At 40.2% G+C, this 140,790-nt stretch overlaps 1 protein-coding gene and 1 long non-coding RNA gene across 3 annotated transcripts; one reads left to right on the plus strand and one right to left on the minus strand.

The window, feature by feature from the left end:
- Positions 1–49,702: 49,702 nt before the first annotated feature.
- On the minus strand, positions 49,703–108,092 carry TECRL (trans-2,3-enoyl-CoA reductase like). Its single transcript, XM_053941758.1, has 12 exons — positions 107,859–108,092; positions 94,508–94,559; positions 74,840–74,884; positions 73,431–73,534; positions 61,443–61,558; positions 59,315–59,420; positions 58,141–58,213; positions 56,334–56,377; positions 52,348–52,405; positions 51,383–51,468; positions 50,930–50,975; positions 49,703–49,830 (listed from the first exon to the last, which is right to left on the minus strand). Exons 1-12 carry the CDS (start codon positions 108,090–108,092, stop codon positions 49,703–49,705), a joined length of 1,092 nt encoding a protein of 363 aa, XP_053797733.1.
- On the plus strand, positions 86,374–106,721 carry LOC128787551 (uncharacterized). 2 transcript variants are annotated; one of them, XR_008430736.1, is made up of 3 exons: positions 86,374–86,502; positions 97,634–97,713; positions 106,466–106,721. It is a non-coding gene; the product is annotated as an uncharacterized LOC128787551 (long non-coding RNA). The 2 variants fall into 2 exon arrangements; XR_008430737.1 differs by lacking the exons at positions 97,634–97,713; positions 106,466–106,721 and adding an exon at positions 87,292–87,519.
- Positions 108,093–140,790: the final 32,698 nt, after the last annotated feature.

Raw genomic sequence — 140,790 nt, forward strand, 5'->3', positions numbered from 1 at the left:
GGAGGGAAGCAGGGGGATGTGGGTCTCTGAGCATTTTCCAGATTCCGTGGAATGGGTTGAGCCGACAGATGAGAGGCATGTAGAGGGATCAGAAGTTCAGGACAAGTTTGTCCTGGAAGTGGCATCCATGAACACTGCTGCCTTGGATGCTGTGCCTCCAAAGAACGCTGGTCCGAAGCAGCCTCCAGCAAGACGCCAGTGCTTCCACTGCAATCAGAGAGGACATTTTGTGGTTCAATGTCCGTTTCTGGGCAGGGCACCCCCAGGGACAGTGGGAGGGGGGAGAGGGGGGGAGGGAGATCCCATTCCCCCAAAAAACTGAAGAAACAACGCGCACCTGCCTCGCGTGAAGATAAAAGTAAGGCAGGCCACAGCACCTTAAGGGGATCTGTGAGTTATCAAGTAACTGTGCAGGTGGTAGTTCAGAACATCAGGGTGCCTTTGAGTGCGGCAGATGACCCCACCAATCGGGGGGTTGCATCAAACCGCAGGCGACGTAAAAGGAAAAAGGACCCTATGACCTCCTTAAAAAATGTTTTTCCCCAAAGCCCCAGGAAAACTTTCAGCCACCCCAGTCTGCATGTGTCCCAAATCCCCATGTTTGTAATAAAGTTGTCCCAGTTTCCCTATCCCTAAACACCCTGAGAAGAACCAGCCCCAGTACCATCTCCAGGCCCTCTCCACCTGCGTAGCAGTCACCGCAGTTGCAGCAGCAGAAGAAGCTGGGAGAAGAGGCCACCGCTTGAGAGACTGAATCAATACCACCGCTTTCTTTTTATATTTTATTAAGCGGGGAGATGTTGCATCCCGGAGTTTGGGTTTAGATTAGGGTTTTTAATTTATGTTAAAATAAGTCAAGTTCTGTAATCCCGCGTTTCCCCCGCGTTGTCCCCCCCCCCCCCCGCGGTTTCTGCCCCTATGCTGCCTGTTGCCGGATCTTACCCCTGTGCCGCTCCTGTAAGCACCCTGCCGTCCGGCCCCGGGAAACCCCGTGCTGGCCGCCCCGAGCAACACGGTCCCGCACAGCCCGCGGCTCGGTGCCCGCCCCTGCGGGGTTCTCTGGTTGGTCGCGGTTGCTGGCGTCACCGCCACGGCAGCCGCCCCTATTGGGCGGCAGGCCATGAATCCTCTCGCCCCGCCCTTCCATAAAGCCCTATCCCGCCTGCAGTCAGGCGCCATTTTCTCCCATGCGAGTGCCGGGAGAGGTCGCGTCTTTCCATCAAACCGCGCCGCGTGACCAATAAACCGTTCCTGCTAAGCACGGAGTAAATGGACAAATTCCTTCCTCTTTGCCGGGTCCCTAGCGCACGGTAACAGAGGCTGGCCAGCCCACGCACCCGAGACACGGAGCCGTGTCCGGGAACCCGTGGCAGCAAACCCCGGCAGCACGTGGAAGCTACACCACAGCCAGGCTCCCAAGAGCCGCGTGCAGCCGGGGAGAGCAAAAACCCACGCCGCAGCACCTGACAGTGTTCAACTTTCCATTAAAAAAACCAAACCAAAAAAACCCTCTTTTTTGTGAAAAATGCTTTTCTACATCTTTTTTCTAAGCCTTTGTCTACATCTTTTGGAAAATTGAACCTGATTATCCAGCAGTGTGCAAGGGATGAACTCTGCATCTGCCCAACATGCTCCACACTAAGTGCATTAAGCTTGCCTCCTTGGCTATATGAATGAATGCTTTGAACTGTCACCTGTAGCCAATTTCATAATGGCCATTAATAACATCTAAAAGTACATGTGTATTGAAAAAGGAGGGAAGCAAGCACTCTCCTTTAGGTGATTGAGCAGCTGCATTATATCTGCATTGTCTTGGCAAAGTTACTACTTTTGCGTGAAACCGTGGGTTGGGATTTTTTTTGCTTGTTCGGTGAATTGACAAAGATTGTATCAGGTGTGACTTAGAAGGCATTGGATCAACAAAACACAAGGACTCATTCTGTATTATGCCTTTCACAAGTTGTTTGAACAGTGGGTCAATTCTCAGTTATCAATAGTTTGCAATGAGAGATCAGGCTGTGGTCTTTGATATGGTTTTTAAGTTGACCCCTACTGACTCAGCTGTGCATGCAGAAGATGTCTGCAAACGCATCTTCGATTTTAAGTTATAACCAAGCTGTAGGAAATAAAACCTCCATGCCAAATAAATTATAGAATACTTTATTTTACTTGATCTTGCCCAGCAAGCTAAAATAAACATGCATCCTTAGATGTACCAGTAAGTCATGTAACATGATAATTACTCCGTATGCAATCGTTACATTTCCAATAGCACTCATTACCCCAACAGCTCTCAAGCTTTTCTGCAGCAACACTTGGCTTGTAGCTATAACATATCATTTTGAAAGTTTCTGAAGGCATTTTTTTGCTCTGACTAGCATTGATTGCATTTCATTTACCTTTTTGCCTCTGCTACTGTTTATTGGCAAGAGTTTATCAATTAGTTCAGTCAAGATCCCAACAAAAACTACAGTTTCACCCACTAAAAATCAATAAGGAAACTCAATAACTCTTTCCAAAACCCAATAAGGAAGCAGCAAATAAAGTGTTCACAGCAGAAATGTGCACAGGGCTTTGGTTGAATAGTTATCTGATGAAAAAATTATGGTTTTTGTTGACTTTAACTACCTACCAAATGCAGCCTGAACCTGCAAACAATTTGTGCCTGCCTTGCCCTTTTGCTTTTGTTTCAAAATTCTGAAATAAAGATGGTGTTTTCAAAGAGTAAGTATTTTGATAGTTTAGAAAACATATCTTTAGATAAAGGTTATGGAAATGTGAAAATACTACTATTCTTGAAGGTTAAAACTATGCTAAAACCAAGCCACAATATTGTGTGCAGGAACAGGAAGGAAGAACAGGCAATGTTATGCTGCTCAATTCAGACCAAAGCAAACATTCTTTGCTTCCACTTCCAAGTGACTTTGTAATTGTCCTTTTGACCTCAATGGACATCCATTCTTCATGTTTAAAATGGGAGTCTATCTGGAGTATATTTTTGGGGACATGGGCTAAAGCTCATTTGTGCTTTTCAAGATGAGACTAATGTAGTGACCTTCATTGCAGAAAGCAATAAGAAATTATTTTGTATTGTAGTTTGGGATGAAAAATTCAAGAGGAATATATCTGATGATGAGCTAACTAATTCTAATGCAGAAGCAGTGGGTGTTTTCAGCAGAGCTACAGCAGGATCAGTTTTCAAATGCCTTTTAGATATGGGCAATAATTCTTGCTCTTTTATACTACTGTGGTAGCTACAGGCTTCCAGCCAAGCCAGGATCTGGTATCCTGTGTGATGCTGTAGTGTTTGTGCACACACTGCAAGACATTCCGGTCCCTGAAGATGTGCTAAAATAAGCAGATAAGACAAAAATACTGGGAAAAAGGAAATATTTTTTATTTTTCCTTGTTCAACTATGAAAATAGGGGAGAAGTTGAGATACTTCCTGATTACCCATGAAGTTGCAAGCACAGCCCTGAGGCAAACATTAGTACCTTCATTTCCAGTAGGATACTTTAATCTTGTATTATCCTTCATGTGCACAGGAACCAGAACACAGCAGTTGGGAAACATTGTGCTTCTCATATTTTGAAATGGTCCAGAGCAGGCAGCCATTTTCGGCATAACAAAACTGCTCAAGGCTTGTCAACAATTAACATCGTGTTTAGAATGGAAAACATATATTTTTAAAATCTGCTTCACTCTGATCAGATTAGAAAATAGTGTCAAGGCAATTAAGGGAAAATAAAGAAGGATGAAACTGCTCTCAGAGTAATGGAAAAATAATTATCAGTGTGCCCGCCAATGGCGTATTGTCCCTGCAGGATGCCAGATGAGAAACATCTATTTTCAAAGTGCTTTTTGGGCCTCATCCTACATTGTGCTCTGCTTGCTCAGTTCCCACGCAATGTGGATAGAAACTAGAGGCCCCCACCACCTCAACAGCTGCCCTGAGCATCTTCCAGGACCAGCCCACCATGGACAAGAGCGGTTTGTGCACTGGCAATGAGAGCAATACAAAGGAGTTGAAAACACAACAAAGGGAAATAAAATGTGTTGGAAAATTTCTTAATTGAAGATGATGGCTTTTAATCGTAATTTATTAACACAGTTGCTGCTATGTTTCCAGTGACTGTCTGCTGTTTTGGAAAATTGTCTCCTTGGATGTGCTGACACAATTGTGTGTGGTTTTGGTGAGAGATCTCCATAAAACAGTTCAGGAGCTGGGAGACTGCTGGTATACTGGAAAGTGTGTTCAGAGTGCTTTTCTCAAGATCTTGGAGAAAAACCCTCTGAACTTTGGTGAGGAGATTATCATGAAGAGACTTTGAAACCTTGTCCTCCTGCTCACAATAAGCTACTCCTAGGAAGGAGAATTGAAAATAAAATTCTGATTTTAATGAAAACTTTAGGTATGTTTACATTTGCTTTCATGGCCTTTAGTTTATAAACTCTTGCAGCAGCAAAGGGAGAGGCCAGAAGTTGTACTGGGAGCTAGCACTAGCACCGATGCAGTTTCTCATGGCAGAGGGAAAAAAATTAGTGAATTCCATTAAGCTGTTGGATTTTATTCTGCCTTGCTGCTATTTAGCAAAGGTAAATGCATTGTGAAGATCAGGGGCACAGCAGTCATATGCTCTGGCCTGTGACATGAACACATATAAATGGTTCTAAAGTCTTCCCTTTCTTGGCTACACAGACAATGGCAGCAGGAGAGCTCATGCCTCACCCTCCTGCTCAAAATGTTCTTAGACCTTTCTAAATACAGCCAAGGGGAGGACTTTCTTAATCAGCCTCATTGGTGATCTGACTGAAGATCTTTAGCAAGGTTTATTATTTTCTTCATCTTTGGCCTGAGTTGGTGAGATGGGTAATTAATTATAGTTTATCCATTTGTCAGGATGATTAAAGCAGCTCTGCTGTCTAGCTTGACCTTCAGGTAACTGGAGAATTCTTTTCACTTAACACAACCCTACCATTGCATGAAATTTGTGCAGCCTCTTGCACCTAATATTTTCCTCTACATTTTTCTGAATGTTTTGTATTCTTCTAGTATGATTTTTTTTTTAATCTAGAAAATACATAGAATCATTCCCACTAGGATTGGAAGAATTTCTGAGGCCCACAAGTGTGGATGTTCTCAGCTCAGTCAGAGAGAAAGAGAAAGGTTTTCTAACCAGGTGAGAGCCTGGGAAGCAGTTGGGAAAGAATGTAAATAATTCTCTAATCTATCTTGTTGTTCACATTGTTTATAGATATGTTCTACCACTGTGCGTCATTCACTGCACACCAATGGTGTGCCATGTTTTTACTCTAAGACCAATGAAATTAGCCCGCACGATGTTCTCTATATATAGAGCAGTGCATTTGAAATAAAGAGGAGTTCATTCTCTTTGCCTTCTAATCTGGACTTCTCTGTTCCCGTCCTGCTCAATGGCGACACACAAGAACATTCATATTGAATATTGTGAGCAGTCTTGTAGGTTTATTAGCTTTTCTACAGATCTACATCCCTTTTATTGAAACTAATTTATAAAACTTCCCTGCCTCTTTGTGATTTATTCTCTCTTTCTTTACTGAAGCTAAAGATAAATCTTTTGTGATCCTACTCTCAGAGATTTTATTGAAAACCACACTTTTGCTTATAGAGGCTCCTGAGAGAACCAGTTTAAATGCCTCCCAGAGTGGTGGAGGGTACTGAGGTTTTTGTACTGAGACTCCAGACTGATGCTGGAAAGAGTATTCCTCCAATCTTGCTTGTGCTGAAACAGTAAAATAAACTAAGGATATCTTTCAGACTTTGTTTGTCTTTACCATTACTTGGCTTGAAAAGTCTCTCCATTCCTTCCTCTTTCCAAATTATCTCTTTCAACTGGTCTACCTAGACAATTCCTGCAGATATTCCTATTTTTGTCTTGGAAAGGACTTTTGATCTTGGATCCTAAATTGTAGTGGTACAGAACTGGCAGCATGATGGAGGACAGGAAGCCTGAAACTCAGCCACCTTCCTTCTGGTGTCCTCTTGAGAAGTGCCTGCTATTTGCTCCCTGGTGACTTTTCTCACAGCACCATTGTCTGCTAGTTCACCATATGTCAAAGGAAAATATTCTAATTTAAAATACAATAGTGCCTGGTGATGATACTGTAATTGTGTATTCATATTCATAGATCACTTCAGAAAACTCCAATACTTGCCAGAGTATTGTGATCAAAGTTTCCATAAATCATGAGATTGCCCTAAAATCCCGAGACTCCAAGGTGTGTGGATGTGTATTTCTCTTGGGTATTTCTTCAGGGTTTATATTTTTCAAGCTTTCCCCTGTCAGCTGAAAAGCAAGTCACTTACAAATAAAAGAAAAGCTGAGAATTTTCTTCGTGTTAGAGGGCTTCAGGAACCACAACTTGAGCGTGAAATGTCACTGGGTTTGTAATGAAATCATAGGAGCTGGCAGGACTACCAGCTTTTTCTCCTTTGCCTACTTCTTAAAAACAAAACCCTTTAAAGTTGAACTACTGTTCCTATAATAATTGTAATTAAATATTACTGCCCTTTAATACATGCCTCCTATTCTGTGACCTCATGTAATTATTTTGCATTAAACATATGTTTAACAGGAGATAGAAATGCTTGATAATGATAAATAGTTGAGTATTTGGTGTATGTCAGGTGTGAGTCCACCTCTTTTTTTGTGTTGATGTCTTTTAGCTGCAGTTACAGATCTGCAATCAAGCTGTAGTAAATAGTTTGAGGAAACTTTTGCATTATTCCTTCCAAAATAGGTTTTTCTCAGCAGCCCAAACTTTGGTAATTTAAAACCAAACATATGCATTGTCCGCACATTTCAAGAAGCAGCTGGATTAAAACCTTTTGGATGAGATTTTAATGAATGACTGTGTTCTCTCACTGAATCAGTGCAGGGAGTAAATTTTTAATGACTCATTAACAAAGTTAATAGTTTTGAAAATCATTACAGTGCAATTCCATTATTTTGTTTCTTTTTGCAGTGGGACTAATGCTCCATGCATCATAGTAATGTTTTTCTTTTGGTGCTTCCAACAAAAGTTGTTCTGACTCAGAGTTCCTCCAGTAAATGTGTTATGAAAATGGCAATTTAAAAATACTCTGAGATGCTCAGGAGTTGGATTTAGGATCACAATAGACCTACTTGAGGGCCGGACACTACAGCCTATATGGGCCCTTTTAGAAGGAGAAACATACCTAATATGTTTTTCCAAAAGTATTTGAGTAGTCTAACATCTTGATTTAAGTATGAATCAGAGGCCAAATTTCTATTAGCACTCTATATAACCCTGTAAGCTGCCTAGATATTTTTTTCCTTCTTTCACTGTTTGAAATATTTCAGATGGTCCTAGGTCTGCATTCATATGCCCACTGACCAGCAGTCTTAGCCTGGCATAATAAGAGATTTATGCACATTACTGTGTATTACCTTCTATCTAGAGGCAGCACTTCCTATTGGCTATATTTTATGTACTGGCATAACTTTTATAGGAACCTTTTTGTTACAGCTGTCGCCATGAAAATCATTCTGTTTCATTCAGTTCAGATCAACTACTTTGAGTGGATAAAAAGATACCTAAAATTATTTTCTGTAATTTATCTCCTAGTCAAATGCCTGTATAGTCCGTTGCCCGCTGAGTGAAGAGAATTTATAATAAATGTTAGCTAACAAGCTTCTTCCTTGCTAACTAGAGCATTAAATTCATTGACAAATGTTGTCATGAGTTGGTTTGTGAGGAAATAAATGGAGTTCAGAAGTAAGGAGAAGAAATATGAGGCCACAGAAAAGGACCTGGAGAAATTTGAAAATTTAACACTTGTCAGCATTAGAGAAGACTTTTGTCCTGACAAAACTATATAGAAAAATATTTAATAAAGTGAATAATGGAGGTAGTACAATCCCCCAAATCATACTAAAAAGTATATAGGGGTTCAGAGACAGCAAAAGGGGTGAATTTAAAACTAAAACTGTGATTCCCATTGATTTGAGAGCAATTCATGGCATTAAATGAGATGAATACAGCTGATCCTACTGTTTGTGAACATTACCTCCCATAGAGTTCCTGTCCAGGCTACCCAAGGTGTCTGAAAGAACCAGGAGATGGTATTTACTGTTTTGCAGACAATGCCAGTATTGAACCCTGTACTCAGGAAACCTTGCAGCTTGAGCCTAAATGTAAAATAACCATAAGCAGAAGTGACTTCCCCTCTTGCCTATCCAGCCCCAGACAAGCATTTTGTAATTTTGACCCTTAAAAGATCATTGAAATTAAGGAACCTCAGATTCCTAGTGAGGCCTTAAGGTGCTGTTCTGGGGGCATTACATTTCTGAAAGAATCTAAATTTTAAGACACATCATCTCTATTTTGCATGTTCCCTGCTTGTCTTCATATGCATCTGCGTCATGATGGGGACTGTGATCCAGGAGATCTTCACAGATTATATTTCCTTAGTCTGCAGGCAATAGACCCTGCAATAGCCTCAGTCTTGAGGTTATTATAATTGTTTATTATTTATGAGGCTATTATAATCGTTTTGCAGGGACTAAAGCCTGCTGTCATAAGAGTGAACTGGGTTACTAGCAGAAATTAAATGCTTTCAAGGACAGGACTACAGAGAATCAGGGTTTTATGAACCACCATAATTTCTACCTACCCAAAAACTTGCAGATCCCACTATTTCAGTCAAAAATGGCAAGTTATCCATGTGTCACTTATCTCATTCCTGCCCCCTAATTTGTTTCCCTTTGACAGCGACAGACTTCCTTATCAGTCTCATGGTGCCGGTGCTTAAACTCAGGGCTGGCACTGCCTGCACCAGGAGCTGGCATGACTGAACAAGTCTTCAGGCAGTTTGGTTTCAAAGGAACAAATTTATTTTTTATATTGGAAGTGTCCCCTGATTTTAAGGACAAGAAAGAGATCCATGGAAAAAGAGTAACCATCTTGCAGGGTTCAACCTTGCTAAGCAGCACGGACAAAGAAAGGGAACCAAGATTTTTGGGCACCAGCCTGGAACCATCACGTCTGGCTGTTTCTGCAGGTGGTCTGTAGTTTCTTAACAGGTTATTGCTGTATTATTGTAGGTGCTGATACAGGTTGTAGTCAATCTATGCAAGCTATCATAAAAGTTGGATTTAGGTGCATGCAGGTTTAGGTCAATGCAGAGTAAGAGCAAGCAGCATTTGGAAGGGAGGCTGCTTCATATGTGCTGCCTGTCGCTGGATGTTTAATTCAAGGGGAAATCCAGTGTGGCATTGTGTTCTTCTCACCCCAGTCCGGACGGCTCGGGAGCCCAGCTAGGCTCTGCATTTCGTCCAGGATACCGAGGCTGCCGTGTGTGTGCGGAACTCTGGGATTGAGCCTCTGTGTGGGCCAGCCACGTTCTGTGGCCGACGCTGAGAGGAGATGAAGGGGCGAAGGAAGGCACACCCTGTCCTGCATGGCTGGAGAACTTTTATTCCCGCATGGCCACCGCAGTGGAGGGCGGCATCCGCTCCTAGCACACACGTGGTCAAGATGGCGGTGAGACAAAGGAAGCATGGGATTATATAGGGGGCAGGCAGACAAGGGTGGAAGCCCCCCTCGCCCAATGGGACAGGAAATGGGGGAGTGACATGGATCACGGCAGCCAATGGGAGCACAACAGGGGTGGATACAGGGTTCTGGGACAAATGGGAATACGGGGATGGGGTAACTGACACAGAACTCTCAGGAATGAACCGGGGGTGGCTACAAGACTGACATGGGAATTCTCCTATGGCAGAAAACCTGGAGCGAACCATTGTGAGGGGAAAATGGGGGTACATAGAACTGGCTAACTAACATTATTAAAACCCCACACTGAACCAACCTGGGATACAACAATCCAGTGCTTTGTTCTCACCAGAAATCAGTAAACTATGCTGTACACTAGAAGTTCAGTGTAGAACTGTTCTTAGAAATGGCAGTGCTGAAAAATAAAATGAGCTGATATTATCAGTGGCTCATTCAGCACTGCAGTAGTTTTAATGGTACTTATTGATAATATATAGATTCTAATTGGTAATTCCCACTTTTAATTATCTTACATTTAGTTACAGCAAATGGTCCCTTGTTCTTTAATGTAAATAAATTTGTGTGAGCATGTGTTTAATGGCCTCTTTCATATTTTCCTTTTAGCCAACACTGGAATTTATTCTGCTCAAGCTAAGCACCTCCATATTTTGTGGCAGTTTACTTATCTATCATTCTTCTGAAAATATCACAGACAAGATAAATGGATTGGCACCAATTTGGTACTTGGGTGATTAATGTCAAAGCTATTTCTAAACCATTAGTTTGTTATACGTGGCATTTTATCTTTGTTTAGAAAAATAGATGCAGTAAGTACAGATGCTAACTATAGATTAAGAAAACTTAATTTATTTTGAAATGTAATGAACTTTGAGAGGGGATTGCCTCCAAAAGTAATGTCCTCACCCTTAAGTGCTCAGTGTTAAAAATTTTTATTTTAAATCCACTTTCACTCATTAGTTTGAGGTGATTGTCTGTCTAAATAATACACTACAGAAACACTGATTTATGTTTTGTTTTAAAAAAACAAACACCACCACTACTCAAAATGCATTGTTATTCCTGCACATCCCCAGCAACTGAGGGGACTGAACAATTTGATACTCCAATTCCAGTATCAGATTTTTTATATGTCACTTCTGAGTGAAAATACTTCATCCCCAACAAAAACCGAAGGCTGTCCTTTAGTGCTTTTTTCACTGATTTAAGTTACATATGTGATTTTATGCCTGTATACAGCCTGGGTAAAGGTTTGGGTCTGGGTCCCACAGGGCTTTCCATTTTACTAGCTGCAATTTCTACTGAAAGAAGCAAAATTTCCAGCCAGTTCATGCAGAACAAATTTCAGTCCTGACTATGTAGCTGATCAGTGGAAGTCACAATGGTCAGCCAGGGGTGTCACACATTACAAAATGCCTGGGAGGGAATGATTCTGAAGAATACAAACTATGAAACAGACACACAGTCACTGTGTGCAGTATGTTACCTGAACCTACAGAGCAATAAAGCAGGGAAAGGGAACTATGAATTACTATGGGGAGGGAAAGATGGTCAATAGTGTGATAGTAATGAGATTCATGGTATGGATTTCCATTTGCAGCTGCAGTGCTGCTGATAGAGAAGTAGTAACAACTGTGATACATCTCATGGAGGTTAGATCTTGTGTGCTATTCAAAAAACCCCAAGCCAGTTCTTGGTAGCTACAAAGTTATCCAACAGCCCAAAGAGACCCTAGTCCTTGATTAGCTGGGAAATTGAACTTGGAATGATGTCCTTGGCAAACCAATGCTATGGTTTGGAATAGCACACTGTATTTTGACTTCTATCCTTAAATATTCGTTTTTCCTTCTGTATTGTGTCTAAAACTACTTTCATATTTAACTCTAGGGGATTAAAATGGCTTGATTCTTGAAAGTGCTCTCCTAGCAGCAGCCAGGGAGATTGGAGAAGAGTGCCAAGCAACTTGAAGACATATAATTAGCACTGTCAAGCACATTTCCCCAAGGATAGGCCTCTTTAAAAGCCTTGATTTCCAGGAATCACTACGGAAATCAACTTGTGTCCCAAGCACTTTTGCAAATTAGGCTGCTTATGTTGTCAGTGAGATATCCTTGTGCAAATTTGAAATGTTGATAGATTTATATCAGGTTTCTGCAGGGATCATGCATGGTGACTCCTGGACATCCATGGTCTCATGGTGGACTTTGGTCATTTAAAGAATGCACTGACAACAAGAAATGTTTCAGTGTGTCCCACAGTCTGTCTGCATGTGGCATCTCATGTCACAGTAACTGAGAAAATTTTTTCAATTGAATACAAATAATTTTGTAAAATGAGAGCTAGTGAGAAAGAAAACTGAACACAGGAAGATAGAAAATGCCATGACAGAATTAATACAGTAATCTGTTAATCAATTACTGTTTGAAGAATATGTCAAGTTCTTTTATTTTGATTTGTATCAGATGGATCAGCACTGCTTCCAGGAATAAAATCATCATCTTTTTGTTCTTTTTACTTTCCTTCCTTTCCTGGACACATAATCAAGATCTATAAATTTCTTCATTTTTAACATTCTGATGTGAATTTTTAAAAAAATACTTCTAGCTAAGTCTTAATAGGCAAAACACTTTTTTTCCAGTGATCACCTTAAGGCATGTTGATCTTCTTTCCTGCTCAGCACTTGGAGTGAAACCTTCATCTGATAAGAAAGCTAAGAGGAATCGGTGACAAAGGTGTACCTTAATCTCTATGCAGGAAGCTCTTTATTTCTGGATAGGAAATGCTGCAACTGCATTTTCACTACCTTTCTTGATACAAAATTTTAGGGTTTTTATTTTAAAACTGGCCGCTAAAACATATATGTGTTCAAACTCACTATATGTGTTCCTGCTTTTGTGTTCCTGCTTTTGGTAAGAATCATAAAATTGTAGTAGAATAGTTTAGGACCTCCCTGCCATGGGCACAGACTTCTGTCACTCGCTACATCAGTTTACTTAAAGCTATGTCCAATTTGACTTTGAACAATTCCAATGACGAGACACCTTCAATTTCTCTGGGCAACCTGTTTCCGTCTCTCCCCCTACATTGTAAAAAAATGTCTTTTTTACATCTAGTCTAACTTTATGCCCTTTCAGACATAGAGGTTTTGAATCTTTGTATTTGCATTGCAAACTTGAGCACATTTAATTAAAATAAGAACAAAAGCATATAAGCATTTCCAATTACTTGGGTGTCATTAATCTTTGGATTAATTTTCTTTGAGCAGCTATAATTTCTATGGGATGCTATCAAATAGCAGCTGTCTGGGCTGTTGCTTCTAAGAAGGGATCTGCTGCAGCAGTGTGGTAGATGTGAGCTGGAGCACAGGTCATTGTTTGGCTTGATGAACAAAACCTGAGTCATGCTTGGCATGCTGGGGTGAGGAAAACAGGGTGAAGAGCATGCATTTACTGCATTGTGGAGGATAAAACAGAGAAAATAAGAAATGAGAGAGCATGAACATGTGCATGTCTGCAGGTGTACTTGTGTTCGCAGACCTCTAACTCTAGAACTATTCTTTCTCTGTCATCTGAATAAGGGTATTCAGGACATGTAGGAAACACCATTCAGCTGTGAGATATCTTCAGTTCACTGCACCTCAGCAGAGCACTTGACCTATCTACTTTTAAACTGAGTTGCTTTTTCCTGTCCTCCTTCTGATTGCACTGTTCCACTTTGAATGCATCATTAAAAGTTCCTTGGAACAGACAGAGCCTGTTTCTCTCTGGCATGCCAGGTCATTCTTAATTAATGCCATAAGAACATTTGGGGAAGCATTTGCCTGAGAAAGACTGCAAACATATGTGAATTCTCTAGTTACTCAATAGGTTAAGTAGTTTTCTTTGCTGTCCTGTATTCCATCAATATTTGAAGTTTCCATTGGGTTCAGTTTCTGTTCGGGGATTTTCCTCAGTGTAAAAGAAGGAGAATGTACTGCAGAGTTGCAGCATTTCTGGTTGATATTTTCTTCTTGGAGGGGTAGTACTTCAATGTGAATTACTTGTAAAAGGCAGGATTGTGACAGTATGCCTTAGGGCTGACTATCAGACTGGAATGAATTAATGCATTAGCTGTGTGAAACACTGCAGTCCTGAAGTCTATGCTTGTGCATTTGTACAAGATATACAGAAGGCTTCCTTGGATAAGGAGTTATTGAGGTTTTGGACAGGGAGCTCTTCTGTGTTTTGATAGCTGTCTCTGGAGTTGTACTTGGACCTCCTGGTTTGCACTCTGCAAGAAATTCCACGTACTGCTTTATCCTACATGGGAGTGGTGATACCACTGAGGCTATAAATGCAAACATAAATGAAAAGCAGGGTGGAACAGTGCTGTAATTTCCTGGTCTTTTTGCTGCAAGGGCTGGTGACAGGTCAGCTTGAGGGTAATCCTTTCCTCTTTCCACTATATGTGTCCGAAGGCAGTCCTCAGCAGTGATAGCTCTTGTGAAAAATTAATTTACTGTTGCCAGTCCCACTGTATGGGCTCTGCAGGTGGCATTTCCTGGCAGTATCTTTTAGGATCTTTGAGGAGCTCAGGTACCACAAAGGAATGCACTCAAATAGTAGAAATAAAGATCAAGTTATCAACAGGCATTTGCTTTCTTTTTTTTTTTTTTTTCATAACCCTTAACTGCAAATACAGACTGTGCTACTGAGGTTTGGGTCTGGAGTATGGGCAGGTTTATTTATACATCTGTGTGTATGTACCCCATAAAGGGATCAGGTCAGCTCATCTCTGGTGGGCACAGTTTTGTTCCAGCTCACATTCCAACAACCTTCAAAAGAGACTATGAAGTTCTAGGCCAAGAAATAAAAAGGGGGACTTGAACACTTTTAATTTCTAATTTGATCTGACTTTTTGGTTCATGTGGATGTATGACATTGTATTATTCTATGTGGGAGCTGATCAAAGAAGTGATAGATCCCTCACTGTCATTCACAGAGCACAGGATTTCGGGATGCAACACCAGACTTGACAGCTTCTGGGAAAGAAGGTGGATCTCTGCAGATAGGAATCAAGCTGTAATTTTGATTTCCCCATCCTGGGCCATCAGCCCAAACCAAGAAGGGAACTGCTGCAGGCAAAGGCTGCAGGGCCACATGTTTGTTGAATTAAAAATGACTGGAGGAGAGATCAGCTGGGGCAGAATGACCCTGCTTTATGCCTCCACATACTTCTTGAGGAAATTGAGTTCTGCTTTGTGTGTGACTGAGGTCCCTGTACAGTCTTGTTCAGAGTTTTCAACTTTGATGTCGTATATTTGCACTGTATCCTGATAAACTTGTTTAGAGCCATATTGTAAGAAATGTGGTTTGGATAAAATTCTAGTACTGTACCAGATCATAGCTGATCACAACACACTTCTGCAAAGCAAAAGAGATACGGAACCTTTTTAGAAATGTGTGGTTTTCATCAAGAAGAGGTTAAAATATACATTTAACAGCATTTCATTTCTCAATTTACAAAGATCTTTTTGAATGGCTTTCAAACAGGCAACAAAATTGAAACAAAAATCAGGTATACAGGAAATCTATGATTCCAGAAGTAATTATAGAGAGTGTTACTAAGACAGAGCACCTCAAACAATGCAACTTAATTATCCCAAGATAGATGTAGAACAAATCCTCGCAAGATTAATTAAGGTCAACAAACACATTGAAAAGTCTCACAGAGGGTAAAAAAAATAGGAAGGTTCTTTAGTCATTAATCCAGTTTTAAACCTGAAGGATTCTATAGAAACAATCTCAATAAGAGAGGAAGACAAAAAGTAGAAGAATGATTTACCCATGGAGCACAAAAGCTGCAACTTAAGAGTTTGAAGGTTTTAGTTTGGAGTAATTTGATGACAGTCAGAATGAACCATTTCTACTCATAACTCTACAAGAAATGAAAATGCAGGTATTATTAGCATCTTTAAAAAGACACAACTTTTGGGGCTAAAAATACAATGTTAAAAAGTCTGAAAACAGGGATCAATGTTAGTAATTATGTTTGTCTGCTACCATGACTGTCCTTTGCTCTCCTGCAGTCTGTCCATGGTAGAGCCACAAGCTGTAGTATCCCCTCTCTCATATCCCTGCTCCGTCAAACATGCCTGGAGATGTGGAAGCTCCTTTTTATTATTCAGGTCAGAGCTCCATGTCGACTAAGAGCTTGTGTCTCAGAAGGGGCAGCCACAAAGATTGTTGAGTCAAGTTGCCAGCATCATGGGATTCAAAGTCATCTTGGACAAGTGTGTGGCAGCCAGCCCTCTCTACATCTTGGGGGTTTTTTGCCCTGTAAATTAACAGTCATGCTATTTGCCATTTCCTGCATGCAGGGTGTATGCCCAATAATGCACTGTGTAGGTGCCAAATCTCTTCACTCAGTTGCTTAGCTGTAAATATTAATAGGTCAGAACACTTGACTTGGTGACCTAAGATGGGCATTAACTCAACAGGTTCTCTGCTGATAGCATTAGAATATTAACTCTTTAGAAGCTTGACCTTTTAATGACATACAGTTTTATAGGTTAAATAACAACCTTTTGATGGGTAGAAGAGACTTTGGATGGTCTAGGTTTTTAAAATCCCCTTGGTGTCTTCAGTGGCAGTTTTTCATTCAGCTTAGAATGAGATCCTTATCTGCCCTACCTGACAATGAAATTATTTTAGCAAATGAGAGGACATTTGCTTGTGTGTTAAAGTGGACAGAAACTCTGTAGGATAAAGCAATCTGAAAACATCAGTGAGATACTGGATTTATCAATGTAATGTCACTGGACAGTTGCAAAAAGCCTCACCTGAGTTGATGAGTTGGAAAAAGAAGTACAAGACTATAGAAAAGCCTTTTGATAGGTTACATTGTGTTTAATGATGTTATATTTTGAATTTGGGAAGGTCACAATTTGATACAGACTTCTAGTGACACAAAGATTGGTGCTACTAAATCCCCATTAACACACCTCAGTGGCACCTGGTCCCATTAAAAAATGCTGTAGCTCTTAAAATTCAACTAAGCAGGGAAATTTCCCAGGAATTATCTGAGAATCTCATGACAACTATTTGTATTTTGAGCTAAAAGGAACCATTTTTGAAAGGTGTTATTCACCATTTACCAGCTTCCATTGTTCACATAAGAGTTGCAAAACCAGAGGCTTTTGCAGTCATCACCAGTTTGCTTACCCAAGAACACAGTAGTGGAGCCCTTTTTTTGCAGCAACAGACTCCGTATTTTATATATGCAAATATGAAACGTGTCAAAACAAGGGTTTTCCAGTGGAATAGTGCCGTTTCAGAAAGGAGAAACTTCCTGGGCACATATGTAATTTGATGCCTTTTTCAATTGGAGAGATTGGAAGCAAATAGTTTGTTCATGTAATTTAAGTAACACTGAATTGTTTCTCTCAATTGGTTAAAACATTTAATTTTCACACTGTTTCATTTAATTCCATTGATACTTTCATACTGTAACATTCTTTTTAAGCTAACATGTTCTTTATTTTTTCTTATATTGTTTCAATGTTCATTTTAAGCATCCTCTTCTCTTTTTAAACAAAAAAGATTCATCTATATGAAAACACAGCCTTTTGGTATTTCACAAGTTTTGCAAGCATTTTTAAGTATTTTTAAGGTTTACAAGAAACATCAACTCTTGTGCTATTTTGCTATACAAATGTATTTCAAAATGACATAAGATCTCACTGAACAGAAATATTTTCTTCACGGTTCTAGTCAATAAATTGCTTTTGGACTATTACAAGTACTGACAGGATGTATTATTACTTCTACTGTGTGGTATTTTTTCATTATGTCTTCAATCTGAGTTCTGTCTAGAATGTGTTTAAGTACTCATTATACTGATCTTGTATCACAGGCTCATTTTTTTTAAAGAAAAAGAGTTATGCATTATTCAGTTTTCAGTCATCGTGACCACACACTGTATATAAAGGAGAGGGTCAGTGTCTTTCCAAAGAAGGACATTATGCAATTCCTATTCAGGTTATCCTAGCATAGCACTCTGCTCTTTGGTTTTTGTGGTTTGTTCATTGTTCATTGTTTCAGTTCAGCTTTTTTTTTCCTCTGGGTGGCCTGTTATTATTTCTAATCACAAACTAAACAGCTATTCCCATTAGTCAGCCATTTGGGCTTTCTGGTTTTGTTTGTGGAGGGTTTGGTAAGGTTATTCACATTCCTTAGAAGGGGCTGTGTTTTGTCATTCATCTACCTGACCCCTTAGGGTAGTAGCTGGGGTAGTAGTTATGGTATATGGGGTATTTCAAAGCAAGTTTAGACAGCACAGCCAGCATCCTGAGCTAACATCCTGCATTTCTGGCTGTTTAGATGTGTGCATACTTTGGAGTGTTCTGCAGCCTACAATCGGCTCAAACACACAGACATCATCCCAACACCTTCATCTGCAGATGGTGTTTGCCCCAGCCCTGAGGACATGACTCTTAATTTCAGTTTTCTTCTACTGCAAACTCCTTGCAGTATTTTGTGAATCACACTTTTGTCTTAGATAAACCCAATCAAATGTCTTTAGTTTTTCAGTGAGGCATGTGATTTACATGCTGACCAATGCTAGTAACTCTTTTGTACTCTCTCAGATCAAAGATAATCAGAAAAGCACTGAGGCAAAAAGGATATGCAGTGCTTTACATGAAGCAGCTGAGCAGAACTGACTCTAGCGGGTAGACATCCACTAAATCTCGGTTGGTGGGTTGTTGGCAGATTGGCCAAGGCTAAAGCCATAAAAATAACTTTCTTCTGGACTGCTCACACATGACATTTTGATGGTGAGGACTGAGTATTAGCAGTTTCAGAACAGCTTGATTTCAGAATTGTGTTTTGAAGTTTAGTGTTCATGCAGTAATTGTGACTGAAGACTTCTGGAGTGATTTAGACTTGTGATGAGCAAGAGCACAGCCTTCCCTCTCCCTCATGCTGCCCCAGTGGTTGATGAGAAGAAAACCTACATACGGTGTGCTCCAAGTGTACTTTCTACACTTACTTTTGCAATCCTTGTAATATGTGAATGTATTTTGGTGTTTTTATTAACTGCAATTAACAAGAAAGGATGAATCTGCTCTCCTTGGTGATTCTCAGAATGGGAAGAAATGTTGCAGGTTTGTTTTTTTCTCAAACTAGCTCAGAGCAGTGCAATCAGCCAGGCTTTTAGTGAAATGTGTAGCTAAATGTCCAAGCTTCTTTATATAGCCCTTTCCCTGTGTTCCTGCTGGGAACTCATCCCTAAGGCTCCTGTGTGTAATGGTAGGGCACAGAAGAGGGAAAAGAGTGGCTGTGAATGCAGCTCTTATCCCTGCTTCACAAAGTATTTGTAATACACCTCTCTGCTGTCAAAAACCAAGTACCAGAGATTATATGCTCCTCAGTTCCTGGGAAATTGTTCTCCTATTTATTTTATGTACTGAGTGCTCTTACGACTCAGTATCAGTACTCTGCATTAAAGAGGAAGGCTAAAGAAAGATATAGTATTTTGCTGGACTTGTCTCCTGTGATAACAAAAGAGGAAAACCAGAGAGCATAGCTCATATAAAGTACACAGAACACGGTGTCTCTTATTCCTGAGATTCTGCATAGGACCAAACTAAGTGTAAAAAAACCCACCCAAAAACTGAAATGTTAAAATAAGCTTTTCTAATGGTGTTGTTATGGGATCATTTGCTGTTGCAATAACACTCCATCAGCAGGTCTGAAAAAGGTGAAAGATTCCTTGGCCATGCTGGTCCAGATCTTTTATGGCACATTTTCCACTGCAGATGGTCATGTCAGAGCTGGAGGCAGTCAGGACAAAGGAAAAAAAAAGTGTTACCTCCTCCCCACCCCCACCCCCCCCCCAAATTATAGTTTCCAAGGCTACAAAACTGAGAAATAAAATCAAAGGCATGACTGTCATTTGGTGTCACTGAAAATGTTTTGCTAAGTGTTCCAGTAAAGATGATACAGTAATGGTGTCACATTGTGCATTTATATGTCACAATGCTTTTTACAGTAGCTATAGACTTTCAGATGCACTCCTTGATAATCTGGCAATTTTATCATCAGGGAGTGATAACCTCTCAGATATGAAAGCTGATGTCAGCGTCTTCTGCCACTTTGATCTGCGTGAGCTGATGCCTTGAAAATTAATGAGAATGCTACATGTGAAATCAAAATCAATCTGCTGTGGATTCTTTCCTCTCTCCGCCTTTCCAGGAGAGCCGGCAGGGGGAGGGGGTCAGTGAGAGACATGCGTTATCAAATCTGAAGCATGGCAGAGTATAAAGGCTGTAATCTCATCTCAAGATTCTTATGGCTTTAATAAACTCTTCATACTTCATTCTTGCAGTTTACTGCATCATAGGGGCCCCTGTGCAAAATTGCAGCCATAAATTTTCCCTTCTGCTGGACAGATTTTACTCCCTTGCTTTGGTACATATGTCATCGTGCTTTCAACAGAATTGAGACATGACAAAACTGATTAAATATTTGTATTATTACTTTTTCAAAATATACAGAGAAAAGTAATTTCTTAGATGGAGGGAAGTGTGGTAGATAGGGACAGGCGAACGGAAGATCTCGGGATGTGACGGAAAGCTAGACCCTTCCCCCCTTCTTCCTGCTATAGTTAATCAATTACCCCTAAAGCATGCAGCCCCTCCTAAACTCAGTAGTTTTCCACTCCTTACTAACCCTAGCCAGACCCACCATCCCCTTCTGACGTAGTGAAGCCCCCTTGACTATTTAACCCCATGAGATAAGATAATAAACGCCATTTGACCATCCACCACATTGGTGTCTGTGCATGTCTGTGGCCCGAGTGACCCGGGCGAGGCTGGGTTGCCGTGCTGTGTCTTGAAACCAGGTCGCCCACCTTCTCATCAGAAGGCGACAGGGAAGGAAGGCAAAAAACATTGTTGAGTATAGTTCATGGGGACTTCTTGGTGTTTACAAACAGACAGCAAACAGTAGAATTCAACTTCTGTCACCTCTCGCAATGAAAATTCCTTGTCACTTGATCTGAGATTGGCAAAATAGCTCTATTACCATTGGTATTTGGCAAAAGGCATTAGTCAGTCATCCAAAAAAACATTATTGTCCTGCCATCTGCTCCCACATCTGCTTAAGCCCTGATGGCCCCCAAGAAACTGTCTGCCATTAGCAGTGATCCCTAAAATAAAGTCTTTTTTACTAGGAGTAAGTGAGCTAAGTAGGCCATGTTCTCCCTTAAGATGCTTGTCTGGCTGTGACTGCACATTAATTATGTTTGGAGCTGACAGCTGTAAATTGCAGTAAGTGTTTTTTGGCCTCTGCTGGAGGAGTTTGTGGGGTGGAGCCTGTTCCATCTCTTCCTCACCCGGGCCTAGGCACAGCCTCAGCTCACCCTGCTGCTGGCAAAGCTTCCTCCTGTGCTACATGTACAGCTCGCTGGGACCAGTTGATGTAGCACAAGGCTGGCAGCAGCAATTGCTGTTGAATTGAGGACAGCAAGGTGTGACACCTTTGTGTTCCTGCTGCTGTCACCCCTTCCCGGGAGGCAAGCACCAAGGGCTGCGGTTTCCTCAGCAGCAGTGCCAGAGCAGAGATGGTTTCAGTGTTCTGCAATGATGGGATGCCTGTGCCTCCCATTTTCCAGCAGGGAAGGCATCCCAGAGCTGCCAAGGGAAGGTAATTGCAGAGTGCAGTTGGAGTCAATACTGTTGGCAGGCACCCGTGACAGCAGTTTGGTGCACACAAGTGAGTGAGCATCAAATCACCAGTCTGAACTGGAAGAAGGCATCTCTGGGCACTCTGTGCATGCATTTAGATTGTAATCTGCACTACATGGAAAATGTACTTACATCTAGGAGTAAAGTTTTGTGTGTTTGGTCTTCATTGCCTGCTGTTTTCAGTGTTAAAATGGGATGACAGTGTGGCACTAGTAAAATATTTTATTTATGTTTTGACAACTAAGAGACAAACTAACCAGAACCCTTTTTTGGGGGGAGGGTTGAGATGATCAGAGACATGTCTTTTTGCATGGACAATGACCTTAAGAGCTTCATCTCCATTTTCCTAAAATTCTCCAGTAAGCTGCAGAAAAGGTATCATGCATCACAAAAGTTTTCCACTATGAAAAACTGCTTAGTACTAAAACTTTAAAGTTAAAAGCACTGCCCATACATTTCTTTTGTTTCAGAGACTTGTGTTCAAATTAATCATGACAAATATATAGAAGGCTTTTTTACTGATAATAAAAAAGAAATTTAAATAACCTTGGTGCCTTTGCATAAATGTCACAAAGTTTAAAAATACAAGTCTAGAGCACCAAAACTCAAAGGTCTTCAAATTAAGAGCCAATTTTAAAGTTGCAGCTATCATGCTGGTTTCAGCAGGGAGCAAGTGTAAAAGAATGCACTGTGTAAATTGAAAAAGCTGTGAAGATTTATGTGTCTGCATTAGCATTACCAAAATAATATTTTCCTTCTTTATTTTTAATGGCTAACATAATATCTGAAGTTTCCAAAGGAAAGGAAGAAAAGATACTAAACCTTAAATGTGAAGACAAGCATGGAAAATAAACATTTCACAGTGGAGGAGGCATGTAAGATGGATAGGAAGGAAGATGGATAGACAAAAAGTAGAGTTTCTTCTGGCCTTTTTTCCTCTTGTCCTACAAATCTGATCACTCATTCTGATCATCCACATCCATGCTGGGACCCATTGGTCTGTAGGACACTGCTGCTATTTGCAACCCAGAGTGCTGAGGATGGAACATAAAGCCCTCCTACAGTGTCTGTGCCAGCTGTATGTATACGGTGAAAAGACCTTGAGGACCCTTATAGGGTTTCACTGATGTTTTGCCTAACAGGCTGTAACAAAAAAAAAAAAAAAAAAAAAAAAAAAAAAAAAAGTGATTGAAATATGGAACACCAGATTCTCATTCTCAGTGGACAGAAAAAAAAATAGGATTTCCAAAGTACTTGTGGTATTTAGGAAGACTGATTTCTTAGGAATTCATAGAGTTGGACAGAAAATTGTTATCCAAAAGATATTTTAGTGGAAAATATGGTTCCTGCTGAATTGTTAAAGGCATTTATTTTCAGTGGCAAAGCTGAAAAGTCCATTACAGGTCACTTTCAATACTTGAACTTTAAGGATCTATGGATCTATGAACATAAGAGGCTAGGGTGTGCATTCTTCTGGTAACTTGTATTTTCAGCCCTTTCCATTTCCTCTAGACAGAGTGTCCAAAGTACTGGCATTTCCAATGTGCACTGTGCTAAAATGCATGCAACTGAGCTGTACCTCACAGCCTGACAGCAAAATAGATCTAGTGCTTTAGGAAAGATGTAGTTCGTAGTAAAATCTTGGGCCATAAGCAGGGCAAAGAACTACAACTTCCAGAGGCCACCTTGGGGGTCTCAAATGAAGAAGCAGCCACTGCAGCATTGTTCTGTCAGTTCTAGCCAGACAAGGACTACACTGATGAGCCTTCACATCTCATTGCAAGGTCTATTTGCTCAAGGCTTTCCTTGAAGGAGAGAGGTTATATGCTGAAGTGATTTGACAATAAAAGCATCAATGTCAGTTTTGCAATCCTTGATGAACTCATAATGTTTTAAATTGAAATACATTTGTTCAGAGCCTGCCATGTGTATATATATCCATCAAAGAGGAAAATGAAGTACCATGCTATTTCTGATCCACCAGCAGCTGTACAGAGGCTGCTGCTCTGTGTCAAATGTGCTGCTTAACCAGGTGGAACAGGGGCAACAAAAGTTTTCACAGCCATACCCTCCTTCCATTGTCCTGCTGTATTGCTTGCTGCATTTCCATAGTCAAAACTTGTCTGAGCATTGGAAATTTTCAACGATACCCAGGACAGCTCATCACCCAGCTTCCACACCAAACCCTACACATTTCAGGATCAAGATGTGAGTCTACTCAGTCAAATAAGATGCTCTTCCTTGCAGGTTTATTCAGTCCCTGTAGTTGCACATGCAGGAGTAGAGCAGGATTCCAGAACAAGTCAGTGCAGGATCCAAGGGAAAAATTAATGCATATCTGCTAAGCAGGAGGGTGTCCAGGAGAACATATTAACCCATTTACTCCCCAGTACTCTTATTAGACCTGTTTTAGTGAGATTTGTGATCTGTGCTATGTCCTGGAATATCAGAGGATTCAGTCAGTGTAAAGCAATTCTTGTTCATAGGAAACATGGCATTGTCTTTGGTTTTGAGCTGGGTATCTCAAGAACCAAAGGCAGGCTACAGACTTGGTAGCAGTGTTTGGATTGTCTCCTGTCATTGTCATGCATTGTCCTTGTCACTTGGCATTTGCTAGTTTTCTGTCCATTGTGCTTGCTCAGCTACTTCATAAGTTCTCATAACAAAGCTACAAGAAACAGGTTAAGCTACATATTAATGTTTCAGTGCAACACTGCAATTTGATAACAATAAACAGAAGCTTTTATGAGGTTGTAAATGTCTCTTCCATTTATAAATATTGTACTATAACTGCAAGCTCTCGGGTTATCAGGCAGTCAAACCTTTCATCAAAGCCAAATAGTTCCTAAAGTGCCACTCTTAAAAATCTTTTGCAGGCATTAATGTTTCATTAGTTTTCTCTAATGAGTCTCCTTGGGAATCTCTATAGCAAGTAAAATCTAGCTCTAACCCATGGAAAAATTAACTGCATTTTTAATTCCCTTCTTTAGAATTTATTCCACATAGCTTGTGGTGGTACATAGCTGGTGTTCCAAATGTACTCAGCTTAAAGGGTAGCAGCAAAATTAATAACATATGTACAAGTGTACATTATACCAATGCACTCCCACCCTGCAGCCAGGATTCTTTCTGCCCATCCAGCTCTCCATCTATCCCAGAGGTGGGACTTCCTGCCTCTGCTTAGCCAAGCCAAATTTATGGAAACTGCTCTGAAGTTGCACGCACAGTGTAACAACCAAGAAAGCACTGTCCAAGTATTTGACTGATTCACAGATTCTCAGGGCAGCAGGGACCACTGTAACTTCCATGAACACACACTGTTTCTACCCAATGTATTTGAAACAAATTGTGCCAGCAGCACACACAGCCTATATACTCACTGTTCCTTTCTACCTCCAGCCTTGCAGAGTACATATCCTCAATTCTTGTTCAGTGTTTAAATGTGCTTGATTGGCAACCTGTTGTTGCTGCATGTTGGCATGGAGCTTTATAATTGGTGTGAAAGAAAATTATTAGGGCATCTGTAATGGCTTTATCTCAGTTCCTATCTAGCCTTCCAAGCAGCGGTGAATTTTGTGCAGCTTAAACAGGAAACCTTTAATATAAAGCACGGATTGGGCCTGCATCTTTGAATTCACAAGTGACTGACAGTGTTTCCTCTGTGAGAAGGTTTTTGGGGAAGAGTCAAGGCCTGAACTCATCTGTAGATGTGCTTTGTAAGCATTTGTGGTCTTACAAAGTCTCCTTGGGGTAGAAACAAAATTAACTGCCTGCACATGCTGCCCTTGTTGGGATGTTGGGATTTAGCACAGCAGGTGCTGGAGGGAGGAGAGAGGTGAGGGAAAGGCAGGAGCATGTCAAGAAGGTGCATCTCTGGGTGCCTGGCTGCAGCTGTGGGAGTGGGCATGAGCACATGAAGTCCCAAGATTTATACCCCTGTCCACATTATTGGTTTGAATAGGGTTGTAGTTCAAAGTACAGTGAACTGAGCTGTTCCTTACTTGGCCATGCCCTGCTCAGTGTGACCCTGGCTCTCCCAGTTCCGACAACTTTGGGTTTTGGGGTGAAATGAACTGCTAGTATTGGGTAGAAGTGTGAGTCTTTCTTTGAGAGTGACCTTAAAAATATTTATACCTGATGTCAGCATGTCCGTAGATTGCTGCAAAATGTCTACATTCATCTCATTCCTCTCACATCTCAGTTATTGAACCAATTGCAAGTGTGTTTACTGATACCCAAAAGCATTGGGAAACAGGGAGTCAGCAACAAAATGGTCACACATCTGACAGGACCCCCCAGGAACCTGATTGGACTGATATCCGTTTCTGTAGTCTGGAAGAAACTGTTCAATCTCTGACCAAAAAAATAAAACTAAATTTAAAATTATAGAATTAGTAGAATGAAAAATAGTAATGGGCACAATCCCATTGTATGGGTGCCGTAAGACTGTGTGTTGCCATAGCTTGAGCTGCCCCTATAGCACCATCAGCACAAGGTTCTACATCCAGGAATGCACACCCTGGTTCCTACTCAGTAGGTGGTGTGGAGTGTCTCATAGAATGGTGTCTCAGGGAAGGAGCTGAGCATTGCAAGAGTCGCAGCCCACAGAATGTGAGATGATGACTTCTGCAAACATCTCCCTGTGGCAAACCATTGTAATAGGGCACAGGGATGTGTTCCTGAGCCATGTGCTGGAAGCATTTGTCCTGCAATGTCACATGATCATTTGCAGTGAGTACAGAGTCCCAATTTGTGAATTCTCTCCCCAAGCTTTCCCTCTTTCTTTTTCTCACACTTGATGAAGTTACTCTGTGGCAGTGATAAGGCAACATGTAAATACCTTGTGGAAGAGTTATTTGTCATTAATGCAGGCAGTTTGAAGTCCTAATCAAACAGCATTTGAAGGGAAAACTTTTTTAATGAGAATTGCATTAAAGAACTCAATTTAAAACAAATGAAGGGATTCTTCTTTGCACATACCTCTTCCTTCTCAACCTTCGAGCTCTTTTTCTGTCCACTAAAGGGTTAAAAAAAAAAAAAAAAAGAAGACAATTTGGGGTTCACAGAGTTAACATTAAGTCTTTGCCACTTAGGTCCTCACAAACAAGAGCTGCAAAAACTTTCTACTCAGGGAGAAGTGCAGCAGGGATTTTTGATACCAGAAACCTCTAGGGGGAAAAACGGCATCATGAAAATAATTGGCTGGAAAATGAAGCTGGCCAAAATGAGTATATAAATAAAGTGGACATGTTTAACAGGGAAGGAACAGCTAACCTCAAGCTGGGGCAAATGATCTTTCTGTGACATCTCTCTAGGGCAACTTCTAGTGTTCAGTCAGGAATTATGGGGTCGATGCAGAGATTATTTGGATCTTTGGCCTGGCTTTATGCAGAGCACAAGCCTGTAAAATTACAATGATCCTTGCAAATTTATTAAAATGGCTTAAAAAATTTTAATCAGTTTGGAAATGCAGGTCATGGACTCTGAACTAGAATAATAAAGCTTTAAGCCACTACCAATTTTCTGAGAAGTTTGTACAACACGATGGTTCAATTACTCTGTGTGCAGGTTTCCCAGCCAAACTGCAGCCAGACCACATTTGACATCTGTCCTTTCCTAAGTAAATGGGGTTTCCAGCCCTCCCCAAATTCACCCTGTACCCCACCATCACCAATTATTCTCATCAGTGAGGTATATCTGCAAATTTTTACAAGGTTATTTAAATACATTATTGACATCAGAATCAAAATATGCCAGGCATGAGAAATGGGAGACATTAGAAAAAGCTACAGGCACACATTACTGTGCAGGGGGGTGCTTTCTTATCTACACAGTAATAATGGCTGTGCTGTTGTATCCCATTGCTCCTGATAAAAGAAGAGGTCATTGTTGTACATATTTTTTGACAGAATGAGGTCGCTGATGTTATCTCTGATTAGTTGAATAATGGTCATGACAGATTCTTAGTTGTCTTACCTTAGAAACAGCAGTCTGCTTTCCTATCCTGGCTGACCTTTTTTTTCTTAAAGGGAACTGTACTTGCAAAGCAGCCACTGAAGCTGAGAACTGTGGGGGCTGGGTTTTCTCCTCCTTCTGCAAGGGTAGTGTGAAGAAAAGGGGAAGAAACTTCAGTAGCGACAAGCGCTCCTGTTTATCTTGCAGCACGCATGAAGGATATGATCTTTGGAAATTCCTTCAGCAAGGCTGTGGCAGATTGCTGCCCCTCAGATGAGGAAGGAGAGCTCCTTGCAAGGTTATTCTATTAGATCATCTGCTTTGCCCTCAATAGCATCTCAGCCCTGTGCCCTGTTAGCAAGCATAATAATGTGACTAAAACATCTCTTAACATTTAACAGCCCCATTAATTTTCCATTGATGCACCCTTGACCTTGGGTATCTAACACATAAAATATTAGATTATGTTTTCGCAACTCTTTTGTACGCTCTCAGTTTTTCAGTGCTGGGAGCACAGACAGGTATAACCAGCTTAGTCAGACAACATAAAAATTTAAACTTTTTTGGCATAGACAACACTAGAGACACAGGAGAAATTCAGTGTCCTTGTCTTGTTTAATAAGTCTGCAGTCTTGAAAGTCTTATTAAGCATTCAGAAAACAAGAGCATGACACACTTAAAGAAAGTTTGTGGAAAATACCTTTTCTTCTTTTTTTAAATTCCTGTTGAAGTTTCCTTGAAAACTGAGAACTGAGAACAGAATTCTCATTTTTGATGCCTTACATTAATTTGGATTGAATGTGAATGTTTTATTTTCCTCTTCAATCAGTTAGCAAGCAAATGGAAAACATATTTTGCTTGAAAAACCTTTAGGAAGTGAATAGAAATGAAGTTATTCGAAACAACCACTGCATTAGAGAAGCAATATAAATGAGGTTCTGTTTTCCTGTGAACCTTCTCTTGAATTTGGCTTGAAATGCAATGAATTAGATCAGAGACACACCCTATAAGGAACAGTTAAATTATAGGGAGTAGAAAAGAATGTTAAAGTTAGAGCTAGAGCTGACCTGTATCTGTTCTCTGGATCACCCTTCCTCCCTGCCCACTATACTTGGATAAATTCAGAGGGTTTAGTGCATGTTCTTAGCTACTCTCTTAAGTAGCTCATGGGCACTAATAAATCCCTAAGACTTCATGAGGACAAACTTCAGTGAGTTAGATGGCTACTTTCCTGGAAAACTCCTTCAAACACTTCTTACTTTATTTCCAGCAGGAGCAAGGATGAGATATATATGCAGGGTGTCTGGAAAGAAGGAATAAACTCTCAGCTGAGGCATGGTGCTCTGTTTCTGAGACTAGTGTGCCACAGGCAGTACCTCTTGGGATCTGGCAGGAAGGCAGGGAGGCTCTGACCCTCTGCAGTGTCTGTGCTGGGTTGTATCAATCCTAACCACCTATGGAGCCCTCAGGGCTTGCTAGACACTGTGAAGGTCTGATGCTGCAGGTTTTTTGAGGCATGTTCTAAGCAACACCTCTTTTTCTTCAAATTAAGTGACTCGTCATTTTGCATCCTGTTAGGAAGCTAACTCAAAGAGCTGTAGTGCTCCAGTTCATCATCCTCTATCATCCCCTACAATGAAAACAATGAATGACAGCTTCATAGAAAAAGAGAGGGGTCAGTCTGGGATGGAGAAAAACAGACTGACAATCTAAAGTTATAACCACAAGGAGAAAGAAAAAATAATATTTTCTGAGGTTGTTATCAGGGAAAGTTAATAATGCTCTAATGAATATTAATTTATATCCATATAGATTGCTAACTTCTGTGTTTTTGCTGACATGGTGAGCAATCAGTATTTAAATGTCTAGTATTTCTTTTGATTTGCCACAATTAATGTTTCATGGAGTGTATGTGAGTCTATAAATTAAAACACTTTATTGCAAGTTGCTCTTCTTGGAGTTTTTTTTGTAAAGACTGAATGGCAAACAGAGCTACAAGGCCGTGACATACTCAGAATCAGGATACTGATATAAATATGGGTAGATGATGCTAACTAAGTTATTTCTTTTTAAATCTCTTCATATCCTGAATGGAAACATGGCTTTATATGAAAATGCTCATTATTCAAATTAGATGGATGTTATTATTGAGTACATTAATAATTTTTTCTCCAAATACTCGCTTTACAAATGTAATTATTTTTAATCATACTGGTTCCACTAAATTAGAGATTTGGTTTCCTTTTACACTCAAATTCAAGGTCTCTGTATTTAAAAGCACATTATTTTTTATAGATTATTTCCTGCCATTTTACTTCAAAAGCACCTGATAAAACTTAAGTAAATGTGATTAAATAGCACAGGAAAGTTGCCATGGTATTTTTCTTCCTTTCAGCATCATAAAATTGCTGGTTTCTTTATGGTAGGTTTAAGACTTCACAAGAGTGTGGGTGTGTAATTAACCTGATTTCTTAATGAGTGTATTGAAAACATATTTCCTTGCAGTTCAGTGACTGATAGTAAGCTATTGAGTATTTAGCCCTAGCAGAAGATCAGGACAGAGCTTTTATGACAATAAATACCGCCTATAGCTTTTATTTTAAAGTCTTTTTATTTTATAAGTATATACTTTATTTTAAAGTTTCATAAGGTGTAGTAGACCTTTTTGACACCTCAAGAATAAGCACAAATTCTATTCCATGCTTAAAAAAATTCCAAATCCTCAAACCCACAGGAGATTTTACGACCTGCTTTTCCCCTGGTCATTGCACCAGAAAAAGCAACCCAGCATCTTGTGCTATCAACAACCATCTGCCAAAATTTCATTATCTGAGCTTTTCAGCTGCTTTGTGAGGGACAATTTAACTCCACAATGAAGACTGTGCAGGCTCACAACCAGATCCAGTTATTTTCAGTACTGCCTCTCTGTTAGTGTGTATAATTAATATGGACTTTGAGACATTAAGCAGCAAATTCTGTAACTGGAAGATATTTCATGTGCAGATTAGAAAATAACCATCTGCCACATTCTTTATGCAGTGCTGTGGTTTGTTTTAGAAAGAGAAGAAAAATCTGAACATATTCACTGTTTTGCAAAGACCAAGAGAACCTGGCTTTGCCTTTGCTGGAAATATACACTCTCTACACATGTTTTCTACAGCAATTTTGCTAATATTTTAAGGAATCATACTTCTGCCTCTCCACAATTTGTCTCCTAAATGGATCATGCAAAGATGCAGATGAAGAAAAGAGATTAACTGATGGGCAATTGTAGTTTGTGATGAGGCAGAGATGTGCTATGAATATTTGTATTAGTTGAAGAGAACATAGGCATTCATAAACAGGTAAAAGAGAGCATACACTCAAAACTGTTCCATGAATAAACACTGTTTACCTCATTGTGTTGACAATTTACCGCATCTTGAAAAAGTGTATGGAAGATTGTTCTTTTTTCATTCTTAATATGACAGCTTGCTGAGCAAAGTATTATAATATTGATGGTTTATGGTTTCAAAGGCATTTGAAAGGCATTGAAAATCGACAAAACATCTATACCAGTTTTGTAGGAACGAGCAAACGTGTCATAAAGCAGGATCAGAAAAAAAGGCATTGAAGACATTGGTAGAAAATGTAGCTGTGATAGTTGCTACATACAGTGGCCCACTTGTAGCCTGTTGGGAGCAAGTGTCCACAGTGCAGGAAGGTGGAAGAAGTCCCAGAGGATCTGGGGTTCTCTGCCTATGTCCTCCTCAATGTTCTTCTGCAAGGGTGTCTTCCTGTCAGCTCAGAGTTTGAAACTCACTCCATAGACGTTTGAATTGATCCACAAGGGTTGTGCATGTAATTCCTGTTTTGATTTTAAAGATCTTACTAAGATGATTCTCTTGGATTTACACATGAAGTTTAAGGAGGTAGGGAGCTGTGTTTCACTGAGTTGTGCTTGTCTCACAGTGTTCTGTAAGACCCCAGGAGAAATATTTCTCTTTTGAACTTCCACTTGGTGAATGGCCACAGAAATCCAGTGCCATAATCTGTCAGGGCAGGAATTACATTGACAGCATTCTTGCTTCTCACTGGCACATTAAAGACCTGGCAACTTCAGGAGTGGTGGGGTGGATTTAGTTTGGTTTTCTCTAGTTTTTTGTGTCAGTATTGGCTTGTCAGAGGCTGATGGAGGCGACTCAGTCACATCTGTTCCTTCAGTTGGAGGCAGCTAATATATCTCTGTATTAGCTTTCCCAGTTTTGTGAACATTTTCAGGAATTTACTGTCTTTAAGATCTCTACCTTTTTGTCAAACTTGATGGAAATATTTGCATTTACTGAGGAAGATGTAGATGTGCACACACAAAGAGGGTGATTACATAGCCTTTGTTTCCTTAGGAAAATTGGATAAAAAATGTCCACTGCATTCCTGGTCCCCATCAGTACAAACCAGTGAAGTTGTCTTTCTTGAAACGCTTTTAATTGTGTCACAGTTTTAAAAGAGAAAGAGTGATGAGAGTTTGTAGGAAATGGGCTGGCTGGGTTTTTTTTGTTTTTTTTTCCAGTCTTCAGAATCCTTGACATATAACCTTTTGCTTATATAAAACGCTTCAGCTGTTCATTCATAGGTTTAACTATGCTGAAGACTATTCAGTGGAAAGAAATCTTATTATCTCCAGCTTAATATTTCATTATCTGGCACAATATGAGAATATTAGACTTTGATTGCTGGTTCTCTTCAGAGATTACAGCATTTAAATTCTTATTCCCATCTGCATTTTAAACTTCTTTTTTTTTTTTTTTAACTGGTCACATTTATGTTGCATTTAAATCTTGTCTTTCAAGTTTTCAGGTTCAAAAGTTTAGGTGCAAAATATTCAAATTAGGTTTGTCCTAAATTTCCCAAACTATTCTGATGTTTCACATCCTAACAATATACAGACATGGTAATGGACATCAAGGAATTGCAATGGTCATTCACTACACACCAACATCACACATCTGACTAAAAAAAAGTCTGTTCAAGAAGAATATGATGACCTTATACACCTAAACCTTTTACAAAACTACTGATCTGTGACAATGTCACCCAAAGTTACAGTAAATAAGCTACTGAAGTAGTTTTATGGGTCACAGTAATGTATCTGTTTGGAATCCGTTGTACTCAGACAGGCATATACATTTGCTGTAAATGGATCTTCAATCTCTGTGAATCATTTTATTCTTTTTATACACGCTATAAAATTGCCATTTTTATGGCCAGGCTTGATGTATGATATGGCTGAAGAGCTGTATGAGTTAATTAAAGAATAAAGGGCTGTCCCTTCTGTTCTATATTTCTGTTCATGACATTAGTATCTGAGAACCACTGTTTTGTACCATGCAGAGATTTTGACTTTAAGGTAATCATATAGGGTGAGGTATGCATATTATTATACTGTGCAGGGCATGTGACTGGGCCCAAAATCCAGAGGTTTTGTATCACCAATGTAAGCATTTGCCCTTCTGAGGCACAAAAATCACTAGGTTGGAAGAGACCTTTAAGATCATTGAGTTCAACTCATGCCCTAACACCTCAACTAAACCATGGCACCGAGTGCCACATCCAGTCTTTTTCTAAACACATCCAGAGATGGTCACTCCATCACCTCCCAGGGCAGACAGTTCCAGTACTTTATCACTCTTTCAGTGATAAACTTTTTCCTAATATCCAACCTATATTTCCCTTGGTGCAGCTTAAGACTGTGTCCTCTGGTTCTGTCAGTTGCTGCCTGGAGAAAGAGACCAACCCCCACCTGACTACAGCCACCTTTCAGGAAGTTGTAGAGAGTCATAAAATCACACCTGAGTCTCCTCTTTTCCAGGCTAAACAACCCCAGCTCCCTCAGTCATTCCTCATAGGGCTTGTGTTCCAAGCCCCTCACCAGCCTCATTGGCCTCCTCTGGCTGCACTCAAGCATCTCAATGTCCTTCTTAAACTGAGGGGCCCAGAACTGGACACAGCACTCAAGGTGTGGCCTCACCAGTGCAGAGTACAGGGGAAGGATGACCTCCCTGCTCCTGCTGGCCACACCATTCCTGACACAGGCCAGGATGTTGTTGGCCTTCTTGGCCACCAGAGCACACTGCTGGCTCATGTTCAGCCAGCTGTCGACCAGAACCCCCAGGTCCCTTTCTTCCTGGGCACTGTCCAGCCACACCATCCCCAGCCTGTAATGCTGCAGGGGGTTATTGTGGCCAAAATGCAGGACTCGGTACTTGGACTTATTAAACTTTATCTTACTGGACTCTGCCCATCCATCTAACCACTCCAGATCTGTCTGCAGAGCCCTCATACCTTCAAACAGATCAATACACACTCCCAGCTTAGTGTCACCTGCAAATTCACTAATGAAGGACTCAATCCCCTCATCCATGTCATCAATAAAAATATTGAACAGAACTGGCCCCAGCACAGACCCCTGAAGGACACCACAGGTGCCTGGCTGCCAACTGGATGCAGCACCATTCACCACCACTCTCTGGGCCCGGCCATCCAGCCAGTTCCTAACCCAGCAAAGAGTGCTCCTGTCCAAGCCGTGGGCTGCCAGCTTTTCCAGGAGTGTGCTGTGGGAGACAGTCAAAGGCCTTGCTGAAGTCCAGACAGACAATATCCACAGCCTTTCCTGCATCCAACTGGGGGACCTGGTCATAAAAGGAGACCAGGTTGGTCAAGCACGACCTGCCTGTCCTAAACCCATGCTAGCTGGGTCTGATACCCTGGATATCCTGTAAGTGCTGTGTGATGACACTCAGTATAAAATGTTCCAGAACCTTACTGGGTACTGAGGTCAGGCTGACTGCCCTATAATTACCAGGATCCTCCTTCCCACCCTTTTTGAGAATGAGTGTCACATTGGCCAGCTTCCAGTCATCTGGAACCTCACCAGTGAGCCAGGACTGCTGGTAAATGATGGAGAGCAGCTTCACAAGCTCATCTGCCAGCACCCTCATCACCCTGGGATGGATTCCATCTGGTCCCATGGATTTATGAACATCCAAGCGGCTCAGCAGTTCTCTGACTACCTCCTCCTGGATAACAGGGGGACCATTCTGCTCCCTAACACCATCTACCAACCCAGTTGTCCTGAGGACAAGCTGTCTTCCCACTAAAGACCAAGGCAAAGAAGGCATTAAGAACTTCTGCCTTCTCCTCATCTGCAGTTACTGAATTCCCTCCTGCATCCAGTAGAGAACAAAGATTGGTCTTACCCTTCTTTTGACCATTAATATATTTGTAAAAACATTTTTTCTTTTTCTTTACAAAGTTGCCAAATTAAGCTTGAACTGAGCTTTGGCCTCTCTGATTTTTTTCCTACATGCCCTAGCAACCCCCATAAATGCTTCGTAAGAGACCTGACCCTCATTCCAAAGATGATACATTTTTATACCTAAGTTCCTTCAAAACCTCCTTGCCCATCCAGACTGGACATTTGCCTCGCCAACTTATCTTTCAGCACACAGGAACAGTCTGTTCCTGTGTCCTCAAGATCTTTGTTTTGAAGCACACCCACCTTTCCTGGACTCCTTTGTTTTTAAGGGTGGCTTCCCAATGAACTCTCTGAATAAGTCTCCTAAACAGGCCAAAGTCTGCCCTCTGGAAGTCCAGTGTACAAATCTTATTGGTGCTCCTCCTGATTTTACCAAATATAAAGAACTCTATAATTTTGTGATCACTGTGCCCCAAGCAGCCTCCAACCACCACATCTCCCACCAGCCCATCTCTATTTGCAAACAACAGGTGTAACACAGCCCCTCCCCTGTTGGGCTTGCTCACCAGCTGTGACAAAAAGCTGTCCTCCACACACTCTTAAGAACTTCCTGGACTGCCTCTGTTCTGCTGTGTTAAGTTCCCAGCAGATGTCTGGTAAGTTAAAGTCACCTACAGATGAAACATTCTCCAGCTGCTTATAGAATAAGTTGTCCACCTCTTCCTGGTTGAGTGGTCGATAATAGACTCCCCAGTAGGATGTCAGCCTTATTGGCCTTCCCCTTAATTCCCACCCATAGGCATCCCTAAATTTCTTTGAAAGCTTCAATAACATCCCAGAACACAAAGCAGAGTAGTTTCTATAAATAGTAATCCCACCAAGAAAATGAATGTGGAAAAATAGGGCAGCAAAGGATCATTTAAATTCTGTCTGCTGCCGTCACAGATGCTGTCTCATCCCAGTTAGCCACCCACCAGAGCTCAGTCACATCTCTTTCAGCCTCTGCTTTGCTAAGCTCAGTAAGACAAACCCACAGCTCACTCTTGAGAGATAAACTCACCATTTCTTTGATCATCCTTCACCTGTGTCCATTTAAGTTTGTATTTTTGCACAGAGCTGGCAAACACTGCCCCCTAAACTTCAGTCAGTGTTTCCCCAGGTTGCCTTCTGTGGAAGATCACACTCTTATCTCCTGAAAGGAGAAAATCAGGACCACCAAAATGGTTTATGTTGCATCAGCCTTTGGAGGTGAATGCGTGTACCCAAACACCTGACTCTGAACTTTGCACTAACCAGATATTTCCCAGTCGGTAGCTCTTGTCTCGTACCAGACTAAAGATGAGCAAAAATCCCATAGTAAGGGAGCATCTTCAATTTCAATTCTTTCCCTTTGAATTCTGGCTGTTGTGCATTAAATAAGATATTTTCTTCCTTTGTAACCATGCAATAGAAGTTCCCATAAGCACTTTCCTTTCATCAAGAGAATATTATTTCAGAGAATATTTACAGCCAAAAGGAAGGTAATTGTAGCATAGGATGATCACTAGGAAGAGAAAAGAACGCCTCCTTATATTTACATTTTAGAAAGCATGAAATTCTGCTTCACTTACTCGTCATTATCCAGTATGAGCTAAGACATTTGCAGAATATGTACTCTCCAAAACAGTTTCAAAAGATAAAGTATTCTGATTGCTCTGAAGTGTAGAACAATATTTTTCTCCATATTAGTGTTAGAGAAAAATAGCACAAAAATGTCAGGAACCATTACTCATTGCTCTTTTTTCGCATAACTTAATCATGTGCCTTCATTTTGAAGCCCACATCCAACAAAGCAAATTCACTTTGAATGACATTGTTAAGAAATTATCCTTCTTCTATACGGTCTATATTACTCCTGGGCCCCTTCTGTTTTAGTTTTTTCCTTCCTGTAAATGCTATTGTAAATGCAGATCTTTAATATCACATTGATACCTAGGTTTTCTCCTTGAGATCACTTTGTTGTAAGAGAAGAGGCACAGTCTTTACTTGTTAAAATGACAGACAGATACAACCTCTCACTCCCATGAGGCACTCATGGTTTGCTGCAAACAGGCTAGAAAAGCACAGTTAAAGAAATGAACACTTGAGACGGCAAAACACTGCAAGAAAGGTTTCAAATGCCATGCGGGTTATAGGTCTTTAAAAGGTACATGGATCTGTCATATTCCTTCCCAGAACTCAATTTCATCTGCACAAATATGACATACAACTATCATTCCTCTCAGATATTAGGCTTATCATCTCCTTGCCCTTTACAGCCTTCCTCATGTCCTCTGTTAGCGCTAATAAAAGCTAATCCATAAGAAAAGGCTCAAAAGACCAAGCAGACCAAGCTCAATTAGTTCTTTGATTAACTTCATAATTGAGCAATAAAGCCACAGAGTCAGACCTTCTTCAGCTGAAAGGGATGACAGTAAGGTAGAGCTGCCCAACATGCATTTCTGCACAATTTTATTTATTTCATAGTTTTTGTAACTTAATGAATGTATGCAGGGGTTAGGGATGTATGCTTTGGTTAACACGAGGTAGGCTGCCCACAACTGTGCCCCAAACCTCTCTTGGGCTCGTGACCCTTTCCCTGACATCACACTTCCATTTCTAAGGCTTGGTAAAGGGGTAGTCTGGGTGTAACATGGGCTTTTATTAGGAACACCAGAAGACAAGGAGCCAGACCTAGACATTAACTTTTAAACCTGCTTTTAAACCTATGGTGAGAATGTCCCTCTGCAGTGTACTGCAAAAATGTCATCCTTTTTGAGGCAGCTCTGTAAAGAAGCATTGTATTAAAGAGGGTGAGAAAATCAAGGATTTGGGCTGGTCCAGGAAAGGTGCTGAGACACCAGTATTTGGGAGTCAAATCCAGATGTCTGTTCCTGCAGGGGAGAATCTATCCTTCTTGGCACAGTGTGCAGTATGTGGGGTTTTCCATGCATGTTCCTGCACTGAGATATCCATATAGACAAGACACCAGGTATTTGGAGATGAGACAGAGAAATATATTTATGAGGACCCTGCAAAGAACTCAGACTGGTTTTCAGAAGTTTTCTCCTGAAATTGAATATTCAAAAAATTCTCTCACAATAAATGTATGCCCATCTGTGATATTCACAGCTTATTTTAACTTTATGATGCTGGGGGCAGACCTCTAATCTCAGCTGGTGCATTCTCACTGAAGAAATGGCCCTATAAAAGATAATGGGTAATTAATATAATAAAAAAATTCCTCAGTAATGACTGGGAATATCAGAACTTGGCTCATATTTCCTTTTGGGACCCTGAAAATAAAATTTTATATTTCCCAGGAAAAAAAAAAAAAAAAAGGCTGATCTTTGTATTTTGAGTACATGCAACAACAAATAGTACACTTCCACAGTTTTGTAACATGCTGGCTGGAATTTAATTTCTTCCTTTACTAGTCGAGGAAGGAAGATCTGAAATATCCTCAAAGTCTAACAAGATGCTAATGTGCTAAAAAGAGCCTTTGAATGAGCTCGTTTTAGTGAAAATATTGCAAGTGTGCTAATTCTAAGACCTCCAATGACATTAAAAAACACTCATTGACAAATGCTTCATTTTATCTTAATAACACTTGCTTTAATGTTGCTGTAAATGATACCAACTTTGCCATAATGATACAGCACTAGCATTTAAAATGTACCGTCAATGGTTATTTGTATTTTAAATTTTGCATTTTCATTTGATCCCATATGCTTTTGACAATGGATTAATTTAGAGCCAGCTGATTACAGAACACTGAATTAAAGCAGAATCTCAGGTACATTACAGAGGTGAAAGAGCAGTGAGATCCTATGCAACACCTGAGCTAATGTCTCTTTTCTAATTGAGTGATAGTCAGGCAGTTTGCAGTGCCAGCAAGTATGGTTAAATCAAATTGACTTTTAGTGTTAGACCAATGGTGCTAATAGACGGGGTTCACTTTCTATAATGGATATGGAAAGACAAATACATTAAAAGCAAAGGTCATTCTTATCTTTTGCTCTTGGCAGCAAAGACTTAATTGTACAAAGTTTTTTCCACCTCCAAGAAATTATCGTTTCTACAGTTTATCTCAAATGAGTTTGGTAATGAAAATCTAGAAGGATTTTTTTCTTTCTATGTCATCCTCCATAACTCAAGACTTATCACACTTATACCTGGATGTATTATTTGCCTTTTCTCCTCATGCTCAGATGGGAGTATGGGTTTGTTTTCCTTTTTATTTTTGCTTACAGAATCTATTATAATGACCTCCTGATCTTTGAGTCAAGTACTAATGTATCAACTAATAAGCAACAGTGGGTCCGTGTATGGGAAACAGGAAGAAGCTGGGAGTTGTCTGGAGGAACAGAGCATGTGGTGGGAAATATACCTCTTTCAGCAGTCAGAAAGAGAAATAGGCATCTTGGTGAACTTGAAAAACTATTCCCCTGCTGAGTTCATGAACTTTTTGCTAGTGCTAAAAGCATGTCATTTCCATGTAGCTGAATACTGTGGGCAAGGGAGGAGTTTTGATACTGTTTTCAGTATTAAATTTCAGGCATTGAGGGCTGCATAGTCTTAGCCCATTGATTTGTGTGGGGCTTGCAGTCTGCTTGGGGTTATGTGTGTGACTGTCCTGGCTCAGGATGGCAACCAGAGAGCTCTGAAACCTCATGAATTGCAGATTAATAACAATGCAGGTAGCAGTTAGGGTACAGAATAACTGTCTTCAGAATAGTGAAAATGATGCATGTTTGCAGCTGAAGTTTTGAAACTCTGATGATGAGGCAAGATGAAGGGAGTTTCATTTCAGTAAGGACTTCAGCAAAAGATAGCAACAACTTCTTATGCTAAGAAGAAAAAGGTTTTGTCAGTAAATAGCAGGATCTACTACCTATTGTCTGATGTTGGCAATGTCTGATTTGTAATGTTATGTTGTATGTAGGACTTTCTGACCCACAATAGGCTGCTGAGAGCCATCTGGGCAGTGCCATGCAGAAGGAGAAATTCTCCTGGGAGTCTGATCTAGTAATGGTATCCATGTGGGATGTGCTTCAAATCCTAACAGCACCCACAGGGTGGGGACAGGAAAGAGTTCTCTTACTTCTGTTTTAGAGCCTTCTGATATGCCATACCTGATGGCCAAAATTCAATGGCAATTCATCATTCTGTCCCTCAGTGCTGCCTTACCAAAGGGTTTCTCTCCAGTCTCAGACTCCATGGTTTGTTTTCCTGGAGGAAAGTAACTCATGGAGGGAGTAACTTATGTATGCTTGGGTTTAATGAGTTGAGACCAAGCAGTGCTCTGTGCAGTGGTGCTGAATCCAGGAAAGGCTGCATGATCCTGCTTGATAAAGTTTTTTTCTAATAGTTTTATTTCATCCACCAATAGTGCTGCCTATTTGTATTAGTTTGAATGATTAGTAATTTTTAAATACTTTCATACACTGCCTCATGAATTCCAGTGATTCTACCATGCTGTAAAGAAACATTTTGACACTGTAAGAATGAAACTTTTGCTAAAACATTTTTGACATTCATAAAGGTAAAATTTTAGTATGGTTTTCATGGTTTTATTATAGACCAGGTACAAAATTCTGTTCCACAGTACATTTTGAGTGTGCAACTAACATTCCTTACTTGATTTAGGGAGGACAGAATAACAAGCAAGCGGAATAGCAAAAGACTGGAGTTTCTAGCAAGTTAAAAATGCCATGGTTTGTTTTCCGCTAATACCAAGAGAGATAAAGTTAATCTGAAAGTACACAGAAATTCACATTTACAAAATCTGGTCTCCACAAGGCCGTGAAATCCTTAATTTGTTTATTTCTCCCAGAAGAATATAAATCACTGTTGCATCACCAAATGTTTGTGAGTTTATCGAAAGGAGAGTTTATTCAGCATTCATTCCATTCTGTCATTAAATCCTCTGGATTATATGGCTGTTGTTCTCTTTTAAATTCCTGATAAATATGTTGCTGACAGCCAGCTGTTCTTTCCAATGCATCATAACCTACCATCCTAGAGTAGATCATTAGTCTGCTTGCATCCATCTATTTTATTTATGCCATTCAGGGAGATTACAATGGCCATCTGCAACTGTGGGCGCTTTTTGTTTGGAGGAATGCACCATCAGTGGCACAAGAATGTGAGGGATGGGGCAGAGTTTCAAGGATATCAACTCTCTTGGAGTGAAAAGGCTTGCCTGCTTAGTAGAGGGACACTTTGGTGTCTCTGGTGGCTTCCGCCCTTTTTCCCCTGAGGCAGTTTTGGAACCATGCAGACTGGTGACCCTACATGAAGCCTCTTGGGTCTGAACCCCCAGGCAAGGCATGGGGAAATGCCTGGCCCATCACACCACCTGGTTATCCCTGGGAGAAAAATTTGGGTGTACAAAAATTCTCAGTTGTGGTAAAGACTTTTCCCCCTCATACTCCTATGCCACATTACATATTCTACTGTTTTATAGACTGTAGAATGTTCTTCTGTTGTTAAATAGAAGATGAGAGGTTTCCAGATTTTCCCCCTTGGCAGCAAACTGAATTTTCCTGCTGCTCTTTTGACTTTTCAGTGGTCTGAAGCATCAGGTTTGCTTCACTCACAGTTCAAGCTGTCAAACTCCCATGTACAGAGCAGTTAGAGTTTGTTTCTCCTGGGGAAATCGAACAGTTTTCCAGTTTGCAGCATTCAGCCCACATGGTTTTTTTTCAGAAAACAAGGGAATGCTGCCCCTTGCACTTGTAATTTACAGTAATTAGCAAGGAAATGGTGCTTGCTTTTAGAGAAAGAAGCACACTGAGCAATTCATTCCTAAAAGAAGATTTGGAAAGGAGGCTTACATTGGGAAGTAATACATTTTTATTTCTGGTGTAAACATAAATATTCAACACTTCTTGCAAATCAAAAATCAGAAGGGAGAAATGCAGTGATCTTTGGATTGACTGAACTTTTTTTCCTAGCTTATGCTGAAATGCTTAATATTTCAGCTGTGTGTGACATGCGAGTAACCTGATTGGTTGTATTAATTGAAAAAAAAAAAAAAAACCTAACCCAAAAAATCCTAGCTGAGACATTTTATTTTCAAAGAACAGATGGCTTTCTTTACTTACAGCTGTAGAATATTTTGCTGCAACATAAAGGGATCCCTCTGGGGATGAAGGAAAATGAGATGGAGAGAAAACGTTGCAGGGAAAATCATTAGAAGCTCTAGAAATAATAGAAATACTAGGCCTGACTTTTGGTACCACTAACCTTTGTTGGCTTCAGATGATAAGTCTTACTTGAGATCAAGACATTAGCAGGACCCCTACTTGCCCTGAGTTTCCCACCCTCCTCCCCATAAGGACAGCAGCAGGAGAAGCCCCATCTGCAGACATTTCTTGTGGCAGAGGATGTTTTTTATATTTTCTCTACCAGCCTGCCTGGCTTAACCTTTTGACCATCCTTCAGCTGCCTCTTAATGTGACCATTTTATCAATGACTGCAGTTAAAATGGCAGTCAGTTTAGCCAGCTCTGTCTGCTGCTGCTTGAAATTTTATGTATTGTGACCTTTTTGTGCCCTTAATTCCTGCTGAAGATGCTCATCTCCTTGCACTGTAATCAATGAATCAATTATTTTCTCTGAAAGAGAGAGATTTTTTTTTTTTTTTTTGCTGAAAGTGTTGGAGGGGGAGCACAAAGCAAAGTTCCTCCCCCTGGTCCTTATCTGGAATAAGAAAACTCCTGCAGTTTTTCCCTCTTTGTAACTGCCTATTGATTGTGTATGTCAACTGTACATCTGTGGGCGCTGAAGGATTTGATTTTATTTCTGTTTGCTCAATGATATCTAAAAAGTGACTGCTTGAAGGACTGCTGAGAAGTGGGGGGTTTTGTCCACAGGTTTTATAATGCATTATTTGAATCTAATTATATCAGAATGGTGTAATTATACAAGGTATTTCCTTTTACTTGCTTAGGTATTCTTTTTGGATGATACATGCATCTGCAGTCCCAAGACCCCAGAACTGCCATAGATAAGATTGCCCCATACTGCCTCACACATGGCCAGATTTAGTGCTCTTGCAGGAACTGTTTGCCAATAAATAACAGTAGTCATTTTTCTAAGTGTTTGATGGCAGTGGATGCTGTCCTCACTTCTGTTGGTCTGGACAGTCCTCTGCCACCGAGAGCAAGTCAGATGTATGCCTGAATGAAACAGGCTGGGAAGGACTAAAAGAATTGCCTAAGGAATGAGAAGCAAACATCAATTACTTGCTCAAGGATGAAAAAGTGTTTGGTATGCTACTTATTTAGATGGCTAAGCACATCTTGCTTCAGCATCCTGGCCTTGCACTTATAGCACATCTCCTGTCATATCTGTGATGCTCAAGCAGTTCAATGAGGGCTTGTGAAACTTCTGAAACTGCTTGTCAAGGCCAGGCCATCAGCAAAGGATCTCTGAAAGGAAGTGGCTGAGATGGGCTTTGGTCTATCATGGATTCAGAACCATCAGCACCGGGATGGGGCAGTCTGTGGGGACTTTAACTCCTGCGTATGATTGCTGAATGCCCTCTGCGAGGCTCACACACTCTGACACCCTCAGTCAAAGTCCTGTGTGTGCGCTTAAGGATCTGGCTATCAGGCCAGATATCAGAGTGTGATTCCTGGGGTGTCCTAGGCAGGGCCCAGAGTTGGTCTTGATGATTTTATTGGGTCCCTTCCAACTCAGCATGTTCTATGATGCTGTGATCCAGCAGCAGGTCATGCAGTAATTCCCTGTGTAACTTGCATTACTCAGTACAAGTCTGTCATGTGTGTGAGTGACAATTATTCTAAAATTGGGATTTCCAAGCCAAGTGCAAAAGTGTTTGAGGTACAGCTTCCAGCAAATATTTGCATGTGATCAAATATATTATCTCTTTATTTCATTCTAGATCCATAATCAAGATCCCCTTTATTAGATTTCAGGAAATCTTTATTGCAATCCCTTTTCCTGGGAGAGGTGCCCAAAGTTCTGAGCCTGTGAGCAGAAGCCTGAATGAAGTAAAAGTAGTTCTCAAATGACTATAGCCCTGTTTAGTTTGTCCCTGTATCTGTAAAAGCACAGTATCTATCTTCCTTTCACCTGCTACACCCTGCTAAGTAGGAAAATGCGTCAAACATGGAGGAGAGTGTTGCTGTTTCTATTGTTACAGATTTATGATTTCATAGCAAGATACTAATGCAAACCTGGAAGAACTAAACCTCTACTTTTGCAGAGAGAAGTGCCTGAGTAGCTCCAGCCCTTCAGAGGTGAAGAGCAAAGGAAGCAAGGAGAAACATTTTGAAGCTAGGCTCAGATAGTGCCAGGTATTGCAACTCACTGCTGCAATATTTAGCTCTCTGCTTGCAACTGGATTAAGGTGGGATGTTTGGCAAGTTTCTGAATATAGACTAACATTGTGCTTCACATTGGAAAGATATCTAAAAATGGCAGCAAAGTATTAATGCATATATGGGGAAACGGGGCTGGAATTGGTTAACAGTATACAAAAGACTCTACATCCTCAGTGTTTTGAAAAGAAGGGGTTTTCCTGTGTACATAATTGTGTATATCAAAGCTCTAAAAACTAAGTAATTAAGAATTTGAATGACAAGCTTACAAGTCCAATGCAAAGCACCATCTGCAAAGAGATAAAGTAAACCAGAGGGTGGAAGAATACAGTGTATGTGTATATATGACAAAAATTCCCTGATGGTTCAAGAATAGGTGCTTTGTTTTTCATTAGATACAGTACTGGAGATGTGTCATCTTTAATCCATTTCTGTCAAGTGCAGTTGTCAGAAAGAGTGAAATTTCTTTCAAAAAAGACATAGCTGCTAATCCCTAAAAGCACAGTGCAACCACATTCTGGTCCTTCCAGATCTCTAATCAATATCTCCTTCTGCAAAGATGCCCTAGAACCTTGGAAATGGCCTCATAATATTAATAGAAAATATTAAAAGTACCCTTTTCCCCCTTTTCTTACCTTGAGGAGAGGGACATCTTTTTAAATATTTGTTTCTTTTGTAACTTAGTGTCACAGTTTCATCAGTCAACTGAAAGCTCATCAACTTTTCAGTATGAATTAGAGTTTTAAAAATGATTGATGTGGTGGTCTGTTTCCTTTGGAACCTGTCTTGTAGTGCTTTAAAAGAGTCCCCATATGGTGAAACCTGCAATTTTGAAACAAAAGCCTTTTCCCATTGAGTATGGTCAAGTACTCAGAATACTGAAAGGAATCAGTCATAAAGCTGTATTACTTTTTCACAGGAGTAATACTATGTATTAGGAAAAAACTGGCTTACAATCAGATTTCTTTGACAAAAGATGTGAAGTTTTCTTTTTTAAATATGGAATTCATTAGTAATATTGAATAGCCTTATCATATTTCTTTTAACTATAAATGATTTCCTCATACTTGGTTCCTGAGTTTTCAAAGGCTTCAGAAGTTACATAAAAGCAGGTACACGATAGAAGACTGGGCATTGTGGATGTGTTAATATATGGCATATTTGTTTTTATCCTAAGCATACGTATTTCAGGACCCATTATCTTGTCTTTTCTTTTGATAAAGTGGTTTTAAATTGACTATTACATTCCAAGGAAATTCAACACTGATTATTTCAGTCATACAGTGACCAACACTCCTCACCTGGACAACTGTTCGTCCAGCTGGACAAGATGGAAAACTAAATGTGTTCTCAAATGTCCTCTCAGGGAAGAACTGGCTGAAAGGCAGTCTTTGGTGTGCTACACAAAGGAATAACCAAACATCACGACCATGATAAAGGCATGGAACAGCTCGGCTTTTGGAGCTGATACCTGCAGAAAGAGTTGTAAGTGTGAGTAACAGGTGGCAGAAGGATATGCAGAGACCATTAACATAAACATATTTCTGTGATGCTAAACATGTGTGATGTAAAAATCACCTTTAATTGTAGCTGTACAGCAGCCTCTGTGTACTCACCTATGATAAACCAGACCTTTCATAAAAAAAATATTGTTCATATAGGTACTAATCTGTGTTCAGTGACAACACAACACTTCATCTACATTTATTTATTGAACACTGGGATAGTCATAGAATGTGTTTCTCTAAAAGCTTCCATGAATGTTAATGACAAGGAATATCACTTGTAGACAGCACTTGTGCCTAGGAAATTATAGAAAAGGAAAGCCAATAAAGCATCATGTGAAAAATATTAGATTGCTGAAAAGCTTTTTATGGTTTGAATTAATTTTTAGTTCAGCAACACTTGTTATACCTATAAATAGGCTCTTGCCTTCCTATAGCTTTTTTCCTGTTACAGTGTGCTTTAGAAGTCTTCACATTCAGTGATTTTTATTTTATTATATTTAGTTAACACTGCAGGCTCTCTTTCAGAGAACTGCTTTGATAACAGGGAGTTTTATCTCAGTTCCTAGTGTGATAAAAGCCAATTTGGAGTCACTTACTTTATACAAAACAATGGAAAGTACAAGATATTTTGATTATAATAGCAACTTTTTAAAAGGATGACCATCTGCCTTTATTCACTTTTCCTGCTTTCAGTGTCCTTTCAAGCTCCACTTTCCTTATGGAAAGATGAAATCACAGAGATCATTTTCCTGTCAGCTGCGAAGATGTGGTAACCATCTTATAAGACAAACATATGGCTGGGTCTTAAGGGCTTTTTCAAACTGGGAATCCAAATATAGGCTGCCAAGCTGTGTAAAGAAGCATCTGCCACGTCAGTTCCCCATCACAACTCTTCCCTGCACCACCAGAAAGCCTGAGCTGGTGCCTGCTCTTTTCCAGGTTGGCATTTTATGGCAAGAACCAACCACAAAAATGTAGAGCTGTGTATCTGAAGGCTTACCTTTAGACTCCTTAATCTGAATGTTTTAGGAATAATTTGGGACAGATGAGACTCATCCATATGGAGAGTTCCAGCAAAATCCCAGTTGTAAGCTTCAGGGTGAGCGTGGAAAGACTTGGAAGTTGAGCAATCTCTCCGTGTGAAACAGGGAGTGATTATTTTGAGATACACTTTAGTCCCACTGGCAATGCCATTCACACAGTCCTTATTGGGCAGGCCAGGAAGGATCTGTTTGTTTGTTTGTTTGTTTTCTATTTACTTATTCCATCTGATTTATTTTTGCATTTCCTGACCACACTGTTGTCTAGTCCCTGTATCATGCTTTACTTGTGGTCTCTTTGTTCCGATGGCTTCCCTCCTGAAGACGGTTAAGCAGAAGTTGCTGCATACATGGATCTGTAGCAGCTCCTCATGGCTAACCAGAACATGTTTCCAACTTCAACCCCTTGATTTTCCTGCTGTCCAGTGCTCCTGCCCTCCTCCCTTTTGTGAGGAATGTTGTCATTTGCCTCTGTGAGCTGTTATGGCTCTTTTTGGAGGTTGACTTCCTTTGACCTTGAAACATGGTGGGATTCTGGTAGTGGGGTGGTCTTGCCCATGCCTTCCTTCTACTGGTGGCTCTGGGAAGTGAGGTCTGCACTTAAGAGAAAATACAGACAAAGGAATTTGCAGCTGACCACTTCCTCATCAGCCCCTCACAGGAGAAAGACCTGGATACATAGAGTTTAATAAGGCATTTTTCTCCAGGTAACCAGCATAATTATGAGAAACTTCCTCATTAAAATTTTTGTGTGAAGACAACTGTTTTGGTTGAAAATGTGCATGGTGCTTGTGGGCTAAAATCACTGTTGATGTTTTTATGTAATAATACTTTTTTTAACTGTATGAGTTTCTTTTCTTTGCTTGGCTTTTTTGATGGTCTATAAGCAAGGTCTCTGAAATGTTTATCAAAACAAAGACTGGTGATTTTTATAAACGTTTTGTTTTGAAGAAGAATATGCCCCCGCATTCCAGGAAGTTAGCTTACCTTTTCTAATTGCCCTGAAAATCAGAGGAGGACGTGTAGGAAGGTAAAGGTGCAGGAAGTTAGATTTATTGCTATTTGTGAGGCCATTTAACACTGTTCAGAGCAGTTTTAGCTCATCAACACCCCACTGGTGAAACTCAAAATATCTATCATGTTTATCTGAGACAGCCTTCTGCAATGTATCTTCATTTGTTCTTACCTAGTGTTTGCTCTCACCCTTTACTTTACTTTTTACCTTACTTTAAAACTTCAGTCATTTACTTCAGGAGCCAAAACTCTTTTCTCCCTTACCCCATGTACTGAATAACCAACTAATAAACAGGGAGCTAACAATTCCAGAAGTATTTCCTCCACCTAAGCTGTTGAATAGGAACCGTGTTCCTAGCAATTGGAATCCCACTGGAAATATGCCTTGAACAGACTTAAAGCTGCAGCCATTGCAATCAAAAGATTAATAGGTAAGTAATTGATTTTAATAAGTTACTCTCCAACATGGACTATTTTAAAACTTTAAGATTGTTAAAATAAGACATTTAATAAACACGAAGAGAAAAGCATTTCAGTAGCTGGATTAAAAAAAATCCAGACAACTACCGTTATTCACACATCTAACATTGTCTGGAAAAAAAAGAGTTTTAAAAATATTGTGGTTAAGTATTTGATTAAAGAGTACAGAAAATAATTTTTCAAAAATACATCTTTATTAGCAGTCTGGGTCAGAGATCCGGATATTCACTTTGAATAGGGTTTTCCATTGAGAAGAATAAAAATTTTGTTTCACAGGTTGCAAGTTAAAAAATGGAAAGTGATGTATTTACATTACAAAGATGAAATTGAGTTACAGTGGCTACTAGGAAAACTGTTGCAAGCTAGACATTAGAAGAGGGATGTGAACCCAATTTACCAGGCAAATTAACTTTGTTAGAGCACCTGAGCTGGCGTAAAGATAACAGCGCCTTTAGGAGACAAACTGCCTGCCTTGCTGGTGTGCTCCAGTGTTTCTCTAATGATTATAAAATTCTTTAAGCAAGATTTTTTTTCAGTAGCCTAAGGGCACCAAAAGGTATTGATAAATGTGCAACAGAAATAGAATGAAAGCTGGACTCAATGCCCTAACTCTTCATATCGTAATACCTGCTGAAACAGTTCTGGTTCTTTTGCTCTGCCTTACTAAAATTGTGCTCCTGCATGACATGGCTGCCACTGATTTGCAAAGAGAGCTACTCAATATCTCCAGGACTTGAATAACAAGCCCAGAGAATCCCTTAAAAATAATGTCCTGGAAAGCAGAGTAGCAGATAGAGCCTGGCCAAGCTGAAGGGGAGCTGAAGCCTGTCAGCAGTGTCCATCTGAGGCAGTTCAGATATGGACTGAAATGCATTTGGCATCTCTTTCCTGTTTGATAATGAGCTGTACTCTTTCACCTTGTGCCCAAGGATTTCACACTGCTTCATACAAGTAAGGTGAATGGTGTCTGGATGCAGTCAGGCACTGAACAAGGGGATCTTAACACTCTTGTTGGTGCAGATGGTTTTCTGCTATTTCCAGCCTTCAGTGTGAGAAAGGGAAGTGTGCCTCAATGATGTACCCAAGATTATGCCTCAAATTAGTTACAACATGGGAAGCGGTCACAAACAGACCCCTTGTGGGATCATGGGGCTGATCTGCCTACCTAAAAGTAAAAGAACGACAGTCCTCTTTGCAGTGAGCAATTTAAGCCAATTTGTATTAAACAATTTGCTACAAGATTTGATTAAAAAAAAAAAAAAAAGAAAAATTTTGTGAAGCTAGACTAAACAGTTTTCACAGCATAATGGTCATCTTTTGATGTGATGCTTTAGAGGATCTGAGGCAGAATGTGCTTTTTCTGTGTAGTTTAATAAAAATAAGGCTGTGAAACATCTTATGATGCAAAAATCCAAGACTCTCCTCAACATCTAACACTGAACCTTAAAATTACCATACCTGAATGTAGCAGACGAGTTGTGTTCATTAATTTTAGCAGCATCTGTGCCCATTTACACCAGCTAAATATCTAGCATTCAATATAAGTAATTTTCTTGTCCCTTTTCAATTAGCTCCATTACAGAAAATCTAATTAAATCATATCTTTTAGCAGGAACCAAGAATTCAAGAGATAAATTTTTGCATTAATTAAAACCTCTTCATCTTGACCTGTTAATTTCCTGAAAAAGATATTCAGTAGTTTTTGCTCTGATCCACGTAGTTCCTAAATGAAATGGCTCATTTACTCTGAGTTGGCTCTTGAAGTGTACACTTAGGCTCCAACTCTGGTGACAATCTCAGAAGATTATGGGAATCATAGCTGCTTTTCTCCTCACTTCTGGATAAAATCTCTTCAGATACAGCTTGTGTTTCTTCTGGGCCCACAGAGACATCTGGATGACCATCAGGAAAGCAAAGATGCCAACTAGCAGGGAAAAAGATTTAAAGAAAAGGATCATATGTGTACTTTCAGTGCCTATTTCTGGAAATACAGTAGGGTTTATGGAAATATTTGCAGTCTCTTCTGTGGGCAGAGACAACACAGCAGTTCCTCTCAGCCTGGCAGTTGCTGATACACCATAGCCGAAGGCTCAGCCTCCACCTCAGAATTCACACAGATGACCTTCGCATTTGTTAGGCTCATCCTGTACCACCTCTGACTCCAACATAAATCCATATATCACAAGGCCTCCCTGGCCATGGTGCTGTCTCAACCCATGGCCTCTCTCAAACATATTTCTAGTTTACTTCTGAACTACAACACTTTGTTTCTACTTCTGCTGCCAACCATGACAGGGAGCTGTGCTCTGACTCCCTGCTGTGTAGAGGAAGAGCTCGGCCCTAAAGCAAGTAGGCAGTAGCTGCCTGATCCAGCAAATAGGCACCAAATATTTACTGCATTTGCATTTTGCAAATTCATTATCCTTTGGTTAACGTGGAGGTGGTTAATCAGAAACATCCGTTTGGCATCTGGACAAGTTAATCTGGGACAATTACAGCAAGAATCATGTGCTGCATATGTTTCTGCTCCTGCCATTGTAGGGACAGCCCTACATTGTCCCCAAACTTTCAGATAATTTCCATACCAAAGCCTAAAACCCAAGAACACTTCATCTTTTGAAACAAAATTTCAATTTAATTTTTGCATTATACAGTTTAACCCACTTTTGAAATTTGTTTCTTTTCCATTTGTAAGCCACGTGGGGCTACTTCTTACAAGTAGTTTTTATAGATTTCTATTTTGAAATGGAAAAATAATTTAAAAATGAATGTTTTGGAGAGATCCGTCCCAGGGACCATATTTTTGTGAGTGTTTAGGTCTCTAAGGATGCAGCAAAGTACTGAGGAAGAGTCGCAAATTCTACTAAGCAGGCTGCTCTTACGAGCATCTTGGAGGTTTATCTCATATGGCAAATTTGATGGCAACATTTCATACACTATAAACTTTTTTGGCAAATCTTAGATTTCTAGAATTCTCTTCCACAAACACTTTAAATTCTGTCTTCATTCTGTTTCAAATTTACCTGGCAGGGTTTGTGTCATCACCGTGAAACTAATCCAAGACCCAGCCTGTTGCAAAGAAAAAGACACTGTTAGTTCTATATTTTATGTAAAGCAAAATAGCAAGCTCCCCATGAAAAAAACAGTGTGGTACTTGTGCTGGAAATGGGAGAGGAAAAATAGTAAGAAATTAACCCCACAGTGTGCTGGATGGGGTGAAGAGATAGGTGGTAAATCTTTAGATCACTGGGGAGACTAGTGGAGGGAAATGTAGACAAAAGTCCATGTGACAGTGATGTGAGGGAAAAGGAGGGTCTGGTGGAGAAATGTTTGTGGGAGCAAGAAGACTCTGATATACGAAGCATGAGGATGGATGTGCAGAGGAAACTACATGGAGGTGTTGCAGATTTTCTGCAGAAAAAGGCTGAAACAGTAACCAACTACCCTTTGCACATAAGCAGAAGAAAGGCATGTACCTCATATGTATAGTTGGGACAGGATACCAGCAAGAAGAGCCACGTGAAGGGGTTGTATGTTGGACTTGGAAAACAGGTTCTATTTCCTTGTGAAAGGGAAAAAAAAGGGTGGGGAAAATCAGAACCAGTTTCAGTACAAGGAGAGGGGAACTGAGCCTTATCACAGCCTGCCTACATAATAGCAATCCCCTGGGCCAATGCTCTCAGGGTACAACCTGTTAGAAAAGTTTCAGTGAAATCTTTTGAGGTAGCAAAAGCTGTATTTATCCCAGTGAGAAAGAACTTAAATCAATTTTCTGGCTCTTGCTGCTTTTAAGCTGAATTAAGCCCCTTGCAAGAAATAACATAAGCAGTTTCCTAACCACAGGCTTGAAAACATTCCAGAATAGAAACTGACTTCTGTGTGCGAAGTTGATCATACTGTGGTATTTTCTTGAATAGGGTGTTCTAGTGGGGAAATTACACTATTAGTGTCTGAAAACATATTTTACTTTCTGGTATATATTGTATAATCTTTATTCTCATGACACAAAAATGCAGGAACCCCAACTTGTTAAGAGCATACATATACACTGTGTAAGTATTTATGAGTCTTTCTCTGTGTATTTGCAAATATGCACGTACATCTTTGCCTGAGATGAATGTGTCTAAAAACTCTGCGATATAGTTTAGAAGTTTTTGGGACTTATTTAAAACGAAATACATTGATGTCAGTCACCAGCATGCTTTAAAGAACTTCAGTGCTTAAATCCATATTTAAATTGCAGTTGTGTCTAATTAAGATAAATTTGCTGTTTTGAAACAACAGCAGTGTTGCTAATGTTTCCTTGTCACAATTTTTTGAAGTTGTTAAACCAATGGCATGGTTACTACTTCATCTTTCTTTATTCAATGGATGTAGGTACATAAATTACCGTACAACAGCAGAAGATGCATAGCTTAAGGAACAGGAATCAAAGACAGACCTGTATTGGTTTGGTGAGCTAAAGCTACGTTGATAAAGTGATTTCCAGCTTCACACATCTGCAAGACATTAAAAACATATTTCCAGTCATATGTCTAAAGCGCTGTGGCAATTGTGTGCAGTGCATAACCAGAACCCTCCCCATTACAACTCAGTCTCTGTATCCAGGAAATATGTATTCCAAAAAACAGCCTGTGATCTCTGTCACACACACAAGTATCCAGTGAGCACTGTGGATGCAGCCTGGGGTGAAAGCCCCTGGCACAGCTCCACAGAGCTCTGTGCAGCCAGGCTTTCAGTGGGGCTCCCATGCCCAGCACGTGCAATGTGTTTGGCCCTGGGGAGGTGAGGGAGATTTCCTGGCTCTAAGGAATTCATCAAGATTCTCTTCTTGATTTTTTTCTGGATTTCATCCAAGCTGGAAGGAAGCAGGTGAAAAGATGACCTCTGGTTTTGTAAAGATGTCACAAGTTAATGTCCCGACCCCTCTTCCTACATACGCTTTCAAAGGTGTTCAGCAGAACAGGAAGGAAAAAAAGGGCAATTTAAAAAGTAGTATGTCGCTATTGGATACGAAACAAGTACACAGAAGCTTGGTAAGTTCAGAAGAGAAAAAGACTTAGTTTTATTCAAACATCTGGTATTTATAGAATTCTAAAGGTGACCGTGGATTGGAGGATGGAATTACCACTTCTCCAACCACACTGGTCCAAAGATCAATCATCTCACTCATAGAGAAATATGTAAACTATTCTATTTATACATGAAATTGTGTGGGAACTCTGACTATCAAATATGTAAACATTATTAGAAGGTTAAAGAAGTTTTATGAGAACTTTAAAACTTTCAGAACTATAAAAGAAAACTTAACATTTTTAAAAATCAGGGCAACAGCAGTAGTCTCTAAAATGCAGACTGGTTGAATGGACAGTAGTCAGGGATTGATGAAGGAGGGGAGCTGTACTATTCCTGGTTCTGGAACTCTCTGGTTATGCTGTTTCCAGCCATAACCAATTTCTCAAAGCTGGTCTCTAACATTTAGGTATTTCAAACCTTTGGGAGAGGTACTGTTTCTCTCCATTTGGTTATACAACCTGTAGCAGAGGCTGATTTCAGATTTGCTTTCAGTACTTCATCAGTTATGACTGCTGAAGAATGAAAATCAATATTTACCCATATTTAAAATGGGAACTGGTAGGAAAATCAGTTTAAATTCCTGAAGAAGATGACCTGTCATAACAACTATGTAATTTTATGGTTTTCATTTTTCCCCTACTCTGTGAAGAAAACTAAAATGGTGTATACAGTACAAGCTCAGGCTGAATTGAACTTTTTTCTTTATTTCTGGGTTTGAAGACTGATTTGTCCTCTCAAATTGAAACAATGCAGTGTTTAAAAACTTGCATTTTCTTATATAATTTGTCATTCTATATTTTGCAACGGTCAAAAATGTTTAAGAAATCAAAATAAGAAGGAAAAAAATAAAACCTAGAAATGTTAAAAGTGTGAAGTCACAAAACTGATACAAAAAAGGAAGAGCTTCAACTGTCATTTTTAAGTCAATTCTGAAAGTCATCCATAACAAATTTTTCTTAAAGCTAATTGAAAGAAATATGCAATTTCATTTTATATTGAAATGTGCTATTATCTGAAAGAACATTGTAGATAGAAGAATTGCTGAAGAATTTTCCCCTTTTTGGCAGAGATTTTTGTGGGGTTTGTTTGGAAGATTTAAATCAGGTTTATTCATAAATGGACCTGTTATTAGCTGTTATTCTGCATGGGTAGGTAGTTACAGTTCAAGTCCTGCTGCTCTTTTAAATTCTTTTAATTCCAACTAAATGACAATCCTCTACTATAAATACCAGATGTAAAACACTAAACAGCCAGAAAATGCAATTCCATTATACAATACCATATCAGAAGCTATAACTCTAAGCATAGCAATGGATGTAATTTTAATTTACATACTTCCAATTATGAGCTGGGAATGTGATTTGTTTTTTCTGATTGCTATTATTTTAAATAAATAGGTTTTGTGGTTAGAAGTGGTTTTGTAAAACACTATAGCTAATGAGATGACTATAGTATTGTAGAGCAAGAGATATTCACACACTATAATTAACCCCTACTAATTCTAAGTAAAATATGCTAAAGGCATTTCTACACGGATTTTTATTTGCTTACCTTTGACTCTGCAGCTGCATTCTGCTGTGATTAACTCTTATGTCCCTCTTTAGACATGTGACTGTTAATGTTCTACATTGATAACACTGCTAAATTTAAGCTAGTCCTCAGTTTATTATATATAAAATATAAGGCAGTGGGGAACAGCAGATAAAAAGCTGAAACTATTTATGATTATAAAATATTGAAGCCTACACACTGTTTCCCCTCTTTATATTCCAAGTTTACCCTATGAGAAAAACATCCCTGCAAAGCTTAATTTCTCTAAACGTGAGAATCTTTCAGGAGGACCTGCAGAAACTCTTCATATTACTCAGTACTGTTGTTTACAGCAGCTTCAGATATATACACTTAAATCAGGATGTGTAATAAAGACAAGACTTAAAAGAGGGTTAAAAAAATTAATCTTCCAAATATTTTATTCATATGTTTTAGAAACCTGTGAAAACAGCTCAAATTATTTTATTTTTTATGTTTTAAATTCATTGTCTGGGAATCTGCCAACACAAGATCTGAAAGGGACAGGTCTTGAGTTTCCATGGGTAGGGAGGTCTCAAAAGAGCTGTCGGAATTCATCAGACCAGGTGCTGATGCAGATCTTAAGGGGATTGACATATTTTATAGCAAACACCCCCAACAGGACTTTGCTTGATGGCATCATTTTCCTTACAGGGCACGTTCCACTGATGCAGGGAAGGATGTTTCAAAGGAAAAGAAGGCTTTCTCTAAGCAGAGACTTTGATGAGGACTAGTTTTGCTGGCAGCACTGAATATTCTGGCAAGCAGTTTGCTTGGATTCAAACACTTCCTGAGCTTGAAAAGGGTGCACACAGCAAGGTTCTGGGCATACTGCTGGCTACCAGTGCCACAACCTCCTGTCTCTGCAGTACTGGGCTATTGCTTTTGGCTCTAGAGCATCATGGAGTGTGTGAACTTCTTCACAGAAGTATTATTCTTGTCTTTGCTGTACCTTACTAGAGCACGAAAAGCTGAGAACTGCATTGACAGACACAAACAATGCCAAAACTGTGACCTTTAAGGGTCCTGTTTTACAAAAGCATTTAAATATTGCTAACAAGTTTTTGGATATTTTTCTGAATAGTGTTTGCCTGATGGAGCCTAGACATATTATTGTCCCATCACCCTGTCATATTTCTGAAAACTGATCTGTATCTGATTTTCAAAGAGGATGCTTTGGCTACTGGCTCAGCAGTTCCAGAGGACAGAGAGGACATACATTTCCATGAGAACTTCTTATCAAGCCTCTGTCTCACTATAAAGTTATGTTCAAACAGCAGGTTGGGTTTGATGAAGGAAGTTTTGATGAAGGAAGTCTCAGCCATCCTTCATCAGCTGCACTTTCCCTTGGCTTATCCCAGTTTGGTAGGATTTATTTATAACATTTTAATAGCTGTGGATGTAAGTTATTCAGGGTACACTGAACTATTGCAAAATCTGCTTGGCATGTAATTCTTCAGTGTTTTAAAAACTATAAGTTTCACTCTGTCTAAATATAAGTGTTCTAACACAATTACCAGTAGTAATAATGCTGATGATGTTCTCACAGCTCTCAAATACAGTACTTCAGTTTAAACTCTGTGTATGTAAATATTAGTAGGACACTTCCTGACTGAGAAACCTTAATAGATTAGTACTAAATCCAGTCAAACTACACAAGGCTGTGGATATGGACTTATATGTATTTATACACACAAATGCACAGAAGCATTGCTGCATTTTACTAAATTGTGAGTTAATCCTATTCCATTATCATAAATAAAACTTCATTTTTGTACATACCAGAAAAGCAAAAGCAGCGTAAGAAACTTGTTTGTGGCCAAATGCTAGAAAACAGAATGAAATTATAAATTGCATTTTACGGTATGCACATGGTTTGCTATGGATGAAATTAATCTAGTGCTGAGGAGCAGAAATGCTTCTTTCCTGACAGGCTCTGCAGAAAGATTGGATATTATCACACACAGTATGAAGACAATACAACCAGTAACAGCACTCTAGAAATGCCAGTTTTACACCACTGATCTCAAGGCAGTTTTCACCCAACTGTTTTTAGTATTTGCCAGCTTCATATATCCAAGTGTTTTGTCAAAGCAGCTGCTGGTGGTGAATCCTTTGAAAAGGCAAGGAGGGGAGTGGAGTGAGGGTCAGTGTCAAAATCAGGCCAAGAATTGCAGCCTTATCCATAGACCCTTCTACTTCCACAAGCAGAAAACTCAATACACAACCTATCCATTACCTTCTTTTTACTTTAGTAGTGATGCAATAATGAGGCTTTACTACACAGCCACTACCTGCTTCACAGTCATGCAAGAAATACATTTAATATTTGTAAATTTTACCTGCCATCTGGCTGCCCCCTCCTTTTTCTGATTGTTCCCAAACCAGTGTAGCGCTCTACCATGTTCATGTCCAAACGTTTACAATTCCCAAGCAAACCTTGGTCATAGCTGGGGGACACGAACCATGTGTACATACCTCACTTGCCTTGGACATGTCTCATCAAGCCTTTACTTTTGAGAACTCCTTTTTCCTGGCTGGCACAGGACTCCTCTGTGGTGCCAAAGGCATTTTAAGGCAGTGGCAAGCAATTAGAAATATTTCTTCTGGATGCTTCCTCTTTTATGTCTTGAACAAAGAGTTTCCCCTATAAAGAAGCTGCACTTATTGATTTGATAGCCCAGACTGCTAAAAGCTGTGTCTAGGGAGGTTTCTGCATTTTTTGCAGCATTATTGTTAAAGCTGCACCAAGTCCAACTGTCATTCAATGAATCACATAATTTTGAAATATAACTTTTGTGCTAGTTTGAAAGAAAAGCAAGTGTCATCTAGGAGAAATTTTTGATTGAAAAAGCTTAGCAATTTAACTAAGTGTAAATAAAAGTGGCAAAGCAAATGCTTCTGCCCTGAAGTTCATATAAAAATCTGAGATACAGAGGAAAAGAAAGACTAAGGTATAACAAGGAAAGTAAAGTAGCAGAAAATAAAACCTGTGCCAATTATTCTCAAAAGAAGCAAAAGTGCACAGAACAAACAGAAAAAAATCATGAAGCAGCAACAGTGCAACAATAAAACATGATAAGACGGAACAAAATGATGGATGAAATCAGAAAATTAAAAAAAGAAATCTTTGTGTTATCAGCAGTATGTGATGGATTTTTACTGGTTTCTCAGGGAAAAAAAAAAACAACCTTAATTTTCATGGAAAGGATGTATCTTTAGCAAATAAATATCTCCTTCAAGAAAATGCAACCAGCTCTATTTCTCTCCTGCCTTCCTTAATACAAATGTTGTAAAGATGAGCAAAATATATTCATCTTTGTGTTTTCTCTGCTTGTCCAAAATGTCCTGTTTGTAAACTGGACAGCGATTGACCACTGCTGAACAGGCATGAACATTCAGTGGCACAAAGCAGAGGTGCTTCCAACACAACAATCTTCCTTCTGACAGGGAACAAAGACTAATTTCTGTCTGGATCAGCCATAAGATTTAATGTGGGACCAATTTCTTGATTTTGGAGAGCTTCAGGTTACACAGCAAAGACTTTTTCAAAGCGAGTTTGTCAGTTTTGTGTCCTACCCATACCTACATGGCGGCGTGTACCGTGGGTGGTTGATGTAGTATGCAATCCAGGATGTGAATCCCCAGTAAAAGGCACAGCCCTGGAACAGACAGATAATTTTTTTGAAAGGGCAATAAAGAAGTGCAAACTGTAACTTTAAAAGTATAAATTCTGCCAAGTATAAAACCTGGGTGACCATTGAAAGGCTTTGCAGTCGTTGGTGAGCCTTAGAATATAGACCTTTCTAAGATGCTGTGAAGCCAGTAAAAAATTAATTTGGGATACAGTGTAGATTTTTTTTATTACTGTGTTGAATGTGTTTTATTCCTGTTGTAGGAATTGGTACTTGTCTTCTCCTTTTTTGATTTTACTGCTTATTACATTTCTATGAGTAGTGCTATAGAGGGCCCTCTCCAAGTCTAGGGCTGCTTAACACAGCTGAGCTGTTACTGTACCTGAAATTCGGCATTTCCAAGCAAGATAGAACAAGACAAACAGAACACTAAACCAGACAAAACAAGAAAGAGTAAAAGTGAAGCCCTGTATCATAGCCATGTGTTAATCTCCTTCACCAAAATCCTAAATGTTTTAAGGGAGGGTCTTTACATCACACTGAATGGGATGGAGGGGTGATATAAAATGGCCAAAATAGAGCATGTAAAATAAAAGAAAAGAAGGCCTGTGAGTAATGACACACTGTTGAAATTCAGGAGGCTTTGGAAGAGAGAAGACCTGGCCAGCTCAGTATCTTCCTGCCTGAGGCCTCCATCTATAGAAGGAGAATGCTTTTTTCCTACTTGTAATTTGATTTTCACTCCCTTGCACAAGGCTGTCTCTCTTGCTCTGTATTTATATTGCACCAAGGAAGCAGTGTATGATTTCTGTCAACACTGCTAGATGTTGCAGCAGCAGCTATCACCATAAAATAGCACTGAGTCTGAAAAATATACTGGACTTGATAATCAGCCCCTTGGGTGAATGAGTCAAAGTGGACATTTACATGCAGGAGCAAAAATGGACATTGATTTCAATTTATATCCTTGGGGACATGGTCCTGAAATCTGTCCTGTTATCTGCATTTTCACTAAACATAATTCCTGGAGCTACAAAATAAATTAATTTATATTTTCCTATCTTCTTCCAAGGATTGATTTGATATGAGGATATTCTCTCTTACACAAGATGATAGAAATATTGTCACCTTCATCATATTTTTCAGAGGAGTGTGCCCTTCCGAAAACTTGTGAACAAATAATGTCTCCAGAAGATGTCTGATATAGTGTAAACAGTGACAGAAGCAGGCCAAGCTGCAAGAGAAAAAAAAAAAAAAAAGAAAATTAAGGTAAGTGAAAGATTGTTTTTATTACTTCACTGTTAACATCATTAAAGGAATAAGACCTAATATTCCAAAACTGCAGTCACATTAAAATTGTGGGATTTAAGATACTGTCTTAATTGAAGCATCTGGAACCAAAGATTAATGGAATAATTTTCAGTGTTAGACAAAGTTCCTTGCATTTTGCAAGGAAGCAACTTATTTTTACTAGCCTTGAAATAAAAAGAGCTCCTCGAGCTCTGAATGTGATACATAGTCCTGACAAGAGATTTAGACAGGACACCTGCGTATACAGCCAGGCATCTGACGTGCTTTTCCAGAAGATGTCTCCCACATTTTAAGGCCACTTTAATGCTCCTGTAGGATGTGTCTGACATTTAAAAACATTCTGAATATCTTCTGAGTCGTTTCCTTGTCCAACTCAAGTAGCTGCATGGAGGTAGTTTGTGTTTCATTTCCTTGTGGACGTAAAATGGGATTTTGTTGCAAGTTAATCCATTCTGATGGCTTTTTTGTTGCCTGTTATAAAGAAATGAGGCAATTGTGGTAGAAATTATTATATTGATTCTCTTTTGAGGAAGATTATGAAACAATAACAAGCATTGCTGATTTCCTTCCGAGAATGAGCTGCAGCTCATAGTGATTGAGTTTCAGAAACAAATGTCAGGAGTGATTCCTGATGGCATTTTATCTTGGTTACATTTACCATACTACCATAGCCCCTCTTGCTGTAAACCAATTATAAGACATAAATGAAAAGTGGTTTTCAGCATGTGAAATCTCAAATAATTTTATTATGCATTGTGTATGGTAGCTAAAGTCAAAGATTAAACAATTCCAAAGTAATTAAACCAGAGAGAGTTGAGCTAAGAGAATTTCGAACAATTAACGACTTATCCAAAGCCTGGAGCAAACTTCCAGCTTTGCTGGAAATTTTAAAGTTAATTTGGCTTAGGATGGGGACCTCAGATGAACCCATTAAGGAGTAGTCACTGGCAGGATTCTGCACAACCCCTGCCCACTTAAAAGAAGGCAAAGGCATTGCAGGTTCTTCTGTGCTGCCAGAAACTCTCTCCTTTTAAGCATATGCACAAGAGAAGGAAGACAAGTATCTTGCAGCTCTGGATTTGAATTCAATTATTCTGTGTTCTCATTCCCAGCTCCACTAACTCCCTTAATGTCTCTCCAAGTGCCTGTTCCTCCATCTGTAAATGGCCTTATTACTCAGTATATTTCTCTGCTGTGTACCAGTTACCCTGATTCTGCAATCACAGTGTGGAAGTGTGTGGGAAAGCTGTACAGTCCTTGAGCCTCTTAGGTGCCTGTGTACCCTCCTATAAGCGGTCCAGCTTATGCAGGTGACAGGCTTTCCTTGATCACTTGTCACCCTTCTGCCAGGCACTAATCACCCAGAATGGGGACAATTCCACTGAAGGAAAGTTCCTTTAAGTGTGAACATTCCCAGTCTGCCTGGTGCATTCTACCGCCGTCCTGTGGAGATGCTTCTTTTGAGTTTCTTGACCTGACTCATGACATGCACACCTGTTGAATTTCCTCCTTCCTGTGCCTAGGTGAGAGCTGGTGTGGGGGTAGTTATCTTCTGTGCTGGATGCTGATGCTGCTCATCTCAAGAGCAGGAACATGCTTTAAGGCAACTGGGAGTGGGCTACCTGAAGTCTTGTCCTCTCTGTCAAGCATGACTTTGGGTTGCTACCCACTGTGATTATTATTTCTCTTTTTGACTTGATGTCGAAGTATTTGGGGAAAACACTGCATCTCCATGGTGACCAAGTGCAGTGACCATTGCTGGGATCCCATTTTTGGTCAAGCTTATGAGTGTTGCTAAAATGACTAACAGGTGTTGGTAATAACTGAATATGACACCTGGCAGGCAGCCTCATACCCCCTGTAACATCCTCAGCTCTGGAAATGCAATCTCCATCTCTTTGGTTTCTCATGAGCCAGGAAAATAATTCCCACAAGTGTCACTTACTGAACCACGGGGTGGCGGAAGTTCTTCGTGCTTTCCACTTGATCATAAATAGTCGAGAGGCGAATGTAAAAGAGCAGATATATGAGAAGAGGCCCAGTGTATTCTGTTAGAAAAAACTAGAAATGAAAAATAAAATAGCTGTGGCAGAGTAGAAAATTGTATCAGGAAAGGTGCGAGAGAAAGAATATCCCTATCCACAACCCCTATTCATCCTTCAAATGACTTTTGGCTTCATTTTCAGGACTTAAATGACACATAGGGGATTCTTCTGCAGTCTCTTTAGCAAAGGAGCAAAATCCATCTAGGAAATGAGAGATAAGTTTCTGTGCAGAACATTAACCCAGTCAGGAATGCTTCATGCAAGGTGGTCAATATCACAGTTATCTCCTCTTTATATTTTTGGCTGTGCCATCAAGTGCCTATTTGGAATCTAAATAACACTGAAAAACAAGGCCAAGAAACTGAAGGCAGCTTGCTTTCTGCCAGTGCTTTTTGCAATTAAGTAGTACATCAGTTAAAAGCCAACCAGGCATGACAGAAATAAACACAGCTTTGAAGCCTGGTAGCTTGTAGAGTCATCTGGAAGGGAGGCTATCATTGCTTGAAATTTGGTGGAGGATGGAAGAGCAGGACCAGCCTGCATGGTGCTTTGAGCTCTTTTTTGGTTACTGTGTGGTTCTCCTCCCTGTCCAGGTACCAGCAGAAATAGCCTGTGGTGGGTAGATCGGACAAATTACCCTACTGTGACAAAAACAAAGAAGAAATAATTTCATCTCACCATTGTCACCCCTGCAAGGCACAGAGAGCTGAGAGGAGGGGCAGGGAGAGAAGGCAGTCATGGAGATGACATGAGCCACCCTCAGTTTTAATGTCTGACTTTTGTTAGGTACAGTCTGTATTGCTTTTAGTTGGCCACACACAGATGGAAGAAGTAAAATGACATTAGAGTGATGAGACATCTAGATTTGATCACCTGTCACTGACCACTGGACTGAATCCCAGAATAAAATGGAAGTGGTGTAGTCCTACACATTTACAATGACTGGCAAATCATAGCTCAAGTGCCTATCATTGCTTCAGGGAGAAAGATTTATAACTGTTGGGTTATTTGACTTTATGGTGTCTATTGGCACTGTTGTAGAATTGTAATGAATAAACACCTGGGGCTTAAGGAAGCAACACTGACTTTAGACCACCTTTTACAGAACTAGTATTTGGCCCCCCAGAAGGTTGTTCTTCCAATCAGTCTTCAGAAGAACACTGGAAGAGAAAAGTTTTCCTGCAGGAATATATGGCAATTAGGTTCCCTTTTCCTCTGTTAGAGGAGGAAACCTTTTGAAATTTTATCCTTTTATAGCAGGACAGTCCCTGAAAGTAACAACAGACTTAAGTGTTCTCTACCAGGGGAACATCAAATTCCCTTTTGTTCCAAGTGGCATTATGACTCCTGTGCTCCATTTAGACTCTGTATGATCCCAAGAGCAGGTGCGTGTTTGTGTGTGTGTAAAAATATTTAATCCAGGAGTCCAAGAGCACTCATTGTGGAATACCTCACAGCCAAGGGCTTATTAGAATTTTGTCCTGATAGCAGTTGTATGGATCTGTTCCAAAATGTTCCACTGTGTTTGGCACTCTGCAAATTCTGTAAGGGATGGCCTCTGCTATTTAAGCCTAATACACTAAATCTAGACCATGGTGCTGTAGGGGACAGAGGTGCAGGTAATGTAGTCTGGGCAGGTCAGAGGAAGAGCCTGGAATGAGCTGCTTTGTTCAGTGTAGCTTTTTCTCTCTGCCATGAGCTGCGCCACAAAGTACAACCATAACTGCCAGCTTTCAACATCTGTTTGGCACAAGCACATTACAAAGCTGCCAGGAAAAGTTTGGCAGGACTTAGCACCAAGTTGTGTTTACTTGTAACTGCACCAAGTGCTCCTCCCTTACTCTCTCACTGATTTCAGATGTTGAAAAGAGAAGGAGAGTTTCGAGATTTAGTAAAAAATCCAGTCTCTTTTTAAAAGCCAAAGCTCCAGACACAAGAAAATTGAATCTTTGTGATGGGGTTTGATGTAGGAAGGGGGGATGCATGAGTGCAACTCAGAGAAGCAGTTGAGAGCACTCACAGTAGCTCTTGACCTGGGGTGTGTGGAGAGGAGCAGCATCAGGGTGCTCAGGGTGGGGACAGGGTTCAGTCTTGTCTGCGTGTCAGTCACATCACCCAAGTGGAGGCAGATGGTGCAGGGTCAGCCATGAGATTTGCAATCACACTGTCTGGCAGACAGGACTGCATTTGCCTTTGTCATAACTGAGTCACACTGACACATAGTTAAGATCACCAAGTTTGATCTTAACTATGATCAGTAACATTCTGTTTTAGAGGATGAGGCTCAATTTGCTGCAGTAGTTTTTGCTGTAGTTTACTTTAGTTTAGGTAAGTTTCAGACTCTTTCCTTCTGTTGCATCTCCCATGCTGTGATCACTGCTCTCATTCTCTGGCCTACTGATTTTTAATTTGAAATAAATGAAAAACAAGTTCCAGAAAGGCAGGCAGAGAAAGTGCTATAAATTCCCATGAATTCAAGCAGGTGAATGGGAAAGTTGTCTTAAATTAACACAACATTACAATTATTGGTTCTACCCACTGGCAATCAAGGGCAAGCACCATTCTTTTACTATTGATTCTCCATGATTATATGCAATTAAGCCTAACTAGTATCTTCATACTCATCCTGTAGCTGACTAATTGCTGGGCTTGGGGAGTTACTTGTTGTGTCAAGGATCAGGTCAATCCATCATTCATATAGGTGCTCAAAATTAGTAATCTCTGCTGACACACTCTGCAAAAATAATAATCACAATTTAAACAAAGGCCTGAAAGTAGTAACATTGGAGCTTGTTGTTTCTGATAAAAAAAGTATAATTTTATTTTTTTAAAAAGTGATAATTTAAAACACAGAGCACATTTACCCTGTAGAAATGTAAAAATAAGAAAGAAAAACAAACAAACAAAAACACCAAACCCCAATATTTAGAAGAAAATTATTTTTCTTTACCATCTTGTGGTCCTGCCTAGATTATTTTGATGTATTGGGTACAACCAAATATGGTGATCCATAATAAACACGAATATCTTTCCCTGGAGGAGCAGTATGTCTCTATAACAATGAGCATATCTCAATAGGATTTAACTGTTGAACTCATCATAAACTCCCTGAAGAGATAAAACAGAAGATTGCCTTTTTTTTCCACATCTGTACACTCTTCTTCATATCTTGCACAGTGTCCAGTTCTCTTACCTTCCTTCTCTCCTCTCCAGTGTCTGACATTATATACTCTGTAGACCTCTTATTCTCAGTAACATAGAGAAAGTGCTCTTAAATGAAAGCATTCTGGAATCAAAACTTTCACCAGCATGGTCAGCATACAGGATGCTAAAATCAAGCTTCTTTAACCATCTCAGTTTATCAGTCCTCAGAGATCTGATTCAGCAACACCGAAACTGAAAATATCTACTACATAAACATCAAAACAGAGATCTGAAATCAGTCAAAAGAGAGCTAAGTAGGAGCTTCCATTATCCAAGAGATGATGGAACAAAAGGTAACACAATACGGGAGAGCTAATCTGCAAATCAGCAACGCATCTTGCATGAGCCAGATTGTACCTTCTTCTTTTATCTCTTATTCAGTTCATCATGCTAGGAACAAATTGCTGAACAGAGTAAAAGCCAGGAATTAAAATCCCAGACCTTGTGAGGTATATTTAGGGAAGTATGAATGCTGCAGAAGTGAAAAGAGTTCTTTAAAGTTATTGCAAGGATTTTCTGGCTGTTAGGGGTGACATAGTGCTTGACACTGTCCCGACAGGTCTGCCAAAGAGAGTGGAAAGGATTTTCATGTGAGTTGAAGTACCATGTGTACTGGTCAGGAAAAAGCAGAACAGGACAAAAGGAAGTTGTAAACACAGGCAGTGGAGTGGAGGGAATCTGAAAAAGGTCCAACCAAATCTTTATAAATGAACAGCCCACATATTAGTATCTTCACATGAGGGCATAGCTAACTCCTCTCTGTAATGTTTATGACCTGCCCTTTGTGTAATATCACACAACACACCCTATCTTGTTGCCTTTTGGCATAGTCTTACACTATCTCATTTATGACAAGCAGCAGAGCTGAGGAAAGGCCATACAGCCTCTTCCAGACTTCCCTTCCTGCAGTTCTTTCCATGCCATGTAGGGCCAGTTTCCCAGTCACCAGTGCTGCTTGTGATGTTTTCTATTCCACTGCCCACGGGATGTCAGGATGGAAACAGAGGGCATGGGATGAGGGTAATTCCTGCAGTCAGGACAATGACTTTGGGTTGCTGTCTGTAGTCCTCAGCCCAGCAAGAGATACAAAACAGCTCAAACATGTCCTGGGTAACTCTGATGGAAAAGCAGCTGCAGTTTATAAATTATCTAATGGACAGGGCTTAGTTTCTCTGATAAATGTGAGACAAAGGCAGTAGTTGCAGGTCGGAGCCAAGGTCAAACTGGCACAGTACATACTGCACAAAGAGGAGGATCTCCTGCTATCAGCAGACAGACAGACCATTGCTGTGTGTGACTGTACAGAGCACAGCTGGGATTTCAGAGAAACCCAAGAGAAACAGGCAGTTAAATCCTCCCAAGTCCCTAGATCACTTTAAACTTAGCATATAACTGCCTTAGACTCATTTTACAATCCCAGCCCTAAGTACTCTTGAGCTAATGATCATTAAGAAACATTATTAATTTCTAGTTTAATTTCTACTTCATACACTTTGTTACCTCATTAAAGGCCATATAGTTACCTGGGGATGATAATGGCATAATTTTAGCACCTCCCCTTTTTCTTCACCTTTGTAAAAGTTTTGTATTTTCATGTTTGCAAAAATCCACAGCAGCAGCAATTTTGTGTCTGGTAATACAGTTCTTAAGGGCTGTTTGAATATTCAATTACTTTTTTGTTCCAGTTCTCACAGAACTGATTCATCCATTCTACAAAACTTAAATTGTGCGTGGAGGGGCACTTGAAACGTCCCTTGTCTGGACAGATTTTGTAGGGACTCAGTGTTTATGAGTATTTCACGTTGCTGCTCAGTATTTATTGTAAATACTAGACATAGGGATGGATTTGCTGTAGGATTTTATAGGCAAATTGCAGCTGACTCTGTCCAGTTTCAGGAGCTGGGGCATGAACAGCAATGGATGCTTTTAGTCCCTGAGTCAGGCCTGTGAAATAAGGGAGGTGAAATCCCAACTTCCTCCTGTCTCTTCTCCTAAGACTGACCTGTCTGAAACATCAGACCACTTCTAACTATGGTCAGCATTCTTCCCTGAGACTAAAAGCCATTTCATGTTTCTTACTCAAAATGGAAAATTATTGCAAATTAACAAATGTTATTCTTATGCATATACATACATCTATGTTGTATATGTTTGTACCAATACACATTCAGTGAAGAATTCAAGTTCTGTTTGTAACCAAACAGCAATGTGAGTTCAGATTTGCTGCCAAATCTTTCCAGGTCTTTGACAGCATTTTGAAATCTGCCTTATAATGTGCATCATTTTAAAATGTGTATTTATCATCCGCTATGTAGCTGCATAAACAAAATAGTGCTTCTTTAACACCTGGTTATTGTAAATAACCTTATGTGTGCTTTTCATCCAGAAGTCTCAAAGAACTTTGGAAAGTGGAAAATACCGTTAGTTTCTTGCCAATGTTTTGGAAGCTGAAATACAGAGAAATTCAGTGACTTGTCAAGGGCAGTGACTTGGGCAAAGGGGCACCTGGTCCTCACAAACACTGGTTCAGTCTCTGGTTCACTGTGCTGAGTACTGGTTCACCCTATGGTTCACTCTTCTCTGTGCTCTCCTCACACCCTGGATGGGGTCAGGCAAAATTCCCCATACAAAATAATTGTGCTGGGCTTATGCATTCTAGAGGGACTAAACTGCTCAAATTTGCATAGACTGACAAAATGTCAACCTCCTCAGTTACTCTGAATACAAATAGGTAAATGTCTACATTTACCAGCTCTGTATATCAAGCGGCTCTTTGTTCCTTAAGTAGCAGGAAGGGTTTAAGCATAAAGTTATGCAAAACTGAAAGAAACATATTGTTCTATTTTTGTTTACTGAATTCCTTCTACCTTATTTTTGCACTCAAAGGGGTAAAAATTCAAGGGCATCCCTATAAATACTTAGGCATAGGTCTTTCAGTCTTTCAGTCTTTACTGTGCTTAACAGTAACTAGAACCCTCAGAATTAATTTTTCTAGTAGCTCTCTAATTCCCTTTGGCAACTGAAAAATTGACACTCTGGCATGGTTCATTGTGAGCTAGTGGCATTTGTTGCTGAGATCAGAGAGAAATTATTGCAACACTGTTTGCATCATTAAAAGTAGCATCTGAGGAATCCAAATCAGCCAGCTGGGCAGTTTCAGAGATCTCCTCTTCCCTTATCAGTTCACTTCATGCTGCCACTGGGCAGTAACAAAGAGCCAGAAGTATGTGTGGCCCAAGGAAAGGCACAAACAATATAAAACCATGACAAGAAATAAGGCAAAGGCAAGCTGTTCTCTCCTGATAACCCTGGAGGCTGAAAAATATTAGACTTAATTAAATGAAAAATAAGAGCAATCTTGTGTGTTTAGTTTGCCTTTATGAGAGGTCACAATGTTTTAAAAAGTTCTCAGCTTTTGACTGGGATCAGCTCAAGACTTGGCCAACTGTACCAAGGCAGAGCAACACTTAATGTGTGTTCAAGCAGAAACCTCTGCCAAGTACAAATTGTTAGCTGTAAAACAGAGGTGCTTTGCATTACAAATTATTGTAGTTGGAAAACATGCTGTCAAGGAAATAGTGACTTCTTTTTTTTCCTGGAGATCATCTTCTATACCAAAATATCTATTGATCCAAGAGGCTTAGCAATGAAAAACCATTTGACAATTTTTCTGTCTTTGGCACTTTTTTGTAGCTGTTCTTAGTCCACCCACATATTCACACAGAATCAAACTTTCTGTTTATTTGGCACTTCTGCAAAGTTTTTCAGGTATCCACAATTCCCTGAGTGTGTTATTCAATTTGTAGGGTCCTAGTCCCATGACTAATTCTGTCTGAATTGGCCACAAAATATGGAAACCCTGATATGTATCTGCTGAGAACCATATTCAGTGACATTTTCCTCTACATCAAACAGATCCTCAGCTCTCTCTTACCTGGACCTCAGATTCCTTCCTAAACTATGATAATATGAGTTTTCTTACTCTTATCATTTTTACACTGTTTCATTAGTTTGCTGGGATTTCCAGTCCTCACACTTCTTCAAACTCCTCAGAGCCTCTCTTTTTCCTTCTGTTGTAATTGTCTGTACTTTTACATCCCATTGAGAGGTTTTACCTTTACTGAAAGTCTCTACTGAAACCTTTACTGAAGTCTCTTCTTCTGTTCCCAAATTAGAGAAAATATCTTAAGTTGTTCCACATGGGGAGTCCAGGTCTAACCTCAGTGTAGAGAAGGTGGAGAAAATTAGTCTGCAGCAGTTTGGCTGGTTTTTTTTCCCAACCTATCAATATGCAAATTGCTTCCTATCACAATCATCCCATAGACATCCTGGGATTGTTTCACATTTACAGGACCAATGGATTGAGCTGTGCCTGACAGTCAGAGCAAAATGCTGCTCCCCTGTTCATCAACAGGACCGAAAACTTTGATGCAAGAGGGAAAGAACCACACTGACCAAAACATTGCTTTCTCCTTGAGAGAACAACAGCACCTCTTCATTGCCCTTCCCCACTGCCTACACCTGCTGTGCATAACCACAGAGCTTCAAACACAGATCCCTTCCTGGCTTCTTGTTCATTTCCCACAATGTCTAACTTGGTGATAAATTTGCTTGCCAGACAGGAGAGAACAGATCAATTAGTGAGGAATGTGGATTTTCAGACTTCAAAGATGCTCCTGGGTTTAAAGAAGTATTAGTCTCCACATTTCTAAATTGAGCAGAATCTTTTTCATTGGAAAATCTTAAGTGGAGCAGTTCTGCTGCCAGCTTTACTATTTTAAAACCCTCAAGAGTCAAAGTACTTAAGCAATCCCTAATTTTAAATCACAGTAACAAAAAATATTTACTGAAGTCCTGTGTTTCAGAGTTATTTTTCTGAAATTCACAGGCTTGGTTGTAAAAATTTTTTTCAGTTCTATGCTGTTTTCTCAGTTCCATTTGGATCCTTTTGGTAGCTGGCCCAGGTAGCAACAGGACAACAGAAGCTGATAAATCAGAAATTGAATCTTTGCTCAAATAAGGAAAGCTTTAGCAGCAGTGTGAATTTGAGCCAGAAGAATGAAATTTTTTTCTGTTTTTTCTTCTTCTCACTACAGCAGCAGTGTGTATTATTAGCAGTTAAACACCAGCCATGTTTCCAAAAGTCACCATGCCACATTGCAGTTATGTAAAAAGAGATGTCTGTCAAACATGCTTAGGCCCAAAATTGCATAGAGATTAAAAATAAAAGCCATCACTCCAGTGGTGGGAATTTCAAACATCCCTGGGGGAAAAATCTTTACAGGGCCATATAGAACAAATCTATAAACTCAGCTCCCATTAGTATCTCTGCAGCATCAGTCAGCAAACCTCAATTATGCCCTCCAGGCAGGGTAAAGAAATTGGTAAGTATTGTGCAGAAGTAAATTATGTGTTTCAGGTAATATTTGTTTTATATAAAAGAAGGGAGAGTAGAGCAAGAGTTCTAACAAATTTCATGGTACTAAGAAACAGGTTTTGTTTGGTCCCTGAACTATATTCTGGAAATCAGCCTTGAGGGCCTCCTTTCTTCTAAAAGAGCCAGCTGAGGTTGAATATCTACTTTTCTCCCAGAAAAGAGCCTCAATTCTCAAAAGAGACTGACAAATAATTGTTCCAGTGGAGGAGAATCACAAATCCCTCACCCCAGTTTGTCCTCCTCCCTCCATCAGAGCAATCCAACCTCTAGAACTTGTTGAAAACTGATCAGCCCATCTCAGAGCTGTGGGGAAGTATGAGCCCAGGGGAAGTCTGGCCTTTCACAGCACAAAACACCAAAAATATTTTGATCACTGTGCAACAGTGTTTTAGGAAAGCTGAGAAGGAGGAAGAAACATCCTTACTGCAAGGTGTCAGCCTCTGGCAGAGGGTCTAAGTAGGCAACAGGAGACAACAAAGCCTTGAGCTGCCAAGGTGGAGTGTGACCAGTGTTGTAAACCTGAGGCTGTCCATGCTCCAAAAGGGAAGTCTTGATTTTCCCAGACTTATTGATACGCAAACTCTTTGTTTGGAAACAGACAGCAGCATCACCTTTTATTTTACAATGTTTGGAAAGGGCACTGCTCCCAGGAGGTAGAGGTCAATCCTGTTTTCCCCTTTTAAAAACCAGAAGTCGTTGTCTTGGTGTAAATCCCCAACACTGGTGTCCTCGGTTCTCAAGTGTGATCTCCACTGAGGTGACAGAACCCCACAAAACCCAACTCTGTGCTGAGTGCTCCCCTAGACAGACCCATGCCCAATGCATGGACTTCTGGAGAACCAACATGTCTCTGTGTTCTTCTGTATCTATTTTTGGAGTCCAGACCTGAATGTGGCCCTTTGTACCTTAGCTGTCATTTTGCTGACAAGAAAATAATATTTTTATTCTGTGCCTTGTTTATTTAAATGTCAAACCTTTAAATCAGAAGCCTCCCTCACTGTGTGCATAAATCTGGTAGAGCATCAAGGAGGATGGGAGCACAGGAGATCTAAAGACAGTAAAAATGGCAGTAAAACTACACATCCTGTGTACAAATGCATTTCTAATTGCTGTTGTTAGAATGCAGTCTTCTGTGAACCTTTTCTCTATTGCTATAGACTAGCTATAATATAAAAGTATCTTTTAAATGTTTAAATGACGTGGCTAGGAAGAAGATTTCTCCCACTGAGAATGGAGACAATTTAGAATATGGAGCAGAATGGGATAAGATGAATATTCAGAAACTCATGGAGTCAACTTTTTGCATGCAGATTAACTCATAAAAAATGCCACTGCATGCAGTACCTACTCCTGGTCATAACTGCAGTATTTATAAAGGGATATTAAGCTTTAGTTATGTTACTGTCTTAGGCTACATAAACCACCAGGAAAAGAGAGAATAAATAAGGTTCTTGCAGATTACTTAATTGTAGCAAACAGGAAGCTGCAGTAATCACAATTTTGCTTTGCAAGGAAATTCCATGGTTGAGAGGTGGTGGAATGGATTCGTGAAGGAAACAGGACTAGCATTAATTAGTCTGGTCCAGTATGCCATTAATCAGGATGGGGTAAAGCCTCAGTAAACTCACAGACCTCTACTCAAACAGGTAGGTCACACAGTGGGAAATGCTCTAGCTCCACTGAAGTAAACTGCTGGTCACCCCCTGAGAATTTGGATCCTTTCAGAACTGAGAAGGATGGACACAGGTCATATTCTTCTTCACAGGGACTAAAAGCTGCCAGAATTTGTGCTGCTCAGGAGAGGGAGAAATGTGTGTGATCTCAAGGAGATGGATATGTGACCTTATAGAGCTGATCCAGAGGATGACTTTTCCCAGGTCAAGGGTTACTGTTGTGGCACTAACCTTCACCTTGAGTGTACGTTTCAGCAGATAAGGAACTGTAAAGTAGCATGTCCATTCCAAGTGACTTTTAGGAATTCTTCCTAGCCTGTAGTGACCTATTGGAGAGAGGAACTGGACTATCACCTGCAAGCTGCTCAAACATCTGACACTCAAAAGCTCCATCCTTGTAGGCACAGCCAAGGAAGGACAGTGGCTTGTAGTCCCACCATGTGAACAGAGTGGGATCTGTGAGCTGAGGTAAGAATCTAATAATTTGATCAGCAGCCATGCCAGTTAGGAAAAAACTCACTTGCTTCATTAAAGGAATAGCAAGCAATCAGTGGTTTGCTTTCCATTGCTATGAATAGTCTTACCATAGCTTTTATGGCTTTCAGAAATTGTAGGTCTGTCTTACCCATGTTTCTCACTGCAGAAATTGAGAATCTTATTACCCATTGTACAGATGTGGGCTGTGTGTTACTTCAGCTAGTGCTCTACATGCAAACTGCAGCAAAAGCTTGTCAGAGCGATCATGAGACTCCTCTCAGCTCTTCCACATGTGCCTGCTGCAGGACATTGGAAAGGTCTCTTCTCCCATTCCTTCACTGTCCTTTCAAACCCTTCTACTGTCTTCTGTCTTTGGGCTGTGAAAGAATTTAATCTCTCACTTCTCAGTTTCCCAAAGGATCCTGTAGGGTTAGAGTTCCCTAGATCCTATTTGAGTGAAATGTACTGCTTCTCTCTCAACACCCTGACCTTCCAACAGCTGCTCATAGGAAAATAACTAAAGTCAAACCAGGTCTACATACAGCATAAGACAGCTACTGTTGTCATGGCAAATGCTTTTGTTTTACAAGGAGATTAAGAAGTTTTTACTCTTGATCCTGGCTGGATCTTCTGCCTGGAATCCTTGGCCTCTCTCAGAACTGTTCTTTGCTTGAACAAAGATTAAGTTATTTCCATCCAATTTTTTTCCTGCATTAGTAACAGTATTACTAGAGATCCATTTATTCTTTACAATATCCTTCCACTCTCAAAGCTGAGGAGTCTTTCAGAAAATTAATGTATTTGGCTACAGTTCTGCACAGGCATATGAGCCCAAGATAAGCTAAAACTGTTTTTTAAAATTGGGTTTTTTTCCTCAGGCAATATTTTTATGTTCCCCTTCTAATTCTTAATTGGAAGTCAGAGTTAGCATCCTGATAACTTGGCTCACTCTCCATTTAATTCTGTTTTGAGTGCTGATAATCTAATTACACCCTTTTACATAAGGAAGCACAGGCTGAGGAAGTTGAAGCAGCTTGGTGCCAAAACACATTGCCCATTAAGATGTAGCATGCTGACTGCTACAAGGACATACTTACTGTGGTCCAACCAACCTGCTGACCCAGGTCTGTAAAATACAGTGTAATGATGGAGGAGACGGCAAGGCTTTGGATGCTGATGGAATCCTTCAAAAAGGGCCCGTCTGCAATGACAAAAATGGAAGAGGAGATGGTGTGAACAACAGGTACCCTCTTGGGGGCTCAGCATAGTGCTGAGGCTGCCCTGCTAGTGGTCCAGATGTAGGCCCAGCTTGGATTCTGATTTACTTTGGTGACTTGGTACTTATTCTCCAGGTTAGCAACTCAGAGCTCTTCCATGAGAGTTATTCTCTTCCCATTTTAACAAAAGTGTGGGACTGCCATGACACAGGGCAGCAAAGTGTGACAGTTGTACGCTGCTGTCTCTGTTAATGTGGCCCATCAGAGACAGGCCATGCAATCACACAGACAGCTCCACAGAGCACTTCTTGGTCTGGTTTGCAAGACTAATGGCAAAGTCTGTCTTACACAGGCTCTCCCCTACTGACATATTGTGCTGCAGCATTTGCATTCTCAGGCTGTTTTACAACAGGCAGTGCCTAACGATAAATGCAACTTCTTGGGGAAAAGCTCATGATACAAGATTTCTTTGCTAGCTATCTGACCTAGGTAGACCAGGTGTATCTGAGCATTTCGTTACTGTTTGCAGTATTCTGAGGCATCTGCTTTCAGTCCTAAGGGATCTAGAGTGTGCAGGCAGACACATGAAATAACAATATTTGGTTTTCTTTTTTTTTTTTTTTAATATAGGCGGTGAGCTGGCTATTGGAAAAATCTAACAGCCACTGGCACAGGATGTTGCCATGGCTGCAACACCTTTTTGCTCTTTATGTATGATCTCCCTTTCAATATCTATTTGTTGACTGTTTACATCAGTGAGGGTGTTAAATTCCATCAGGTGCTGATGGAATTTAGCACCCATCAGTCTCATTTTCTATGGCTTTGCAATTCTACACATCCACAGACCAAACACCAAACAGCCTCTGGCAGCTTTGTTTTCCACTGCCATGTCCACCAAGAACTTGTGGACTGACACAGAGTCTGCCTCTGGCAGCCAGCTGCATCTTCTAGTGAGGCAGTGAGCAAATATTAAAGCAAGTAGTGCAGTGAGGGAAGGAAGGGAGTGAATGGGCTTAAAACTGCCTTGTCCTCATTGTGAGATCATACACTGTATTCTGGAACATTTCACTCAGTGGTTATGAAAACCATTAGGTTCCTTTATTAATGAGAAAAACTAGTAAGTTAAGAATTGATGTCAGTTGATGAGAATGTACCAACAGTTCACCCAATAACACATATAGAGAGAGCAATGCTGTGAGGAGGAGAATCTGCCAGGATTAGTAATACATTAGGTGGATTAGTAATTAGTAATACATTAGGTGGCTGTATTCAGCCATATGCATACTCACTGCGTTCTAGTTGCAGGCCAACACGGGATGGGTACCACTGGGGACCTGTTCCAATCACAAAGCATGGCTGTTAATTTCATGATAGAAAAGCTGCATTTCTGTTAGGTTTGGGGTGGGTTTTTTTCAGCTGATAGCTACAGAAGTGAGATGGAATAAAAACACCTTTCTTTTGGTCTTATCTATACAAAGAGAATACAAGAGAGCTGAGAGAAGCACACAATATACACATTAGAGCATAAATCCCTTCTCCAGTTTGAGTGTTGGAAGGGCAAACCTCAATGCTGAACACTCCATCAGCACAGCTTGTGTGTGCAGCTCTGGGAAATATAGAGGATACTGTTTATTGCTGTATTTGCCAAAACTCAGTACTAAATGTATCAGCCTTGCCCCTCCTTCTAAAAATATGCCCGTGCTAGAGTCTGGTCCAGGACTTTGTGTTTCCCATTTAGGAATGTAAAACCTAACTAGGGATGTGCAGCTTGTATTAGCTCTCAACCACAGATTAATCAGGGAAATAGAGACACAGAAAGCAGAAGTACATGGATAGCTAATACTGGGTGACTTATGACTTCCTTGATACCTCCAACTGGAGGATGTTTCCTAGAAGTAGATTTTTAAATGCTCTAGTTTAAAGGTCATTCCAAAATGCACAATGGCAGTTGGCTGTTGTTATTGGATTCCCTTTGGTGATTTGGAACAGAGACCTGTCAGGTTGGTCTCTAGCTGCATTTGTTTCCCTTGGTGTCAGATTGAGCAGGGAATTGCCACCAACACACTGCACAGGGGATCATGGCTGTTCAAGTTGTTAATTGGCCAGCTCTTTAGCTCCTCTGTGCAGAAGGCTGTGCTTCTACAGCTGTGCTGCTGAATGGACAACACAAACATTCCTCCTTTGCATCACAAGTACAAGTAACTTTGTTTAACTCATACACACTCTTTTGTTTGCAGTTGAAGGTTTTTAGGGCTGACCTAGCACATTTCTGGGCTCAGCTGAAGCAATGTGGTGAAAACTTCCATAATCCATGGTGTTGATTGACATATGGGGGAAGCAAAGATTGTCAGAGAAAAGTGAGGATCCTGCTGCAATATCACCATCCCCAGCCATTTCTACTACATTTGTCTTTATTTCCTTTGACACATCTGAGGACAGTTGGTAGCCTGAAGGAGATTTGTTTTGTCTTTTCAATTCAAAGCCTATGTGAAATTGGTCAGATTTTTTTTAGATGTATGTTACAACTCTTAGTGATCCTGTGTTTAAGGTACAAATATTCCCCTACCTCTAAATGGAAAAAATTGTTTGTAGCGACTGTGATCAAACGTAGAAACATTTGCCCCAAGAAGCTGTGGGATCTCCTTCCCTGGAGATAGTCAGGCCTTGTCTGAGGATGACCTTGAACAGTCTCATAGGACTTTAAAGTTGGCCCTGTTCTGAGCAGGAACCTGGATCTGGAGATGAGCTGTGGAGGTTGTTTCTACCCAAGTTATTTCAGGGTGATGAGGAGAGCTTGTTCACTCCACCAGCTGCCAGCTGGAGGGGAAGGGAGCTGTACACGGTGTGCACAGTGCAGTGACACTCAGCACACTCTCATTTCAAAAGCACTTGGTCTGACTTTTGTAGGCAAGAACAAGCATTAGATGAACCCATGAACCAGGGCTAACAGCAGGAGGTGAGACATCCATCAAGTAAGTTGCAAACATTTTTTTCAAGGTACCACAACAATCCATGGATATTAAAGATAACAAAGGGAAGACAGAGAAGGAGCAGCTGTCTGACTTGTCAGGGAAGATATGATTTGCTCCAGGACAGCAGATATCAATAGTTATTTGGGAGCCTGAAATGCAATGTATTTGTGTTAAATTGGAATCTTCCCCCCAGCTCCCCCCTTCATATTACAGTATGTTTCAATAAAAGTCAATTTACCTGATCCTGTGGCAATGCTTTTTTAGGTATGGCTCATAATCTTCACAAGGGCAAACAGAGGTTGTGCATTTAAGCACGTCATCCACATTTCCAGTCCTTTAGCCTCAGTACACCATTATGTTCAAACATACTCAAAGATTTAGACAGATGGAAGTGTGCCTTTGCTGCTGCTCGCCTGCAGTGACCTTGTTATTACATCAGTGTGTCTCTGGTTTCCAGGCCGTGCTTGGAAAGCTGCTTCCAGAATACAGTGTATTCTGTTTCCAGGCCGTGCTTGGAAAGTGTATTCTTCTGGAAGGATCTGGAATTAGCTGTTCCTTCCCTGCTCTTACTGTTGGTAGGGGGCCACTAGCTAATGTCAAGTGGAAATGCTAAATGGAGTGGGGGATAAAGTCCAAACACGTTTCTGTGTTGGTTTGAGCGAGATCGCCAAAGCTTCCCACTTTCAGTCTTTACTGTCAGCAAATTTTAGCAAGGCTGTTCCCAAGTTTTAGCTGTCCAGGGTCCTGCACAAACCAGCGTTGCTTTCTGGAGAGAAGTGTGACCCCACAAGGAGTCTGCTCTCCTGCCTTGATAAGGCTCCTTTCAGATAGGAGATCTCACACATTCCAAGGCGACCTGCTCACCACTTGGTAACAGTCAGACAAATGGGCCTTGGCCCCACCTGTCACCACTTATTTGCCTTCCTCCTATGACTATTTTCCACAGGGATCCTCTGAAAATCTCACTAGAACAGCTCTGGATTTCTGTTTGGCAATGTGGGAAGCTATTCCAATCCAGCCTGCCTATGGCAGACACACATTCCTCTCATTCCTGTAGCAGGAAAGCTCTCTTTTGTCTAAAAAGTGAAAGGAAGCCAAACGGAGGAGTAATTATCACTTGTAAAAATTCTTGCTACCGCCTGTCAGAATGAGGGGTTGATGGCTCTCTTTGGTATCCAGAGCCAGGGCTGTCTGCCAGAATAGCTTCACCTGGCATCAGCAGGAGTTCAGGAGTGCATGTGGAGAGTCCTGCTCCCAGACAGGGTAAACACACACACTCACTAAGGGCAGAGGCACAGCTGCAGCTGTGGGCAGCCCTTGAAGGCCTCTCTGCACTCCCGCACCTGGCAGAGTTCCCCTTGCTTCCAATCTAAAGCTGAAGGGTTTCTCTTTTGCAGGGTTGTTTTGGGAGGGGGGAGGGGCAGTTAGCAGTGTAAAATTTCCAGTTTTTTCTTATTAATGTTTTCCATTACTGCCTCCTGCAGAGATTAATGGCAATCCAAGACCATGGGTGACAGAAGTTTATCTTGTAACTCCTGTTGCATCTAAGATCAGGCATATATTAATATTTACTTTCTGACATTGTGACAGCGCATCAGAGCTCAGCCACAGCAGGTCACAGTCTCTGTATAATCCTTGTGGTTAGCAGAGCTGTTCAGCTCCCTTATGCAGGGTTTATGGGTTTGGATATGCATTTCACACTTTTAACAAAGTTCTAAAAATAATATTTCAGCTCACTTATATCCCAGACTGGCTTTGACTTGGAAAAGCAGCTATAGACTGTCCAGAGAATAAGAGTGGCCATGGTGGTTCAAACCACAGATCTGTTTAGCCAATATTACATCCTCTAATGTTTAGTCAATATTGTGGTTCCTCCACATCTATTACATTTCTACCATTTATGTAAAACAGCTTTGGTTCCTCTCTTTGCAGCATCATTGGACAGCTTTTGAAATGTCTTCCTAGTTTTCCATCTCTACGTGGTTACGTCTAGTCTGCTGGCTTATCCTTCTCTGGAAAGCTGTTTGCCTCAGACCTCAATATGGTCACCCCCCAGTGGCAGGCATGTTGGCACCTGAAATATTTATCAATTCCTCAGCTGAAAAGACATTCACAAATTCCTTGAATTTAAGTGACATCAACTTCATTCATCACTGAGCAGCCTGATTCAGCGGAGGATGTCCCTGACCATGCCAGAGGGGCTGGACTAGATGATCTCTGACTGTCCATTTCAACCCAAACTGTTCTGGAGTTCTGTGAGTTATTAAAGACATAAACATAACACACATTCTGTGTGTTACAATTCTTTTATGATTCAGACAAAGTTATATCTATGTATACAGGCTTCCATTAGTCTGGAAGTGTAAACAGTTATGACAGGTCTTAAGTATTTGACCATATTCCATCTTCTCTAGGAGGAATTTGTTCCAATTTTGTGTTAAAAACATTCATACATTTATTTTTAAAAACCGCCTAAAATATTTTAATTCTATGATGTTTAAGGCATCCTAATTTTCCCAAACAGGATGGTATTAGCTTGGAAAGTAACTCAATGCTTACCTTTAATAACCTCTTTTAAAAACTGGATCTGAGGAAAAACATTTAATTTTGTGTGGGTTATTTGTTGTACCTGTCCATATTTAAAAGAGAAATTAAAATACCAGCAAACTGATAGGACACATAAAAATGGACAGCCACCTTTAATATTCCCACCTTAATTTTCCCAGCCAGCTATGGAATTACCTATTAATACTGGCTATAAAAAGGAGATGTAGTGCTGTCAAACAACCATACAAATACCAGCTAAAATGACAGCCCCAGTGTCATGCCCAGCTGCCAATACCACTGAGCAAAATGCACAGAAAACCAAGTCCTGCTGGTCCTGCTGCCCACATGGTGGGTTTTTTTCACCCTGTATACTAGAATCCCAGTAAATTAATCAGCTAATCCTAGGAAGCAAGAACAGTAACAAAAGGCCCTATGCAACTTTAACACTGTCCAAAGGTACTCTATCCACATGACTCAAACTGCCCTTAATGTGTCCTCCACCACTTAAATATCACAAGACGTTTTGAAAATTTAACAGTTAAAAAAATCTAAGTACTTGGTGCTTTTCAATAGTTGTGAAAATATGAAGGAATTGATCTAATTTTTATTAAGTTTTGTAAAGAATCTTCTACAAAAAATATTAATGCACTGTCTGCTCTACAGTAAATTGCACAATAAAATGCCCATTTGTCACAAAGTATTTATGAAGTTATGTGAGCCTGTATGAGAACAAAGGTAACGTGATGAAGAACTCCCTTGCTGGGGAATTTGGTGTTTTCTTTAGAATGCAGATCTGCAAAAGCTATTCTACTGGGGAGAGAGGAGTCGAAGAAATGCAAAACACAACTTACAGACACAATTTGGAGATAATTAGCAGATTGACTTTCCATCATCAGCTAATTTTATTACCAGTTAAATTGTTTGCTTCTCATTGTATTTCATCACCCATGCATCTCTAATAACAAATAGCCTTAATAATTACAAACAATACCTGCTGTGATATGAATAGGGTGATATGAACAACAAAATTACTATAATCGATCATCAGCAGCATGTTGTTTAAATTTGCAGAAATAGTGGAAATTCCAAGGAACTACCGCGGCACCAACCTCCCTTATCTGATCACAAATATGTTGCACATGAGCTGAGAAGTGTAACAGCAGCTGCTCATGTGAACTGAGCATGGCTGAAATGCATTCCACCACCTTTACCAGATGGCAGTTTTGGTATCCATGTAGCAATAAGAAGACTTTGCTAGGAAAGATTCACATTTTAGTATGTGTGGGTGTGCTGGCTTTGTGCATATTTAGAGACAGGCAGATGATCTTAAAACTTGCTGAGATCTTTCCTTGACAAGTAAACACTGAACAAATACAGCTGTCCCTTGTCTGTGACCTTAGACAGTGGCCATGCTGCTGTCTCCCTTGGTTGCCACCTCCCTGTCTGAGTGTTCCCAGGAACACTTCTGAGAAAACAAGGATAGAGACATCACCATGCTAGCAACCACAACCTTTGCAGGGCTGAAGTTTGCCTACTTTTGCTTCACTGAGCTGACAGCAGGAAAAGCAGGATGCTGAAATTACTCGAAGCTATTGCTTTCTGCTTTTATTTGGAAAAAAAGGCTGTGTGATTTATTGTGCTAACATTGCACTCAAGTGATTCCTGAGCATGATGGCAGAAAGCAAAGCACACCAAAGAAATCAGAGTAAAACTAAGCTCAGCCACAAGATCAAGAGAGAAAATATCTGAAGTGATTACTTACTGTGCTTGCCTCCACTGTAATAAATGGCAGCTGCTGAGAGTGGCAATCTGAATGATCGGCCCACTTGAAGAATTGCAGCTCTCAGCAGCAAATCTGGGGCAAGCAGGGCCACAGCATCTCTTCACATGGCCCCTCTCAAAAGGCCCTCTTTAGCTGCAGGCCAAGAGATGTTTTGACGCACTAAGTCACCTGGGTCTATTTTCCAGGGCTAGTGCAGAGACCAACTCTGGCCAGGCCCCCTCCAAGTACCACTCAGCTGACACCAGACTGAGCTCCTGAGCCCACCAGGGCTCACAAGGGTCAGGCTACCAATTGTGTGCTGCTTCCACCTCTTGTTAAATCTTTAAGGCACAGGGCTGACCTTGGGAGGGCACTTTCTGGATCCAGGATCATTCAGCTAGGCTCTGTTTTCCTGGTAGAAGGACCTTTGAGAGGGTGTATCAGAATATTTAAAGAGCGGGAGCAGATCTTAAGCTAGATCCATGATTTTATGGGAAGTTAGTGAAAAGAGTAGATCCAGTAAAATCTCAGCAGAATACTGAAATGGATGCTGTTTTTAATGGCTTCATAGCTGGGGATAAATCCCTTTTCTTTGTCAGCTTTTTTCTCTGAATATTCTCTCTGATTTGTTTCATTTGTAAGTTTTCCAGGGAAGATCTTTGGCCATGTGTTTTACAAAGGCACCTTGAACTCTAGTTGCTATGGGGACACAAAAAAGCACTTTCTTAATGGCATGTGGAATTTGAAAAATTAGCTATTTGATCCTAAGCATCCATTTCTTTCCTCTGTTTTTTGCTGTACTTGAATTCATCAAGCTACAATCACACTGCTGGCTGAGGGAGAGCAGGCAGTGAGCTGGGTGAACGGATGTCTTCAGACACACTGGCCAAGGCCAGAACTTCCACAGACTACTAAGCAAGTAAACCCCAGCCTGAGTGAATATCTGGCTAAATGCTTCTGGTTTACCTGTTCATTTCATTATTCCCATTGGCCTTAAGTGTTTAAAATCTGTGACCACCTATTTTTCCTACATAAAGTCATGTAACAGTCACCCTGGCAGCTCCACTGAAGCCTCACCAGAGAGACTGGTCCGGAAGGTTTCTCAGAGCATACCTAATGTCTCTCTAGCACAATGCACAAAATTCCTGCAGCCATTCCTCTTAAGAAAGCTGTCAGAATTTTGCATTTCTTTCCCAGGATCTGGCAAAAAAAGGATAGCCCTGTGCATATGTTGGCTCCTGGGAGCAGTTCAGCTGCTGTGACTGTGCCCAGATGTGTAGCTCCAGCCTGTAGGACTCAGCACTGCACCTTGAGTCACAAATTTACTTGACTGCATTTCCATTAAAAAACTTATATAAATGCCTGAACTTGTTGAGGAACAGAACATTCCCCCCATGCCTTTTTTTTTCTCCACTGAAAATAAAAAAATTAAGTCTCATATTTAAGCTATATTCTGATCAGGCAATAATGGACAAATTTCTTAAGAGTCAGCATAGTTTTTCTTAATGGAGATTGATTCTTATTAGTGGTAAACAAAATATTATTTGTCATTTGGATGTCAATTTATGTCAGTGACAGATTAACCTTTCAATATTCCTTCTGAAACAGTCTGCAAATGAAAGCAACTGTAGAATTTCAGATAAGCAAAAAGCATCAGGAAAAAAAAAGAAAAAAACAACCAAGCATGCAACATTTAGATGCATATGTTAATATTTTTCTACATTATTTTTCCTTTGCAATTCCAAAAAAATCAAGGAGAAATGGGAAAAGCCAGCCCTGTGCATTTCCATTTTCCATGTAGCCTGCTGCAGAAAGCATAATTAATTTTGATCTTTCTGAGTGAATTTGCATTTAAATTAATGTGCGTGGGCAAAGGAAGGGAAAGGGAATGAGGCTCACCTTCTGTTTCATTAATAACAGCCACAGACCAGAATACAAAGAAACAAGAAAATAGGTACTCTGACAGGCCTGGAGCTGGAAGGAACTTTCCCGTGGGGGACTGCCCTTCATCAATGCAGGGAGGTGAGGAGGTGCTGAGCATGTGGTGCTGCGCAGGGACAGCAGCATGACCCCCACGGGGCAGTGTCACTGCAGTGCTGGCCCCTCACCCTGCCCTCACTGTGGCACAGTCACACACTGCAGGGTGGCAGGGGGTGGTCAGTGCAGCTGGGCTCTGCCTAATGGGTTCAGGCACTCTTTGGACCAGGGCTCCCATGCACTGTAACTGCACTGGGTTTGTGTTGGAGTCCAGGACATCCCTCTGGCTGCCCTGGCTGTCTCGAGATCCTGGCAGGGGGCTCAGAGACCTTGCCATGAAGTCAAAAACACCTGTAGCTTCGATTTTAGCCCATGGAAAAAGCTGTCAATTTTGTATGAGGAATTACAAGCCACAAGGGTTTGAGTAGTGTGGTAGTTGAATTAACACAGGGTGAAAAAAGTAGAATTTTGGGGCGTTTTTAGAATGGCATTCAGGGGACAAGATGGAGGGATTTGGGCGTGTCCTGACCTTCTTCTTCTTGTCCTCCATGTCTTGGTGTGATGGTGACACTTTTCTATTGGTTTAAGGTAGAGACACACTGTCTAACATAAATTATAGATATTGGCACATTATTGTAAACATAGTATATATAGTTTTTAGTATAGAATGTAAACGCCACCCAAGGCGGCACACAGAATCCCATGGCTGACCTGCTAGACGGAGCTCAGCAGGTCAGAGAAAGACTGTTATAGATACGGAAAAATAAACAACCTTGAGAAGCTGATCCTACACATTTCAGATTCCTTCTTTGGCTGCACGGGCTGGGAGAACAAGGACTTTTACAATCTTGGGGTCATCCCAACACCCAGACCCCAAGAGGTTTGCTTCGTGTTCACAGACAGTTGTGCTCTGGCTCTGAAATGCCAGCCCAAATTAAAAGAGAGATGAGTAATTAATGCCAAGTGAGGACCTGTATTCTGGTAGTTGTCTTTGCCTTTGAGTCTCCCATCTCCACCCTCTCCACTCTGGAAAAGATAACAAAGATAATTGTTCAGGTATCAAGGAATGTGAGAACTTGAACAGGATTCTCTTCCTAAATATAAGCTCTGTCAGTGAAGCCTTCACATGAAGGGCAACACAAACCTGAGAAATTGCACATTAAGGAACGTACATTTGCCAAACTAAGTATGTGTTTCAGGGCTGAAAAAGATCCTTCCTTCTCTACCTTCTTGTCCATAATTTGGCATGGGATTTCTAAAAATACAGCTTAATATTTGGTGGTTTATGGAATCACTTGTTGTCTATCTCAATCCATAAATGCTCAACTCTCTCTGCTGGTGTGGAGTTGCCAGCCCAGACAAGGTTTTCACTGGCAGCAAAATAGAGTATTTAAACACAGGTATTTGTCCATCCTCGTGATCTCAGGAAACACAGGTAGTAAGCTATTTAGGCCTGTTTTAAAATGTTGTTCCTTTTAAAACCTTTGTTCACGCTCATCCCGTGCCAGGTTCTGAGGGAACAAACAGTGCTGTGCCTTGCAGTGTCATAGATATGCTGTGCTTCAGGACACTGATAACACAGGTCACTGCTCCCTCACTTCAGAAAGCTCTGGTGTGGCTACTGCTGCAATCAGCATGGCTGCTGAGTACATTTAGGTAGCAGCTCTCCACAGAGCTGCAAGAGGAACAGAGAGCAGAGAACTGGTGAGGTCAGTGTTTCAACCCAGTGCTGTTTGCACACTGCCTGAACGCACTCCGGTGCCAGAAAAGGTTACAGCAGGACTGGAGCACTGCTGGTTTTATATTTCAGTATCAGAAAGTACACAGTGGTCCAGCAATCACAGCTGATACAGAAAAGATGGCTCAAAAGCTCATTTGTGCCTTCCCTGCTGATGTACTGGGAAGAATCCTACCCCAGGCTCTAGCTGTTTCTTTAAAAGCGTTCCACAGTCAATTAGCTAATAAAGTATGCTAATTAAGTATAATTTTCTTTAATATTGACTATCCAGGGGATATTGCTCTCTCCAGCCACTAAGCTAATCAGGATGCCTTCCCTTGCTGACCCCCAAAGCAATGTGGGTTTTGTATCTAATGGCCACACCAATGCCATCAACAATAACTGAGCATATTTGAATTGACACAATTTCATCCTCAGAACAAATTAACTTCTCATAAATTCATTGGTAAATTCACCTGAATTTAAATTCAACTGAAATTAATCCCCACTAAGAACAGGGCTAAACTGTTATTTCTACAGGAGCAGTGAGAAAAAGGCAGCAGAGATCTGTTCTGCTCTGGAAGCAGATCAGACACTAGCATGGGAGCTAGAGACAGTCATGTTCCACTGTCCTTCCTGGGAGAAGCTTATTAGGGCTGGTTTAATTCCCCCATCCCACCACTTTACTTAGGTTGTGGAAAGGCTTTTGTGCCTCAGAAGCACGCTATGAGGCTTGAGGGGACCTTATCACTCTCTACAACTCCCTGAAGGAGGTGGTAGGAAGGTGGGGGTCAGGCTCCTCTCCCAGGCAGCCAGTGTCAGGATGAGAGGACATATCCTCAAGCTAAGCCACGAGAGGTTCAGGCTGGACATCAGGAGGAATTTCTTCATGGAAAGTGTTCTAAACATTGGAATGGACTGCCCAGGAAGGTGTTGGAGTCACCATCCCTGGAGGTGTTCAAGAAACAACAGAACAGGGCACTCAATGCTGTGGTCTAGTTGACGAGGTGATGATCGGTCAAAGGTTGGATGCAATGATCTCAGAGTCCTTTTCCAACCTAAAAGTTGATCAGCAAAGTACTTTTCCACAGCTTTACAGACACAGCCCATAAGGGACTTGATTGTGGTGCTACTGCTTGGTGAGTTTTCATTCTCGTATCTGAGGGGGGATGTTTCATCCAATCTATGTGGCAAACACTTCGTGGCCTTTGAACACCTCTACTGCTTCCCCTCTGTAAATGTGATAGACACAGCTCATCCAAACTGTTTGTGCACTCTGAACTTGCAGCCTAATGGCAGAACATAAAAAAAAATATTGACTTCCACTAGTATGTATTTAAACCAGAGCAACATACGTTGTTCCAGTATAACTCACACATCATTTGTTTCAGCAGTGAGTAATTTTCCACAGCAAATATATTCAATATCATTGCGACTGGGGACAATTTAAAAAGAGGCAAAACTCTGCTACATTATTTTTACTGTGAATCATTTGTTCACCTTCTTGTCTTTGATGCATTGCTTTCATTAACTTGAAACAGTTGCAAATACCAAATTTTGTTTGAAAGCTTTCTTATTTTGGTTGTTCTTAGGGTTTCTTTCCCACCATGCACGAATAAGAAAAGAAAGACAGAAATAGCTATAAATATGAGAGAGGGCTTGTGTCTAAACAAACACAAACCAAACAACTATCACAGGGTGAGATCTTTCACATTAAGTTCTGAACAGCCCCCCTTGCTCTTGTGCTCACCTGACCCTACCCCTCGAATTGCAGCTACTTGTTACATCACAGCTCTTGACCCCACAGATGGGAGGGGCTGCAAAAGCACATCCAGGGAATCCATGAGGAAGAAAAGACCTGGGGGAAAGTCTGAATGTAGAACCTGAAGCTGCTGCCTCTTCTCTAGCCTGTCTATCAGAGATGACACCATAGGACTTGTCATTTATTTCTTTTGTTATCACAGCTTTTTCAAGGAGGTAGGTTCCTCTCACTCTGGCAAGGGAGATTCCCTTCCTCTCCTGTTACCCAGTGCCTGTTGGCTGTCTTTGACAAGCATTCCTGGGACATTTCATACACATCCATTCCAAGCAGCTCCTTCTAAGAGAAGCTGCTGGACCTTTCAGTAAAGTACCAACAGCACCATGTGCCAACTTGGGTGTTCAAAACTGCAGGGACTCTTGTGAAAAACCTGATATAGATGCAGAGCACATTTGCAGCCTCAGGTGACCTTGACCCTGCCTTAATCAACAGACATCTGTCTTATTAATGGACATGAGATTCTTTTCACACTAATGAAGGCCCACTGGACTTTTAGCCTCCTGAGTTCTTTGAATGAACGTTAAGCCCACTAGTCTGCTGGTGAACACCAGGTTAACACTGGAAATGAGTCTGTTCTTCAGACAAAAAACATTAATATCTGAGTTTAAATTGATGTAGGAGCAGTTTTAAATCCAAAACTACTTTGGCATCTTCTGTTAACAGTTGAGTAGGCTTTAATTCCTCAAGACTGGATATTCCTATGGCCTGGATTACTTCTATAGGGCCTCCTACTCTAATTTTTCAGTTGTGCCATAGGCACTAATATAAGACACATTGTAAATAATAACAGGTAATTGTGGTAAACAAATTTGGATGTTTTTCATCTAGATCTGTCAATTAAATCTACTGTAAAGTCAAGAAAAGCAAAGAATCTAGCTATGAAATTTCCTTTCCTTAATGAGGCATTTAAATAGCATCTCACATTTGTTCTCCCATTGTTTACATAGGATGTCATTTGTGATGCATTGTGGAGCCCTGTAAGTCTCAGCTGGGAACAATATCCCAGAGAGCAGAGGGGGACAGTTCTGCTTCAAGCTACATCTCAATAGATTTTCTGCCTTTTCTTTTATTATATTACTCATCTGAAATGATATCTGTAGTCCTGCTAATGAAATGCAATAACAACAGATGCAGCAGCTGTCAAAAAAAGAAAAAAAAAAGAGAAATAATGTGAATTTTCATTTAACTTCTTGAGTTGATCTTCACTTTTTCCATTGCTGATTTAAATATTGCTGGTTTTCTGAAGGTCATCTTATTTCTATAAGGCTTTAATGAATCCTGGCTTTTGTGTTTTAGACACCTTACTCCTTCTGGTTCAATAGGTCATTAAACATATTTAAGTCATTCTTTGTCCCAGGTGTTTCTTATGGGATCACAGCCAAAAGAGACAAAAGATCCCAATGTGGATGAAAGGCAGGTTAATTATTCTTATTTTATAGATGAGAAAATGAAGCTTAAAAGGAAGAAAGTGTCCAGCACACAACTCACCCCTGTCAATAGCATGACTCCCATTGGTCAAGTCTTAAAGACCTAAGTCTTAAACATCACATTCATTTCAGTGTTAATCAGGAGACTTCAAAAGTCCCAGGTGGCCTTCTGGATTTCATGATTATCTTTTGAAGACCAGAATGCTTTAAACATCTCTCTCTGAAAGTCTTGTTTACAGTTCTCTGTGCCCCGCTTCTAAATCAGCTTGGTGAGCCAAACCTCCACCATATTTTCTGAATTCAATAATAAAATATTTTTGCAACTGTGTTTGTATTTCAGACAGCAAAACATCATGGATACATGATCAGATGCTTTTCAGACTGCTTTAGTATCTCTTTCTCCACAGCTTATAATGAGATTCAAGTGCTTAGCAGAGAAATGAACTGCAGGTGCCTGGTCTGGTACTCACTCTCACTGTTGTTATCTCAGCACCCCAGCTAGAAATGTCCAAATGCAGAATCTGTGCCTTAGCAGTGTCAAGAGATAGGAGTCGGGCTTGAATGGGAGGCTTATGAGCACAGCTCAGGATGCACAATAGCATCTGTGAAGTGCACAGAACCTTCTGGAGGGCGTATTCCATGGGCTACATGCATTGTCTGTGCCTTTTGGAACATGGCCAGAATCATTTCTTCTGTAATTCCAACACAGAATGGTGTGGAGTGTGTGGTGCCTGAGTATAAGGTAAGCCTTCATTCACTTTGAAGATTAAAATAATGAGGTTAACTCAGTTTGGCTTCTCCTTTCTTTTAACAGTGTTAGGTCAATGATGCCATTCTCATTTCCTGATTGGCTGTTGCAAAGGAGTGAAAAAAATTCCCAGTTTCCACAGGAGGGCTGCAATTATTTTGACAGCCAAGCCATCAATTCAGGTCACACGAATCTGTATCAGCAGACAGACTCCTGTATTTTGTATAGAGAGATTTGCACAGATATGTCACGAACAAGCTAAGAGCAGGTTGCCCTCCAATGCTTCTCCCTGCACAGGATAGAGATGAAGTTAGTGGATGGGCCGGTCTTGTGACTAAAGCTCCATCCTCAGGCAAGAATTCTGATAGGCATGTGCTGCACAGGCAGGAAGCAATTTACTCACGGATGAGATCTCTGATTGTGAGCTGGGAAGGAAGAGGGTAACAACCAGTTTGAGTTTTGTGGCAGAAGCTGTTGCTTTCTTTGTGCTTAGAGCTGGGAAGCAAAAATTAAAGAATTTCAGAAGATACAAGCCTTACTGTGGCAGTAACAAGAAATTCAAGGAGTTTCTAATAAACTGGGTTGTATTGACAGGCATAGAGAAGTAAAAAGATTTTAGAATTGTGTCATTTGAGGGATACTGAAATTCATCAGGAGCTAGCATCCTATTGATCTCTGCTGTGTGACTAAGACAAAAGAAAAATAAATTATAAATATAGGATGAAATAAATACCATGTTTCCTCCTAATCTAGTAATTTCCATTTACAAAGTCAACACAGATGAATGAGCAATTTATACTGATGAAATCACCGTACTTCTTAGGGCCCATTTGTAATAACTGCCCATCCCCAGCGAGTCGCCTTCATTGTGTGATTTCCAAATGAGTTGTTATGAATGCAGAGAGGGAAGAATTTATCAAAAACAATAGCTGGATGTGACTGCCAACCCAATATGCTCTGAGAATCCATACTGGGGACGTAATGCTGGGCCTTTGAGCTCTGCAATCAGACACTGCACAGCAGGATATTGTCTGTCCTTTGGAAAACTCCTTCATATATGGATTCTGGGCTACTGTGAGCTACTTAGGACACAATCAGGGAGGAATGAGTTTGAGATCTGATAAAAGCTATAGACTTCGTAGCTGCATTTCTGTCCAGGGAGTGCGTCCAGCTCAAGGCGACTCACGGTGGGATCAGATCATTGCCCTCTTTCAAACATTTTGGCTTTCTCAAAGCCTGATCTTCTAATATAGGACAGAATAAAGATCCCTCTGGAAGGCTCTGTGCCCTAGATATAACTTATTTGGGTCTCTTTGGTTTGTGAAACACATGGCTGATTGACAGGCCAAGACTATGAAGTCAACTTTGCTGAGCCATAAATAGCATAATTCAGCTTCTCTGAGTCCCCAGCAGATGAATTCATCAGGCACATGAGTCTCTCCAGGCATCAAAATTGATAGATTTCATTAACTTTTGCTACCTGAGAATCCAGCTGTAATAGACAGCGTGGAGAAATCAGAGGAACTGCAGGTTCTCAGCAAGACTGTGTTATCAGACAGTCCTGATTATATAGAGCCGGTAGGCAAGGACTGGCTTAGCAGTCACCGCTCTCCCTGGTACTGCTCTTAATGACTAATCCCCACAGCATCCTTTCTCACCTCTCGGAGCCTTGCAGTTTAACATCACAGCTGGCCTCCAGAAGGGAATTACATGATGCAGTACAGTCATCCTTTCCAGCATCTCGCATCTTGTGTGTCAGCACAGGCCTGGCAAAAACCAGTTATTTCTGATGCTCTTGCTATTGAAATCCTGCTACTAGGTGCACCTGACTGCTCAGGTGTCATGAAAACCAGAAAAGTTTCACATTCAGAGCATGAAAACCCTTAGCAGCCTTTTTGGAAAGGAGGAAAGAAAGAGGACTTCCTCCACTAAAGAATTATTTTTAGTACTTCTCGTGCCTTAAGCTGTGCTCACAAAGCCTGCCTTGTGATTTTTAAGTAATGAGTGATTCTCCTCCTTGCTCTTCATCCTGTCAGCTCAACTTCCACTGTTCGGTGTTTTGAAGATCTGCTTCAGGGCTCTAGGTGAACGAGGACCTGTTGATTTTAAAATGCTGCTCTCCCTGCTCTGCCTGAGCTGAGCACTCCTGGGTGATGGGAAATGCAGGGCTGCCGGTTCTCCTGTGGCTTCTGGGACACATGCAGGATGACAGCAGTAGGTAAAACCTGGCAGATGACACCTAACACACTGCCCTACTGTAGGGAGGAGGCTGAAAGAGAGATTGGTCCCATCATGAAGAAGGAATTGCACTTTTTCCTTGTACTCTCTCTAGAGAGAACCAACAGAAAATATTTCAGCTGCGTTCCAGGGAACATGGCTCCCAAGATCACTATAAAAATACCTGTAAGGAGCAGTTATAAGATGGTATACTAGGGTTCTAAAGTTTCATATTGTTCAGAAATTATGCTGTTTATTCTTGAGTGCCATCTACTGACAAGTCCTGTCTTTATGATTTGCTTTCATTGGTATTGCTTATTTTAAATGCCCTATGTAACTTTTGTTAGTTTAGATGTTCCTTATTCCTTGACCCCTTTATTTCCCTCTGCGGACCAGGATACCCATGACATGATGTTTTCAATTATCTCTTGGACTTCCCTTTTTCCTTCCACCCACCACCAGGCTTCCTCCCTTCCCTGCCTGTTCCTTCTGCCTAGAAGGCAATTTCTAGCCTCCCTATGCTCACCCTTCTGGCTTCATATTGTAGCTGCAGCTGTGCTATTCGCCGTGAGCAGGAGGTTGCCTCTATCAGTTTGTTACAACACTGCTGAGAGATCTTATTTCCTACTTTCCTTTCACTTCTTCCTCTTCTTTCAAGAGCTTTTTCAGCAACTTTCATGCAGTAACCTTGAAAATATTTAATGATCACTGACTCCACTATATTATATATTACATGTTCTAGGAGTATTTTATTTTAGTTATGTGATACTTGAATTAGCATTATTATTACAGTTTTTCATTTTCTATCTGTAAGATTTCCTCCCCCAGCAGTCCAATACATTTTGGAAAGATAAAAATAAATTAAAGGTGAAAAGTTATTGCCAAGGACAAAAGCTCTGGAAATTTAGCCTACAAGATATTTCTTTTTCCATTGAAAACATAATCTGTATAGATAAAGAAAATGTCAGGTAGCTAACTCATTATAAGCAACTGAGAAAATGGGTCAAGAGACTTTTTTCTTATACACACAGTTTTTGGCTTGGTTCCATCTCTGCCAGCTAGCCAAAGGAATGAGGAAAATTCTAGAAAAGTCTCCTCATGCACGGCACCATTTTGATTGAGGTTTGTGCCTCAGACAGCTCAGCATGATGGCCAGTGACGCTCTGACACTCAGCTGCCACTCAATCTCAGGCAGAAAACATCAAGCTGTAGAAGTGTAGACATTTGTCCACAACATGCTTTTACTGTGGAACTCCTTCCCAGAGGATTTTGCTGAGGTCAAAATTATAAGTAGGTTTAAAAAGGATTAGACAGATCCATGGTGGGCAGGTGTGATGTTTGCTATTAAGCATGACAGCCTGGCTCTAACATCCGTTACAGAAAGCCCCTGTGGAGCTGATGGCTGGACGGGGCTGCAGCAGGGAATCTGCTGTTCTGGGCGGACCCCAGTTGGTGCTGCCTGTCCCTCCCACAGGCAGTGGCTACAGCAGCCAGGGGACGATAAAAACAGCTTCAATCTGGACAAAGCCTTTGAATGCCCATGAAAATAGCACTTTGTCTTAAATGGTTATTCTCCACTAAGATCCCTGAATCTCCAGGGATAAAACTGGGATTGCCCCCCTGAACTCAATGCCACAAAAAGCACAAGGTTAGGCCTTTCTGGGGTTGTTTCAGTAGAAACAGTTTTGCTGAAGTGAGGGCTGAGGAGTACTTCAGAATTTGTTCCTGGACTTCTAAATCCATATTCTGCCTTTTGTATAAACACACAGCCAAACTAATATTTGACTAACTTAGAAACTACTTATCAGTAAGATGGCAAGTGTCACTTGCATCCCATTTCTCTAATTTTAATGGCTAACAGCCTGTGCTGCAATTCATAATTCAGTCTCTTTCCTTCTTTCTTGAATCAGGCACCAAAACCTGATCAGTGACAGAGATGATTCTTGTGAAATTGCTGCACAAGGGTTCCTCTCACTGAAGGGCTGACAAGACACCAGCTGAGGAGAAAGCTTAATTACATGGGTGATCAAAGGAGAATGTATGCAGACAGGGAGACTGTTAAGGGGGTGTGCGTAGGAGTGTGTTTTAATGAGAGATCATAGGGGAACATGTGAGTCTGGCACACACAAAATGACAGAAATGAATGCATGAGCTGGTACAAAATAGTATGCTAACCAAAGGCACCACAGATCAGCTTTAGCCCCTTCTCAGCCCTTGCCTAAGAGAACTTAATTCTATTAGCTGTCATCCCACTAACTATGCAAAGAGAAAAAAGTGAACATTTGATCTTTGCAACTGGCAAAGGAGGAGTGGAGCGGGGGAACCTCATGGGACAACAACATCCAGGCTGAACTGGAAAAGAGAGATCAAAGCAATGAGCTGAGCTGTGAAGAAGGGACACAGGACACTGATACAGTGTACTCCCGGGAATGGGATGAACTTACATGAAAAAATGAGAATTTAAAAAGCATTGAGGGCACTTGCCAGCCCTTCCATGTGCTGTAACACACTGCACGGACAGAGGTTTGGTTCATTATATAATACTGTGCTTTGTTGTATGTTTACTGTCTTACTTTATACTTAGCTCCACTTACATCACTGGGGGTACTTGAGGAGTAAGATGCCTCTTAATATCAAAACAGGTGCCATTAAAATGTCTTACGCACAGCCTCACATAATTTTAGCCCAAATCCATTAAAAACCTCATTACAGTTGTATTGGCATAAACCTCACTGCCAGTGTTCTTCAACTGATTTCAACTTCATCAATATAAATCCAGTTTCAATTGATTTAAGAGATTCTAGGCAGAAGTGCATTGCATTTGACAAACTAATGGGAGGACATATTCTTATTGAAATATTAAAACTTCTGCACTCGATCTTTTCATATTCAGCAGTGTGGCTTTTGAACTTTTGCCATTTCGTATTTTACAAGCCCTTACAGGGAAGGAAAATAAGTAACTTTGGAGCAGTCAGGTTAACAGCCTCTCGCTTCATCAACTGAACCCATGTGCAACCACAGATGCCTTAAGCTTTAGTGTTTTATAAAATTATAAGGACACAGGAGAAGCATAATGTTTTTCTACATACCCTACTCTGAACTCAAGCATATTAGTGGCTGACAACCTTTTTTTTTTCCTGTAAAGGGCATCTAGCTTTTAGTTGAACACACCCTTTTTTTGTAAAAATAATGATGGCTCAGTCAGTATCTAAGATGTCACCCACTAGACCAGGTTGCTCAGTGCCCCATCCAACCTGGCCTTCAACCCTTCCAGGGACAGGACATCCACAGCTTCTCTGGGCAGCCTGTGCCAGTGCTTTGCCACCATAATTTCTTCTGTTTATTTAACCTAAATCCAGATGTTATTTAATCATTCTGAGCTCATATTCTCCACTACTGCAGCTTTCTGGTCCACATGGTCAGTTTCTGGCCACCTTGAAGCAGTCTATTGTTACTGAAGTTTATTCAATATAACACTGGGAGAAGAAATGCAGTACTGGTCTTGAAATGACACTGTGTAATGTTAAAAACAAGATAAAAACTACTGCCCCTCATGTGCTGGAAGTGATAAATTATGCAGTTCTCTCCTTCCAGTCTCTCCCATCTGCAACAGCTACAATAGAACCTTAGTTCAAACACTATTCTTATTGAGCTCTGGAGCTGTCAGGCCAGTCTCAGCTTTTGTGTAAGATTCCTGAAAAATAAATTAGACAATTTCTCTAAGTGAAAGGCCTCTAACCATGTCTCCAGCCTGGTAACCATAGTACTTACATGCTTTGTGAAATTTGTGTTTCACATCAAGAACAGTAGATGCTGGAAGTACCTGGAAAAGAAAGCAAAATGCATACAGGTTAATTTTCCTTTCTTCTTCACTTTGGGATCCCTTCTCTAACCCTCCCATGAAGAGATGCTTAAATTTGTCTGCAAGTCCTTCAGGCTAAAATGAAAAAAATCAGCACATTTGTTTTCACAGGTTGGTATGTTATTAAGGATTGTCCAAATTTGAATTATACATCAGCTGGACCACCTCTGCTTGGTCGATGGAAGGGTAAAATCACAAGGGTCAAGAGGGAAAGCTGCTGGCCCTGCTTGATCAATTGCCCCCTAGATCAAACTAGTGGGAAAACTTGAAGGATTTAGTTTTAAAGTTAGGTTCAAGCATGCTGAGGTCCATGTCCTGGAGACATGAAAGGGTTCTCTGGAGAAGGCAGTAGCAAAAGTGGTAGGTTCTGTCCTTTCCGCCTGAAATGAGTTTGCTTCTGCATGCTTTTGTTCATGGGCACTGAAGCAATTCAGATGTCACAGTTTTAGAGGGCTGTCCGGAGGCTTTTTAGGCTCTATTTTATTATGTATATTGATTTCTTAATATCCTTTGTACAAATTACCTGAGAAACACATTTAGAATTTACTAGAGCAAGACACTTGGATTTGCCTTTTGTTTACAAGGAAAGGCAATTGGACTCTTGAGGAAGTAGCATGTTGAGTTACTTATTAGCGGATTGTGACAATAACCATGCAAACGAATAAAGAACATAAGAAATTCTCCTAGTAGAGATCACTTAGCACTTTAACATAGGTTGTTTTGTTGAAAAGACTGAGTTTGGAGAAATACTGATGCAACAAAATAAAATTGCTGACTCTAAAGCAACAAATCAGTGCAGAAAGAAAAGTTCACTCTTATGTAATTTGACACTCCACACAAATATACAGTATATGTGCGTTTAATACTTATGAGTAACGCAACTTGCTTCCAGTAATGTGAACAGGCAGAGAGCTCAATACAGATTTCAGTGATCTAAAGATGTAAAATGACACCTGTGCTAAAAGGTAGTAAACTTTTGTAAGTTTTATCTTGGGTTTAGATGAGAACACTTTATTTTCCACAGTTACAGAGGGTTTCACTGGGCATTTACAGAAACTGCTGTAAATGAAACTCCACTTAAACCCTGACTTGTCTCAAATGTGGCTGCTAAGCAATGCCAACTCCACCCAAATCAAGGCCTAGGCTCCTTGAAACCAAGGATTACCCTTTTACCCTGTCCCCAACAAGTGTGTTGTCTCAAACCATGCTGAACTGTACTAAACCAGTGTGTTAGGCAAGAGACACTGCCCTTGGAGACCCTTTTCTTCCTAGCTACAGGAAACAGTAGAAGAAGCCACTTTATCTTTCTTAGTTTAAAAAGGAAAGAAAATATTTTATCTGTATTTGCTGCACTTAAGCCATTCCATGCAACACCCAGTAGAACATCTCCTGTAGTCTCTGTGTATTTTTCCCATCATGTGTGCAACATCTGTGGACTTGGGGGTGTTATGTTCTCAAAACCTCTAAAAATGTCTGAAATTGCTTTCTCACACTTTGTGTCTCACACCTGTGAGGCCTGGAGCCCAGAATCCACCAGATATGTATGGATTCTGTTAGCTGGCAACACCTGTTGAGCATACAAGCCTGCAGACCGAAATCTGTCATGTGTCCTAGCATGCGGCAGATGTGCAGATGCTCAGAGCTGGCATTGCCAGCTGAAGGACGGGGATGGTCTTTTCCAGTTTGATGGAGGATGAGCTGCTTTCTAAATGCAGTATAAGCCACATTGCTGCAGGGCCTGCATCCCTACAGATGAGCACCTCACTGTGACAGGTTTTGGGATAGAGTAGCTAGGGCCAACCCATGCTCTGGAGAGCTGATCAACCCATTTAGGCAAAGAAAGCTGAAAAACTGTAAAGCTTAGCATGCTTACAGGGCAGTGCTGGCTCAAAACAGAGCCAGGTCTCCATCTCCAGCTCTCCTGAGTATGTTTTGACTTTGAGGCAGAGCTGCTCTCAATCTGTTCAAAATGTCTAGTCGAGCCCTTGTTAGCAACTCTACCTTTACATCCCTCTCCTTTTTTTCATCCTGAGACAATCAGTGCTTTCTCCTCTCCAAATCCTGCTATGGCAGCAATGGGTTTCACATCACCTAACTTCAGCTATTTAAAAAATGAATCTGAGCTCATGTTTTAGGTCCACCTGTGGAGCCACCCACATGCCTCAGGTGTTTAGAAGCTACCAAGTGCTTGCAGTGTCCTGCTGCAGCCCAGGAGCCAGTGAGTGTGCCCCTGGGGGGTGACGGGCAGCACCACACAGCACTCCCAGCAGCAGCAGCTGGTAGGGCCGTGCCCTGTACATCCCTGAGCGAGGCAGAACTCATTAGCAGGACACTGCTGTGCCTGGCCACATCCAAGGTGCTTTACGCCAGAGCTGGTTTAGGCCCTGCCAGCTTGTGGCCGGAGATGTGCTGGGCTGGCAAGTTGCAGTCTGGCGGCTCTGCGCAGGCTGCGGGGACCTCGGGAAGGCACAGAGCTCTCATCCAGCCAGGAGGGTAGCAGAACACTTGTTTTATATGAGCCAGCTGCCTTCAAGAAGGACCCTTCCACTTGAGACAAACTACACAGGTCACCAGCTGAAGAATAACACAAATACTTTCCCCCTTCAGAATGGGCTGTGACATAGAAGAATCGCAGTCTTCTTTCCCAGGCAGAATAATGAGGTTATAGCCACAAAAGAATGAAATACATTTTTTTATGATCTTGATAATTCTATGTCCTTTTCTAAAGACCCCATAAAACAACCAGTGAAGTTATAGTTTCTAATATTGATCAATGAGAAGATGGATGCTGAGACACCAGCTTACTAGTAAGAGTGTCCTCTTCATAGACCATTAATTATCTTTTGTTCTTTTCATTGTACATCAATACAAGCTAAGGAATTGTAAGGACTGGGAAAGCATCTGCTCTTATTACCCTTTGTGCTAACTGAATAAAACACCCTGGAATATTTCACTGTAATTATTAGTCTTACTCTCATTTCATTCTTTTGAATTATTCCTAAAAGTGTTATAACCCTTTCTTTCCTCTATTTCAGCACTTTACAAATATGCAAAGGCAAAGCAGAGTGAGAGACCACCCTTTGCTTAAAGCAAGATGGATTTCTGCTCTTATTTGGTATGTATTTTCTACAGCCTGATGGTCAAGCCAGTTTTCCCTACAACTTCTTCACTTGTAGTCTAATGCCTGATTTAAAGTGTAGTCAACTTTGAAGTAAATTACTATCATGTGTAAGGTTCAAGATTATTTTTTTTGAAAAAAATATTATTAATAAATGCATATTTTACAGCTGTGGATTGCAGTCATTACACTTTTCATTCAGAAAAAGATTATTTCAAAATGCCAAATCCTGGTTTTTCTGTACTTTCACAGCCAGAAAACTTTTCCATTTGAAGCAAATGGAAGTAAACTTTTCATTTACAGGAATTCAAGAATTAAAGGACCTTCTGGGTCATCCATATCAGTTCTATTCTTCCTTCAGACACCAATGCACAAAGCATCACATTTGTTTTTAAGATTCAAAATACCATATTAGTATTTTATGCTATGGCTGAAGGAAGAGCACTAAGTGGAAGATATTAAGGGAACTTAACACTGCCTTTTGTGAGTGCAAGGCAATCAGATAGTTATCCACTTTCATACCTCTTTCACTTTTATAAGTCAAAGAATTATGCCAAATCTGGTGATCTCTATGTAATTGCATCACACAGTTCTTGCACTAAAGAATTATTGTAGGGGTCAGAGGTCAGCAGAATATCAATAAGAATTTGAATAATAGAATTTCAGCAAATAAGTAATCTTTCATTCAGCATTTCTCTCTGAATACCTTTTTCTTTTTGTAACATGTCAGTACCACTGCGCTGCTGAGTCACCTACTTTGTAACAGGCATTTTCCATAATGGCAGAAATTCAGAAATTCTGCCACTCCTGTTGCTCTTTAACCACTGCCCCATCTTCAGCCAGAGTAAATTTGTTCAAAAGGGTGACATCAGTTTATTGCAGCTGAGGATCTGGCTGCAAAACAGATAACCAGCTAATGGGAAAGCCAGGTAATTTCCAAATTCAGCACTCAACAAATACTTCATCATTACTGCTTTTGCACCCTATCCTTGTTTTGGGACCATGCTGTATTATAAGAAACCAGCAGCATTCCACAGAAAGTTAATTAGAAAAGCACCTGTTCTAGCTGATATCTGTGTTATGTGAATTTGACTTCTAGATCAGATTGGCTGTTTCTTATTGTCAGTTTTGAAAGTCAGAATTAAAAACTGGACACTGTTTTGTTTTAGCCTTTCCCAGTGTGTCCCACACAGCTCTCTTGGTGAGCCAGTGTGCTGGTCATGCCCAAAGAGATATAAATAAATGAGCTCACCATGGAAATGACGTAGAGGTAATTATATATAGACATTGCTGTCAGCAGCTACAAAAAGGCTTTGTGTAGAATCCAGTATTTTACTCAGTAGACTGCAGTGAAGTGGCTGCCAAACAGTTGGCTCTGACCTCAATGCAGCCTTTCCAGAAGCAGGAAATATTCTGAATTACGGTTTGAGCTGAGGTAGTTTCCAGCACACATACGTAAGTAGAGGGCTGTATCACTGAGCAATCTTCCAGATTATTTATTATCTGGTCACATGAACCTTGGCATATGAGATAATCTGACTGACTAATATTTCCAGTGATTATGGGCCAAATTAGCTAAGAATACACATAACCACATGCTTGCTGCATGCAGTCATGTCAATTTACACCAGCCAAGTTTGTCTCTAAAGATTAATTGTTTTTGTACTACTAGCTGGGTATTTCTATTTAAAAATTAGAAGTTTCTTCACAAGAAATTGCCTGGAAAAGTGTCAGACACAAAAAAGAGCTTTTTCTCTTTCTGCTAAATATGAGAGGGGAAGTAAAGAAAATGTAATTCATTAGCAGAAAGAAGGTGTGCAGAATTCAACATGCACACCTATTTCTGAGCAAATCTGACTAGATTGGTATATTCCCATGCCCTGTGACCTTTTATTAAGGGGAGTTGAGTAAGGTTACTGTTCACCTCAGCAGCTGAACAGCAGAACCTGTCAGGAAGCCTCTGCCACAACACTTTTCTACCAGGGAAATTGAATTTTCCTGCCAAAACCCTGGATGTGTAAATTTGTGTTGACTTCAAATTTTAAAAATGGAATAGTAATTTATTAAAAAATCTGCTTCTGGCACATGCTGGAAAATCTTTTTTTTTTTTTTTTTTTTTTTTTTTTTTATTCATATAATGAATATATGTGCTATATTCATTACTTTTTATTTCTCATCTGTATCAAACTTTCATTATTTCTGCATTATTTTAAAACACATCTATCATGATAGTGCAAAATAATATAACACATGGCTCTCAAGTCATTGAAAACAATCCAATAGGAAATAATATGCAAATACATGCACTATTAAGTTGTAAAATAAATTGAACTTGAAATATTTATTGTGTCATAACAGATTGAAATATTTCAAAACTAATTTGTAATGTAATGTCTCCCAAATTCTACCTCATTAAAAATTCAAGACTCATTTTTTTCCACTGTCATTTTCAAAAGAAACAACATTTGGGATATGCATTTAAAAACAAAATAGTTGACAAAAATAAAGTAATATAAACCACAAATAATAAAATAAACATTTTTAATTATAATATTTTCTTAGAAATAAATATAGTGTTGTTTTATTGAACAAAGTATAAATAATAAAGAATAATAAGCAGTAATTTTGACCCATACTTCTGAGCAAGAAAGTGAGCTTAGGGTGGTGTTTATGTTTTTTGTTGGGATTTTGATTGCCAGTTCTAGCATAGATAAAACATATGGCTGAGCTGTGGAACCTCTGAATTTGTCTTCCCTTTTCTATCAAATAGCAGTATAGATTTTTGTTTGCTTTTTTATATATACAGACACACTGCTAAAATTATAAATCAAGATGTGCACCCAAGAAACTCAACAAATATTTAGCACAAGATGGTCACAATCTATTTGGGGAACTGCATGAAATAAAAAAAGCCAAAAGATCAACCAACTCAAAAGAAATTTCACAGAAGAATATATTTTGGCAAAACAAATGATTCTATGAGTAGCAGGGTTAATAAAGCAGATCTGTGGAGGGGAGTTGGAAGCTGAGAAGCAGCAGAAAGGAATGGGAAATGAGGGTGATATATGAGAACAACCAGGCAGCATCAGGTCTGTTAGAAATCCAAATACTTTTCATTATTCAATACCAAGGGCAATGAAGAGATGCTTGCTGTACTTCTGGTAGAGGTCCTCTGATTGCCACAATTTGTTCTTTTGAAGCACAAGAAATATAGCTGTTAAGGAAGAAAAGCTTGCATTTTAAGAGCTTTTTAAAATCCAAAATTGCTTAAACATAGTCAGATACAATAATAGCATTAACATATACTGCTGGGTATTTAGAGATCCATGACTACATGGCTCAGGTGTTTTGTGAAGAATCACACATTGAATTTCAGAAGGAACCTGAAGCATGTTCTGTTGGAGCAATAAATCATATGCAGGAGTATTTTAATGCTAATATTTCCTATAGGAGATGCCATTATGCACCTAACTTTCCATCATGGGCTGTGCTGTTAACTATTAGACTAATAAAACACCTACTGCTCCCTATGGTCTTGTATTGCTCCAGTACATTTATAATTTACAATAATCTCTGAATTATCTCTGATGCAATAAGGCAAATGTGTGGCTGGGGTAAAATGTCATAACTTTGGTGGGGAAGAGGACATTTTCACATTGGCTGGGAATCTGTCTCTACAGATACAATTTTGGCAATATTCACTGCTCTGGTGGCATAGCTGGCTTTCGCTGCTGGCCAGAATGTTCAGGAAGAATTGGAGCACCACCAGTGTCACATAAATTCACTCTTGTTTTTGCTCAACTTTGAAGCAACTTTAATTTTTGAATATTTATTATATTTGCTTCTTTATTTCTTCCCCCAGGCTTAGGCTTTTTTTATCTAAAATAAGAAATGTACAAAAATCTGTCATTTAAAGGCACTTCTACACTTTGATTAGTATCAGCTGAAGCATTAGTCATCTGTTGTAGCTTCTAGAATTCTTTAAATTATCCCTTTGCAAATGCTAAATGCCCTAAAGTTACCAGCTTCTCCCTTCCCCAGTCTCTCTCTTCTAGAAAAATCAAAGGCCATTTCTCCAGGTATTCCATTTAAAAAGCCATCTCACAGCAAGCAAAAAGTAATATGTATAGTTGCCTCTTTTCATCTGAAACTATCCGTAGCTATATTGACATTAAAATTATGTGAAGAAAGAAATAAGTGTCATGCATTACTGCAACAGAATTTGAATATGTTTACCTACTCTACCAAGTATAAGTAATAACTGAGGAAGAAAATACTACTGTTATCACTTCCAGCACTGTGGGCTGGGCATAAGATTCAATGTTTACAGGCAAGAAAAGACACATATTTTATAAATGTGTTTTTTCTCAGTGCCCCCCAGCAGGGGCCAGATCCCCGTTTGCTGGATGCTGTGAAAACATACAGTGAAAGACACAAGACACCATTAAATCCTCCTTCCAAAAGGAAGTCAAAAAAGAGGATTTCCACAGCAATGAACCTACATCCAGCTATTTTTGTGTCTGTGTCCCATCAGCCATTTTGCTGTAGGAATTGCTGCTACGTGGGACTCAGCATCCATGTCTCACTATGGAAGCCCCCTACTTCGACACAGCTGGTTATTCACCTTTTGGTATCTCTGGCATCAGAGGTGGCATGCCATTAATGATAGATTGCTTGAATGAGAAAAATTATTATAAAAATCCTCTGCGTGAAATGAGACCGCTGTGGATGGTCACAGGTTCTGCTCATTCTCCACAGAGAAAAATACACAGTCCTCTGAAGTGAAATATTAGAAGTGAAAGATTTAGGAGGGGGAAATACTTAAAATGGCCATGAAAGTATTTATCTCTTTCCTGGGAAAGGACTTCTTTACTTTGCTTCCCTAGAATGAGGCTAATGGGAAGAACCTGACATTAGAAGCAATGTTCTGGTACTGCAAAGAGTTCCTTTGCAGAGTTTCATTGCCTACTTTAATGACTGCACTTGCTCACCTAAAATGAATGTGATATGTCTAACCTCCAAGCCATGATGTGAGAAGTTATTTTTATTTGCTAGAGCTGACTGTGCAAAAGAGATGACTGTTTTCCTTGGCTGTTCACTTTCAGTGACAGAGCAGCAACCCACAGGCAAGAGAAAGAGATTTCTGATACCAGAGACAGCATTTCTGCATGCAAATGGCTTTGCTGACATGCCAGCATAAATTCATTGCATTGTTAAGCCATAGCAAGCAGGTACAAAGACACTGCTGCTTCAGGTGTTTTTCAAACAAACAAACAAAACAAAACAGAAACAAACAAATCAAAAGAAGCTTGTAACTCCTTCAGAGAAAAATATGTCTTTCAGAGCAATCAGAATAAGTCCTAATTCATCTTTGGCAAAAGATGTAGTGATATACACACTGTAATATTTAACTGCAAGAAGTGTTGAATATGTACAAGTGACTAGGTTGATGCATAGACGTTGTGCAAGGGCATTTTAATTCCCTAAAAATATTAATATTCCCATGGCATTCATTGTAGGCATTGCACAGCAAACAATAGAACTCACAAACATACAGCTAGAAGTTCCTCCAGTGTGTACTGTGAGCCATAAATGTTCAATTATCTCTAACTGGGTTTTACAAAGACATTTCAGTGGGAGAAGGCACTGTTTAGAAGATGGAGAGATGGCTTAAGGAACAGTAAGAAAGTAGCCTCCATTATCTTTGCAACAGGTTAAGGAAAGAGGCCCTTCCTACACATCTGAAGAAGCAAGAGCTCTTCTGCAGGCCTGAGGAAGTGTTCTGAAAAGGGGGGGTCACTGCACAGTAGCCAAAACCTGAGTTTGTGCCTCTGTTTACAGCTTAGCTTGCAAAATCACAGAGCACAAAACTACTGAGCTCTGAGGCTTTCTCTGCTGGTTTCTCCAGAGGTGATTTATTCTGTAAAAACTGTACCGTGTAACATTTCCTCCCTTAAAAGCAAGTCATGCAAAGTTAATTACATTGCACTGTTTGTGGGAAAATACATTTTACTACAAGTTAATTTGAAGAAAAAAATATTATAAAATGAATGCTATAAAGGAAACAGTTATGAGCTGCTTTAACAGCATTTATAAATCAAATCACTGCACATCAATAACTTTAAAACCAACCTACATCAAGTTTTTGGAACAATGTATGAGGGAAACAGTTTTTGAGTAGCCATGTATTTTTCATAAGTTGTGGGTGGCAAAAAATGTGGGTTATTTGTTAAAAAGTACAAAAAGGAATTGTTTTCTTTCATTTATAAGACTTGATGATTTTTGCATGTTCTGCTGTTTTCTGTGGCTTTTTGGAAGCACCACAGCAGCCAAAATCCTTAGACACTCTGTGATGCTATTTAATTGAAAATATTTCTTACAAGAAATCTTTAATTACATGCTTTCCTCTTTACACAGAGATAGGAATTTCGTCCATACAAATTAATAAATTGCGAGGGGAAAAGGGACTTTGATTATCTAGGCTCACCTGTTTTTTTACGCTGGCCAAAGAAGAGATTTATTGCTTGCTAAATACTTCTTTCACTCCTTGAGCAAGAAACATGCATGATTCATGTTTCAACTACAGAATATCTTCACACAAATGCAGTATTGCTATGCATGTTAAAGAGCTGAACATTGGCCCACAAGACACTCAACTCTTGCTTGCCATCCTTGCCTGTAAAAATATGGGCCAAATTTCTTGGCTAAATTTTCCTAACTGTGGCTTTCAGGCATCAGCTCTTGTAAGGCCTCTGGCTGCTTGGGTAAGAGCCTTTCTGCTCAGAGACATCTTCTCCTCGGTCTGCCTCTCTGGGGAGCAGGGAAAAAAAGAAGGAAAACCCAGGATTCTGTCCTGCAAACTGACCCTGACACCTGGACTCTTGTCCTGTCATGGGCAGTGTGTGGAGCAGCAGGCTGCTCATCCACCTCCTCAAAACTTCAGTGCCTAGTCCCAAGACACCTCCTCTGAGCATTTATATACTGCTTTTAAGGACAGTTGCAGCCTGAGTTGAAATAACTTTCTCTACTGCCCCTAGTTTGGGGACATGTTGTAGAATAACTGAAAAAAAAAAAAAAAAAACCCTGAAGGTGGTTTGGGATTCCTCCCCATCCCCCAAAATCAGAAGCCTCTTCTCCATGGCACATCACCTCAGAATCAATTTCAAGAGCAAATCTGAGGGAAAAGATCTCACGCTGCTATTATTTCTCTTCTAAATTCTTTAAGTAACTCACTGGAAAAGCTTGTGTGCACCAAACTACTTGCATAATGTCATATCCATAGCAGAGAAAGTCCCCAGAGCAGGTTGACAATATTAAATAAAAGAAATTGTACTCCTATAAAGAATTTCATGTTCACAGCATGCATGTGCAAAATAAACTGCCACTGTTGCTGACTCGTGTGAATTTAAGTTTTGCAAGATTAGGTAATTTTCCTCCAAACCCAGCTCCTACAGGAGATGAATATGGGACCAAAATGTCTGGGATTTTTCTCTTCTTCTGCTTCCTTTCATTATTTTTTTTCTGCCTTTCCTGGTTGTGGAAAAGTCTGCAATATGGTGTTTTAAAGGCTTAATAAAAAAAAGTATATATTTATTCTGTTCCTTGAAGTTAAAGACAATCAAGAACTTATAATATATGTGACTGATCCTTCCCAAAAGTGTAAGATAGGAAAGAAAACTAAAGGAAATAATGCTATTTTTCCTTTTTTAAATTGAGAATTAATTCAGAGAATTAATTGTGCTGGATTCAAAACTCTGGATTGATGCCAACTCATTTCTCAAGATGACAAAACCAAACACACCTTTTATAAAATCCTGATACTGCATTGAGGACAGGAAAATATTTCTTGCTAAATACCAGAGCTAGTTAAATGTACCATAATTTTGCAGACTTTACAGAGCTCCCACTAATCTGAATGGAATTCACAGGCGCATGCAAAGGGTCTCAGAGAAACTCAACCTCTTGGTAATAGCTCCTGGTGTTTAACCACAGAGCATTAAGCATTGAATCACTCTGCCTTAGTTTTTATTGGGTGGAGAAAGAAAGGGTTCTTCTCTATGCCATTATAATACAGTTTTTAGATTTATTAATCTAAGAATATTATAAATACATTTGCTAAATCATAATATTCTGAACCACTAGCAATATGCAATAAGAGTCTAAATACATGCATTTTAAAATCTGTGGTTCCTATGCTCTCCTATTCTGGCAAGCAGTAATTGCATGCAAACCCAAGAAATTAAGGTAATCGTAACTATCTCACAAACATGAAACAGGCATTAGAAGTGTCATGTTGGGCCTGTACCAGTTATATTTCATTAAACAGAAAATTATGCATAATCCAGTACACCAGTCTCTTGTTTGCTCTAACAACCAACTGAAATTAAGTTCACCAATACTAACAAGAGTTCATGGAAGCAAGGAACTCAACTTCTATAACTTCAGGGTTGACATAGGGATTATCACAGCAAATAAAGGGACTTAAACAGTCAGGTGAATGAGCATTCAGAAACCAAATTCTTTAGGCAGTCTTGGAAATCTCATCCTTGTAGTATACTTGTACCAATTCCTTGGTACTGTGCCAAAAATATGTTTTAAAGAAGCCCATGCTGCTGGCCATGTAAATTGAACATATATTTCTGTTTCTGAGCAGAGACTTGCAGCGGTTATTGCCACCCTGTGTGTATTTTACCTCTGAATAAAGAGTACTTAGCAATCATCACTCATGTCTCTCTTTTCACTGCTACAGGGGCAGAGTCCATCCTTTGGAGGAGGTGTAGAAAATCTTCAGGGTCAGAAAAAATCAGAATAAAGATTAAAACACAGGTCTGGTATCATCCCAGCAGCATGCAGCATGAAAGGATTCCTGAAACATGGCTCTTTGCCTAATGCTGTTTCTGTACTATACGTATTTTAATGACATTATAAGAAAGCTCGAGATAAGAAACAGATTTATCTTTCTTTTGATCAAAACCTAATTCTAAATGTATGTAGATAAGCTAACAACTGTGTAAATATCACTCAATAAAGTAATGTGAACACTACCATCAGAATTGTTATTAATAGTCCTCCTCTTTGTTTGACCATTTGGTGAATGTTTCCTCTTTGGCTAGGTTAGAAAAAATAGCAAAAAATATTTTGCCCCATTAAGAATTAACAAATGAGACATTTACCTTTAACTTTTAGGCACACAAATTGCAAAAACACCCTTTAAAAGACTTAGAACACTGGAAATCTGGTAGCATTCCACCCTGCATATTTCAAAGGCATTAAACATTTGAAGCAAACTTATCTACCTGTTCCAGCTGTTGCCAATGAGGATAAGGGAATTTTTTTTTCTAGAAAAACAGTAAGTCCCAAAACTCCACTAATTTTCTGAAAATTTCATAGGCTAAATAGATTAGGATTCCAATTTTCATGGCATGAAAGAGACCAACTCTTTCACTGAGGGACAATGAATCACAAGAACTGTGATGAAAATATTTATTAGGCATTTTTAGCTGTTATTTATGGGTTCAAGAACTTCCGTCCTACCCAGTCCTCTCATCCTATTTATGCAATTTGGCTATAGTTTTTTTTTTTTTTACTCACATTATTAAAGCAAACAAACGAACAAAACAAAAGTTCAAAACACCTCTTTTAGCTAAGATCCTTTGTTTAAAACGAAAAAATTTTTAAATTGCCAGGTCCAATCTAATAAGCAGGGAACAGCTGAGTACATTTAGGTACCAGCAGGTACTCATGGTATTGTGTGCACCAAACTACTTGCATAATGTCATATCCATGACATGGTAGGCTTGCAATTGTATTAAAAATGAGTATCCATTCTGAAACAAATGTTTAAGTATCGTGCTCTGAAATAGACACTGTAATCTAAGCGTCAAGAGTCAGCCTAAGGATGTAACTTTGTGCCCACAGAGTTGCCAAGAGGTCTAAAACAAACCAGTGCAGGATTATTTGTGAAAGTCCTGGAGAAGACCAGCCCAGGGTTATGACTCACAAGGAATTCTTAGTGTCTCCCAGAGAAAGGACTGAAAGTACTTCTACTATCGAACAAGACCATGCCACACTGAAAACAGAGTCCCTGAACTGACACCGTGTGAACCAGGCACAGCCCCAGCATGCTGGGATAATGCACTCACCTTGTCCACAATGCAGATCTGCCTCTTGCTTTGCACATCAACAATCTCTACTTCAAAGTACGTGATTTTTGAATGTTTGAGTGCTGGTGATGGTTTGATTTGGCCAGCAGAGAGCACCAGCTGAGACAAGTTGAAAAAAGAGCGTGAGTCATTGTGAGACATGGACAGAGCTCCTCCATCGGCTGCGAGATCCCTCCTGTGTTCTGGAGCACTAGGATTCTGCCTCTTGAGCATAGTGTGACCCAGAAGCAGCAATCGTCATATCAGCAGGGGACAGTTCCAGGGAAAAATGTTTCCTCCCTGCAGCAGTTAAATACAGCCACAGACCAACGAGACACAAAAGGTCAAGTGGCATTCCATTTTAAGTGTACTGTCTTATTTAGCAGGAGTGAAAACAATGGCTCTGTAATCTATGTCTATATTTAATCTGCTATCATGATGTCCTGTGTGGATGCTGCTGCTGTTTTCTTGTTTTCTTTTTTTCATTTAAAACAGCATTTGAAACAAGACATCCTGAAATTCCCTATTAGCAGATATCAGATTCTGAAATTCCAGATTCCAGAAATTCCAGAGGGGCAACCAGAAATGAATGCAGTAAATTCCACTGTTACCTACTGAGACAGATGCTTAAAATGTCCATGTACACACACATGTACAGGTATAAATGTCACCTGTTCTAGAATCATCCTCATCTGATGCCATCTATTCTAGAAATATCTACTAACAAAATAGCATGAGTTCATCAGCAAAAATTAGGGGATACTTGCAAATATCTGCTTGGCTTTAGCATGATGGATTTTCTGGTATTTAATGAGGTAGATCTTTCCTTATAGTTCTGCCAGGGAAAATAAACTGAAGGAAAGGAAATTATAACCTTAAAGGCATTCATTCAGGGCTTGGATCATTTCACTATTTTCTTATTCTTTCCTGACAATTTTTACAATGCAAGTCTACAACAAAACAAAAGCAGCTTTAATGGTAAGAATAAAGACTACATAAAACAACAAATTTTCTCTGAAGCAGCTTCCCCAAGCCTTGTTTAAACTTAATTTCTCCATGTATGGCTTTTTAATAGGATTTACCAGAACTAGCAGCACTTTTCCATCCTGATATTCTCCCTATATTTCCCTGGGCTGCCTAGGATTACAGTGTTAGAAGGGCACCATGAGTTTCTGCAGACAGCTCTTTCCACTGAGTAAATTCTGAATACATTTCTCCATGGTAAAATCTCAGGAAAATGACAATCACTATTACAAAAATAATATGGGGTTGTTACAATGAGGAAATTAATTAAGTGGAAAAAAGCTTCCACAAGGTAAAAGTCACCACACAATTAATACCTCCTCTGGGATGCAGGGTGGAAACAGAACAGGTCTCTTTTCTTTGATTCTCCTATAACTTAGAGAAAATTAGTGGTTCTTTAGCCATAGTTCTGACTAAAGGAGCTAACCCAAACTCATAGCTAAGATGTTTTATGCCTACATGACATAACAAATTTTGAAGTAGCCTAGACTGAGAGAAAAGTGCCCACTGCTTGGTGATGCAGTCATGCAGCCTTAGAATGCCTTCATTGGATTTGTTAATGGAAAGCCCTGCAGGTGTAAAACAATATTGATCCCCTACTACAAAAAAAAACAAAATTAAATTTTGTCTATACTGAAATCAGTTCGTGTCTTGCTTGCCATTGGTGCAGAACAAGTCAGCATCTACAGGATAAAAGCAGCTGGACTTGAACAAGATTATGTCACATCGAAGTTCACCTGTCTCCGAGGTTAAAAGAAAGGGGTTCAAGGAACCGTCACCTTGGTGGAGTCAATACAGCAAGCAGAAATTTTGGTATAAGCTAGTCACAACACGGAGAATGGCAAATTATTGTCTTAATATAAGAGCCACCTAAATGATCACAGAACACACAGGTCCTAAAACCCAAGTGTGAGATACACTTGTTTGTATGTGCTACCCTAAAGAAACTATACAAACTGTTGTACAAGGGATGAGAAAAACTAATATAATATCCCCTTTTAGCTGTAAGATTTATATGAATAAGTAAGCTGTAATAGCATATATAAATAAATTTCTAAATTTATTTCAATTCAAAACCCATAAAGAATAATATTGATCATTAAGGCTAATTTCTGTGTCTATAAAGGAACTGGTGTTATAGTCATTACTGCAAGTATATTTATAACACTTAAAAGGATAACATCTGAGCTGCTGCTGCTGAGAAAAAAAGCTTTTGATTTACTGCAGACATTTAAATGATCAGAATTTTATTACTGACCAATGAACGCTTGAATACCTGAACCAATTCCAGGAAAATGCTTACAAAAATATACTCCCATTTTTTGCAATCCAAGCTAATAATTTGCAATTTCAATATTTTGATGAACAACCATCTTTACAGACCCAAACACCTTGCTGACATTAATTAGGAGAGCTTCCCTAAAGGCTGGCCCTTTCGTCCCTCTATTGTATTTTATTATTGTATTGTATTTTGATTTAGGATCAGACTGCAGCAAATGTAATGCTTGCATGTAAGGTGGATGAGAGCTACTCTACCAAAAATAATCAGGGATAGAGTTACCACTGATAACCCAAGCTCTAAAAGGGAGATGAATAAAAGCTGTGATGGTTTTGCCATTATTGTAACAAGTGCTGCACTTTCTTGAAATGGCATCAGTGGGTTTGGATGTTCCAGCTCAATATGAAGTCATCCAGCCCAAACTGGGTGGAAATACACACAGAAGGGAAATATTAATTACAGATGGACAGAAGGCACATCTTTCCTTTCAATGCCTTTATTGTACCTCATCTCAGTCCTCAGCACTGGAGATGGGCAGTCCCAGCACAGGGGGACAAGTGATCAGCCTTATGGAGAGATTTATTGATCCTCACTACACAGCCATAAGGTGCTGTCCCCAGAGCTGTGGCGGGGCTAACAGCCAGCAGCCACCCAGCCCCTGACCTCAGCTTCATTCTGGGACTCTGAGAGGAGTCAAAGAGCACTCAGCAAGAATTAAATCATGTCTGACAGCTTCAACTCACACTGAAGTTCAGGCCATATAAGGGGCTGATATTTTTGAGGGGCCACAAGAAAGGGCATCACTCTTCTCCAACTGTGGCTCTGCCTCCTCTCCTCACTTGGCACTCAGCTCACATGAGCTGTTTTGGAGACAGGCAGGCACTTGGTTAAGCCATCCTTCCAAAATGCACTTTTTTGAGGAGGCAGAGAATGCCTGCCCCCAAATCACACAGCCTGGCCATCATCTCTGTTTAATGGAACTGCTGATATTTTCAGAAAAAAAGTTACACTTGTGAAGGATTTTTTTCACCCTTTTAATCAATATCTGGAAACAAGCATCAGCCTTGTCCTGGTCATTATAAAATAGGTAACAAACCACTGGTCAGGGGCTAAGACTTAGCATTCAGTTTCTGCTTATGACACTGATTTCCTGTGAGGTGTTGGGGAGCTGCTGGTTTTCCTGCTGTTCCCTTCCTATTCCACGTGCCATCCTTGTGTAAGGCTCTCTTGCACTGTGTATTTTGCAGACAGCCTGGCACAAAGGGATTTCAAAAGATCTCAGCTGGGGCCTTAAGGCGCTTCTGAAGTTCCTTTTCATCTCTGGTTATGTTTTGAACTCCTCCTTCCCCAGTGAATTCGCCATCTCCTTTCAGCCTGCAGAATGTCAGCTGCTAAGTCAGCAGCAGAGGGTCACCTCTGTCAGCCCAGATGCTTGTCAGCAGCCCCTCAATGTCACTTTTTTATCCCACATATTTGGCTTGGCAGGACCAGGGTTATTCCTTTCCCATAGGCTTTGCCCCCAAGACACAGAACTCCAGAACCCAAAGTATGTGGGGTTCAGAACCACAGGTAATGAAATCTAAAACAAAGCAGATTGCCAAGGTCACACTTACCTTAGTGTGCCATTTTTGGAGATTCTGTCATTGGTCTTGCTTGGGAGGGAGATCTGAACCTGTGTGTTCACATGGCCCTTGGCCTTACACCTTTCTCAGCAGCTGTGCAGCCCTTACACCTGGTATTGTGCTTGATCTAACCACCGCTGTTAACATCTCCCTAGTAGATTTCATGCTCTCAGGGCCAGGCAGGAGTGTAACTGTTCTTCCAGTGTCTTTTTACTCAGCTGCCCAAGGAAGAATTTAAGAACCTGATCTAATTTACTCATTTGGAAGAACACTAACAACAATTTGTGTGTCTGGCTTCATCTGGCAGAGAGTTTAGGAATAGGTTTACCAGATGATTTGGGGGGCTACTGCATTTAAATGTTTGATTTGATTCTGCTACCCATAGCAATTAAGTAACAACTAGAATGTATTTCCGAAGCATTGCAGAAACTTAAGCATGAGCCTGGCTGCTAGAAAATAAAAATCAACAAAAACAACTGTGCATGAAACTCTGGCATTTCTTTGCCTGCACACACCTAACCTCAGAAGTCATAAAATCAATTTAAAACATTCTATCTACATGCTTGCAGACAAAAATGCCACTTAGAAGCAGCTCCACAGCATTCCTACTAAAATTACTCAGGCCATTTCATTTTCTCTCTTGAAGCTAAGTCTCTTAAATAAGTAGTGGACAAGAGAAAGACACAGGAGTGTGCCCTGACTCTAACTCTAAACAATCCTAAAGCTATTTTAAATAATGCTGAAGTCTTTGGAAGGACTAAACCCCTCCAGCTAGGGGACAGGGTAAAAGTGATATACACGCATGTTCCTCCTCTTCAGCTACACTGGCAGGGCTCCTCAGCAGAGGATGACAACCTTTCTGACCCTGTGAGCTGTGAAATGGAAACATTACACGGCCACAAGCCTCAGGCCATATCCTTCAGGGGCTGTGAGAAGGGAGAGTCAAAGGAGCAGCTTGCAAACAGAGCCCTGGGATCTCCAGTGCCCCCCTTGTCCCTGCAGGAGCTTTTACCCCTGACCAGACCAATGATGTTTTGTCAGCTGTTTAAAATCTCACTGTAGTAGCCTGGCTTTATCCTTCTGGCTTTAAAAAGTGAAAAGATTGACTTTAAACTTTGGTGTGGGTGGTGCCAATTAGAAGCAAATTCACAGCACAAATCAAATCCAAAGGCAGTGTTTATTTTATCCCCCACAGACATCCATGAGAGACACAAGAGAAATAAGCAAAGTTGAAATAAAGGATAGTAATTCTATCTGCAAGCAGTACACAGTGAAACCTCCACCCCCAGCCCCTGTAGCCCCTGAAACACACACCTACTTCTCTACCAAAATAAGTACAGCCTGATACAGAACTCAAATCTGATGATGGGCAGGATATATCATAACAGGCAGCTGCTGGACTGTAGTATGGAAGAAGCCCAAGAAGATGCTCCTGGTGATGAACAGACCCAAATGAATCTTCAAAAGTGACCAGTGTTTTAAGGTCACTGACAATAAATAGCATATTCACAGTTGTGAAGTTTCAATTCTTGTTTACATGAAAACAGTGGAAATTGTGCTAGTTCATTATTTGAGGCATGAGGTCTTCTTCCCCATGCATCTGGAAATACATGGCTATCTGAAATGCTATGTGAAAAGTCTTTTTTTTTAAAACTTTTTTTTTTTTAACTTAGATATTTTGTCATTCTCTTTCACTCAGGTAAATGTGTACGCCCTTTTAAATACACAGGAACATCTGAAAACTTGACTTTGAAAAGCCTAAGGAAAAATAATTTTTTTCTTAATTTCAAAACAGAGTCTATGATTTTTAAGCTAGTCTTGGCATTTTACAGAAAGACTGGGAGATCAACACATATTTAAGTCCATGTACAGACAATATGCTTTGTACCCCATTGTTTCTTTGAGGCAAAGATTAGAAAACAGTATTAGAAATTGGACAAAAAAATGTCACCCAAACTTGTCCAAGAACTACTTTTAAGGAAAACTCCACTGACCTTTACCTGCAGAATTTTCGCTAGAGCATTACACCGATCCTTTAGCATGTCCTCAAGCTGCTTTTGCCTTTCAGTGGCAATAAGTGCTTTCATACATTTCCCTTAATGTAGTGTGACTCCCCTTACTGCATCATCAATTCTGCCTAATAAAATGGCACCTCAATTAACAGAGGTTAGAAACTGGCTTACAAATGTCCGGCTTTATTTCAGCTTTTCACAACAGGCTTTGTGTACCTGAGGAAAGCCACTGGGATGAGCTCCCTGTCAATCTCAGCCCAGTAGCAAAGCTATCAAACAAGGCAGCATCTAGGTGGGTAAGACTCCTCAAAGCATGGGCAGACAGCAAGCTTCCATGGATTTCACTGTGGCTTTATGACATTGTGTCACTTCACAGAATAAAGAGAAAGGGCTGAGCAGATTAATGAAGGACAGGTGCTGATAACCTGTACTTTGCAGCAGTGAAGCTTACTCCGTGACCTCACTTAATTTCAGCTTACAGGTATTACTGACAGCATTTTTTAAAATCTCCTCTGAGAACATACCCTGATGAGATAATGGATTGTAATTTCACAGGATAAGATCAAGTAACCACATTATTGGAAGCTGATCAGCCACTAAGTAAGGATAATGAAAAGAAATACAGTAAGGCAAAGCCATTTTTCACAAATGGCAGCAGTACAGAACTGGGAAATCCATATTCTTACAGTTGAGATTAGGTGCATCTTTCATTTGGGCAAAGTTATTACATGCAAGATGAAGTTGGAGTCACTTAAAGTAGTTTCAGGAAAAAAAAATGTTGTTCAAATATGCATTTTTCAGTGACACTGAAGCAGTCAAAAACATTTACTCATTTGGATGAAAAGATTTTGAGGTTCAGAACAATCTGGTCTCTTTAATAATTTCTGACCAGTAGGAGGGAAGAACAGCCTTGATTAGAGCACCTACAGATTCCTAAAGAAGCTATTTTGATGTCAACATATTCAAAAACTCTTGTTTACTAATGTAGAATGTATAAAATCCCGAAAGCTCAGTGACTGCCACAAAATATAATCACGCTCTTTCAGACAGTTCTATCCAGAGACACATTTAAAAGTTTATAATGACAAAAAGAAACCTAACTCAAATTTACAATCCTTCTTTATTGTCTGACGTTCTTGGGGTGATTGGTCTTTCATTGCTTTTGAAATGCTACGTGGTATTTCTTCTCATACAAGAAGCCAAACTGTTCTCAGTCTTTTTCATTTCAGGGCTTCATTAATTAGGTTTCTGTAACATCTGTCAGCATAACCTCCTTCTTTCACAAACTTTCAAGTTTCCAGAAAAGTTCCCATTTATTATGACATTTTTAATACTCAGTCTCAGTCCCTGAGCTAAATTATCAGTCTTTTTTTACAATCATTTTGTGACTAAAAAATATTCTTGTGACACTTTTATTTCAAAGCTGAATCATTTTGAGATACAGTTGAATTACTGGAAACTGGAATTAGACAAGTAAACAAAAAAGGACCTTATTTATTTCATTAGAGCTGTTGCTCAGTGCTAGGTTTTTTCAAACTTGAAATGTTTGAAAAATGTTTCTATGAATCAAAATCTGGGGTGGGGGGGGAAGTAAGCATGCTCATCAGAATGAAATGCAATTTTTTTTCTTTAATTCTTTCTCTTGTTAAGGCTCTTCTGCTCCCAGACTACTACCATTCCCAGGAACAAGCCTGATAAAAAAGTGACAATGCCCCAATTTGAGTATTGTGCTAGTGCTTTCTGGTTTGACCATTATTTCTGACAAGCCTACATCAGACCACACTCTCCTCACAAGTGCAGGAAATCTATCTTATTTAAAGCACTGCAAGAAACCCATTCTTTATTTACACTTCAAAAGCAGAAAGAAACCTCACCTGTGGACAGATCACTTTTCTGCTGGGGCTGGGGTCTGGTCCAGCATGGGAAATAGTTGTGAGTCAGGCAGTTCTGCTGGCAGCAGGCTGAGATGGAACTGTCGCTGACTTACTACCACAAACTGAGTAGGTTCATGTGCTCAGGATTACCACCTCATCAAACCTGCCATCCTCAAAGCACCTGGAGACACCACATGCCCTGAAATAAAATCTGCCTTTCACCAGGAAATCCAGAGGATGCTAACAGAACCACAGAAAGTGGTGCCTCCATGGGGAGCCTAGTAGTACAACCACATGTGTCATGCTGACCCATGAGAGTTGGCTCTCTCATAAGCCAGGTTTGCTCATGCCTAAACATGATAGCTGCGCACAGGCTTAATGAACCTCAGCACAACATCAGGCCATCCTCCCATGCATGACAGGATGGGAGTCAAGGCCTCCCCTCTCTTACATTGTTGACCACAAAAAAATACAGACACAAACAAGAGTGCATTTAGTCTCTGTAAAAGTATTATACCATACAGCAACCTGGCACAAGTTGAAAAGAACAGGATGTTAAGCTTGAGCTCCAAGGAAAATGGTACTGTTTGCTCCAGAAAAGCCTCTGTGGCTTCTTGTGAATCACCTGCACTCCAGTGAATAAGGCATTTTCCACCTGGCACATTTTTGCTGGCATAACCCAGTTTATCCACGCTTTATTTTATCACACCAATGTCGGCACAGAAGCATTTTAACATAAAAAATGCTCTTCTGTCCAGCCCAGCTGGCAAGGAAGAATGCACTAAGTTGATTGAGGTTTGAATGCACAGGTTTCCCTTGTCCTGTAGCAAATCAAAAGCAGAGAGGCTTGATGCAGCTTATATTCATTACATGTGACAACTCAGTGATAAGAGGTTTGGCTCCAGAGGCAAGCTAAGCCAAAGCAAAAGATTGCCATGATGTGTTGCTGTCGAGCATGACGGGAACAGAGAACTCTAGATCAGAAGGTAAAGAAAATGAGCTCTGATTTATTTTAAATATACTGCTCTATATAGAGAGGACATCATGTAGACTAATTTCATTGGTCTTAGAGTAAAAACATGTCACACCATTGGTGTACAGTGAATGACGCACAGTGGCAGAGCATATCTATAAACAATGTGAATAACAAGATAGATTAGAGAATTATTTACATTCTTTCCCAACTCTTTCCCAGGCTCTTGCCTGGTTAGAAAACCTTTCTCTTTCTCTCTGACTGAGCTGAGAATATCCACAATGATGGACTCTAAAACCTTGACAGAACCAGTATGTGAGCCTGGGCTGCCAACAGGCAGCACTTGTTGCTTGGCACATGAGGACAGCAGCTCGTCACTCAACACCTCTGGAGTCTGAGCTCCAGTTGAACAGCTCTCAGTCAGGAATGACTGCAACCAGCCTGCCAGCAGTGGCAAGACAACTGATGCTGTTCCTAGGCTGACAACTGTCTCTGTAAGGCATTCCTGCAATTTTCATAGCCATCTCGGGGGCAAGGTCATAGAGATAGATGTGACAAGGAGAGCCCTGACATTTAACAGTCTGGGAAGCAACACTGGAGGATTATAGGTAAGATATCAACATGCTTCACCATGAGATGAGTTCCTTTAGCAGAAAGCAACTCAGTTCCCCAAACAGCTTCAAAAATGCTGTAAAATAAAGCCCCTGGTTAGAAACAATGTCCTCTCTCTATATCCAGCTTAGGAAGTGCTCTAAAAGGCTGAAGGTGCAGTTCATATACAAAGGGTAAAATTAAAGAAGATTCAGTTTCACATCTGCAGTTTTCCAGGGCTAGAAATAAAATGGTGGGAAGGGAATATCCACAGCTGCCTAGTGGGACTTGATGTAGTTATTTTAAGTATGACAGTCTGATGAGATACATAAATTCTTTTTTGATTGTTGGTTTTTTTTTTATATTAATAAGAACTGTGGTTTACCTATGCTACCTTCCAGCAGGAGGCTGGGGTATGTCTGCGTTTGAAAGGACAAAGGACAGGGAGGTGTGAGTTGACCAGGGTCACACGCTGTGCGTGTGTGACAGCCCCACTGTGCCTTCACAGTGTCCCTCATCCTTCTCTGCAGAGCTGCAGACAACTGTGGCCATCACTGCCACACAAAAAACACTGCTCCAGCTGCTTTCTGATGCAACTTTCCCCTGAGACCAGACCACATACAACCAGCAGAGGTGCTGTACCTGAGTCCATCTAGTTTCAAGGTTTTTGTGCCTGATCTCTTGGTGGTGTGTCAGCCCCAGAACAACTGGCTGTGCCTGCAAGTTTCTTTTCAGATAAGGAACCTGCTTTGCTGTTGCTGCTCTTCATACAGAGGATCTGGGAGTGTCATTAAAACAAAGCTGATTTTGCATGCAAAAGCAGAACAGCCAAGAACAGACAAGGAAATAAACTTTTAAAAAGACTTGATCACTGTCTTTGTAGGTTAGGTATTAAAGTCTCAGATTTCTAATTGAACATTTGAATTCACAGCATTTAGAGCAAAGCTCACTGACCACTGGTGTCAACTTGTTGTAAGCAAGCTAAGCACAGTACACTACCTACCTAGAGAAAACCACAAACTCCATCTCAAAATATTTCTTTCACAGCACTCCCTTAGCAGACTAATACCCATTTAAACTTAGTTACTTGGTTCTTCATCAAGAAGAAAATACAGCTTTAATGAACAGGGCCAAAAAAAATTAATTTCTCTTGATGTTACTCCCAGAAAACATTTTTTTTCAGCTAGCTGTAGCTCTCAAAGGGGAAAAAGACTGTCAGAACAGGAACATAGCAGCCTTCTATCTTTCTTTTGCACAGCTTACCACAAGGCAAGGATAAAATAATTTTGTACTTGTTCTGCTTTTATAATTTTTATTATAACTACCACAGCACACCATTTTAAAACACTCCTAAACAGAGAGGGGTTTTCAAGAACACCAGAGGCCCCAGGAATGCTACAACAAAGCCCAGCAGGTGACCTCTTGTAGGTGATGTACAGGCTGGAGTCATTGCCGTTGGCACACTCGGATGGGGAGACAGGCTGAGCTCCTCAGGCCCACACCTCGAGTTAGCACTGCTGAGATGCTGATAAAGAAATAGTCAGACATCTTCACTGGCAAAATCCTTAAAGGTTGTTTTTTAATAATGTTCTGTGGGTTGCTAAAGGGCAAGTTCTGAGCCAGAAGTTAATGGTTTCCTACTTGAAGCCCTTTGGACTTGGAGAGATAAGCATTCCAGAATCAGTAGTTTCTCTCATGAATATACTTTTCCAGCTCTCTCTTGCAAAATACAACTCAGAAAGGCAAAACATTCAGCAGTAGCATGTGCCTCATTTTCAATAGCTCTGTCAACTTTGTCTCAGAGAAGCTGAAGCAGAGTTTACATCTCTCCCTCCTGAAATCCAACAACTGATGGAAACAATGCAGGACAATACAAAAGTGCCAGTGAAGCATCTGTAACTACTTAAAAAATGACAGAACAAGCAGAAAGTCATTAGTAAGACTACTGAAGCCCACAAATTAAATTATATATTTCTCCCCTGAGGAAAATGGGAGGTTGAGCATCACAAACTATTCCAGAGGAAAAGACCATCTGGGCAGAATTTTGAAAATAAGGCAAGTGCATTAGCATGGACTGGTCATTTGGCCAGAAGGAATTTATCAAAAACTGAAGGCCTCAGGGGGCTCAGTGGACAGGGACCTGGAGGCTGAGCTCTGAAACAACACAAACTGAGATTAAACTCTTTGCAGCAAACAGAAGAGACTTGGTTTTGCTGGAATAATACCAAAATGTTCGTGTCCTTGATTAAAAGTAACTGAATGAAGCACTTAAAAAAATGAAATATTGTGAAACCTAAAAGAGATACTAACATTTTATGGGATAAAAGATTTAAAGAGTTTTCAGTTTAGTTATCTCATCCAGGTGATTTTGGCCTAGAAATTCATAAACTACAGCTATTCACACCATCCAGCACAAGAAACTGCATTTTATACCTTTCCTACATACACAGTGAACAGAACATAAATCAAGGCACCTGGATCAGGTCTGAGAAAAAAACCCTTTCCTCTTCCATGGAATTGGACACCTAAGGTCAGGCTCTTTGAACATCCTTGTAGATGCCCACCACCAGAAACTCAAAAGGAATGGAAGCTCTGTTTTCTTGCTCTGCTTTGGTCACTGCATGGCTGAAATCCCGGGACTAGCAGACACCTCGGAAGAGGTAGGCAAGGATCCCATCAAGCTGTACATAATCAGAAACTGCACCTTAGACTTCAGCTGCAAAAAACCTTGCTGTAGCTCAGGACTCCCGTTGGACTTCAGTTACTACCCCATTCTCAGAGTAGTGCACGTGAACACCTGCTACCAGAGAGGGAAGGACAAGGCCACCATTCCAACATTAACACTTCAGACAAGTTTTTTATTATGGAAACATCTGCACAAATCTGTTAGCCCCAGCTCATTTATTGACACTCCTTAGGGGGTAGCCAAGATCAAGATCTGGGCTTTCCCCACACACAGTCCAATTAACAGCAGATACAAATACAAAATCATGGCCTAATTGGAGAACTGATTTTTAAAGATGGATATTTATAATTTTTCTATAGAGTAAATGGCTAGGTTAAGTTTCATTCATGTTTATGAAGGTCCATGAATGTTCCTGTATGAGAGACAAATACAATTATCTTTACTATGGGAATAAATGTATAATGAAATCCTGGGTTTCCCTTGCTAAAATAATATACTTCACAATAAGCATAGATTTTGGCAAAGCAATGTTCCCCTGCCACATAGCACATGTTTAATGAAGTTACTCCTCAGCTGTTACTGAACTGAGCCAAAATGAGATAAGCTGAGTTCATAAGCACGCCTAGTCTATTAAAATGGAAACCTCCACTGAAGAAAAATGCTTTACAGTTTCAATCTAAAAACTATGTCACTTATTGAAAAGACAATCATTCTATCTTCTCTCAAAGTAATTAGACCAGAAAGTAATCACAGAAGGGAATTAAGTATTCGTGGTTAGATTTCCCATCAGGATCACTCAGACCAGCTGTATTCATACAACCTCGTATCTTTCCATTTGCCTTCTCACATCCTGGCCAGCAGCAGCTCTGGCACAGGTATACTGAAACAATGCCAATGGCACTTGAATGCCCAGCAATTAATATGCAACGTTCTAATTTACATATTTTAAACATTCTAGGAAGGTAATGAAAAGCCATTTTCTTAACAAAACAATTTTCTCTGGTCTGAATGAATTATCCCATTATTACACAGCCCACATGAACATAGATGGGAAAATTTTTTGGTTTCATTAAAAAAAACTGGGACTTTTTTGCATGGAAAACCATGTCACTGGAACAGTATAAGCTGCAAAGTGGCACTTTAATAGTCAATAAAGACAGAAAAAAAGACACTGCTTGCTACCTCACAGCTAACAGGTTTTCAGATTATGGAATTCATCTGTCACACTCCACTTAGCATATCTATATCACTTCACCAAGTAATGCCACCATCAGATAGTTATTTTAATAGTAAACAGGTAAATGAATAGTGTAAAGAGTGATAGAATGGGGAGGAAAAGGAGACCAGAGAATTAAGACTTTTTTCTTTTTCTCTGACACTGTAGAGTGAAGATTCCTCTTTGGCTCACTTTAAAAGGGGAGCAATGTAAAAAAGAGAGAGAAAGAGACATATTTAACAAGGTAATTTCATACAGGAGAAATCTTCAAGCTTGTATCAGGGGCACATCTCTAGTGATGCTTGCAAGGTGCTTCCCAAGGGTAAGCAGAACCTACTGTATATATTTACATAAAGCAAACTGTGGTCCAAACTTAAGAGTGGCTTGAGACTCATCCCTAAAAATTCAAAGCCTTCATCTTTTCAGTCTTGGCTGGTCTGCCAAGTAGTTCTCAAGGTTCTTTAGCAGACTGGTTGTGCCACTGTGCCCACAGTGCCTCCTGAGTGGGCAACACGCACAGGTCTGCTCCACCACGGGGAAATGTGGGCTGCCCTTCACCCCAGCTCACACTTGTTAGCACAGATGAAGCTGTCAGGAGATTTTTAGTAGCCACTGAGTTTTTCTCCAACAAGTTGTTTCCCTCAGTTCCTCCGGCTCCCGCATGATCTTGAGCTCGAGAGGCAGCACAAAACACAACTGCATCCTGGAAGCTCAGGGCTGTAACATTTCATGTTTTGTTTTTAAACTGCCTTCAATTGCTCCTTTTCAGAGCAGGGGAACTGGGGAGTTTAAGGAGAACAAAGAAAGAAGAGCTTTTGCACACAGGGCATGTTTTCTAATGCAAAGCCCCAGCACATGCAGCCCACCCATAAAATCTGCCCCTTTATAAATTGGTGCTGCACACATACTGCCACATTTATTAACCACCCCATCAGAAAAGAAACCTGTTCTTCCAGTCTTCCCATTCCTTTTCATAAAATATCGTGTACCAATTGCACAAGAGATTATCTGAATTTTGCAGAGATCTTTTGTTCATTATTTACTAGAGGACAATAGCATACATTCAGGGAATATAAAAATGTTTTATTCACTATCTTCAGCTGAGTCTTATTTTTCCTCTACCCCAGTAATAGCATTAATACATTTGTACACATCCTCAATGTAGCATGTCACATTCCACCTGCAGATATATCTTTTTGTCTTTGAAATATCTATGAACTGCATTAAACAACCACTGTAAGCCATCTTCTGTTGATAACTTTATCATTTTACTGCCCTGAATTATTCATACAAAGCCAACACCAAATAGCTATATTATTACAGGAAAGCAATTAAGGTGTGGAATGTGCGGTTTCAGGAAAATGGAAATCCCTCTATTCTGTTGCACAGAGCAGATTGTTTCCACCTTTTACTTAGGTCAGTGTCAGAAAACATCAGAAGTCTGCAGAGCTATTTGGGTGTACGTGTGTGGGAGGGGATGGTTGTTTAGTAGTGTTACCAGTTGCATAGAGGAATAAAGACCAGTTTCTTAGCCCCAGTGGCTGGCTCCAACAGAGCACTTGTCATTAACACACATATAAAGAAGTTGAGTGCAATTTTTCCCCTGGCCACAGATGGTGAAACAGAGCCGTGGCAGAGCCTGCCTCAGGTTATACTCACAGCTCCTGCCTGCTGCAAGGCACCTACACCTCCCAAATGCTGGTTCAGCACACAACCAGCACACAACAAATTGGTCTGCCACACAACCAGCAAACAAAAGCCCAGCCTCATCTCAGCAGCTGGCAGGGGCTGATTTTAAAAACGCAGCAACTGGTTTCAGGTGTTCTAACACTTGTATATTGCTTTCATGTACCTGTGAAAGCCACTGATCCTTTAACACCAGCCTGGAAATTAAAGTCTACACTGTGACTTAATTCATGGAAGAATCTCAGTCCATCTGAGCACTAATCCTCTATCTGTTTGAAACCTGATTTAGTAAAGACATTTATTTCCTTCACAGGACACTCCTTATATGAGATAAGACTATCCAATAATTGTTGGCTTTTTATTTTTTTTTTCTTTTTAACTCCTGGAACACTGAATTAAGCAATCTAAAATACATATCAAATTCATGGATGTAGTTGATTAAATTAAACCAGCTGGGAAATTTGTATAGAACATTGGTATAGTTTTTGTGTTTATACCAGATTTAATGCAAACATGCCAGAACAGAAAACAGGAACTGTCCCCACACAATCTTCCACAGCTGTCATTATATCCTGGAACAGCTAGCCTGTGATAAAAATATATCCTGGATGGTACTGACAGAAAAGGGAAATATGCCACAGTGAGACATCTCCCCAAAGCTCCCTGTTCATCATGAAAAGCTTTTGCTATGAGAAAGTATAAATACCATTAGGCATACAAACATATATATATACACACATATATGAATACAGAAATATATATATATATTTGCGGGGGTTTTACTAGTCCCTGTAATGAGTTATTCTTTTCTAGAAAGCAACAAAGAAGTCAATGAAACATTTTCTCACTCTACAGAGACTTATTTGGGATAATAATTGTGAAATACAAAAGGAAAAAAAATTAAGCCAAAATAAGAGCAGGGTTCAAATACTGAGAGAAAAAAAGAAAAGAAAGAAGTCACTGTCCTTTGAACAGCTGAATTGGTTAAAAAAATTATAAAGAAATTTTTCCTGCTTTGCTGCTATCCCCCACATCAGCAACTGAGCCTTCTCACAGGGAACACAAAACAAACTGGGACTGCATAGTCAAGTAAAAATACCAAAACATGTAGCTGTTACGTGTGGGATGTGAAGTGAAGCCTTTTCCCTCTGCTCAGTGCTGTGCAGCACACAGATGAAACCACAGCCCCATGTGAATAGCAAAATGGCAAGGCTGAGCCTCTGTCCAGCACATCCTTGAGGTCTACAAGACATCTCCAGCCTCTCTGGAAATCCTGCCCACTCAGCAGAGTAAAGTATTAGGCAGAGAGGAAACATCCCTGTAAGCAACAATTAGGAAAGAAAAATAAACACTCCTGCTTTTAGGTAGCTCTGTCCTCCTGCTAACATGTCCTTTCTTATCAACTGGAAACAGCCCTCATGGATGTACAGCACAGAAAAATCACCTCTAGGTTTGCAAGAAACCACTTTGGGGTTGATGGAAAGGAAAAAACCTCTCTGTCAAGTCACTTTCTCTGTCATTTGCACAATGAGACAATGGTCGAATAGGCACTATTTGATTATTCACACTCAGCAACCCAGAGCATAAAACAAACCAGGGAGCTGGCAGGTTAGCTGAACATAACATGTTGTGTAATTTATTATACACAGCTCCCTAATGAGCTGTGAAATAAATTCAGATGTGGCCATTTTAGCAAATTCACGATAATCTATGTCTCTCAAATACCTGTGCTACTGATTCACAGTTTGTTCAGAAATGGAAATATCACTCCCCTAGCCTGTTGTTACTGGTCTGAATGCAAGGGGAGCAGCAACAATTCTGTATCTCTTCTTTACATCAGGTACAGAGGTACCTGAATATTCCAGGCAATCTCAAGTTTTTCTCCTACCTGGAACTGCACAGTCTCTTTGCACCACCCTCACAGCAGGAAGGACATTTTCTAAGAATTTTGAGACAGCTTAGAAAACATCTTAATCTGAGAATTTGGGCAAGGACTATCCAGGCTACTCTTCCAAATAGTTATCACCGCTTTTCTTCATTTAGCTATAAAACAAGCTCTCTATTAAGCATACTTTGGTATGAGATTTTGGGTTAGAGTTATTTCTTGGTTTGGATTATGGGTTTTTCTTTTTCAAAAGAGAGAGGAGCAGTACACATTAAAGGTAGAAAAAAAAATATAGTGGGTTTGTATGACCTTCAAACATACATGATGGCATTCAAAAGGTAAGATGCACATATTTGAGCCCAAGGCTGCAAGCAGCTATAAATTTACCACACTATAAATTTCTCAACCTTCAAGACACTTGTATTCTGTCACGCCCAGTTTTAAGTCTCAGGCAAAGGTGATTTTCAGACTATTATATTTCATTAGCAAGAATCTTTCTGGATACTCATTTACAATTTTCCCTTCATTAATTAAGTCCAACTACTTCTAGTTACACCTTTGTGTGCTTCATTAAATCATTTAATTTCCTCCTTGGTATTTAACAGCCTTCAGTTATTTACAGACCGCTGGGCCCTGTTCTCACCCTTTAGGTTGGCTAGTGGCCAAAACTAAACTAGCCAGCTCAGATCCTCAGCTGGCATAAATCACTTCAGAACTTTTAATCTTTCCCATACTGTACAAGTTGTTCATTCCAAGTCAACTATCTGCTCATCAATTTTTTCTCTTTCAGCTCTGACCTCTCCCTACTGATAACACAATCCCCAGACTCAGCACAACGTTCAAGAAACGAGTGCACCACGGTTCTTGTGTAAAGGCAACCCAGATTGCCACTGGCTTTTTCTATGCAGGTTGCAAGCCAATGTCTAATTCTGGTCTGCTATCCAGACAGTAGACTCTGTCTCTTTCAGTATTTTCTTTCCATGCTGTGTATATGTGGATGGTTCTAATAAAAATCATTGGGAAAAATACAATTTAATAAAACTCATCTCACTTCCATGTATAATTTTGTGGGTTTTCCCCACTCCAATGCTTTTGTCAGACTCTCAGGTCTGTTTATCTCAGTAAAATGTGAGCACCAAACAAATCTCCTTGGAGTGTGCACCATTTAAGTGTTCGGGATTTGCCACCTCTGAAATGCAATGGCATAACCTACTCAAACCTACTTACCAGGAGAGATGTAGGGAACACCTGTGATGCTTACAGATGGCTACAGTGCAGAACTGAAGGAACAAAGCTAAAGTCCTCCAGTCTGAATTATTATCTAGTAGTGCTAGAGCTGCTGTGCAAACAGAAAACTACTCCTTGGCTATGCTGCTTGGAGCACATGTAGTTCAAAGAATTGCAGGCCTGACTGGGATTAATTTTACTGCTTGCTACTGAAGGAACTATGCCTGCTGCATAGTGCTGTCACGAGGTGCAGAACTGATCTCTCTAATTTGATGTATTGTCCTCAGTAATTTCCCAGTGACTTCAGCTGAATAGCTGACAGAAGGAAATAGCTTCAGGCTTCTGTGTCTCTGAGGACTCAGCTTCCCTCACAGCCCAAGGCAGATGTTGCTGTTTCTGCTGCTCCAGGAACTGTTCTTCTGAGCTCTGCTTCTAAGCATAAATGCAATCCCAGAGTCCAGAGTGCTCAGAGGTCATTCTGTGCCACACAGCTCCTCAGAAATCACCCCTCTAACAAACAGACTGCAGATGTGAAGCATGAGCGGATGTGAAGCATGACAAATGGGCGTGCTGCGAACAGCAATGGCTCCTCACAACAAAGATGGCACGCTTACAGTGCTGATAAAAGACATGAAAGACATTTAACATCCAGCTTTTCAATTGCTTAAGTAGAGTGATTATTTTCCTCCAGAAAGAAAATAATCATGACTGGGGTATTGCAAAATAGTGTGAGCTGAACACAAATGCCAGGAAATAGTTTTCGACAGAACTGACACAGCTGAGCTAGTGTTTAGCAAACAGGTCAGTAGCTGGGGCTATCCCAGAGGGCCCCAAATGTCAACATGGCCAAGTAATTTCTGTGTAAGACCAAGGGAATTACATCCTACCCATTCTCTCAGAATAGCAACATAAGGGACAGTGGCGTGACTGCCAGCTTCTGGAAAGGTGACTAGTTGTTTCTTGCCCTTCCACCCTAAAATGGAACACCTTTTGCATCCCATAAGGCATATACATCTATCCCACAGAGCAGCAACAGGATGGTGAACCGAAAATTACCTGAGTGCAGGTTAACAAAATAAAAACTGTCTTCTAAGACACACTGGAAATAACACTAGCAAAAAAAAAAAAAAAAACCAAAAAAACACCAGCCCTTCATGCTCACCAAACAGCAGTCAGGGAATCAGATGTTCGGATTTGCTAATTAGATAATTCCTTGCTATGTCTTACTAAATAATCACAATTAATCATGACAACTGCTTTAGAAAATCCTATTCTTTACCTTCAGATACATCAGGCTGAACACTCTCAACTTCTCAAAGCAGACTGATTAACAGGTTAGAAACTGCAGACTATGAGAAAGCTGTTTCCAATGCATTCATTCTCAAGACCAGAACTGGCCACATTATTTAAAGCTGCTCTGGGGCTGCTCTAAGCTGCACCACACGTACAGGATCTTAACACAGACAGTACCAGTGCAGGAAACCAGCAGGCCCCAGACAGATATGCTCTGTACCTTCCTTCCATATGGGCTGTATATTTTTTCTTTCATTATTAGATGCTAGTAGTATTGTAATGAGTGCTAATATTTGTCTCATCAGTGATCTCACAGGTCAATTCTGCTCTCAGTCACTAAATGTTTGGCCCTGATCTATGCCAAATGTGGATACAGCCACAGTGATCCAGAAATTAATGCTGTTATTAACTCTTGACAGGAACATCTCCCATTCCCACATAAAGACCATTTTTCACCAGCTGTGACACATCCTGGAGCTTTGGGATGTCTTTCTAACCCAAGGAAAGTCCACACAGAAGCTGTAATTTTAATTCAGGCCCTTTGAGTAGCATAAAGTAAGCTGTGTGTAGCAGAGTACAGCCAAATTTCAGTATACATGAAAGATTTTTGATATAAGAAGATAAGAGAGAAGTCAATACAGGAAAAAGTTGAAATCTGTGTAGTTTACCCAGCAAGTTATAGGAAGAGAAAGTGGCAAGTAAGGCCGAAAAGACAAAACTAGACCTGAGTCACTAGTCAAGCTCTCATCAGGAGTTCTGACATGCTAGTGCACTGCAAATTATCCTGGACTTTAAAAGCTACAATTTGAAACTAGACAATTTTTAAGCTAATGAAATACAGGAAAAGCAAAGTCTATTTTCTGTTAGAGAGGTCTTTCTTCCTAGGAGGGTATCTTTCCTTTGCTTTCCATCACTTAAACTGTTTTAATTCTGCTACTGACAAAACCAAGTCCCATTATGGCACAGATAACTTTTCTCCAAAGTTATCCTGTTCTGTAAATCAGATCTGCAGAGACATTAGGCACAAACCTTGTAAGTTTTGAGATTTTCTAGACTTCCTGGAAAAATTTACCTCTCAGGCTAACCTCTTGGTTATGCAAAACCACACTGATCCCAAATTCTAATGCTGATTTCTTCCCAGTGTATCTAAGAGTTAGGGCAGTGACAAGCTGTTTGCCTTCAATTTTAGAGCAGTTTTACCTCAAGACCCTATCTAATTTGGATGCAGCCACTTCAAAAAGAAGAAATGCGAGAGGGCATTTTCAAATGTCTCCTGCAATGCCTGCTTTAATTAAGCTGTGTTGAATCAACTGCACTTTGAGCTTCTTCTGCCTTTGTTTGCTGGGTATGAATCATCTTCATCATTTCTGATTTCATTCTTTTGGTGATGGAAAAGATAGCAGGAAAGGATTTCTCAGGATTGATTAACTAAGCTCTCACCCCATTGCCCTTGTTAAGTTTAAAGAGAACTGAAGGTTATAATCATCTTTATCACTGCACGATGCAGAGCCATGCAGATTTCCATCTTTCACTTTACCATGATTTTGCACTTAAAGGAGCACTTAGCTGTGCTAAAGCAACCATCCCCTCTCTCTCCAAGACAGTTCTGGATAGACCTAGACCACACTATGTTGTGGAGCCCCCTTTGGTGAGCATGGCTTTGTAGAAGTGCTTATTGTGGTGTAGAGTACCTGAGGTTAATTATATGGGTGTTGAAATCAGCGCTTTGTCCTGCATGACTTTGTGCTTTTCAGGTTGGATTACAGGGAGAGAAAAATAATCCTGTAGCCATAATGGCAGTTATTTTTTGTCAGCAGCAGAATTAAAACAGTTTAAGTGATGGAAAACAAAGGAAAGATCTCCCATAGGAAGGAAGATTTCTCCTACAGAAAATATATTTTCCTGTGTTCTTTTGTTGAGCTTGCCTTAGTGATGCTAAAGAGATGGCCTGATGGATCTGATGGAGCATTGATTCCATCTCCTTGTTGCCAACTGGAAGTCTGAATTGGAATAAGATTTTATTGCCACAGTAAAGCTTTGTAAGTCTCCTTCTTCTAAGCAGTAAAGCAGAACAAAGGAATTACAAAGAATAAACACATAAAATGTGGATTTTTTCCAGAGTTTAAAGGTGAAGTTGTACAAATATCAGAAACTAATTAAGCTGACTGTGTGATATTTAGTTATCTTAGATCCTGGGGGAAAAAAATTGATTTCTGTTGCACTGAATTAAATTACATTTTCACACTGATTGACACAAGCTGACTTTACTTCTATTTGTCTTACATTATCTGAAATTTATTTCTTGAAACTGGGCTGCTGACCTTCTGCAGTGATGCTATTTTAGCACTGTATTGATGAACATAACACTTTGTCTATGGGTAGCATTGGTCTGAAAGGCCTTATATACATCTTACTTCGCTTGTTCAACTAAGTGCAGGTTTGAAAAGGACATTATTTTTCCTAAGTGAAACAGTATTTTTAACCTGCATGAGTATGCTGTGCTGCTACCAGCTTCCACATGCAGAACCTTTCATGTGAGAGTGTGAATGCAAGTAACAAAAGCTTTTTTTCTCCCTGAACTACAATCAGCTTTTAAAACAAACTCAGTGCCTGGAAAACAAGCACTGTCACATGTTTGAGCTGCATGGCCCTTGCACCTGTCCCAGCTGATACCAAACACCCATCTTCTGGAAGATGAGCCTCAGTCCCCCAGCTGGTCTCAAGTCTGGTGCAGGAAGGATGCTGAGCTGCATGATGGCCCTTGACCAGCAGTGGGGCATGTGTGCAGTGTCAGGGAGGCACAATACCTGCTTTAGCCCACTGCCTGGCCTGCTCTTTCCATGACCTATTCCACTGTAGGCTGGTTCAAGCATGAAATAACCTCTGTACAAATATAGGTACAAAATGCTTCAAATTATGAAGCTCATCTTACAAAACCTCCAAATTCAAGGATGTAACATCTACTGCTTGGCAGTGATGCCACAGTGCAAGCATTTGATCTCTCATTGACAGGACAGATGGTGTTCTTATCCTCTGAATGCTGACTGTACCAGCAGTACCAGCAGTCCACATCACTCCTACACCACAAAGGGAGAGGATGCTTGTAGCTGTGGATTAACAGGGAAAGGCAAGGAGGATGTGGTACACAGCTCTTAAGTGAACCAAGAAGATGGTCCCACATAAGTGGAAAAAAAGCACTAAAACATTTTTGGATGATACTAAACCTGCTTTCTTACTGTGAGAGAATTTATTATTTGCTTGGGTGGGAGGGAAAATAAGAAGGTTAATCTGAAAATGCTGTGTTGCTATTTTGATGCACTTGGTAATGGATGATCATCCTTTGATCTTGTAAAACAATTTTGAGAATCCCTTTAATTCCTATGGAAAACAGGCAGACCTGGAACTGTCCAAAGATTCCAGTTCAAACAATTTTTTGAATGCCTGACTCCTTCCATTTATTCACGCTTCTCATGGATTCCTGATGATATCTGTAATGGAAATTGCATGTGACATGTCTTTCACACTCATGGGCTTATCAAGGTAAAGCTGACAAGTTCTCTTTTCTCAGCCTCTGACTCTACATGACAACCTGTAGTAAGCCTTGGCAACTTCCAGACAGATGACTACTTCTGTTTTGCACAAGACCAGAGATGTTTTGTTGCAGCGATAAAGTGTGTGTCGCTGAGTGCTAGGGTTAAGTGCTGCTCAAAATACACCAAAAGCAACGGAGAACTGGCACAAGAAATGATGAGAGGAAGAAAAGGAACTTCACAGACATGAGGACTCTGAAAAACTTGGTCACTTTACTGGGAGAACAGCTCAAATTGAAGTCAGTGGTCAAGCTTTGGATGAAAGAAAAAGATTAACTCCCACAGATTTCTTAGGATACAGCCATGTGCTCTGTCTACCTGCTTCCCAAATTTTTAGGTGGTTTTTCTAAGCGCTGTGAATAATTTGGGCACAGAAATCTGTGCTCAGAATCTCTGAGACAGCAAATCAAGAGTTACATTATGTAATGGTTGCCTAAAAACCTTCCTATGTATTTGGGTTATTGTTTCTAAGCACTGTGGAAAGAGATTAAAAGGCTTTATCAATTTGCAGGTGTTTATCTTTCCTAAAAACCTGTCCTTCCTATCCCATCTTTAGCTCAAATAATGTTCATTAAGGCACAGTTCCCCTTCCTTTATGAAGGCTGAAGTAGACGCTCTCTTAAAAACTATTTGAAGAAAATCTGGATTCAGAATATTATGACAAAGACTTCTTACTCATTTGCTTCATTCTTTCATTTTGGGTAGTTTACATGAGATGAGTGTAAAGATATTTCCTTTGTTACCAAAAATTACTCCAGTACCTCCTCGCACAGGAATGTACAGAGACAAAAAGTCCTAATTTGTAAGACTAAAGTTCGTAAGACCCACTAGCAAATGTGAGATGTTTGCAGATGGTGTTGATAAAAAGTAAAAGTGCCAGGATAAGCAGAAAGGATAGAAATAAATGAAGTAGAAAGGACATTCTAACAATACCAAAATAGCCTTCAAAGATCAAGAGGTTGCAGCTGAGACAAATGAATAATGGTGGAAGCACAAGCTGCTGATGCAAAACCAGAAGAGAAATGATGGCTACAGTGGTGGCACTGGCCTTCCCCTAAATTCACCAGCATACATGGCCTCTGTTAGAGCAGATTTAGCCTGCAACCTGTTGTTTTTATTCTCATGCCAACATTAGCTCTAGGGCAGAGGTGGACACTGACTTTTCAGATGGGGCATGGGGACAGTGGTCACAGAGCAAAGCCAGCAGTGTTTCTCCTGCCCTACACTACCCTGCAACCCACCAGGTGCTTGCTCTTATTCTGCTCAGCCCATTTCAGCAATAGTACTCAAGGACTAAATTTCCACTTAATTTAATTGAGAAAGGCTGTAGGGCTTTACTGCTATCATTGTTTAGCAGTTATTTTTCCTGAAGCTGCAATTATCACTGCCAATGCAATTCAGTGGGTAATGGAGGAAGTCAGGACACAACCTCCCAGGTGCTACCTACCCATGACACTTATTTATGAGGCTCCCACTCTGCTCTCTGATTTTTCAGGAAAAATAAAAAGCATGAACTCTCCCTAGTTTAAACATCCAGCTCATCTTTTACCCGTGCATTTGAAGGAGTAGGGAAGGAGTGCTGGGGGAGGAGGGGAAGAAAGTCACTAAGTTAAACAAGGATAATTAGAGAACAAAGGCAAGAAGTCTGCCCTTGCTAATTTAGCCCTTGATGAGCTGATGAAGCATCAAAGTAAGAGACAGTTAAAGTCATGGCCAGGAAAGAATTTTAGCTACTGCATTGTGGACCAAATAAAGTTTTTGTAAGAAATGGTGGTGGGATTTAGGCTTTGGTAAATACAAGGGTCACTTGGCACTCATTAATTTGTACTGAGGTGCTTCCAGTTTCCCCCTTGAGGTTCCCCTTCAGAACTTGGATCCCAGCCCTTGAACAGAAGGTGCTCCTATGACAGCCATTCTACATATTTCACCCCAGTCTCTGAAATTTTTTAACTTCAGGCCATAGTCATTTACATTTTTCCATTAAGATTCTGCCCATAAATAATAAATAATAAATTCTGCTGATAAATGTTTCAATGCTTTCTTCATGAAGCCATCAAATCCAACAGACCAGCAAGTTGTTTCTACCTGTGGTCTGTATCCATCTGCAGCATTCACTGATGTATGTATAATCATGCAGAGAGAAGTGGCATATGTGACAACATTTAATACGCATTACTAAACTCAGACCACTGGAGAATGTTACTTTGATATGACGAATCATAATTTTATTACTCAAAGGACATAAACTAATTTCCACCTACAGTTTAGACAAACAGAAGGTATAGTTGTTTAGTTTCAATAGCAATTCATTATTTCTTTGGAACTGAAAGGACAAAAGAAAACCCTGAACCACTCATTAACACATGCAATGAGCAAATCTGCTACAAACCTTCTAGATGAAAGAATAAAATATTGGGCAAAAAAAATTTTCCCCCTTGTAAGAAAAGGCTCAGCAGGACAAAGGCAAGTTTCTTACCAAACTTACTGAAATAATGAAAAAGTAATGAATTATCCAGGCAAACTTCTGGGATTAAAATTGCAAAATACAGGGCTTTCTTGATGTAATTATTTTGTATGCCCTGCTTATCCCTACTCAATACTACAGTGTTAAATTTCTTTAATCAATTAAACAGGTACATTCATGATGCAGAACAAATTAAGTGGAACAACTTTGGACAGGATTTGCATATGAATTTCTCTTGCCTTCAGCCTGTAGTGTGCTATGCAAGTATGCCATCAAGTGGTACAGAGAGAAAGAGGCAAAGAACTGATCCTCCACCTCAAAGACAGGAGACGGAGTGTCCCCTGAAATGCCACCTTTTTATCCGTAAATAACCAGGGACAAATATTCACATGCTACCATAAAAAGAGATAGGAGAGAACTGTATGGTTGGGGTTGCTGGGCACGTGGCTACAGGGGCAAATGTCTATGAATTCAAAAGCCTTTGAGGCTCTTGTAACAGGCTTGTATAAAAACCTGACATTTCTTAAGTCTGCCGAGGGCTCTAATTACCACCCAGTGAGGTGTATGTCCCACATCACCGAACAAAGCAGCCCTTGAATGACCCTTCTGAAGAACTGGTGAGCAGAATGGCTTGGCCAGAGAGATGATCCTGATTTCAATGCAGCTCAATCAAGCCCAGAACGGAAACTTCACTGCCATCTGGGACCTGCTGGTAGTGCCTGTCTGGTGAAAGGCCTCTGCACCCATGTGGAGACACCAGCAGATTCTCCATCCTCGTCCTTGCACTGCTTTCAGCCATGCTGGAGCTGATGAGTTTGGCTCTGACAGGAGTCAAGGATTAGGGATTAATTTAGGTACATAAAGAAACATTTTTGGTGATTTCTGAGCATTCCATAACCCTTCCATCACCTCAGCATCTCAAACCTGAATGCCATGTAACTATGAAAAAATGTTTTACTGCTTTGTTTTGGGGAGTTTGTTTTACATCCAGGTAATTTGAGCACATACAAGAAAGTAGCATATTTCGAGAGCTACCAAGGCACCTGTAACTCAGTAAAATCACTAGAAATTAACTGTCCCTAAATACCTTTACAAATACGATATTAGGTGATTAATCTCTGAGCATACAAGTACACTGTACAAACCCACTGTTTTCTTGGTGGGTGGTGTGGTTTTCTAAGTGCAGTGGATGGGAAGACCAAGAGCATCTTAAAGCAGATCTTTTATTTTTCAGACTAGCCTGGCTTTGCTTTTACCTCATATATACCTCTCACTTATGAATTGCCATTGCACTTTGCATTCTGGTGGAACTCAGCATCAAATATTACCCTATTTTTTCCCCCAGTATCACCTGATGCCAATCACATCTCAACATTGCCTGCTTCCTTTGGTTAAAAAATTTGTGTTACAGTGCAACTCTGTAAGACAGTGTGTAGTTACTGTTGAAGCAGACATCTAAAATAACACAATAGGAAAATGCCAGGGAACAAGAACAATATGAGCAATAACTGAAAGATTGGTTGGGGAGCATCAGTAACTTGTGATTAGCAACACAGAGGTGTTTGAATTGGGAAGACAATTTATAATTTTCTAAAAGTAAACAAAACAAACCTTTATAAATCAGCTTATTCTCACTGTGAAAAGTGCTAGGACACATCCAGATTTCCTCTTTTTCACTGATTGTGAAGACTTACACTCAGTACAGTTATTCATGGTCAGCTGAGCTGGGATATCTCTATCGGTATTTCTGTTCTTACCCACAGCCCACCTTCCCTGGCAAAAACAGTAATGGGAGCATAAAGGAAGCCCTAATTTACCCATTGAGGACTATCTGTCACACTGGCATGGTGAAATAGCCAGGTGGTCTATTCTCTTTGTTATCAATAAAACATATTGCACACTAGCATACCCCCTATGCTACCAAGGAAGCATGAGGGAAAAGTTCCTCAGAAGACAATGGCAAAGAATGAAAGATGATTTATTAGGAGACATATACCAAATTACCTGGGAAAGCAAGGAAAGGAGCACTCTGCTCACTAAAAACATATACACATCTGAAAATGCTCATTATTAAAACTGCAGATATTCTCTCCTCACCTCAAGTGCTGTTGGAAAAGTAAATCTGCTGATGCATGAAGGCATGACTAAGACATGGGATACTTGGAAAGCAGCGCATGAAAAGTAGAGGTTGTGCTTTAAAGTGATTAAGGAAAGTGAACATCAAAATTTCTCAAACTCTTCCAAGGTGCTGCCTTCCTCTCTCCTGTCTAGTCATGCTTGAGTGATTGCAATGCTGGTTCATGGAAAGGACAATTTGCCCTCTGCTCTTCAGCTCTTCTGTTGTAAGGCTCTAGCTTTATTCTCTCCTCTTTAAAAAAGCAAACCTTAAATAAGCTTTTCTATTCCCCACAGTGTGGCTAATGTGTTGCTCAGTCCTGTACAGCCAGACGGGCCCAGGCTCTTGCTTTTGGTAGAATTTGGTCTGAAATTTGCTGCTGACAGATCTGTGTCAAATAAGGGCCATCACAGCTGAGGGCAGTGCTGGAGGCACCATCACATAGGTACTTGTGATCTAGCTGTATTTGCTGTAAGCCCTATGTTTAGCCTGCAAAAATGAATGAAAATGCTCCAATTTATAGAAAGCAATAATGTATTATTAAATAGAGAAGCTTTCAAGCATCTCTGTTTGTTATGTGTGCAAACCTCCCTTAGGGAAAGCAGGCCGAGTTCAGTGAGACTAATGGTCTCTGTGGAATACACAGAGCTACTGTGCAAAGGTTCAGAGGATCAGAGCTAATGGTGTTAGAAACCTCAATGGCAGAGAAGTATCTTACAGCAGTAGGATGGAAGCTGCCCATCCCTCTTCGCTGTCTTAAAAATTGACTTAGATGGCATTTTAATTGAATTTACCTTTTCCTTTCATCTGCTCTTCATGTCTTCTTACTGCAACTTGTGAGACTTCTCAATTTCAACTCTTCAAATTGATTTTCTCACAATTAATTGGACAATTAACTGTAACTTAGTAATTAGTTATCAAGTATGCTCATTATGCAAATACCTACAGATCTAAAATATATCCACATTCAATGAATTTAATAAGAAGGCATTGCTATGGATATTATAGAATTGTTCTTCACTTGCACCAAATATTCGAAAATCAAATGTTAGAATTATATCTGGTTTTGCAGTCACCTCAGATTTTTTAAATGTGTTGTAGAATGTATTCACTGTCATCACAGACCAGTATGCAATAGCTTAATTAATGCCGAAAGATCTGTAGAACATCCCTTTCATGTATCCCATGTCTCACCCATGACCCATAACTGGACTGTTTGAATTCCTAGAGCACCTGAGAGCCAGTCATGCTTTGTGCTCCTTGGATTCTGCCATTTGATCAGGTTGATATCTAGCCTGATGTGCAGCACCATGTCAACTTGGATTAAATTAATGGCAAAAGCTAATCACTGAAAGAGCAAGTACAAAAGGAGGAGCAATTTAACTGGTCATCACCTTGGCCAGGGTGGTTCTTGTTTCTATGCTTCATTCTTTTGTCTTCCCTCTTCATTCATTTATCCACTGATCCAGAGTACATTAATGTTTCATATAGAGAACCAAGGAACCATAAATGTCAGTTCTTGGGCTTATTTCAGCATCCCCCACTCCTGTACCCATAATCAGTGACTTCTTTTGAATTATAGTCAGTTCTGCCCCCTCCCCCCCCCCCCTTTTTTTTTTTTTTTTTTCTGCTGCTGCTGTTTTCAGCTCTATCATTAGCCACTCAGAGGAAGGTGAAAACACTGAAATGGAAAACTTTTGTAGGTCTACAGCCATTTCTGTGATTGGCTATTTTTATTTTTATGGCTGTTTGAGAGGCAAAGTATTGGAAATACTTGGTCTGCAGTTATTTGTCAGTACTGTTAAAATATTCATTTTCCCAACAAGATGGAAAGTACAGAAGGCCATTTTATGTTTGGAAAATTAAGCTGCATCAACATTTAGCAGAAGAAAGCTGCAGGAACCCAGGAGCAACCATAAAGAAAGGTATATATCACTTCAGAAATCAGAGTTAGAAAGAAATATTCAGGAGCACTTATGGGTGGGAATCCAGAATGTTTTTACTCATATATTGACCACATAAAGTTTTAATGAAAAACCTGTGATATGGTCAGTCTGATTAGGTTGTTTTCAAATATTTCAGCTTTCACAGCATGCTCAGTGGATGGCTTTTTGTTTTCCCTTTTTGAAACTTTCCCAGTAGAATATTTTTGAAGAATATTTTTCCCAGTCTGATTTACCTTTGTCTCTAGTTCCCCTGGTAATCTGACTGTATGAATAACCAGTTAATCATATCTGTGTTCCTTGTAATTCACTATTCCATTTGCAAAAAGATGTAGAAAAAGCCCAAAGAATCCAGTATTGTATAGTTATAAATTATTTTGAATTATTCTGCAGGTCCTTCTTTTTCTACTGTGGTAAATCTCCAGGAAGAAAAAGAGATCCAACCAAGATAGTTCTGGTTTATTTCCAGCATTCTAGGAATAGAAAATGTCTGGATGCTTTACGAAGATGTAACCCATCTGATCCACAACTCAAGGATGTATAGACGTAACATTTAGTGGCAGGTTACACAGTCACAAATCCATAGATTCCTTGGGCCACGTTGCTCAGAAATTATGCAGTGCTTAGATGCTTTCAAGTGAAAGTGGGTTTAGGTAAAAGCAGAAGTAAAGCAAGGCCCAAACGAACTGTGTGTTGTAAAACCTCACTATGCATCATACTCTGGAAAGTAAATAAAAATCAGTGGCAGTATCAGCAGGAATGCAATTACATCTACTCATTGTGTAAACACAGAGAAAGAATTAATAATCCAATCTATCATTTAATGTTTTATATGCACCCAAGTAAATAAGCCCCAGTCAAAACAGTATCCCCTCTACCACAAATATGAATAAAATACAGTCACCACTGTTGTCAACAGAAAATGTATTTCCTTCAGGCAGCCTCTGGCATCTCTCTTAGAAATCATTTTAATTGAAGTTAGAAGATTAAAAGCAATAAAAGAGAAGGTTTTCCTTCATTTTAAACCTATATCCATTTCCATCTAGGTTTTCATCTTCTTACCAGCACAACAAATGTTTTTGAGGTTTGATGTTAATGTGATGCAATTTCAGGAGAACTCAAAACAACATAAACCTTTTTTGACAGATTGTTGAATATCAGAAGCATATGTATTACTCCTTATGCTTTTTCAAAAGCTGACCTGTTGGCAGAAATGGAACGATGTCACTTTACTAACACTTAGATTTTGTCATGTACATTAGTCCTAACCCAAGACTGGAAATAGATTGGTGCAAGCATCCATTTACCAATGTACATTCATAATGTAGTTCAAGATAAACATGTTAACACTGAAAAAGAACATAATTTTCAAAAATTACAGTCACAGGCAGCAAAATGGTTTTTTCATAACTAGTTGAACCCAATGCATACTTTCCCTTAAAAGTAGCATTCTAAGGATTTATACGTGTGGTTATTTTCATCCTGGTGTTCATTGGTTGACCTTGAATTTCAGTGAGGCTGCCCAAAATATGATGAAGGGCTTGCTTGGTTTTGTTTGTTTGTTGTTTTGCTAGAATTTCTCTTTGCTTGGCATAAATGACAGCTTTAACCTCAGTTTAGTTATCTAAGAGTTAGGCATGTTTAATGATCTTCAGTTTGACAGCGAAATGATCTGTACACACGGATAACTTTGAGTACAACAGTTCTGTGCTCACTCTCAGTGGTGTTCATTTCCACTTCAGCCAGTTCCTTTAATTTGTAGTGTGTTGCTCCCCTGACCACCATCAGCTTCACCTCTCTCATGCTCCATTAGCCAGACAAGTGCAGTGCACTCTGCAGTGATTCCATAGAGTCCCCTCAATCAAAACTTGACTGAAAGGCTGCCTTTCCAGAAACAAGTATCATAACCCTAACCTAAGTCTCTGAATGGTTCAAACAGGAACCATGTTTTGGCCTGCATTGTTGGGACACATCAGCAATTTTATTTCTGGTTGTTTTATTTCTAGGCTTACTGTAGTTTTGGTGTCTTTCTTAAGCATGCCCCTCTACATGTCCTTCTTTCAAAGGGCATTGACAGCCATCAGCCTCCTCCTGACCCCCTTTGTCTTCAGTTTTCCTTTTTTTGTAGGCTTAAGAATGGGGAGAGGACATTTTGCCAGTCCTTGTGGAGTTAGGCTAATAAATGCCATTTATTAGTATCCCCACTGCTTTCTCAATGACTCTGTATTCTTAGCCCAGTTTTCGGGGTTTTCATTTGTCAAGGTCACTACACATTGTTAACTTGCTGAGGGTTTCATCCCACAAGAGCCCCTATTGATTTACTCTAAGATATTAAATGAGTCAATTGCATAATTTTTCATAAACAGCATACAGTTCATTCCCTTCTTTGCCTCAGAAGCTTTACTTACTGTGAAGCTTTGACATCACTGTTGGTCATCCTCAGAATATATCCCACTAGTATTGCATTTAAATAAATTGAGCAGCCTGAAGAAATTTAATGTGAAGTGGCTTAATTGGCCAGTTCCTGCTTCTCAAATAAAACTGCCAGCAATAAACCAAGTGGCAGTCTGCCATTTCCCTCACTCATCCAAAGGTGCTTGTCCGTACGGATGCCAGCGATCCTGAAACGCACTCATTCCTTTTTATGACTTCCATACTCAGCAGTACTGACTACCATAGCATTTCAAAGTGCCACAGGCTCTTTAAAAAAGGTTGAATTACGTATTATCACAGAAGAATTCCAGGGAGCTACTACATAGATGCAACCACAAGTCCTAGAGTTCCATGAAGGGAGCCCAGAGTACACAAAGCCCAGTGACAAGTGCGTGTGTTGGAACATGGATGTCAAATGATTGCTTCCAAAATGCTCGCTGGATTCATAAAGATTGGACACTCAAATTTAAAAGCATTTGCCTGTCCACCTTAAAATCTGCAGGATTGTCAGTATAGATAAGCCTTAAATTTTGACCAGTGAATCCCTGTGTCAGTTAATTACCTGGAAGGTTTTAGTCAAAGATATTTACTGCATCTCCCAGTTACTTCACATGAGGAAAAAGATGTCCTCTAAGGCACTAATTTGAAAGACTTAGATGCATGCATGCTGTGTGACATGCTTCCTAATACATATTGGGAGGAATTTCCTTTACTCCTCTAAATTTCCCTTATTCTTTGGACAAAAACGAGTAATATGCCCAAAGCTCTCTGCCTGTGGGTCCCCTCAGCTGGTAGAGTTACGAAGTATGAACAGCACATCAGTGAGGTTAACCTCCCTCTGTTGGATACCATGTTTTTACACTTTTTTCTTTTCTCTCTTCCCATATTTCCTCTGCTTGTCATAACTGCAAGATGTTCAGCAAATTCTCAGAACCTTTGAATGTGTATTTGATATATTGTTATTTTCTTGTCCCATTGTTAATGTTTACAACATATTTTGTATTTGCAGGATTTTATTA

The sequence above is a fragment of the Vidua chalybeata genome, chromosome 4 (genome assembly GCF_026979565.1).
Source record: "Vidua chalybeata isolate OUT-0048 chromosome 4, bVidCha1 merged haplotype, whole genome shotgun sequence".
NCBI classification, from domain to species: Eukaryota; Metazoa; Chordata; class Aves; order Passeriformes; family Viduidae; genus Vidua; species Vidua chalybeata.

Excerpts from the sequence above, each read along its gene's own strand:
- TECRL (XM_053941758.1), bottom strand. The coding sequence starts at position 108,092 with ATGCTCAAGAGGCAGAATCCTAGTGCTCCAGAACACAGGAGGGATCTC. Across the intron at positions 59,421-61,442 it reads TTCCGCCACCCCGTGGTTCA|CTTGGCCTGCTTCTGTCACT; the intron begins GTAAGTGACACT and ends TTTCTCTTGCAG. Across the intron at positions 50,976-51,382 it reads GTCCCAACTATACATATGAG|GCTGGGTCTTGGATTAGTTT; the intron begins GTACATGCCTTT and ends TCTTTGCAACAG.